This window comes from Periplaneta americana, chromosome 2, assembly GCF_040183065.1.
Source record: "Periplaneta americana isolate PAMFEO1 chromosome 2, P.americana_PAMFEO1_priV1, whole genome shotgun sequence".
NCBI classification, from domain to species: Eukaryota; Metazoa; Arthropoda; class Insecta; order Blattodea; family Blattidae; genus Periplaneta; species Periplaneta americana.
The window spans coordinates 110,085,950-110,201,266 of NC_091118.1; the positions used below are offsets into that span (position 1 = coordinate 110,085,950).

Here is a 115,317-nt window from a genome sequence, read left to right on the forward strand (position 1 = left end):
TCTTTTGTCTAGCTTAATTATTTCATTTTTATTTCCCTCTTTTTCTTCTTTCTTTCCTTCGTTCTATCTTCATCACTTCTACTATCTCAGTCTATTTCTTATCTTCTTACTTCGGTATTTTTTCCATTTCATTATCTCTCTCTACCTTTTCTTCTCTTTTAATTTTTGTCAACCTTTTTCTCTTTCTTTCCTTCGCTCGTTGCTTGTCCACTTATTCTTTCTTTTGCTCCTGTCGTCTTTTCATTCTTCCACTTACTTTTCCCCACTCTTTAATTTTCATTTCGTTCCCTTCGTTCATATTCTTTCTTCTCCTCCCTTCGCCATCTTTATTAGTTTTCTCTTCCTTCCTCCGTTCTCTCCGTCGCTCCCGCCCGCTCCCTTCCCCTTCACTTGTTGCAAGTCTCGTGGTCTGTTCTGTACTTCTCTCACTCGCAGGTTCTGCGCGCCGCGCGCCAGTCTGCTCACCATGGGGGCCGCGTGGTGCAGGGACCGGGTTGCCGCTTCGCACGGCTCCAAGAACCCGCTCGACAGAGTCATCGTGCAGTGCGTCAGCCAGGTAATACTTCAGAATGATCGTTAAATGAACAACTATCTTGTCTGGTGTAATACACCTAGCTGGATGGATATTGCAATACATGTGCGTTGCGTGTGCTCCTCAGTGGGTGGAACCAGTCAGAAGCTCATAACCGCTGTACAACGCTCAGTTTGAATAACCGTAACAACAAACACATGGAAAATATTATCTTGCACTCCTCGAGATTTTAACCTCTGTTTCGATGCAAAGCACAGTCGGCTTATGGTCCGACTGTAACAAGAAAAGTAATGATGATAATGATTACATAATAGTAATGGTGATGGCTGTTATAATAATAATAATAATAATAATAATAATAATAATAATAATAATAATAATAATAATACACTGTGTGATCAAGTGGTAACATTCTTGACTGCAAATCAACCGGTCCCGACTTGCTTACTGATAGCAAAGTGATAATGTATGTATTTCCTTCCATTAGCAGCTAAGTGTGTTTCCATTGTTTCGTATTTGTTGTGTTTTGATTTAAGCACTAGTCTTGCGCCATGGTGATAGCATTATTATGGAGTTCTGTTTCTGGTGTATTCGTAGGACCTAGGCTAATGTTAGTTGAAAGTCCTTGAAACAGTGTAGTCGGAACGTGCCGAAGTTTACCAATTTATTATTGTTGTGCAGGATTTGAAACTTGGATCTCGTTACAGATTACATACGAGAATGACGTCTGATTTGTGTTGCGTTATTTCATGATGAAATGAAAGAGAGATGATATAACTACGAATATACAGGCGGCACACATTAAGTATAGGCTACCTATAATATTACGTTTCATACACTACATTTCGACAATTCCACTCAATAAATATTTCACGTCAAATTGTGCGTTTGATATCTCGGTCAACAAAAAATGTAGTTGTGACTATATCTGGCAGATGATTACACGAATGCGTGTCGCTGTACTGCCAATATCTGGAAAAATAAACGAGTTTTCCTAAAGTCGAGAATCACTGGCACGTTAGATTTGGTTTGTTCAAGCTTTTGCTATGCCTTGCATATATGTTTTTTTGGTAGATATGCCTTACAAAGCGAGTTTTCGTAAGGTCTAGGATCAGTGACAGATTAGGTTGGCTTATTCAGGCTTTTGGTGTGCCTTTTACAGTGGGTGGACAACGAATTCAGAATTAAAAAAAATGTTGTACCAAACCTCATAGCCCTCTGGTGGCAAATAACTAATTTACCATCATAATCATGTCAAAAGGGATGTTTCGTATTCATTTTCTGACTGTGTTCTGGTGATCAGCATGTTGGCTTCAAGATCTCGATGTCTTGGGTTCGATTCCCAGGCTCGGCTCTTGGGGAATTCTCCTTGATGAAAACTTCCCGGGTGTCTAAATAGTCTGGAAATGTGTATGATTGCGAGTGTTACGGGTTATTAACTGACATGTCTTCAAATAAAATCCAATAGGCCTATATCAGACTGTCACTGGGCACAAACCTGGACACATGTTTAACGTCACATTATTGGCAATTAATGCCATCTGTCAGCTCAAGCAGAAAGTCCTAAGAAATATTGAGAGAGTTAACAACTTGTTATATTCATTTGCACTAGATGTGTATAATATTCTTGAAAATAAGATTATAATAACAAATTCCTAATTCGATGTCCACCCACTGTACGTGTTTTGTTTGATAGGTAGATAGATGTACTCTAGACCATATCGAAGAAAAGATGTACCCAGGACCGAAGGAAAGAATGCTTTCCCACATAGTGCAACATCGTGGTGGTAACACTGAGTTACGTGATCATTTGTGTGTGAAAATGTCGGAGAAAATCATCGGTCTAGTACAACGAGCACAGAATGCATAGAGTAGATATAAACAGCTTGGAGGTGAAGCCGCTTTTGTGGACAGTCGCCATTATGATGCTACCAAAACATTGCGCTCCCGGTTAGCACATGGGCAGTTGATTGTGATGTTGCATCGTTGTTTTAATTAATAAATTAACTAATTTCAATATGCCTACATGTTCTGCGTATGGCTGCACAAACAGGTTTCCAAAAAAAATTCCTGGAATAACTTTTCACGGGTAAATATGCATGTGTGAAATGTACTTATTACCGGTAGGCTAGATACGGTAATGAATGATTTAGCCTAAGTTAGTCGGTTAGATTCGTATTGTTCACGTATTTGTTTGATTAAGAGAAAGGATTAGTGTATTGATATTATTGTAATTAATTTTTATAATCACGAAATCAGACATGCTTTGCAGACTTAGCATTTACGAGCGAAGCTAACCTAACAACCCATGTTGGAAGTTTGTGTCGAGTGTTATAGAAAACTGGTGTACCGAGGTTTCTCTTAAACCGAATGCACGTATTCGTTTGATGAAGAAAAAGAAATAGTGTATTAATATTATTGTAATTAATTTTTATAATCACGAAATCAGACTTATGCTTTACAGACTTAGTAGCTTCATTAATTCGGTCGTGAACTGACTTGACCCACTTGGTAATAAAACTTCACTTTTGTTCGCCGTTATAATCTAATTATATACTATAAACGAAGAGCCTATCAAATATTATATGGTTAAGAGCATTCCATTTTTTCTTTAAACAAAATCGGGACATCTATACGAAATACTGGCAAAAGGAAGAGAATGATAATTTGCATTAAGAAGCAAGTTTCATTATTAAATCGAAGCAAATGGATCAACCTATAAAAGTAATTATTATAGGGTAGCATTTTTATTGGACTAGTAGCAAAATAAGGTCAAACTGTTATTTTCCTTTTTTATCATTATTGTTTGTTTAACCTTCCAGATTATCTATTAAATACCATACTGCAATTTGAAGAGCTGCCAATTTAAATAACCTGTATATATGTGATTTATCGATGACAGTTTCGTAATTTTTGCTAAAAATACGTGCATAGCGATTCTGTATTACGAAACAAACAAGAAAGTGTGAGTCCTACAAGAAATTAGGGACATATGGAATTCTTACTATCATAAGATCTTCTATAACGTAATAGCTATTTTGCAATGTTTTGGTAGCAACAAGATGGCGTCAGGTCCATCAAACCGGCTTCACTCCGTCCAATGGTATTAAGATGCTAGTGTCTACTCTATTGTATTCTGTGCTCGTTGGTCTAGTAGGTATATAAGAAATGAATGGGTCGGGCTGAGTGGTTTTGTAGCTTCCGCAGTGATCACATCGTGTCTGCAGGGTGATATGTTACAATTTTGAGGTTATGTTAAATTATTTGAGTACTTTTTTCCTTTCTTGATGTGGTACGTAGCGAGATAGAAATTTCACCGGATATAATAATAAAATAATAATAATAATAATAATAATAATAATAATAATAATAATAAAATAATAATAATAATAATAGTGTAGGCTTAATATTAAAAATATTTTTTGTTTAGTGTTGAGAATGTTACAAAGCAAACGGAACCATTCAGCGTGTAATTTCTCATCAGACTTGCCTCGACTCTTCACAGGAACATACTTGACCAAAATGTCATCAGCTTGGGGAAATATTAAATGTAATCTCTGAATTTCCACCATATTATGAATATCTTTTTCCGGTTCTTGAATAAACAAGTAATGACAAACATGGCAGCAGATCACAACAACTAAGACATTATATTGTGCAAAAGTCGAAGAAAATTATATGAGTACATTGTACTCATAGATGTTGCTATTTCTTGTACTACTAACAAGCAAGTAAAAGAACACAGAAGATATTTAAGGTTACGCAATAGTGAGCACTGAGAAATGAAATTCAGAAGACTAGGAAGCAGAAAAGAGTTGCAGTGATTGCAGTCATTTTTCTACAAGAGAATTTCGTATTATTCTGCTTTATTGTGTGTGAATTCTTCTTCACTTATTCTCAGTCATTTGTTACTAACAACACGATAGCGAGCGTAAATGGTAAAGAGATATTTTATTTCATGAAGTATTTGCAGTATCTGTTCCATTTGTCGAAATAATATCCTTGAGGATATGCTTCAATAATAATTAATTATTGATGATTGTAATAAAAAACACTAGTTGGATTAATAAATAAGAGAAAATGACGTCATTTCAAACAACACACACTAGTAGTTAAAACGTAAATTTGTAACCTTGTAGTGTTGCTCAGGAAGATAATCTTTGACGTCAAAATGTTCAACAACAATAATAACAACAATAAGAAGTTTACTTTCTTCTTTCACAACATTCATTTGTCTATTTAGCAACTTACGTTGAAAATTTGCAATTCATTGTTAATGTGAGGTTACCGATTTCGTCACATGAGGATGAATCCAGCAACTATACTTAGTTCCATAATGTCTGACAGGCGACGTAAATATTGCCGACAGAGAAGGAGAGAAGTATAATTGCTACTGAACCATTGACAGAGGTCTCATTTCACGCTTATTTTGAAGTTGGGCGGTCTGACGTGTTCTACCACTGCCCAACTTCAAGATAAGCTTGAAATTAAACCTCTGTCATTGGCTCAATAGCAATTAGACTTCCCTCCTCCTCTGCCGGCAATGTTTACACTCCTGTCAGACATTATGGAACTAAGTATGGACATTTGTAAGATAGTTTTCATGCTGCAGTGTAATTTTAGGTACAATTGAAGGGTTCAGAGCCATAATGGGCCAAGCGCCATTTATTAAAAACGGAGAAAGCAAGGGTTAAAGTTAAGTGAATACCATAGTTTAATGAAGATTTACATATCATTTAGTTTTAATGTGTATACTTTATATTACTTGCTATAAGTTTCCATTGAATTATGGTAATAACTTCATTTTAACCCTTATTTTCTACGATTTTAGTAAATGACGCTTGGCCCACTATGGTTCTGAACCCTTCAATTGTGACTACTACAGAGAACACTGGTGTGGTGATCATTTTATGGGATTTATACAGAACATTAGAAAAATAAGAGTAAATAGCAAGAGTAACGGCAACTATAAAAGGAACAAAAATTCTTTACCCACTTTTGACGTATCTTGTAGTGTTTTTATATATGAAAAAATATGATGTTTTTAATTTAAATAGTATCGTAACTATTCTGCGAAACAGCTGAACATATCAACGATTCATGACTTGTTGTTAGGGTACGGGACTATCCAAGCAGTTACGTAAAGACACTAAAAAAGACAATGTTTTTTGAGTGAGTGCCTGACCTTCAAGAGGGTGGTAGTAGAGTAATGGATAGGAGACGGTAAACATCTCTCAAAATGACGATTGTGCTGTTTTATCATTAAGATTAAGTAAAGATGTAAATAATTGCATATTATTAAACCAAACTATGTTTACAGTTTTCTTGCATTGAATAAATAACATTCAAAGATAACAACATTATACTGTAGTTACTGTCTAACATCAGGCAGAGTCTTTGGTGCTGCCTGGCTGGCTATTCAAGGGCTGGACCCAGGGAGTGATCTAAGCACGTTTATTTTGACTCATTGTGCACCTATATGCGTTGATGGTTCTAGTTCGACAGGTGGCCAAATTATGATTCGTGAATCCGATACTGACAGGTATGCCATCCTGACAGCCAGGTACCATCTTCGGATGAATACCTGGTAAATTCTAGGCCCCTGAGCCCGAAATCCTTAAATTATGTGTTAGCATCGGGATCAGTACTAGCCCCAAGACTTCACCCCAGCCTGTTGTTAACTATTGTAGATGATAGATGAAATGAGGGGAGATAGAGTGTGTTAGTGCAATGGAAGAGGATAACGGGAGTATACCGAGAAGAGTCCTTCTGCAACGACTATCTTGTCCACCAGAAATTCCTTCATGACCAGGCCGGAAATCGAACTCGGGCCGCCTTAATGGAAGATCAGTGCAGTAGCGCTGAGCCACAGAGCCAGCTTTTAGCAATGGAAAGAATGATTAAAATAGTTACACTTCTTTAAAAAATAACATAATAGGAATTAAAATAACAGATGTAAACAAAGCAAATGTTTTTGTGTACATCAGCGAGCTGAGGTTGACTGATTTTACAAAACTCTTTAGAAGGCATAGGATATACTTCCTTTCACGAGAAGTCTAATCTTGTAGGCGTTTGAATGTTCTGTCCTTTGAGAAAACATATTAGCTCAATATACTGAAGAATGATAGACACATAGTAGAAGTGAGGAAAAAAATCATAGAAATATTCAGTTCTCAATAATTTTATTTATTATCTATCGCAATATTTGCACTTACGTTATGACAATATTTATCAGCAGGCTTATTCCGTCACTTGAAGGGAAGTACGAAATAACATCATAAGAATTCTTAGATGTCAGAGAAAACACTTTTTTAAAGAGAAGGCTATTACAATTTGAAACCAATATATAATTTATTTATTTCTTCCTGTAACCACTACAGGTTGCCATTGACAAAGAGTACCATAATACAATAAATAGAGTAAATGCCTTGAGGCTTAGTGATACATTGTTGTTAGAGTGAAAAATAACAATTTGAATTAGATTGAAACACATGATAATAAACGAAGTAACGTCAAAAAGATGTGAATTAAAGTCATGGTCCATATGTATGATGCCTGAAAATAGCTATTGATCCTTTGAGTGTTGCAATTGAAGAGTCCACTGCAAGCATAAGACATATCGCGAGCTTGGTTTGACAAGGTTCTAACTGACAAAATCAGTGAAATTGAGATTGTGTACTCATAACCTTTCATTCAATCAGATCTTTATAAGAAACTGATTTTTATTGTTATCTGTCGAAAAACAAAGAAATTAGTACTGTGCCATAGTTCTATCTGCAATGAAATTGCTTATTTTTTTAATTTGACAAGGTTGTAACTACAAAATAATAGCTCATGCTTTTGTTCTGCTGTGTTGGCGGTTTAAAAGCGCATTCCTGTTACTGAAACGTTCTTGGTTATCTACTCATTGTTGGATACTCGTATAAATAATTTTTCCTGAAGTGACTCTATTTATGTTCTGTAAGATTGAATCTTATAATACAGTCATGAGTGAAAATAAATCCCAGCAAGATATTTTCTTGAACAGTGATTCAGATGATTTCGTCCTACCTACTTCTACCGAGGCCAACCAGTAGTGATGAAAATACTGCTAAGTAATAAATTGAATTATTTCTGTAACTACAGTGTATCTAAAAAATCGAACCAGTTAACAATATTCGTAAGAATAAAATTTGTATAAGTGTCATAGTTATCCATTAGACATTGTTGTCGCATACCACAATCCGGAATAAAATTAGTTTTCTTTTAGAGTAACCTTAATTATCAGCCCTTTTTAGCATATCACATAATGTTATAATGGTGTTATTTAAAATTTTGTATGCACAGTGTGCTCAATAAATTATTTGTATTACTATTTTCTGTTACTGTTATAAATGTGTTACTTCTTGACTAACAGGAACATATCAAGGATTTTTCAGCAACTGTAAAGATATTAAATTAGGCCCTACAAGACTGTTCTATTCTCCCAAACTAGCTACTGTGAAGTTCACAAAAACATAGGCCTTATCATGAAATCAAATACAAATTAACCCATGAGACAGATGAACAAAAGAAGTTGCTAATATCAATTTCAATGAACACAGAGGAGTGTTGAAGCCTGTTCCACAGCATCAATACGTATTTTGAATATCAAACCAAAAAACCAAAATAAGAAGATTGAACTATCAGATTTGGAAAAAGGACATCAAAGCAGCGATCCCTTTCATGGCACTGCAAGACAAGTTACTACTCAGCAACCCACTTAGTACAGACTAAATACATTTTTGTTTGAAATAGTGTCACAATCCAATATTATTTTATAGTTTATACCATAATGTTCCTTTTTCAACATAGATTTAAGGTGTTTTAATTTTTTTGTCCTTATAATCTGGAGTTGTAACTAACACATTTTTTTGAATAGTGATTAAAAAGTTAGTTTGACAAGGTTCTACGTGCACTTACACCTTTGTAACTTTCCTGAAGCGTCAAGTTTAAAGTGACAACGTTCTAACTGCATTTTCGCTACCTCAGATTCTACGATTTAAAAAGAAATTTTTAAAAGAGAATTCATTAAAACTACTTTCCATTGATATCTAAGAAGGTATAAAAAATTATTTCGAAAAATATTCATGAATAAAAAAGTTATAGTATAATGAAACTTTAAACTCAATTTTCTCAGAATAATGGTTTTTGCAGTTAGAACCTTGTCAAACCAAGCTAGCGATATATAATGTACATAGAGAGTTATATGGCATTAACACTGATAGTCATTGTCAGAGTAATGATCGGAAAATCTCAGTTAAGCTTTGAGCGCTAAGCATTTCAAACTTTAAATTGCTTCTCCTGCAAAATGTGTTCCAAATGACATCCATCATTCTTGCAGTGGACTGTCCAATTGTTAGATCTCTTAAAATATCTCTATGCAGGCCAAAAGATTTACAGAAGTCGACTAGGAACCGGGGTATGGTCCCACGGGCTCCTATCATTAGTCCCGTAATAACGAATGGATTCCAGATGGTATTTTTCCTTATAAAAATTGATGGAAGGTTCATATATATTCCTTTTTTCCTCGTGTACTTCTTCTGGCTGATGTTCATGCGATTCGAATCTCACAGTAGGGTCTATGATGTAACCTTCAAGAGAGGGAGGTTTAAATGCAATTATGTCGATTCTTCGATTACTGCCCTCACTGGATATGCCGTGTACTCCCTCATATACTGAATAACCTTTGTTCCTTAAGCCAGTTGCTATTATAGATCTTACTGTATGATGCCGCGTATTTCGTAGAAGTTTACCGTGTGGACAGACCCCCAGGACATATAATTTTAATCAGTCGTGGCTGCTCGTAGTTAAGGCGGAACCGCCCCTACAAAAATTTGAAACTATATTTTTTCCATAATGAAATATGACATTTAAGTGAATAGGAAACGTTTCCTATGTTTCTTTGTTAATTCGATAACGAGTAATGACAGTAAACATATTTGCAATTAATTGTTGATATTGATAGATGTTTTTCAGATATGTAGTAGATCGCAGGCTTCAACTACGAATCTGTAATATTACATATCTAACAGAGCTGGGAACCCTGTGGTGGCTGAGTGGTCAGATCTTCAGCCTGTCATACAAACGGCCCGGGTTCGAGTCCCTGTCACCTCTGGAATTTTTCATTAAAAAGTCCATATTGACACTTGTAACGAACAACGTAGAAGTTGTTGGGGTTTTTCTCGGGGTTCTCCTGTTACCCCATATTAGGGTTCTACATCACTCCGTCAACGTTTCTCCATTTAGTCATCATTTCATAGATTCCTCGAACGTCGGCTTGCAACGCATGGAGGGGGCTGGCCTAGGGACGAATAGGGTTACCTGGTCGACACCTGGGTACGCAGCGGACCGTAGTATAGTCAACCGGTGTGGGTTTGGGAATGCGCCTAGCTCGAGTGTTTTTTTAGTAGGTTATTTTACGACGCTTTATCAACATCTTTAGTTATTTAGCGTCTGAATGAGATGAAGGTGATAATGCCGGTGAAATGAGTCCGGGGTTCAGCACCGAAAGTTACCCAGCATTTGCTCAAATTGGGTTGAGGGAAAACCCCGGAAAAAACCTCAACCAGGCAACTTGTCCCAACCTGGAATCGAACCCGGGCCACCTGGTTTCGCGGCCAGACGCGCTGACCGTTACTCCACAGGTGTGGACAGCTCGAGTGTTAGCGCAATAGATCGTGAAAGATCGCAGTGCTGGGTCGTAGTGCCCCCTCCCGAAATTCCATTCCATTACACTCCAATAGAGCTTGGAGATATGGTTTGGATTAGAGTCTGTTGCTTCTTGTCACGAAGGCTCAGACCCCTACGTATTACCAACACCTACAATATTTTACGTCTAGTAGCTTACATTAAAATACACAGAGAGAAAACAAAGAGCGGCTTGACTCCCAGTGCTGAAGCTCTGTCTGCCTTTGTGTCTCTGATGCACTCTACGGTGGGCCATTAATTGACCTTTTAGCAGAAATAACGTGGCAAGATTAAGGAGTATTTTTTGTTAACAGAAAAGATAACCCTTAAAGTTAAATTTATAAAATTTCCTTCAGAGAGCTCCAGCATAAAGCATCATAAGATGTGGTTAATATGCTATGTAGCAAGACTCTGGCGCATGATAAACTCTGACTGTTCTTCCTCCCCCCTGTGATGGACAAAAGTAACTTTACTGTTCTGACTGCCTACTTACGAAAATAAATAGGCAAATAGACGGATAAATTAATATACAATTCCTGAGGCCCCAAACAATTTACAGACGATATGTGCAGCTTTTACAGATGTCATGTCATGTTTTATTTAACGACTTTCACAACTGCAGAGGTTATATCAGCGTCGCCGGATGTGCCGGAATTTTGTCCCGCAGGAGTTCTTTTACATACCAGTAAATCTACTGACATGAGCCTGTCGCATTTAAGCATACTTAAATGTCATCGACCTGGCCCGGGATCGAACCCGCAACCATGGGCATAGAAGGCCAGCGCTATACCAACTCGCCAACCAGATCGACGCTTTTACAGACATTGCGTTATATCTCAGCCGATGAGTGACCGTTAAATTTCAAGCGGCTTACCTTGGTTGTGGGCGTCAGAGTATTAAAAAGCATTACAATCTTTTACTATGTCTTTTTCCCCCTCACCGAAAACTGTGACGTTGCACAGAAGCAGAGATAATTATAATACAAGATCTGTACAGACTACCCGATTTTAAAATCACCTGCCGCGACTGAGTTGAACATAAAGGTAGGCCTACATATTTTCGAAGCTGCAAGTTAGTATTGTATTAACAGCGTCTGTTTCAAATGTCTGTATCATGAATTTCATTGCTATTATTCACACTGCATAAATTTAAAACACCAATACAATTACAATAGTACAGTATAGGTATATTTAGGTTTCTGAAGTTCGTAATTCATAAATTCTACTCTATAACTGGTAGGCTTTTTAAGCAAGTAAAATAAAAGAAATGTTGTGTAACTTCATTAAATGACAAACACGATTATTTACCTTCATATCAAACATAATCAAAGTATAAAACTGTGTTCGATATAAATCTAAAGAAAGAATTAGGCTAATAAAATTAACACCGTGGACAACTTCTAAACCGTAAACAAATAATATAGAACGATATCAAACTCCATGTACTCTTTCAAGAGGCTATTGAAGCGATGTTAAAGCCAAGCCAATGGTGGCAAAATTCGGAACTACGTCTCATGTTATATAGCCCGATCGGTATTACGTGTATTCATTACGCAAACAATAACATTACTAGTATTTTTCAATTACTCCCTAAAGAAGCGTAATGGTTCATCAATTTAAATGAAATTTTTAACCACAATATGCATATCACATGTGGCTTTTGGTTTTACATATGAATATTACTATATTGATTGAACGTTAAACTGAAAACCATTGACAACACATTCCCCCCGCTGCTCGATCTGTTCACATCAACGGACTCACTGTGTCTTTAATATTCAAATGTAACCGCTTAGCCAACTAATCACTCATCAAATGAACGAAGTGGCTAATACATCTACTCTGTCTCCATCTGAAATTGTAAATCGGCTCTTCAGAAAGACGATTTTAAGGCTCAATAATAATAATAATAATAATAATAATAATAATAATAATAATAAATAATAATAATAAAAAATAATACTAATAAAATAATAATAAAATAATAATAATAATAATAATAACAAAATAATAATAATAATAATAAAATAATAATAATAAAAATAATAATAATAATAAAAATAATAATAATAAAATAATAATAATAATAAAATAATAATAATAATAAAATAATAATAATAATAATAATAATAATAATAATAATAATAATAATAATAATAATAATAATAATAATATCTGAATCTTTATGAATCCCGGAAAATTGTCCAGCGCCCTCAAAACTTCTCTCCCATATTTCCCCAAGTTTTATTTTTATTTACATTTTTTCTGTTTTCCGCTTTTTTAAACTTGTACGTACTTACAAATAATGGGTATTCATAATATATGACGTTAAAAATATCAGATTGGCACCACTTACAGCCAATTTATTACCATAATTTCCGTCAGAACACAGATACCACATTCCGACCCAATGCGGCAAACTAAGGAATTAAGGACACAACTTCCGACATAAGAGTTAAACCTTCCTAATTTAAACTATCTTGCAGTATTATAATAACATTTTTAGAAAAACAGTTGTCCTATTGTATGTGAACACAACTCTGCTGCTCTTTATGGAATGTGTAGTTCCGAAAATTAAAATAATCATTTTAAAAATATATTTCCACAGTATTAATTTAGTTCGGATAAACTTTCATGTTCCACTTTAAAATAATATGTCTCTTTTCCTTTTTAAATACTGTTTTCTCCCCTTTTTGAGAGTTCTAAGATCTAAAAAGCCGTCTGGTATTAATTTTAATTGAAACATACATGAAATAGAATTGTGAAATGTAGATTTATATGAAAGCGAAATGAATGAATGAATGAATGAATGAATGAATGAATGAATGAATGAATATGTATGTATGTATGTATGTATGTATGTATGTATGTATGTATGTATGTATGTATGTATGTATGTATGTATGCATCTTTAATATTCTGGAATCTGTTTGCATTACAAGATATGTAATTTGACCTTTTCTCTTGCAATTGAAAATAAACTACAATAATCTCGAGGTTTCCTCATAAGAATCCGGATGTCATCCATCTCACCGTCAGTTACCATGTAGTGTACTATTTAACTATACCAGAGTACACACGGTGCAACTCACATGCTTTTGGTGAGCATGATATCGGGCCTACACAATATCACACCGACAATGAATACAATTCATGTATACTAGGGTTATTTCTTGGTGGACTGTTACGGTCTATAGGAGCTGATGTCTTGGTCAAGTCCATGTCCCCTATGTTATCAGCATTAGGAGAGCTCAGTTCAGTCGGTAGCTGTCAACGGAAGAGTGACTACATGTAAGGTAGGCCTATTCGAGAACATTGTTTTTATCTCCTTGTGGACGACGTCACTGCAGTGCACGGAAGGAATTTTCCGTCCCAGGTGCGTGCACTGCAGCACTCACTTCAAGCTCTTAAATATCTGTCTTCATGCAAAAATCTACAAGGTTATTATTAGTGACAGGCTAAGTATGAAATATCATATTCTAAATCTTAATCATTCCTGGTAGCGGTAAGGGAACAAAGATTTTCATGATTTACGTTGTGTGGAATGCAATTAACGCCAAAATCTTTTCATAGTCCATAATATTTTAATAAATTTTCATATCTCATAAAAATCTTCGCATTTTTTTCATATTCCCACAACTTTTCCCTCTGTTAATATTTCTGGGAATCGGCCTTTCCATACATTATAAAGGAGACAATAGAGACGTCTTCTACAAAACATTTGAAAAACCCGAGCCACCCATTTCACCAACATTCCGGTATTCCCAAGAGCAATTAAAATCTCCAAATTCCCCTTTGAGTCATTGAACTTGTTGCGTGAATGAATTCGAGAAACCAAAACAAAACATGCGATTCTTATTCCATCTTCTTTTAAGGGTACTTGTACGTGAGTGGCGATATGTAATATAGCAAATTTACCAAAGTTCTCATTCTTCCCACATCCAAAGATTTAACTATATCAAAATGAATTTTTACAGGTTATTTTGAGGATATCAATGGGAGTATTTTGAGCTCAGAAAAATTCACCTAATGTATTATACTGTCTGTCCTAGAGCTATTTAAACAAATATAATTTGATAGAGAATGTTGATGTTTGTACTCAGTACCTTCACTCTGTGCCTTGTTGTATTTGCACCAAGTGCAGCCTATCTATTTCATCGTCGGTAAGCCGGCCACGTCCACCAATAAATTTGCCATCTGGAAGCTTTTTTCCTTTGAGATCTTTTTTCAATTTTCTCAAACGTGTGCCTAATCTCTTCTGGACGTGGCCTACACATTCAATTTTTTCTATTTTGATCTCACCATAGGGTTTGGCTTCGCACACAGTTTTGTAGGCTTTGGAATCCCCATCCCCGAGATACTGTGTATATTTCACACCATACTTCTCTGACCTCTGAAATATTTTCAATGCCCCCTCTGATTCCATTCCACCACTGAAACCATTGAAGTTTTTCATGCACTTCATGAGTATTATTTCCCAAGTTACAACCAGGACAGTATTTTGATAGACACTCCATGGCAATTACCTTGCCAGTGTCTACAGATGTGACAGTGACCACACCATTGAGTGAGGTGTGTCCTCTTTTTTGCCAAGAAGCATCCAATGCAACACTTATATTATTATAGTCACCACCATTAATTTCCACAGATTCTTGAACAGCGTTTTTCATGCTCTTATTGCAAACTTCTAACAAGCTTTCAAGTAAGGTTTTATTGTACCTGTCAAACCGTGGGGGTGGTGGCAAGTCCATGACAGCACAGAAGGTTTGTGCAGCTTTGTGACCCTTTCCGATACATCTCATAGCATACGCTAACCTCACATTTGTGTTGTAGATTCTCTTCTTGATTAGCCCTGATGAATAACCTGATTCATTCATCCTACAAGAATTGCATTTGACGATTAATTTTGATGCAATTCCCTTCCTTCCATTTATGTCCTCAACCAACTCAAGATTTCCATTTTCTCCACACTCATTGCACTTTGCAATTTTTTATAAGTTTAGTCAAAGCTGGCAACTCAAACACTACACAACCACTTACATAAACACTATCACTATTTACATTGTCATTCAGATAATCTAAGGATTTATCACCTAAATATTTCAGTTTCTTCTTGGATGCACATGGTCTAATCGTCATAAGCGCATTTTTAGTTGAATTATTTGAAGTTGCAGGCTCATTATCTTTCACTCCCCTTGTAAACCGGTTTCCATAGAATTTACGATGACCTACACCGAATCTGGGAGACCTACCCATGCTCAATGCAGAAAATAAACTCTGAAAAATAACTTTAAATTCACACTGCAAATTCACAACAAACTGTTTACAAGTTATTCAGACAATTTTTTCCGCAAAAACTATAAAGGAAATAGCTATCTGCTGTATAATCTATGCAGCCAGCACTCTCACAGGTTAGGCAACACGAAAATACACGTTTACCTCTTTCAAAACATGTACCTAGGACCCGAGAAAATATTATCTTTGAGTTTGACATGAAAAGGGGGCGTGACCAGATGACACCATTTTTTAAAATCCTAAATACGAGGCGAATATGGCTTTAAAGTTATATAAACTATATATATATATTTCTGTACAGAAAGGATTGGAGAATTTTATGACAGAAAAAACAAGAAATTTTTTTTTCGAGATTTTCACGTACAAGTACGTCCAGTGCGAAGTCTTTTCTGTGTTGCCATGTCCAATTTTTATATGAATGTAAATTAATGTTTTAAAAATTTCAAGAAATAATTTTGCTGTCTACTTAATTTCTTTTATTTTTGCAACTTAAAGGATTTCCATCGTACAGATCAATATTAACCGACACGAAGTGTAATCTTTTGCCAGAATATAAAGCAAAGTTATTGTGTTGTATTGTATTGTAACCAGTGTTTAATCAGCCACTGTAAATATATTTATTCTCTTCAGTGCAACAATTGAGTTACCTAATTCTTGCATTCAGGTAAGGCTTTGATGATGCAGAAAAATTGTTTTATCATGCAGATGTATTGTACAAGGTGTCTGACTCAAGCAGTTCATGAATTGTTTTAGGCATCACGCACAACACGACTAGAGTGGACACTTTTCGTCGTTGAAATTCTCTAACTCGCAGCGCTTGTATTTAAGTTATAACAATAATTGGAAACAGCTAAAGTAATAAATAACCATAGACGGGTGGGCTGATTAATATTTGATTCATAATACGATGCGTTTGAGGAAAGAAACATTTATTTTTGATACGCGGGTCTCTCAAGGTAGTTAATGGCTCTCAGTTAGAGTAATGGATATTTTGACTGCCTGTGAGGGTTCGATCCCCAATTCTTATTTTCATACGCTTTAATTTTGAACTCCGATTCCAGGTGATTCTAGAATGTTCTAGTTAAAACTACTTCAAAAAGAAAAGTACCTACAAAAACTGGAATCCTGCCTTTGGTAATCATTCACGTTTCAAATATCTGCAACTCGTGACAGCAAAGTGGAAGATAGCGAGGGAAAAACTGAAAATAACATGTTCCAGCAAGCAGAATACGTCAATATGGTCCAACTCCATGCGGGTTGTCGTCGATCTCGTATGTCGTAGACCATATGGTCTGTCGTAGTCTGAATCCAACGTTTGAAATGAAACAAATTAATCTAAGAGATTGGAGAATATTAAGAAATAATATGGGGACTATAAGAAGAACAAATGACTTAATAAAGCACTATCCAATGGTAAACGCGACAATAGGAAACACTAGAAAGCCGAAAGATAATAAATAATTGATTGTACATGTTTAACATAAAGAAGACAATCGCATGGACGCTAATACATACCTGTGATTCCGCCTGCAAAATCACTGAATACCTCCCACATATTGGGAATGATATTTGGACTGCCTAAACAAAAATAAACAGCTTAAATCAGATACCTGTATTTTATTTGGTAGTATAATTGTATTAAATTTAGACAACACTGTTAATCTCTAAAGCCTTTTTTTAAATAATGGTGTAAACCTGCTCAAAATATTTTAGGAACGAAAATATTTTAGCATTAAAATATTTATTTCATATTTTTATACTTTAAAATTTGACAAATTTTTCTTAATATTGTGCCGGTATCCAGTTATTTTAGGTATGCGAGCTCATTGCTGTTGATCTGACAATATTATACCAGTATTGTCTATTTAAACAAGTTTTCAAATTGTCTACTGTCTTATTATTGTTGTGTGTTCCAGTTATTATTGCTATTGTTGTTACCTACAGTCTGTGAAGCTATAGAATAAAAATGTAATTTTTAAATAAATGTGCATTACTTTTTGAGTGACCCTCGTATTATTATCGCAATGTAAGGCTATCGTATTCAATTAGTCTGGCTGGGCGGAAGAGAAGGTCTGCTGGCCTTAGCTCTGCCAGATTAAATAGACAGACAGACATAAATAAAAAATAATAAATAAATAAATAAATAAATAAATTAGAAAGTAACTAAGTAAGAAAATAAATAAGTAAATAAGCAAATAAATAAATAAATATATATATAAATAAGTAAATAAATAAATACATAAATATATAAATAAATAAATAAATAAATGATGGAATTGTTCCTCACATCCTTAAAAACACCCTAAAATAGAGTAATACGACAGTGAGTAATAAAAATTAAATAATAAAAGTCATAACTAATTTAGTGAAACAAGCTAAACATTGATAGAAGTGGTAGTAATAATATTAATAATAGGATCATGAGATAATTCAATATGTAAACTGTATTATAGGCCTATGCATGAGTATCAACAAAATTGAAAAATTAAAACAACTATTATAGTAAGGAAATTAATTGATAAATTATTCCTTAGTTTATCCTTAAATTCATTTCATATTTGACAGTCTCTGACAATGTTCGATAGGGAATGCATGAAATTTTAAGGTCACCACTTTGAACAAGTTCCTATAAGACAGGTTAATACTCATCATTATGAAATAAAAATATAATTGTGTGCATGCTATTACTCGTATTAATAAAATTTATAGGCCTATGAGTAAAAATACGCGGGAAGTTGCTGATCAGTAACGACACAGTCTACATTGGCCATGCAAGCAGAGTTGAACGCTCGTATATCAATGGATCCACTCAGTTTTACTGGGTGTATATTTTCACATCTTAGATTTGTCGTAGTTTCGATGGAAGACACTTGAAAAGGCGGTCACAACGGCAACAACGGCTAGGGTGCGCAGCATTATATCGCCACATCCTACAGAGTATTCCATAGGTTAAACAGCAGTTCACATATAAGAATCTGCGTGACTACCGTACGCTACACGCAGAGGTTCAGACGGGTAACAAGCCTGCAGTCATTCTATACACATTCCAATGTCAATAGTTCCCCACTTTGCATCCCTGTGTGATTATGGCTTCAAATGAGGAACTAAGTGAACTTCTGCGGGTCTTTATGTAAATGACCCCACATATAAAAATCTAGCAATGTTAGGTCAGGGGTGAAGGGGGGCCATTTCACAGGCCCTTTCTACCAATCAGACATGATATGATATGATATATGATATGATATGAAGAGTTCGCGGGAAAAACTATGAATGTCACAGTTTTCGTAAGATTGATGTTATTATCTAATTCAATGGATCACTGCGAAATTTAATGTTGTTCTTATGAAAAATGGTAAAAAGGAGAATTATCACCACGAATACAGTAATCCTTGCATTTATTTTCTATAGAAACAGCAGTTACAGACTCAATTAGATCATTATCTAATCCTTAACAGAAATGTGACATTCATCGTTTTTCCCGCGAACTCTTCATATGATATATGATATGATATGATATATGATATGATATGATATATGATATGATGTGATATGATATGATGTATGTTTGATGTCAACATTTACATCCATGTAATGTGAACCTCACAATTTTGTATCCGGTGCCACAATTACATTCATTACAGATATAACTACCTTTGTAGACGCTCTTATAATTTAACTTTGGACCCCATTTAAATTGATCAGTATTCCCATCTTTAAAACCTAACAACTTAAATTAGATCATTCAAAATTGACACTTTTACAACTCTGTTCTTGATTTTCAGTTCACTTATATCGAACACACACTGTTTCTAATAATACTTGTTACTAAAACATACTACACCATTGTCCAATATGTTCGTTATTATGTATATTTTTTGTGTATATTCCATTTTCAGATCACACTAATTTTCTACATATTATACTTCACTATCCTAGCTAGCCTCCTCCACCATACTCCTCACCTATTTTCATTATCTCTATCGTTTTACTTAACTTCCTATTACACTCCTCTAATTCATTCAAAATTGACACTTTTATCACTCCGTTCTTGATTTTCAGTTCACTTAGTCTATATCGAACACACACTGTAATTCAGAATATATATAATACAAGCATATCAAACATTTCATGCGTAATTATTTTTGTTATGGTGTGTATCTTTTGGAACATACTACAGATTCGAATTTCGTCCAAGGCGTAGATATTTTTTCATTGTTAATGTGATGTCCTGTGTTATATTAGGTGGATAACCTTCGCTGTGCTGCTGTTCTGTGATGAGAGTTTCGCCGTTTCCGAACGTTTAGTGTAGGTCAAGGAATAATAAAAGAGGAAGAGGACATACAACAGATGCTTGAGATTTCGTAGTGCTGCGATGAGCCCGAGACTAAGAAAGTCAACACAAGCTCAACGAAACCGCTGATTGTCGAGCTGTCGATGAAAAATGTGTATGACTATAAAGCGTTTTATGATGCTAGACCTAATAATAAATAAACCAAATTTCAGATCATATTTCTCTATAGTAGCATTAATAATAATACAGGGACATCATTTAATTTTTACTTCAATTTTTATTGTACCTGAGTTTTTAATGTACTTCACTCCCACCCCTTCTACTAGTAAACTTCCATCCGTCTATCACACAGAACCAAAACCGTATATGCAGTCAGAGTCGCACGATCACAGTAAACAGTAGGCCTACTGAGTGAGTACAGTACGTTCCATAAATATGTTCGCGTTTTCCAGTGACAAAAGAGCTTTCAATATTTTCGCACAGATGACGTCCGTTTGCCTACGTCGCATCCCGGTTTCCCCCACCCGCTTCTGTTCGCCCTTCTGTAAAGGTTAGTGGCTGGACTGTCTTAGCTCTTTTCTTCTTTTTCTTCTTCTTCTTTGACATTCCCGTTTCAGGAGTTAGTCTTTTGTTTCCAGAGTTGCCGGTTATTCCAGTCTCCCACTTGTAGTCCACGTTCTTCCATAGCATTAGCTATGTGAGATTTCCATTTCATAGCTGATCTTCCTCTTCTTCTCTTAACTCTCGGAGAGTACTGTAAAATTTGTTTGGGCCATCGTGTTTCTGACATACGCTCTACATGTCCGTACCAATGGAGTTGTTTGTTTCCCAACTTTTTTGTTACTGAACAATTAATTTCCATTTTGTTCCAGATATGTTGTGTTTTTACTCTGTCTTTTCTTGTAAGTTGTAAACTTCTTCTCATAAAATCCAATTCCACAGTTCTTATTCTATCTCTTGTTTTTATGTGTAATTGGCCACATTTCCACCTATACAACATTATATTTTCTACTATACCTTGAAACATAATTTTTGTACTACCTTTGATATGTTCTTGCTCCATAATAATCCATGTAATATTTTTGTGACCTGTTTACCTAAAGCAATTTTCTGAAAACAATTTCTGTTAAGAATTGGACGTCTACGTAATATTATACAACTATTTAAAATAACTTTAATAAAATGGCCTCGTTAAGTAACTAACTGTCACGTGATTTCCCCCTTTCTACGACTCTGTGACATAACCACATGGACGGACAATAGATAGCATGTCTGAGTAATTTTATCTTTTTGGATCGAGCAGAAGTGGAGATTGAATTTACAGTACGTAAGGTACTCTTTTATAGAGTAGGTACAGAATTATTCCAACATGAGTTGCTAGTACGAAGGATGAAACTGGTAATTGAAATTAGGTACAATAGTCTATAGTGCGATAATATGCACAAAAGAACTGAAGCCTGTATCGAAATGAACGATCACATTTTCAAAAATGTGTTTAAATATCCATATTATTATTATTTTTCAATTTAACTTCATTCTCTATATTGTACGCTAATGTGCTGTAGACAATATACTATGTACACTCCGTAATGAATACGTCGGCATGGATAGCTAAGTTCGTGAGTAAAAACACTTATCGTTAATACTGTAGGCCTACTGTATTTTGATTAAACAAAACCCTAATGAAAATTATCAAACTCAAAATCGCGATATTTCCTAGTTTACGTAAATGGATGAGCTACTTTTCTTCCCTCCTATGCATAGTAAAGTGATTTGTTTGTATTTTAGGCCAATATTGTCGAATTCCAGTTTTAGAAGGGGTAGAAAACGGTGTTTTCGGTTCTCAACAGTTAATCCAAAAGTATAGCCAGGTTAATATTAGAAATGTTAGTAAAAATAAAATGATGTCCCGGTACAAATCATCAACGTCAAGGGTTAAACCATTTCAGTTAGTCCGTTTTTCCAACGTTTTTCTGTCGTCCTACGTTTCTCTTCCCCTTTATATCTGTATAGTTATAAAACTTATAAAGTACGTAGTTTTTATGATTATCTGGTATTTGTATTAAGCGTTGGTGACTTTCTTTATACTTATTTAATTCTTCGCTGTAATTAGAAATGTTCACTTCGTTACGAATTTAGTAATTCCTCTTACGTTTCCTTAAAATATAGCCTGAAAGCAAGTTAATCTAGATGAGAATATCTCCTCTCTCAGCTTTAAAATCTCTTCATCTGCGTAAGCTACAGATTGTATCCGATTTTCAATGCCATAACATTATCTTATATAATTTTGCAAGAATTTCACAATTATAAATTTTTAAATGCCTCTTGATTGTGCCATACATGTATTAAAATTTTTTAACTTTCCTGTTAACCCTTAGTGATTTCTGTGAGACATACATCCAGTCAGCTTATCGTAATTAAAATGTTTTCACTTGCTCAATATCGATAACTAGTTTTTGACCGCAGGATATAATAATAATAATAATATTATTATTATTATTATTATTATTATTATAAATTTATTATTATTTAATCAAGGACTTAGTGAACAAAATCGCAAGAAATATTTTCAGCTCATTTTTTCTTTTGCTTTCTTCGTTTTACTGATGTGACCAATTTATGTAATTACATAACATTAATATATTTAAACTATTCCCAATAGTGCCTAGTTTGAAGAAAAATTGTTGAAAGTTTGTAAATACCGGTACGGAATATTTCCATAGACGAATGTATGTTTTTACGTACTACCCGCCCGTTGTATATTGACCGGTGTTGATTCCACGAACTAGCAGAGCGCGTCATCCTACCTCCTCGATCCCCTCAATGCCCGGTGCTCCGTAATCGTTTACCTTGTTTTATATACGACAATGGCGACATCAGCGCTAGCTGTCGTGTAACACTGACCGTGTAGTAGAAAGATTTTAATTTAAATAATACTTGGCACTACGAGCTTCTACCCAATATCAATTAAGAACTCTGAATGATCTGTGAATCTACATGTCGGTACTTTGTTTTTTCGTGTTTTATGTCTGGTAGTGACACTGAGTTGTTTTAGTTATCATCATCATCATCATCATCATCATCATCATCATCATGAATTAGACATTTCGGCTCGTTCCGTCTCAAAATTTTATTGTTCACGCCATGTTTCCTCTTTCCTGTAGGACTATATTGAAAGGCACGCCTTTGTTATTCTGGCATCCGGCAGACGTTGTAGACTCATATGATTACTTCAGTTTGTTTATTTGTTTCAATTGTAGGTGTAATTGATTCGACATTCAATTCTTGACTGATACCGACATTTCTGTTTTAAACCTAATACATTTCCAACCAAGTCTTAACAATAAAATTATGTCATTAGACTTTTTAATCCGTAGTTACTTCGTTGTTTTCTAGGATGGTTAATACTGTGCCTCATTTTGCTGATTTGTCTCGAGTAATTTTTACATTTCCACTGCCATACATTTTTGCTGTATGATCATTCCTTCATCCATTATGCTATTTATCCAATTATTTACGAGTTTTATTTTATATTTGTACCTGATATATAAATTTATCACATGGTCTCTCCTAATTTTGCCTGTTATCCTTATTTATGGCCTCAGATATTTGTTGTTTTAAGGCGCCAGATATCCTGAGTGTTTTATTAGCATCGTTATATACTTCTTGCTACGTTTCACAATGAACATGCAAACAAATTCAACCGGTATGTACGGAGAGTGTGCAATATTTACTCGTATTGTTCCTTACATAAAAAGTAACTTTACTTTTCAATATCTCCTTGGACTGAAAGACATTTCTTCTATCTGTTTTCCTGTAGTATCTCACCATTTTTTAATTGTGTACTTTAGTATACGAAGAAATCTTCCACAGACATCTTCTGAAACTTTTTCCTCTAAAACGTTCTTTTAATATTAAAAACAAATAAAAGTTTCTAGAATTAAGGTCAGTGAGGTGATAGTGACAGCCATTAAGTTCAAATCCAGCATTTTGTGAATGGCATTCATAGCAATGAATTTTTCATAGGCAGGAGCTTTGTCTTGATGGAAAAGAACTTCACGAGACATATTTCCTCTTCTTTTTCCTTTAATGCATAATGCAATCGCGTAGGCGAGTGTTTGATGCTGTGTAGTGTTGCCCAGTAATCGTGCGATCTCTATTCAGAGAGTCAACATTAAAGTTCCAGAATACTGTAGTCTTAATTTTTCCTGCTGAGTCATATACTCAAAACTATATGCCACCAATCCATGATATGAATTTTAAACTCTGGATCAAAGTGGTGCACCGATATCTCCTGCTGTCACAAATCGAACAAGAAAATTATCTAAATCCCACACTTTTGCACGCTTTTGTTCCGAAGCCAGCATTCCTTGCACCTAACAGGCAGACAGTCAGAATAGTTTCAACTATGCCATTTAAGAAGTCTCTTATTTCGGCAAAAGGTCTAGCTAGTGGTCGATTGACAATCCCTTTTTTTTTTTTTTCCTTTTTTAAAAACATCTCTTATTTTGGTACTTTTTTGACAGAATATCGCAAATATTTAGATAATTTTCCTATATTTTTCAGATAGGCCTATAACTTCCTGAGCAAGTGAAAATAAATATCGTTCTTCTTCTGATTCCGACATTGAAAAGTAATAAAGTGTGCTGATTGAGAGATCAGGATGAAAAGAAAATTTTCACCTATAGTTTCAGTTGATGTTGAGCGGCCATTTTCTGTTTACAAAGACATTCTGCATTCAAAGGGGCATAATCATATTGAAACATATTGAAATGTTGAATGTGATCAAATACAACACTTTCCTTACGTTGTGAAGCGATAAATTTAAGCTTGTGTGCTACGTGTATCTATGAATGTGCTGAAGTGTGTTTTCAATTAAAATACCACCCTTTTGAGGGAGTAATATAGTCCTTTTTGAAGTCCTTTTTTGACTATATCAAATACAACACTTTCCTTATGTTGTGAAGAGATAAATGTAAAATTGTACATCCATGAATATTCTGAAGTGTGTTCTGGGGAGTAATATAGTCCTTTTTCAAGTCCGTTTTTGGCTACAACTTTCCCTTTTTTTGTCCTTTTTTTTGATGACAAAATTTTCCCTTTAAAATCCGGTCTCTACTAATAACAAAGCTATATATCCCTACTCTGAGGCTTCCAATTTGTCAAATATTATGTTATCTAGAAGGGGACAACGAACCCTAACGCTACGTACATCTGAGAGGAATTTTATTCTGACCCCAGCTAGACGCATTCCCAATCCACACCGACTGACTACACTAAGGTTCGCCGAGTAACCAAGTTTCGAGCAGGAAGCTCCACTCATCCCCAGACCATCCCCCTTCACGCGTCGCCTGCCAGGGGTCGAAGAACGCTATGGACTGGACAGAGTGATGTTAATACTTGAAGTGGGGAAACGAGAAAACCCCGAGAAAAACCGCAAATGCGATCTTGTCCTCCACAAATGTCACTATTAAAAAATATCAGACCTGACCGAGACTCGAACCCGGACTACCTGCATGACAGGTCGAAAGTCTAGGCCACTCAGTCACCATAGGGGGACACTTGCAATAACGAAAGGCCAGGGAGTAGTAACTTTGGCTATCTGTACTAGGCGAGATTCCTAGCCACGATTGTGGCTTCCACATAGTTAATGCGTCTTATGTGTTTCGTACACTGCGGGCGTTTTCAACTCTTAATTTTCCTAGAAATATCAAGGTGGGGATTTCCGTGAAACGTGTAAAGATGTGATCAATAAGGAAACAGAAATTTCACAATATTTTTCATACAGGAGAATGTGGATATTCAATGGAGCATATCGTAAGCGGAACGACTGGAATGTCGTTTTGTCACGCCAGAGAACAGACTTCAGATACAAGCTAATAAAATTCAATTTGCGGGCTCAGAAACGGTGTTGAGGCATAGTTTCGCGAAATATTCCTATTTTCTCTACCATCATTCGATCATTTCTCCGTGAGTAGGAAACTGAAAACAAGGAAAACTGCTGCACTCTGCAGTAGCTCTCAGAACCTGTTCTCTTACAACATAATACTTTTCAAGGAGAAAATAACCTTGTGAATCCCTGTGATATTTACATTTTACATTAAGGAAGAGTTCATTAGTTGTTAAAAAATTAGGGTATGTTGACACTACTAAGCTTTATGCATGATACTTAATCTCAGACTAGATTCTAGATTCACTAAAATTTATACTATGTTAATTTTATTCTGAGATAGGCTACGTATTGGACTCTTATAATTAATGTTCAGTTGAAAAGATGCAAAAAGTATTAAGTTCTAATAATAATAATAATAATAATAATAATAATAATAATAATAATAATAATAATAATAATAATAATATAGTAACGTAACCGAAAATTGTGAAATTACACTATGAAAAAAACATCTAGTGCACTTGTTACAAGAATTTGTAAAATTTTCGAAGCTTTGTTAGAGATTTGACAGATAGAAACTCCTCGCTGAAGATGTGAGAATTGCCCTCTGAACAGGTTTTCTATAAGTAATTTGGTTGTTCTACAACTTTCGTTTCCTCTTTGTCCAAATACAACCATACACTATCATGATCAGTTATATTTAATAATAGGCCTATTATCTTATTTTTTATTAATTATTCCGTATTATATTCGCAAAATAATTCTAATAAATACAATTTCAGATTTTGATTTTCTCTAGATAGAGTTATGCTCGTACATTTATCGGCAAAAGTCAAAACCTTTCTTGGCATTACTTACTTACTTACTGGGTTTTAAGGAACCCGGAGGTTCATTGCCGCCCTCACATAAGCCCGCCATTCGTCCCTATCCTGAGCAAGATTAATCCAGTCTCTACCATCATATCCCACCTCCCTCAAATCCATTTTAATATTATCTTCCCACCGACGTCTCGGCCTCCCCAAAGGCCTTTTTCCCTCCGGCCTCCCAACTAACACTCTATATGCATTTCCGGATTCGCCCATACGTGCTACATGCCCTGCCCATCTCAAACGTCTGGATTTTATGTTCCTAATTATGTCAGGTGAAGAATACAATGCGTGCAGCTCCGCGTTGTGTAACTTTCTCCATTCTCCTGTAACTTCATCCCTCTTAGCCCCAAATATTTTCCTAAGAACCTTATTCTCTAACACCCTTAATCTCTGTTCCTCTCTCAAAGTGAGAGTCCAAGTTTCACAACCATACAGAACAACCGGTAATATAACTGTTTTATAAATTCTAACTTTCAGATTTTTTGACAGAAGACTAGATGACAAAAGCTTCTCAACCGAATAATAACAGGCATTTCCCATATTTATTCTGCGTTTAATTTCCTCCCGCGTGTCATTTATATTTGTTACTGTTGCTCCAAGATATTTGAATTTCTCCACCTCTTCGAAAGATAAATCTCCAATTTTTATTTCCATTTCGTACAATATTCTGGTCACGAGACATAATCATATACTTGGTCTTTTCGGGATTTACTTCCAACCCTATCGCTTTACTTGCTTCAACTAGAATTTCTGCGCTTTCCCTAATCGTTTGTGGATTTTCTCCTAGCATATTCACGTCATCCGCATAGACAAGAAGCTGATGTAACCCATTTAACTCCAAACCGTGTCTATTATCCTTTCTTGGCATTACCTTTTATTATTTCACTCATTTCTGCCCCGTGCTATAACTGCGTGGTCTAAGGCGTCATGCCTTGGACTATCGTTACGTAATGAACGCTGGTTTGAGCCCTCATGTGGGAAGAAATTCTCTCATGATATTTTGGCCAGTGTATGGCACCGGTGCCCACTTAGCATTGTTATGAATGTTGGAAGATATAATGAGTAACGAAATCCGGTTTCGGAAGGCAGCTATAAAGGCTGGACAGATCATCGTGCTGACCGCCGTACCGTTTGGATGATCGTTCACCTCCGTTGAGGCATGTGGACGTGAGGTCAGAAGTGGGATAATGAATTTGGCCCTCCATAGGCTGTGGCGAAACTGAAATGTTTGTTGGGTTTTCACTTTCTTAATTTAGACCAATGAAGTTTAAGACTGTGCTTGATATAAGTAGAGACGAGAATTTCATGCACTATAAAATCCCAAAATATGCATGCATTCATGTACTATTAAGCTATAAAACATGCATGATCAAGCGAAAAATATATTAAAATATGCACGTTAATTTTTGTTCCGAATGTCTTATTTCACTCCACTTTTTTTTTTTTTTTTTTTTTTTTTTTTTTTGCACAGTTAACAACCTAACATCATTTCTAAATTGATTTCTGTAAGGTTCCTGCACTTGTCAGTCAATATGTTTTTGTAGGAAGAGAATGACCTCTCTACATCGCAAGAAGTTATGGGTGCAAACTTGAATGAACATATTTGTGAGTGTCGGGTCAAATTCTTCATTCAAGTTTTCGCCACAAATAACCTTCTTCACTGAATAAAAGAATTCATAGTCCAGGTTCGCATTTATGACCCTGCTCAGTTTGTTTTTCGCTGCTACACCCACTCTCCCACGGAAATAACTGAGAGCTCTATGGAATTCTTTGCAGATTCTTTCCTTTTTTGCATTCTTGCAATATGTGAAGCAGTTGCGACATGCTGGTCGATTTGAAATTTTTTTAGAAGACTACATTTTATCTGAAATTATAATAGACCTTATGGTTACCTAGATACGATTTAAAAACATCGTATTGTGAAAATCGTAATATTTTATTTCATTTTTCTGTTATTTATTTTTCTTTTTCTTTTCCTTCTTAAATCCTGATTCCTGAAGATGAAATAAGCGACATAAAAATCGAGGAACTGAGGTGTTCACTCAAAACCATTAAAACATTCATTTAAACTGAATAATATTTTATATATTATATGCATTATTAAGCTAAAATTACTTAAATATGCATTATGCATGTATTCATCCCCAAAAACGTCAAAACATGCAAATATGCACGGAAAAAGTACACGTATTTGGATATAATGAAATGGATAAGTACTAAGTTTGAGCTATGTCCTATGTTCCTATAAAAACATGCACTTGCATGGAATTCTCGTCTCTAGATATGTTATTGATAGCAATGGTTCTTTGAAGTAATTATCGCTATACAATAATTATTCTTGTAATTATAACCTCCTCGTTACTGAAGAGGCGTAAGAATCTGTGTGGAGTGGAAAGATAAGTCCTTGATTAATGTTTGCTGTTAACATAACAATAATAATTGTTTTCAAATTAGCGACTATTGCGGATGTGTGTTCCAAAAGGTTCGGTTCGAACATCGAATCACGAAATAAATAATTCGAAAGGCGAAGTCCTGAAATTCTGAAAGGAATAGGGTAAGGTACGTAATGTAACACAACAATAGCATTGCCTAGTCTCATGCAATGGCAAAGCTCTGAACTATATGGCTGTAAATATTAATTAATAAGTCTTATATATATATTTTAGGGTTTCATTCTTTTTTAATTTATTTCGTGAAATAGTCCTAATAAATACGAGTATAATCGAGGTTTATTTTTTAGTAAATTATTTAACTACATGGTAGATTGTTCAGCATCGATGGATTTGATGATAGCAAGATGATATTTGGCGAAATGACTCCAAGGATTCACCATAGTTTACCTTGAGATTCGTGTTATGCTTGGGGAAAACATCGGGAAAAACCCAACCAGATAATCAGCTCAAGTGGGAACGGAACCCACGCCTAAGCGCAGCTCTGGATCAGCAGGCTAACACACCTGCCGATTAAGCTAAGCCGCTGGATCTTCCTTACATAAATGTACGTATTCGAATTGACCTTATTCGTAAGTTGATCGGTAACCAAAAAAATTGTTGTGACATTAGCCACGATACTTTTGGTAAGTTTTTGTCATTTTGAATTTTGAGATCCAGTTTTTTGTCTCTTTTCTTATTGTTTAGTAAGTAATTATTATTTTCAGACTTTTGTATTTGAGCTTAGGTCACTTTTCCTCTTCTGCGTCATTGTTGTTTATCTGCAGACACTGGCGTACTGTGCACGTGATGTTTTCAGCGTTTAAGAGAAGAACTAATGTCCCGCGCCGTGGCGTCGTGGTCTAAGGCATCCTGCCTAGAATTCGCGTTACGGAATGCGCGCTGGTTCGAGTCCTCATGGGGGAAGAAATTTTCTCATGAAATTTCGGCCGGTGCCCACCCAGCATCGTGATGCACTTGGGGAGCTACGATAGGTAGCGAAATCCGGTTACGAAAACCAGCTATAACGGCTGGGGAGATCATCGCGTTGGGTGATCGTCCACCTCTGCTTCGGCATGTGGACGTGAGGCCAGCAGCCGGTTGGTCGGTCATGGTCCTTCATGGGCTTCATGCCTCGGATTATTACTAATATAAGAACAAACACTCAAAGTGAGACTTTCCATAACACATTTGTCGAACTGAGAAAATAATGTAGGCCTAAACTTCGAATTAAAATTCCAATTTGTAGATGCTTTTTTTTTGAGGGGGGGGGGGATTTTCGATTTTTATTATACTGTTTCGAAAGAAAGTCAGTAATTTGTAACGAAGTAAAACAAATTCACATTATTTAATTCCTAAAGGTTACCGAGTTATTGATAGAGAAATTTGTCATTCGTTATAACTGACCGAGGCGAGTGGAGACGCGGGCGTAATGTGAACTATTGCGATGTCGCTATACGAACGCAGGAGAAGTACAAGTGGCGCTCCGGACTGCAGGACTCCACTGGCCTTGGTCCAGTAATACTATAGCCTACTATTGTACGTTCTTAAGAATTTTGGAAGGTAGCCAACAGCTTAAATGCCGTGCTGGTAATAAGTACTTAAGTCATAAGCTTGTCTTCTTTGTCCTTTTTGGATTTTTACTATGTTGTTCTATGTTTAAAATTATCGCTGAAATTTGTTTAAGGACGTGTCTATCTTATGTTAAAAATAATATACAAGCAGAAGCGATGTTTGTTTTCTTAACGCAGTGCCTCTTTTTTGTGAGCGATACTAATTCAACATTATTTGTTTACCAGGAAATTACTAAACTTTCACTGTCTACTCGTAAATACTCATTACTACAACAAGGAGATTATGACAAAACACTAATTTTCGTTTTGTGATAATATTAACTCCAAAGTGGTCGTTCTGTAATAACAGAACAGAAGAAACGTGTGGCTTGGTTGGTCGAAAAGTTCCATTGCTAAGCTTCTTTTCTTCATAAGGTCAGACATTTATATAGCTTAAGGATAAGGTGGCGATAGTAACGCTCACAGTAATGCCATGCATCAAGAAAAGAAGTAGTCTAATATTTCCGTTCCTCTATTATTTTAAATATAGGCCTACAGGACGAGAAACAAGTTTTTAAATTCAGACGCCACCGTGTGCTGGAACTTAACGTTTCCAATGCTTAAGAATTAAATACAGTTTCCATCTTCAGGGAAAATTAATACGACTTGAAGGATCACCCACTTCGTTGGGCCAGTTATGCTTGGCTAGTCCAAACTTGGACATGGGGCGATACATGCTTTCTCTATGTTTAGTATGGAGTGCATAACTATTGGAGTCAAATGAACCATCTGAGAATATATGAAAATATACTGCAATATGACTGTATACAGGGTGTAAACGATATAAACAGCCAAAAATATACTGGTGGTAGAGCATAAACAACTGAAGAAAAAAGTCAAATGTTTTTCTGTCACTGTCATAGTTTTCCCAGAAAATGTGTGTTTTGTGAGTCTAACTTATTTGGAAAAGAAAATAGATAAGGCGTTATTCTGTACAGTGAATTCACTCCCTCTAGCAAATGGATAACTAAGCCCGATGGAATGACTAGCGGTGAATGGAAGGAGGCTATCAAGATGACTGCCAACGTAAGCGCTGTAAGAGCCATACCCGGTAGGTCTCAGGACAACCTCTGCAGGCGATGCTTCAGTGAGATAGAAACCCTTGGACATGTCCTGGGAGCCTGCCCTTATGGCGAAACATTGCGTATACATAGGCACCATGCAATTAGAACTAAATTGGCCGACGCCCTTAGAAAACTAAAATACACCGTCTATGAAGAAGTCCACGTAACCGCCGACAATGGCAGTAACAGACGAATTGACATAATCGCCATTAGCGAATCCCTGTCTCAGGGTATGACAATCGACCCCACCATCAGGTTTGAAACATACAAAGGACAGCCCGAAGACGTACATGAGGAGAAACGAGCAATCTACGTTCCAACCATCCCGTATTATAAAGATAAATACCACTTCACGATATCAGTGTTACGGGATTGATGTTTGGAGCAAGAGGAACGATACCCAACTTCTCTTCTCAATTCTGTAAGACCCTAGGACTGCACAAATCTTTTCTGAACGAACTGGCCCTCCTCATAATTAAAGAGTCAATCAAACTTTTACGGAACCACGTATATGGACTCTAATTCAGTGTATGGAAAAAAATTGACGCACCATTATCATTTTTTTTCCTTCTTAGCTTTCATTGATTCTTTACTTGAATTTTTTTTTCTTCTGTGAACTGCCATTGTTTGTTTGTGTATTTGTTTGCCTTTTTTCTTACTCTTTTAGCTCTCATCTTCTATTTTGTTCTTGTATTGTTTTGTATGCTTTGTCTAATGGCAGCCTCTAATTTTAGGAAGCTCTGATAAATAAATTTACTCTACTTTGCCCGGTATGTACGCTAAAGCAGTCATTTGTTACTCCGTTGTGTATTGGTATGTGTTGGGTGCAATGCCATTAGCAATGACATTTACGTTCTGTCGAAATGTAAACAAATATGAAACTACTATAAATCTTAAAAACGTGGTATTTTACAAATTAAAAGTAAAATTATAAGATATAATTTTCACTACATATTTTGTTCAGCAGACTGATATGCATTGTCTATATAATTCTGCTAGTTGATATCGTTTACACCCTGTACAATACCGAATGAAGTATGCATAATTTATATAAGATAACTAGCAAGTTGTGAATAAAGGGCGCAATAAAGTTGATACCTCTTCAGGTCGTACCAATAATGATTATTTGTCCTGAAGATGAAAGTTGTATGTAGTTCTGAAATGTCAATAGCCACACCTTTGTAGGCGGTTCGGGGTCAAATCCCGTTAAGACCTGGGATTTTTCATTTGAAAAATCAATGGTAACGTTGTGGCGGACAAGGTCATAGTTTGTGGTTTGTCTTGGGGAGGGGTTTCCGACAGATCTGTATTCCACTATAATTCCATAACATTCCCCACACGCTGGAGACGCACGGAACGGGCTTGTCTATGCAGCCTTGAAATATGTAAATTTCCAGTCACTAAGAAGACTTTTGTACAACTAGCATCATAGCTGGCTGACTCAGTGAATAGTCAGGACGCGAAAGGAATGGCGTGGGATAGGAACGCTATGTGAACTCTCGCCCGCTCGCTAGCTATCTTGGGGAAGGAACGGAGCAGTCTCAGCCCTTTTCCAAATGATGTATGCGCAAGTTTACTCAATAGGATTCACGGACGGTCTGTAGGGACGAGTCGGGTTGCTTACCTGGATGCACAGCGAACCTTAGTATAGTCGGCCAGTGTGGGTTGTGACTGCAAGTGACTCGAGGGTAAGTGTAATGAATTTTCTAGGTCAACGCTGGGTCACGGTGACACACACACACACACACACACACACACACACACTATACATACATACAAAGCCACCGGCGCAGCTCGGTCGGTTAAGGCGCTTGCCTGCCGATCTGAAGTTGCGTTCGGGCGCGGGTTCGATTCCCGCTTGGGCTGATTACCTGGTTGGGTTTTTTCCGAGGTTTTCTCCAACCATAAGGCAAATGTCAGGTAATCTATGGCGAATCCTCCGCCTCATCTCGCCAAATATCATTTCGCTATCATCAATTTCATCGACGCTAAATAACCTCGTAGTTGATACAGCGTCGTTAAATAACCAAGTAAAAAAGTACGTAAATACATTTTCCATTACACTAAGTTACATACATATACAAATTGAAAGAGTATAATTGCATTAATCTGAATTAGTAATAGATATCAATAAAACTAGTAGATAAGTTCGAATAACCGTTTCTCAATCTATAATGATTATGGAAAAAATCGAATTTGTATTGAGAGATTGGAACTGGATACGTTGGAACAGCGAAATGCTTTGTTTACAACTACGAAAGTACGAAGCCTAATGCAGTAGTAATAAGCAAAGGTTTCACTTCTGATTGCATCGAAAGCTTAGAGGCCTTTCATTGAGGAGGCGATCGATAACAGCTGATTTGTAGGTCAGAGTGCTTTCTAAAGACGAAAATTCATACATGCGCTGTTATTTTTACGAATTAAGAAAACAGAACGGAATACTTAAAGATAACCTTGCAATCCATAATGAACAAACATGAATAGGCTAATTCTTAATATCAGTAGGCCTATTTTATTAAGAGTTTGTGAATAAGAAAATAATAATACAATTTTATTGCAAGAAATAAAAACTGCACTTGAACTTGGGTATTCTGTGCAGAACAAATAAGAAAATAAAATAAACTTTATAACACATAAGGGTAGTAACCGCGGCCTTCAATTTCTACAGGCTGGAATCACACATTCAGTCTCTATGAATAGGACCCTAACACTCTTGTGTCCCAGCAAAAAGCGTTCACGGATTTGTCATTCTTCTGTTAGGAAGTTTCATCTGAAACATCTTTCCTGATTCGTGGGAGTACCATAAATTAAAAGCATATCGATTAGTAAATTTTGGCATTGTCCTTAATTGACTTCACCTTTAGTATTCTACGGACAACCTGGCATAAGACTTGCTGCTGCTGAGATACAACGTAAGAACGCAGATATACCTACAGTTGCCGAGCAATCCTTGTGTGCAGCGATGCTAGATTTTCCTGAAGGTTCCGTCACACTGTAAATACGTTATTACACAAATGAAGCGTTTTTATAAGAAATGACGGCGGAAGAACAAGCCGAAAAAATATTCCTTTGGCTATTTAATGACGCTGTATCAACTACTAGATTATTTAGCGTCGATGGAATTAGTGATAGCGAAATGGTATTTGGCGAGATAAGTCGAGGATTCGTCATAGATTACCTGACGATCGCCTTCCGGTTGGATAAACCTCGGAAATCGAACCCACACCCGAATGAAATTCCGGATCAGCAAGCAAACCCGTTATTGATGGGCTACGCCGGTGGCTGCAACAGGTGTAAGGTTTATCTTTTTACAAAATACCGCCGCTGGGGATGGGTATATAGGCCTATGTGTTAACCAAAATATGATTTTTTTAAAACTATTACTTGCACAGAACACAACCATGAATGAAGATTGAGAATTTGGTGTACAGAATGTAAGTCCTTACTATAACAACAAATAAATTAGAGTTAATCTTAATATTTTTTGATATTTAGTTTTTTTTTGTGAATGTGAAGTCAGACTTTAATAAGTTCTAGTGTCATCCTGTACGTAATTTTTTTTTTAGTTTTGGTCATAGAAATTTAGGCCTTGATGATCACTGTCATCATCCGTCATCATTCACAATTTACTCTCCATATCGTCCTCAGTAATCAAAATCTGTAACCATTTATAATCTGCATCATCATTTACCTCTATCTCCATAATTTCGCATAGTCATCAAACATCATTACCATCATCCGCCACAACTAATAATTTATGATAATCTGTTGTTCCATTTCTCATCAGTCATCAGCTCCCATTTACTTATTGCACATATTCATTATCTTCCATTCCATTCGCCATGGCATTTATCACCGCCAATTTTATCATCAGTGCCACCAGTGCTATCATGGTAATTCTTTTCTTGGCCATACGCCCCAACCCTTGTTTTCTGCCTTGAAATATATTTTACTCTCCTCTCTTTATCTCTCCGACTGTCATTTAATGATTTTTTAATATTAAAAAAGAAGTAAAGAAATTGTTTTGCTTAACATTTTAACTGTACAACAAGTACACCATGTAGCACCACCGTAGATGCACACTTGTCTCGATGAATCTTGGAATGTGAATTTGCAGCACTTCTTGTTTTTCAACCATTACTTTATATAATTCTGGATTCCAGTGCTGCAGAGGTGGACAATTTTTGTTTATCAACATCAAGAGATGATCTCTAAGATCTGTACAGATCTCCGCGTACAAAACTTAGGCACTCATTTACCGTATGGCTCCGTACAGACAAAATTTTCTTTTCTCCATGCGATTAATTAAAAAAATTGTAGGTTTCCATACAATGTATAGCCCTGTATGGCCTCCATGACAGCACGGAGTGCCAACAATATAATGTCACAATCATTAACATCGCCATTATTATCATCAACATAGTCATCAACGTTGTATATGGACCTTAGCTTGCTTGTCACTTAATTTCAGATTTTAGTGATTTAAAACTGAGAGAGGTATGAATTTCTAGAAGAAATAAAAGCAATTCGAATGGATTCTGCATAAAAAGTAAACTGAAGGGTCCGTGATCTGTATTTACAATTGTAAGAAAAGCCTGTTTATCGAATGAGATAACTCTGGGCGAAAATTTGAAGGTCTTCATCGTCAACGTCAAAATTAAACTCTGGAAATATGGGTGGTATAAGTGCGCCTGTTTGCATTTGTCTCACACACTCTACAATCAAGATCAATATCAGTATCTTCATGTAATAGCTGACAATTTCTCTTGTCTGACAGATCGTGTAGGATTTGTAGTAGTGGTCAACGCGGTCATAGGGCAGGTTTTTCCGAATAGATAGCCTTCCCTTCACCATTGCTTCATTACCCACATATCGGCACTTTAATGTTTCCAAGCATGCAATTCGTATGACACGGGGTAATGTCATGTATATCGGAACACGTCGCTCCAAGAAGCAAGTGTTACTCGCACGCTCTTCTGCGTAGAGAAATCGTTCCGAACTGCTGCTGTGCCACTTGGTTGTTATATTGTAATCTGGCGCGTGCCCGCGTCTAATCCGTTGATGGAAATGAAAACATCGAAACAGAAGTACTTAATACTAACGTCGTCGTCGTCATCGTCGTCATCATCATTGTTTCTTTTACACTGTCTTCATTGTTTTATCCTGTTTCATTCTTTCCTCCATTTCTTTATATTCTATCTCAATATTTCTTTCCTCCCAGTTAATTTATCTTCTTTTCCCCCCTAATTCATTCTTATTCTTCTTTTTTCCTTCTTCTTACACTTTCTTTCTCCCTCTTTTCACAGTCTCTTGAATCTTCTTCCTTTTCATGGTGATTCTGCTATCGCTTTTCTTTCTCATTGTTCCTTTGTACATTTTCTATTCTTTTTCCCCTGCGTATTTTCGGGCTGAATTAATTATGTGTACGTATACCGTATACGTATACATATAAAAGAGCTATCCTCCACTGGAAGAGGTCACTGCCCTTTATGGGATCATTTTAGGCTATTATTATTATTATTATTATTATTATTATTACATTTACAAAAAATAACACTAATCTTATCGCTTAGAAGCAGTCTGTTAGGCTATTATTATATTATCAAATTTCTTTGACAAAGAATATGATAAAATATTTTATCAAAGATCTTTGATAAAAGATGGGATTTGGTGTATATTACACTACATAAAATCTTTTATAAAATATTTTGTCAAAGATAACCTAAAATTAGGAACAAAAGCTCACCTAACACTTGTTTCACAACAATTAACACGTGTTCTGAGGATTTGTTGATACTAATATTTACGCGTGAAGTTTATAATACCATGAATGAAGAACAGTAGACCTATTATGCTTGTTTAGCTACAATTAGTTCAATTATTACATAAGCATTTTACTGAAAAATAAACGCCTGTGGGTTAAATCGTGGGTTGCAAAACGTGGTAAGAGAGGTAGCCATTAGAGCTTATTGAAAGAGCTACAATGCGAGGACTTGAAAAGTTATACAAATTATTATAAAATATTATAATATAATATTAATATTATATTTTACAAATTATTTATTTACAGCATTTAATTTCCTTCACACTCCGATATCAGAATTTTTGTGGTAGCAACAATCCAGTTATATTTGCGTTCCGCCATATTTGTTTCAAGGTATAGAAATATTTTATCAAAGATAACAAGATACACTTACATTTTATAAAAGATCTTTTATCAAAGAAACTTTTATAAAAGAAAACTCATTACATTGTCATATAATACAGGGACATCATTTTATTTTTACTTCAATTTTTATTGTACCTGAGTTTTTGAATGTACTTCACTCCCACCCCTTCTACTAAGGAAGTCCCAACACCACACAGAACCAAGACCGCAGATAGTAAGCAGTACTGAGTTACTGAGTATAGTACGTTCCAGAAATATGTTCGCCTTTTCCAGTGACGAAAGAGCTTTCAATATTGAATCATATTTTTGCACAGGTACTGTCCGTTTGCCTACGTCGCATCCCGATTTCCCCCACCTGCTTCTGCTCGCCCCTCTGTAATAGCTGGACTGTCTTAGCTCTTTTCTAAAAACATTAATTTCTCTTAGGAATTGGAAGTTTACGTAATATTATACAGCTGTTTAATTTAACTTAAATAAAAGGGCCTCGTTAAGTAATTAACTGTCCCGTGATTTCCTCCCTTTCTACAATCCTGCGGCATAACCACTTGGACGGACAGTAGATAGCATGTCTGAGTAATTTTATATTTTCGGGTCGGGCAGAAGTGAAGATTGAATTTACAGTACGTAGAGTAGGTACAGAATTATTTCAACATCAGTTACTAGTACGAAGGACGAAACTGGCAATTGGAATTAGATGCAATAGTCTATAGTGCGATAATATGCACAAAAGAACTGAAGCCTGTATCGAAATGAACGGCCACCATTTTCAAAATTGTGTTTAAATACTCATATTATGATTATTTTTCAATTTAACTTCATTCTCTATATTGTACGCTAATGTGCCGTAGACAGTATAATATACACTGCATAATGAATACGTTCGCATGGATAACTCACTTCGTGAGTAAAAACACTTATTCTTAATACAGTACTGTACTTTGATTAAAGAAAAACCTAATGAATATTATAAAACTCAAAATCGCGATATTTCCTAGTTTACGTAAATGGATGAACTACTTTTCTTCCTTCCTATACCTAGTAGAGTGATTTGTGTTTTACGCCAGTATCATCGAACTCCAGTCTTGGAGGGGGGAGCAAGCGGTGTTTCCGGTTCTCTAAAGGTATAGACAGGTTAATATTAAAAATGTTAGTAAAAATAAAACTATGTCCCTGTATAATATATATATATTTTATGAAAGATCTTTGTCAAAGAACTTTGACAGTGTAATAGCAGCCTTAAAAATAGTCTCTCGAATATCATTTTTACTGCAGTAGTGACCGTCATAAAGAACGTGTTGTGATCAAGGATCCGATTTCAATGGAGTAATAATTTATAAAAATTTTTCTAACGCGGTACTCAAGACTTAAAAGAACCATCTGTTATTATGACGAAATCTGTGTGATGGAATGTTGTGGTCGCGATAAATCGAGTTAGTAATTAACCAAAAGTGTTCTAACTCATTTTTTAAACATACATTAATTTTAATGGTTACTTCATTGATTGGTCTAAAATTACTGAGTACAATCATTTCACTACAAATGTCCAGCTGGGAGCCACAGACATGTTGCCATGGTTAGTTACTTGCAGTCTTCAACTATCTGCTGCCTCTCGCTGCACTTTCACTACCGCAGTTATTGCTTCATTGTTCTAGTGTTGTTCCTTCAATTCGATTCTTTTATTGATGCCATATACATTGCACTACAGCGGCAGGCAGTGGGGGAGTCTAGCAGGAAATTATACCTCAATTTATCACATTGAAATCACTAGCGTTACTATAAAGTAACTAACATAGTTAAAATTGTAACTGCCAAACAAAATAAGCAGTCAAGAAGAGCCAAGCGGCTATAGCATGCGCTAATATGTCTGGGATTTATTCTGTTTACGTGGATTGTCTGTTTTTCATATTCGATGATGATAAGATTGTGAGTATTGACTCCAACATTGAGACAAAAGTGGGCCTCATCTATCCATTGTATTCGAGATTCCGGTTCAATTTCGACCTGAGCTAATATACGAAATGAAAAGCTGCATCTCTTTTCATAACAAGTTTCCTTCAATTCGTGCATCATTTACAGTTTTTAAGGATACATTTTCAAAAAATTGCGTAAAATTTTCCAAACCGTGTTCTATGCCATTGCAAGCGTTTGCTTAACACATTAGCACTGCATACTGATAACGGGTTTTCTTTAGGTAGGTTTTGGATTTTATAAGAACTTCTGCAACCTGAATATCACTAATTCTTGGTATTCACTATTTAATTTAATTATCAACTGGACCAGCTTATTTAAGCTTATCGTCGTTGTTTCTGAAATAATTCCCATGTGCAAAGTATAAAAATTTTCAGAAGGAAGAAAAAACACATTTATTCATTCTATGACAGTGGTACCTAGGAGATTGTGAATTCTTACATTTTCAGAAGGAAGAAATTTAATTACATATAGGAGATTTTATTATTTGCTGTATCACTATTTAAGTTATTTAATAGAGCAAAAATCTGAAAATCGGTAAATATGTCACATAGGAGTTATTGCAGGAATAACGACGTTATTATTCATAATAATATTGCAGGATAACAGAGAGGGTTTGGAAATGAACGGATTACAATCAGCTGCTTGACTATGTCTATGCGGATGACGTGAATATGTTAGGAAAAAATCCACACACTATTAGGGAAAACACGGAAATTTTACTTGAAGCAAGTAAAGAGATAGGTTTGGAAGTAAATTCCGAAAAGACAAAGTGTATAATTATATCTCGTGACCAGAATATTGTCCGAAATGGAAATATAAAAATTGGAAATTTATATTTGAAGAGGTGGAAAAATTTAAGTATCTTGGAGCAACAGTAACAAATATAAATGATACTCTGGAGGAAATTAAACTGAGAATAAGTATGGGAAATGCGTGTTATTATTCGGTTGAGAAGCTTTTATCATCCAGTCTGCTCTCAAAAAAGCTAAAAGTTAGAATTTATAAAACAGTTATATTACCCGTTGTTTTGTATGGTTGTGAAAATTGAGAGAGAAACAGAGGTTAAGGGTATTTGAGAATAAGGTACTTAGGAAAATATTTCGGGCTAAGAGGGATGAAGTTACAGGAAAATGGAGAAAGTTACATAACGCAAAACTGAACGCATTGAATTCTTCATCTGATATAACTAGGAACACTAAATCCAGACGTTTTTGATGGGCAGGACATGTAGCACGTATGAGCGAATCCAGAAAAACTTACAGAGTGTTAGTTGGGAGGCCGGAGGAAGAAATATCTTTGAGGAGGCCGAGACGTAGATGGGAGGATAATATCAAAATGGATTTGAGGGAGATGGGATATGATGGTAGAGACTGGATTAACCTTGCTCAGTATAGAGACCGATGGTGGGCTTATGCGAGGGCGGCAATGAACCTCTGGGTTCTCTAAAATCAATTTGTAAGTAAGAAATAATATTGCAGGAAACCAATTCTTGTTTAAAGATCTGAAAAAGCAATTTTCTCATCCTTGAAAAATGTGTATAATAAATAAGGAGACAATTGGCTAACAAACTTCTGTTTATTTCTCAAAGCTTAATTGTTGAATTTCATAATAATGAAAATATTTGTTTTAACACGGAATAACTAAATCCTGTTCTTCACACATATCATAGCCGCTTAGCTCATCTTGATTTCTAAACTTGTTCAGGTACTTAAATACTGATAAAGAAATACAGAAATGGTAAGTATAAAATATTATAGATAATAAGTATAGGTTACCTAGGGTGCTATGCATAGACATTTCGCTAGCCCGCGCTACGAGCGTGCCAAACTAGCCCCGGCTATCGACTGGTTACTTGTACAGGATTCATATTATTATATCGCTAACACTGGTTTATGAATACGAAAAACGTTAGTTCGCTTATCATCCACCGGAAGCCCGCGCTAAGAATGTCTATGAATATGACCCATAATGTCTAAGAAACAAGAAAGAAATGAGAAGAAAAATAATAAGTAGACAAATACAGGAATCGAGAAAGAGTCAGGGAAACAACTAGACAAAAAAATATGCATACAAAAAAGAAGGAAAAACGTAGAGAGAGAGAGAGAGAGAAAGAGAGCGAAGTATGGAGGTACAGTATATACCGGGTGACGGAATGAAATACAAACAGGCTGACGAAAGAAAAACGTAAGAAGAAGATGGGTAATATGGTTAATAGACAGACAGGAAGGTATAGAAACGGAAGGACAAAAACAGATATTTACATTAAATTAAACATTTACATAGATACAAAAAGAAAAAGTAAGCGAAACATTGGATGAAAAAAACAAGTAAAGTTACAAATAAAAGGGAATCATATAAAGACGAAAATTAATATTTATAATAAAATAAAGTTAATTAAGTGAGTTATGAGACAGAGAAGAAAATAAAACAAAGAATGCCATTGAAATAAATAAATAAATAAATAAATAAATAAATAAATAAATAAACAACCGAATTTAAATGAAAGAATGCAAGTAAATACACATTTGCAATGAGACTCATTCATGCATATCATTGAATAAACTTGCTGGCAAGAGAAGCGCTGTAGTTATTTTTCACAAATGAGGGTAGAACACTCACTAAATAGTTAGGTTGGAAGTGTTGTTCCAGTGTCAACGTTTCTTCCATCAAGCAGCGATGTTCACTCTGTTAATTTGTCGGTCATACGCCAGAAACCTACAATCTCGGAAGAGCTGACCCAGTTCGCGAATGCAGCGCCACTCGTTTCACAACCGAATCTTCCTGCCTGGCTACTACGAGAGATTTCTTTTGTTTACAGCTCTCAGCTTGTTTCCTTAGTTACCTGAATTCACTCACAGTTGTCAAACTTCGCGAGTCTCTTCGAAACTAAACCCATGTAAGGGGTGGGGGTGGGGTGGGGTGGGGTGCGGGCGGAGGCATGCGAATTAGATAGCAGGCGTTGATGGTGGTGGTGTTAGGTGTGAGCAATCATTTTGTGTAATTTATAAGGTTTACCACATCCGTAGGGAAACAAGCACCTATGACTTTTATAAGTTTTCCGCTGATAAAATGTTTTGACATAGCTTCTCTCTGAAGCTCGTGAAGAGAGGTTCCAGACTTTCGCTGTCTATTCCATTACAGTGTTTAATTACATTACGCTGACAACACCCCAGCATTGTTCAATTTCTATGTGAAGCAATTACGTACATCGCTGAGAATACATGAATCAATTCTATGGTGTTTTATTGTCATTGTTTTTGTATAATTTTGCTTGACGGACATAAAATAACTCAATTTTTTAACGTGTCATTAAAATAATCTTTTCATCAGAAACTGTTGACAGATAATAACGAGCCTTTAGTTGAGTGATAGAATACTTTAGAAAGGAAGATAGTGATAGGTATAGAGGTTCCAAATTGAGCAGTTTTTGTAAGGATCATCTGAATAATTATAATTTTATGTTTTATTTATCGACGCTCGCAACTGCCGAGGTTATATCAGCGTCGCCGATGTGCCGGAATTTTGTCCCGCAGGAATTCTTTTACATCCCACTAAATCTAGTGACATGAGCCTGTTGCACACTTAAATGCCATCGACCTGGGCCGGGATCGAACCTGCAACCTCGGGCACAAAAGGACACCGCAATACTGCCTGTGCCACCCAGGGCGACATCATTTGAATATCAAAGTCATTTATTGGAAATAATTTATTGATTTTCTGTATGATACAATAGTGAAAATGAACATGAAAAAATTCCGAAAAAGATCCGCCTTGGTAGTTCAGTTGGCAGAGTGCTGGCTTACGATAACGCGGGCCCAAGTTCAAGTCACAGCGATGGCAGAGTTATATTTGTGTGGACAAAGCCAAGACTGTGAGGGCTTTTCTCGAGGTTCTCCCGTTTTTCTCTCATCATTTCACCGACATCTACAATTCCCCCTTCCATTATCATCTTCGTCTAAAAAAATATGGTACCACTCATGTTTGCGTACATTGACGAACTGATAGGCCAATATAATCTCCAAATTTCACCATCATTTGACAGAAGTAATTGATACTAATGTTAATCAAATGAAAGTAAGCTGTTAAACATTGATTAAATCTTCGATATTCGGCAACTTATCTTGATCATGATTTGTAAAACCGGCCGTTAGCACTTTTGCTAGAAGGTGGCAACTGAAGTGATATTTGCGCCAGCAGTAAGGATGAACATGCCAAACTCAGTTGAAGGGGAAAGTATGACGTCAACCTCACTCCAAATCTTTTAGACACGATTGACGTTCATTCACCACTCTCAATCTGAAACTTGCTTCAGTGACGAGTAGTACACAGACTCATGATGTAAAAACAATCACGACTCTAAACACAAATTAGGATAAGATTGAGAAGTCCATATTGAACATTTATCTATTTAGCGATTAATCGATTACTGACACCTCTTGTTTTCACTAATGTACCAATATTCGGTTGGATTGTATGTATCAATACATAGACTCAGGGCAGAGACAAGATAATAATCATTTGAAGGGTTCAGAAACATAGTGGGCCAAGCACCATTTACTAAAACCGTAGAAAACAAGGATTAAAATGAAATTTTTATCATAATTTAATGGAAACATATAGCAAGTAATATAAAGTATACACATTAAAACTAAACGATATGTCAATCTTCATTAAACTATGGTATTCACTTAACTTTAACCTTGCTTTTTCCGTTTTTAATAAATGGCGCTTGGCCCACTATGGCTCTGAACCTTCATTTAACCTTGAGCGTGCAGCTAATTTACACTAATTCAGCTTTTTAACTGTTTACTGTGTTTTTTTTTACTGTTTATGTCGATCCAAACATTGCAATTATACGACCTGCAACATTATTCATGATAAGATACATTTCTATTGGCAATAACTGGTAGATAAATCTCGACCTTTTTCCTTCAAGTTCTTATGAAACTGTTGGCAATAAATCGTTTAACCATTTTGCCATTTATGAAATTAAGAAATCCCAAATAAAAACAAAATTCCATAAAATATACTGTACAATAACAATTTCATATAATTACTAGCCGTACCCGTGCGCTCCGCTGCACCCGTTAGAAATAAATATAAAGTAATTACATAATTAAAATAGAACATTTGATCCAGGGAACTTTCGTGTTTGATAGAAGGATAAATCGTTTAATATGTTACTTAATTTAAATTGTATTTAAATAATTAAAATGCGATCATTTTTGTCCAGAGACACTCATTTGGTGCAATGACAATTCCTTTAACATGATTCTTAATTTTTATTACATGCAACCATAGTTTAATGAAGATTGACATCATTTAGACTTAATGTGTATATTTTATTTAACTTGTTATAGGTTTCCATTGAATTATGGTAATAACTTAATTTTAACCCTTGTTTTCTACGTATTCAGTAAATGGCGCTTGGCCCACTATGGTTCTGAACCCTTCAAATAAATTATATTATATGATATTACATTACATATATTATATTATATTATATCAGAAGTTACTGTAATAACATTATAGAATTATGTCCATCTAGAGAAACTACACTTTCCAATAGTGAAATAATAATTAATTATACAAATCGGTTAATTTAGCTTCCGATATTACTTCATACAAACACAGAAACATTCTCTGTAGGCTATCTTTCATAGCTTTCGATTGTTGCTGTCCAAGGCCGCTTATAGACGAAGTCATTTGTTTTTTATTTCATCATACGGCCTTAGATGGCAGTTACTTTAATTTTAAAACTCATTTATCTCATTAAATATCAGTCCTATCAAAATTTTTCAAGGAATAAAACTTATCGCAAATTATTTTTAAAGAAACTTTTGTTATGTAACATTTTTCACAAAAATCAGTAATAAGCGAGATATTTCGAGTTATTTAATTCAGGCCCTCTTATAACCCCCCTTTTAAATAATGTATTTTGAATGCCATATAGCCTAAAATCTAAGTTACAACGAACTTAATTTATATTCCAATTTTGATCGAAATCCGTTCATCCTTTATCGCGTGAAAAGGTAACAAACATGCATACATACAGACAGACAGACAGACAGACAGACAGACATACAGACAAAAATTTCAAAAAAGCGATTTTCGGTTTCAGGGTGGTTAATTATATATGTTAGGACCAATTATTTTTGGAAAATCGAAAATTACCAGAAACATTTCGGCTACAGATTTATTATTAGTATAGATGTACCTATAGGTTTGTTTTCTCCCCTAATCTTTACCGTAGGCAGCGTTGAAATGACGTCTTATATTGTAATGCCGTATATAACGAAATTGCGCGGAATTAATAGGCAATTAGCTTTATTATTTTCTTCAACAACAAAATAATCATATTCCCATTCCTTACTGAAGCCGTATCTTGGTACTTAAGACAGTGTAATTTTCAAATATTGTGTAAACTGCTCGCCACCGAATGTTTATATTCTGCAGCTGACTGACTAAACAGAATGAAAACAGAGTCGTGGACAGGAGGTGTAGGAAGTAGGGATGGTAATGTTTGAGCTCTAGGAAGTGCAAGTTTGGCATCCCTGACCTATGCAAAACGAATTGTGATTGACGTGTATGGGTTATGATGCACCTTCTCTTAGACCTATATAATATCCATGGTTTCATTCAGCCGTTTCGCACCGCTTCGCCGACCAGCTTGTTAAATTTGTCGCAATTCGTAGAATCGGTTGTTAGATTTCTTAACTTAAAATATTAGTTTCTTTACAGAAAGGAAGAACATTAATAAAGTTCTATACGAAATTCTCCAATTTTTTGAATCTAAGAAAATACAATGAGAAAATAAACGACAATACAGCTGAAGTGATCGTATTTATTATTATCAGGGAAAGGATTTATATGTAAATACATATTTACTTATAAAGCTAATATAATTTATATTTTGCATTATCTTTATGTTTCACAATGTGTAGGGTTGAAAAATCCTACTTTTATTTTCCATATTTTTCCATATTTTAGAGTTTAGTACATATTTTCGTTAATTTCCATATATTTTCCATATTTCATATAAAACAGTCCATATTATATTAGGTTTAACAATAAAACAAAACAAAATTCCATTAACTTTTAAAAATACATTTCAACAATAGAGATTTAAACACATGTTCAGTAATCCCTTTAACATCAGAGTTATTTGAAAATTAGCAGTCCTATCAACAATGGGAAAGTAAGTTACAAAACTGTATTAATTTAATTTAAAATTTTTAACAGACTTCAGTTGTGCAGCTCAACAGTTAAATGCCAGTCAGAGTACACATAGGTTCAGTTTTGTAAATCATACTATAAAGACGGTAAATATGCCAAAAGTACGTCATTCAGTCAATTTAAAATCAAAACTAACAAGTTACATTTCAGAATTTAAAGAAGATGGTTTATCAACTGACAATAAAATATTATTTTGTAATTTGTGTCAGTGTGCAGTATCATCTACACAAAAGTTCCTGGTGCAACAACACATTACAACTAGTAAACATCAGGCCAACAAACAACTAAATTCCAAGCAGAGACAATTGTTTTTAACACAACCAACAACATCGAATGTAAGATCTGAGTTTAACATCGACCTGTGCCGTTCTCTCATCTCTGCTGATATTCCTCTCTACAAACTAAAGAATAAGGTCTTCAGGGAATTCCTTGAAAAATATACTCAACATACAATCCCGGATGAGTCAACACTTAGGAAGACGTATGCTCCATCCATCTACGATGAGACAATACAGAAGATAAGAGATGAAATTAAAGATAGTTCAATTTGGGTTTCCATTGATGAGACTCCCGACAAAGAAGGTAGACTTGTTGGTAATGTAGTTATCGGTTTGTTAAGTGAACAATATTCTGAACGAATTCTTTTACATTGTGATGTTCTAGAAAAGTGCAATAACAAAACTATAGTTAAACTGTTCAACGAAGCTATGGGTATCCTGTGGCCAAAGGGTATTATGTACGATAATGTGTTATTCTTTATTAGCGATGCTGCCCCTTATATGGTCAAAGCTGGACAAGCATTATCTGTTGTATATCCTAAATTGACTCATTTTACTTGTGTGGCGCATGCATTTCATCGTGTGGCAGAAGTGGTCAGAGACAATTTCCCTAAAGTAGATTTGTTGATTTCATCAGTGAAAAAAGTATTTCTCAAAGCTCCCAGTAGAGTTAACGTGTTGAAAGAAATGTACCCTGAAATTCCATTGCCACCAAAGCCAATTTTAACTAGATGGGGTACATGGCTAGAAGCAGTTGAATATTATGCCGAACATATAGACTCTATTAACAATGTTCTCCTTGCATTGGACTCTGAAGATGCAGTCTCAATTGATACTGCGAAAACAGTTACCTGTGACATAAGTGTGAAGAATGACTTAGCTCACATTCAGCATACATTTTCATGCATCATAAAAACGCTCAAAAGTCTCCAAAATAGGCACCTTTCACTATCTGAAAGTTTTGAAATTATAAATAGTATTGTGGAACAACTGAATCGTGGTAGAGGTAAAGTTGCAGATGCAGTAAGAGCTAAGGTGGACACTGTACTTTCAAAAAACCCTGGATATGAAGAACTACAAAAGGTTGTTGCTGTGATGAGTGGTGAATCAACAGTGAAGATTAACTTGGACTTATCCCCAGCAGACATTGTGAAATTGAATTATGTACCAGTTACTTCTTGTGACGTCGAACGCTCTTTTAGTCAGTATAAATCTATCCTCAGAGACAATAGAAGAAGATTCACTTTTCAGCACTTGAAAGAAATGTTTGTAACCTATTGTTATGGTAACAGACAATAAAAATTGTGTTTTGTTGAAACTACATTGGAAGATAAGGTACGTCCATTATATTTTTTGTTTAGTTTGATTAAAATGTACCAATATTTAACGTACATAGTCATTTTTTTATAATTTTAAGTCCATATTTAATTCCATATTTTGGTAAAAATCCATATTTAATTCCATATTTTGGTAAAAATAACTACATATATATTTACATATTTCATATATTTTTAGTCCATATAAATCCGTTCCCTGATTATTATATTATTTCCCATCCAAGTGTGCAGGCAATCACGACAGGAAGATGATGTTCATTACAGGTAGCCTATATCTGCAACCTTGAAATCCATATGTGAGTACTTCGATAGTCATCTACCCCTTCCTTTTCGAATGTTAATACCGCATACAAAATAATGAAACGTAGTAATTCAAAAATGCATTTCAAATAAATATACATTTTACTTGAAAATACATTATTAGGGCTATGAAAAGGAGCAGTTAGCTGCGGCGGGTAGAATGGGGTGAATTTCCCCTACAACATTCCCTGTCGGCGTTTGACGACGCATGGATGGGGATGGTCTAGGGACGAACGGAGTTGCCTGCTCGAAACCTGGATACTCGACGAACCTTAGCGTATTCAACTTGTATGATTTGGGAATGCGCTTTGCTGGTTGACAACGTAATAGCGTAATAGTTCTCTCAGATCGACGTAGCGATACGGTTCGTCCTCTCTCTTCAGGACATTAATGTAAATGTGTATCACATTCCTTAATGTACGAAGTTTCATCTTGAACACAGCTTGCGTGTGAAAATCATCTGACAATAGCAACAAGACAGGGAGTTATTTTTATACCCGGAAAATTTAGTTGTTACTTGACCTTGGCAAGAAATTTTTCAATCCCTAAGTCATTGGTGACCTACAGTGCTTCCACATCTCATGGTGTTCTATAAAATGTATGAATATGAGTGGTGAATAAGAGTCCCATATTCCCGAGTTCCAAATTTAAACTTCTAGGGTATTTAGGCTGTATGGCTGGCTCTTTTTGCCAATGTTTGAGGAGGATGGTAATAATGTTATCGAAATGAACCCCGAGGACCAATCGGTCAGAAATTGCTCTTTAATGCATTGAAGAAAGACAACCTAAAACTTAGACAACTTAGCCGAACTGAGAGTTGAAATCAGACCAGCTAGTTTCGTATTCAAACGCTTTCACTATTATTCCACAGGAATGGACTCTAACAGTAAAGTAGCAACAATAGTGGGTTAATAGTAAAGTAGCAACAATAGTGGGTTAATAGTAAAGTAGCAACAATAATGGGTTAATAGTAAAGTAGCAACAATAGTGGGTTAATAGTAAAGTAGCAACAATAGTGGGTTAATAGTAAAGTAGCAACAATAGTGGTTAATAGTAAAGTAGCAACAATAGTGGGTTAATAGTAAAGTAGCAACAATAGTGGTTAATAGTAAAGTAGCAACAATAGTGGGTTAATAGTAAAGTAGCAACAATAGTGATATTTTTATTTGTTCACTTCATACAATTTGCGTATTTGAATTTTATTTAATCTGAAATATCATTAAATTCTGCGTATTGTGTTCAAAGCAAATATAATTTATTTATTCGTTTTCACCTCCTAGAATTAGAAAGTGGCCGTAAAAATTAGGGACGTTTGTGTTTAAAGGTGTCTAACAAAGATTTGTCTTTTAGGGTTAAAGCGATTATAAATAAGCATGTAATAAGAGAAAAGAGGTTGAATAATAATAATAATAATAATAATAATAATAATGCAATATTCATAATAATAATAATGCAATATTCATTAAAGCATAATCTCTTATTTAATTGTATATAATTTCTACGCTGAAATACAATACCATTCATTTGTTTAGCAACGCTGCATTCTCTCCAATATTACGTCGCATTGAGTTGGCGCCGAGTCAATCCACTGATAAGCTTCAGTTACTCATGCAGCATTTACGCGGGGAGTGTGCTGTCGGAATAGGTATGACACACAATCAGAAGTTTATCTAGAGAACAAAGAATGTTCATATTTGTTGTTTATTAAAATAATAGGATCACCTGTTCAGTGCCATAGATAATTTCAGAGACAATGTCCAGGAGTTATTCTCTACTTTCTCCTCTGCTTGGCTTCTTCTTAGCATATCTTTCTGTACTTTGGTATCCCATTCAACACGTGGTCTCTATTTTTCCGCCGTATAATGGGTTGCCATTCATGTACTTCCCTTGGCTATCTATGTTGTTCCATTCTTCGAGGATGCCTATAACATTTCAATCTAGGAGTCTCTACCTACCTCACGATATTTTCTCTACTGCTATTCTACTTGCTATCTCTTCATTAAGGTAAAAAGGTAAAGGTATCCCCGTAACATGCCATGAAGGCACTTGGGGGGCATGGAGGTAGAGCCCCATGCTTTCCATGACCTCGGCACTAGAATGAGGTGGTGTGGTCGGCACCACACGTTTTGAAAATCTGGACACTTGCCTTCATTTCTACATTCCTTCCTTTTATCCTTAGAGAGAATATTGCTATATCAATTTTATATAGGCCTAGAACCCAGTACTTGTCTAGCTCTTTAAACACTTCGAAGTTTGCACAGACACCGCTTACAGAACAACTACGTAGGTAATGTAGCTATAGCCAATACATAGTAACTGTTTTCGTTTGCCTTGTAGTCGTTCTTCATCTCGACTCCGAGACTTCTGTTTAAGACATTTTTTTATTGAGAAGGTCGTCCATCGATTCAACACCCACCCTGAGAGGACCGGGGTTTGGAATTACTCATACTCCACCTGTTGGTGCATGGGAGGTGGTATTTTATTTCCCTCTACCCGCTAGGATAAAGCCGGCTAGGGTCTTCCTTTTTCAGCTACTTGGGGACGCGCCCTCTAGGAGTTAAAATGACGGTTTAGATTCTCAATTCGCTAATTTTAGTAACGAAGAGTGGTTCCTGTAATGTAGGCGAGTCAACGTTCAAAATGACCGGTGATGATCATCGGAAACATAGGCGGAGTTATGGGGGGGGGCAGTGCCCCCCAAACTTGTCAGAACTTTTTTTTTTTTTCAAACGTTACAAGATATTGAATTCCAAAGATATTTTTTGCTTATGTTTATGATTAAGTTTCTGTGCTTAAATTGACGAATTATTATCTTCAGGTAAGCTTTATATAAAAGAATTTCTGTTAGCACTGTTGCATAATTTTTATTGATGTATGCATGTGTTTCTGTACGAGAGAGAAAAAGAGGGAAATTGTTTTAAGTTATCCCCTATTATAATTTGTAGTAGACCTCTATACAATTCGGTCCGAAATATCGCGGGTATGGATGTAACACTAAGAAACATGCCCCCCCCCCCCGAAGTTACCTTTATTAAATGGTCATATTCCGATATACTGTACCACGGGCAAGCTATAACGGGGGGAGGAGGTAAATGATGTCCCCCATAACCCCGTTGTATGAGGATTTTATGGTTTTGCTTTGCCCCTCCCCCCAAGGAAACGATCCTCTTTCCGCCTATGATCAGAAAACCCCTTACTTCTGAAATGTTGGCTAAGGTTATTGATATTTTGAGTAATAGTTTGTTCTGTTAAATGTAATAAAGGTAATTTTTAATTACTTTATTTATCCTATCACGATAATTCTCTATTCAGGCGCTTTATTGTGTTCTTTTAAGATATTATTATTATTATTATTATTATTATTATTATTATTATTATTATTATTATTATTATTATTATTTGATCGAAATATAAATACATCATTCTTTGATCGATGAAATTAATACACCAACAGTTACATTAAAAACAATGTGTAGTAGTTCATCTAATGTTCGAGGATTTTATTTATAAAGTTGTCTTTTAAATTACCACATACGTTAAATTCACATGGCGTTAGGTTGGGGGATCGGACAGGACGCAAGTCTTCACTTGAGTAAAAACGTCAGCAGTCGCTCTTAAATGAATTTGGAGCTGTGTAAGGTTTATCCCCATACTGGAATGTATCATATATTCGCTCTTCCTTAGTTAACTGAGAAAAAAGTTTTCTCAAAATCAAATTAATGTATCACTTAGCATTAAGTGTTCCGCGAAAGAGTTTCGAGGAATAGTTTAGGGGACCTTCTTCATGGCCAGTAATACCGGTTAATGGGACCACTCTTCATCTCATCTCTGAAAATCAGTAATTGTGGGTCTACACATCGTCATGAACAGACCGAATAAACTAGTTGCGATAATTTAGTATCCTCTGAGAGTCTTTAGCATCAGAAGTTCGCATTTTGATAGCCTCATTCTTGACCCCACTGTCCGTTTTGAGAGGGATGATCAACAAGCCAATAAGATTAACGACGAAAGAAGTTTATTTATAATCCATGTATTCCACACTTCAGATAGAGATACAAAATTAATATTAATACATGGGAAGTGAAAGGACTTCTTTTTGGCGCTAGGGGGAACTTCATTTAAATTAACGAAAATTATCCTCCTTTCTCTTAAATTTTCTAATGAGAACATTAACAAAATTTGTCTAATGGTATTGAGAGAATCATTATCCATTTTACACAATCACTTGTATAACACTACATAATATTATTTACTTCATTTTAATTATTCTTCATTGCACTTTCATCTCATGTTTCTCCGAAATCAAATTGTACTTTATTTTTAAGATAACCTCTGCTTTGTATTCTGGATCCTAGTGGTCAGCTGTAGATATCGGCCAGACGTCCCAAATTGTGGAATTAACAGTAAGGACAAAGTTTCACAATTTAGTGGTGCGTTGTGGTAATGTATAGAAGACCCATTTGTTGGAAACGTTTTGAGAGACTTTCATGGTGGTGATAATTGAGTACGTATTTCATAGAGTTCATTCTGTAGTAAAACTTGACGTCTCTTATTTAATCACTTGTTCATAAAGGCCGTAAAATGTTTAATTTGTACACCGTTCTATTCGTTGTCGATGTAAGGTTATAGCGATTCTACAAATAATAATAATAATAATAATAATAATAATAATAATAATAATAATAATAATAATAATAATAATAATAATAATAATAATAATTACTTACTGGTTTTTAAGGAACCCGGAGGTTCATTGCCGCCCTCACATAAGCCCGCCATTGGTCCCTATCCTGAGCAAGATTAATCCAGTCTCTATCATCATATCCCACCTCCCTCAAATCCATTTTAATATTATCTTCCCATCTATGTCTCGGCCTCCCCAAATGTCTTTTTCCCTCCGGCCTCCCAACTAACACTCTATATGCATTTCTGGATTCGCTCATATGTGCTACATGCCCTGCCCATCTCAAACGTCCTAATTATGTCACGTAAAACGTAAAGAATACAATGCGTGCAGTTCTGTGTTGTGTAACTTTCTCCATTTTCCTGTAACTTCATCCCTCTTAGCCCCAAATAATAATAATAATAATAATAATAATAATAATAATAATAATAATAATAATAATAATAATACTTTATTGCCAGAACAAAGATACATATTGATTTTTTTAAATATAAAAACACTAACACCCCCAGAAAGAGTAAGTTACATAGTCGTGTATTATTAAATTATAGAGAATATGTTTTGAAATTTTCTGCAAGTATTCCCAATCGGTGCGTCGCAGTGTATCGCCCGCCAAGTTTCACTGGATGTGTCGGCAAACATTTTGTAGACATAATTGCTTTGCACGTCACTCACACTTTTCTTGGAAAGTTTTTATCTCCTGAAGAGATGAGCCGCAATAATTTATTTGCAAACAGATTGTAGGCCTACCTTATAATACAATTAAAATAATTTCTGTTTCAATATAATACAACAATTGAGATCTTATTCAACTTCATCTTTATAATGGATCCAGTATCTTCGCTGAACTGGCTTCGCCCCTTCTCACAAAGCGGATTCTTTATTACAGGCCTGCTGCATCCATAGAGCGATTATGGACTATAAACCTCTTTTCAGCAATGGATATTAAGTTCTCATTTAGATTGATTACCGGAAAAAGCATCGATTGATTGATTGATGTGACCAGTGCTATAAAATTAACATTTAACACTTGAGTGTCCATTACCATTTAACACAGTGCATAAATTTTATCTTCCCTCACTCGCATGTGTACAGCTGCGTTGTGCACTGCCGAGTCCCCTCTACATCGGCGAGCGGGAAAAGATAAAATGTATGCACTGTATTAAGTATTTAAGTCATTACTTAATTGAAAAAAAAATAATGACATTACGAGAGAAATGAATTAAAGTGAATACTTTAAGATTGTGACCCGCTTGCGATTTTAATCTTTTTACAAGTGAAACTTTCAGAAGAACACAATAATGGAAAACCACCAATCAATTTTAATTATGAAGTTTGGAAATAAATACATAGTTGGCAATTCCTCTTGGATTTGCGCGGAATCCGAGTGTCCCGCAATGTCAAACATAGTATATAGTTCGTACAACTTTCTCGTGTGCAGTTCCATAGCTTCTTTGAACACCCAATTTCACCCGACGAAACTGAAATAACTGTAAGTGCAGAAGTTACCATTAAGAATTCGCTACATTTCTGACGTAATAATTGTGTGAATTAATACTTCTCGTCCATAAAAATGGTGAAATCTGAACAGTGGAAGAGACTGTTACATTTTGAAAATGATTAACTTGTGGGTCTATCATCCATAATAATTTCATTTATTTAGATAGTGTATAAAAATATCGAGTAAAAACATCACATGCAGCCGGGAAGCTCAATTGGTAAACACTCTACGGACTGGGAAGTCCTGGGTGGTAGAAAGATTTTTCTCGTTTACAAACTTTCAGAATTCTCAGCCTTTTTTAAAAACTGAGTACCAGGTCTTTACCCGGGGTAAAATGGCTTAACATTGTACCTTATTCTAGTGTCAGAATAACACGGAGTTTTACATTTCTGTGTTGTTTGGGTAAAGGGATATAAGTAATAAAAATGAGTTTGGAGATAAATGAAAATTAAACTCCGGATCCTTATTGCAAATATTTTCTACACAAATAAAACACATCAACTGCTAGTATTCTTTTGATTTTTGCACACTCACTCGTATAATTTAACTTGTGTGTTCATCTGGAGAACAAAATTCCATCGGCAAAAAAAAAAAAAAAAGAAAAAAAAAAGAATAAAGAAAAAGACATCCCCCTTTACCCGGACACCACATGTTTATTCCTCTCATACGCCTCCATGGTATCTAAAGGCCTGAGGAAATGAAATCCTGATAATTAATCGGAACATTTAGATAGTTTCGAAATGTCTCAAAACACAGTTTGGAACCTAAAATTCTTCTTTTGTATCGGCAAGGTTATATAATTTCTCAATGATGAAGAAAGCGTGCTATTTTTCAGGATCCATTCTTCATCTTCATTGTCATCGTCATCATCACGATAAAGTTTCCGACGCTCTTTGACAGGATTAGATTAAGTCACACTCACCTCTCGCATCTCAGCTGTCCAGTCGCTTGGCCCGGGGCCCCGTAAACTGGCGCAGGGGGCGGTATCTCGTCCGTTTGGCAACTTCCTTGTTCAGATATTATGCAAGTGAAGTGCATGATGTTGCATTAGTCGTGCGCTGTGGAACAGTGGTAGCGTTCATGTCTACAAACCCACTGCCCTAGCTTCGAATACCACCCATTGTATTTGTGCTTTCTTTTTATTTGGGAACATTAATAAACTGCAGAGACAATTAGACAATGTTATGTTCATAACGGATCAATGATGAAACGACAGTGAGTGTAATTTTCGGTGTACCTATTTTAAGAAAATCTGCTCCAAACCCTTGTTATTACATACCGTGTACATAAAATGATGTAACAAAATAATGTAAAAATAACTAATAAGCTAATCAGAATAATTTAATTATGTTTGTTGTAGGATGTTAACAAAAGTTGGGAGGTTTTATGGATTGGTAGTAATTAGGCATTGTTAAGTATGCGCGTCGTTTTCAGTTATTTAATGTAGAATATGCAACAAAAGGCTCGTTGTAGGCTTGCAGAGTGGCAAATTGAGACAAATAATACAACACAGGTGCACTATCTATGTACAGTATCAGAAAAAAGTAATAGGCCGAGTCTTGATATTAGTTTTCCTGTATGTAGGTAACACGTTTCGCAAGACTGTCTACAAATAGCATATATACAGGCGCTCTTGTTTACTGCACATGCGCAATGCGTTGTATCTGGAACTTAGTAAAATTAGGCGACCCATTTTTTTTTTCTGGAGCTCTACCTATGGAACTTAGTAAAATTAGACGGCCTTTTTATATTTTCTAAAACTTTTTCTGGAACTGTACCTATAGAACTTGGTAAAATTAGGCGGCCTTTTTTTTTCTGAAACTGTATATATGAAACTTGGTAAAAATTAGGTGGCCCTTTTCTTTTTTCTGGAACTGTACCTATGGAACTTGGTAAAATTAGGCGGCTTTTTTTTTTCTGAAACTGTACATATGAAACTTGGTAAAAATTATGTGGCCCTTTTCTTTTTTCTGAAACTGTACCTATAGAACTTAGTACAATTAGATGACCCTTTTCTCTTTTCTGGAACGATACCTATGGAACTTTGTAAAATTAGACGGCCCACGTCTTTTTTCTGGAACTGTACCTATGAAACTTAGTAAAATTAGGTGGCCCTTTTCTTTTTTCTGGAACTGTACATATGGAACTTAGTCAAATTAGGTGGTTCTTTTCTCTTTTCTGGAACTGTACCTACGGAACTTAGTAAAATTAGGCAGCCTATTTCTTTTTTCTAGAAATGTACCTATGGAACTTAGTAAAACTAGACGGCCTATTTCTTTTTTTCTGGAACTGTAACTATGGAACTTAGTACAATTAGATGGTCCATTTCTTTTTTATGGAACTTAGTAAAATTAGGCGGCCTTTTTTTTTCTGGAACTGTACATATGGGACTTGGTAAAATTAGATGGTCCTTTCATCTTTTTCTCTGTACGCCATTCTCCTTATAATAATATGATGAGGATTGTAGTGAATTAAGATTTGCTGCTGATATGGCGTTGTTAGCAGAAAAGGAGATGATACTAAGGGATATGCTACTGGAGCTACATAACAGCTGGGAGCAGTATGGGATGAAGATAAATGCAAACAAGACGAAGACCATGGTTGTCGGAAGATAAATAAAGAAGGTAAACTTGCGACTAGTAAATGAAGAAGTAGAGCAAGTGGGCAGCTTCAAATACTTGGGATGTACTATAAGCAGTAACATGAGCTGCTGCCAAGAAGTCAAAAGGAGGATAGCAATGCAAAGAAAGCTTTTAATAGAAAACGGAGCATCTTCTGGGGATCTCTGAAGAAGGAAAAAAACTGCTTATTGAAGGATGCACTGGAAGGAATGGTGAAAGGGAGAAGAATTCGACGTAGAAGAAGATATTAGATGATAGACGACATTAAGATATATGGATCATATGCGGAGACTAAGAAGAAGGCATAAGATTGGAGAATGCTGGGTTTGTAGTGAAAGACTTACCCTGGGGGTAGAACACGTATGTATGTATGTATGTATGTAGGCGTATATAGTGAATTAATTTATTTTCACGAAGCTGTTGAAAGTATGCTTATGTGAAATCATACAATTATTTAATAGAGAAAACAGTCGGTCCAGTGGCTAGAGCGCTGGACTAATTGTCCTGTGATCCGGGTTATATCCCCGGCGTACCTCCGATTTGTGACTTGTGTGAGACAAGATAGTGGTCCAGGTAACACAGGGGCTTTGTCTGGAAGCCCAGTTCTCCTGTGATATCCCAACAAATCTTCATAATCATCTCACCTTATTGCTGATATAGTGTAATAATAATAATAATAATAATAATAATAATAATAATAATAATAATAATAATAATAATAATAATAATATAAGAAAATTATGTAGGTTAAGACAAAGTCGAAGCAGTGTAGACCAGCATCTTATGGCGCACCTTGAACAACGACTCTGTCGGTAAGTTGGTCTACACAACTAGCTTCATATGAGTGAAAGACGGACAGTCAAGTATCTACATTTAGAAAAAAATAATGACAAAGCATTGATGAAAAGAATATAAGATAAGAAAAAATGAAATCAAAACCGCATCAAATTTTCGTAAGATCTAGTGGGATTCGAACTGTGGCCACTATTTTAAGAAGCCATCAGCTGAGACGAAATTTAGTATTATATTAGTCTACAGAAGAAGAAAGTGTGCTTGTGCGAGGTAGACAGACAGACATACTGTACAGAGACACCGGTTAGCCGTTAGGGCTTACTCGCAAAGATTCTTGAGGTCAGAGACTCGTTACCAAGCAACCAGCGTTACGAACGATGTCTGTGAAATTAAGTGACAGTTGACTGCTGCACATTGCGTTTTGAATAAGAAATAAAAGGAAAGCTTTAAACAATACGTATAAAACAATCCACGTATACTTTCTATTTCACTTGCATATTCACGGCTTCCGGTAGAAAAACGTTCCAAGTTTGAAGTGTCGCACTTGGTGGGTTTCCGTGAAGCAGAGAAAAGTCTATGAAAATACATTCTTCAAAGTGCAGCCGGTTGATTTAATTATCCAATGTCCAATAAAGTAGCCTACATAAAATATTTAACACTATGGACAGTGCAATAATTGTATTGTCAAACTGAATATATGAAGCAAATCAAGATATGATCAATGACGAACATAAAACTGATCGTTAATATGAGCAAACCAAAAAATACTGAACATACAGGCATGCCTATTCTTGACTGGCTTTTCTACAGCCTGGATAGATCCGTGTATTTAAGTTCACATTGGTCTCCTATTGGCCTTTGAGCAGTGATTGTTCCAGATCCATGTCAGACTCATGAATCCGATGGTGACAGGCGGACTATCCTGCCGCAGCCCTGACAGAAACAGGTACCAAACCCAGACGAGTATCTGAAAATCCACAGGGCCCGAAGCCTACATTTGCGTAGAAGACCTTTAGTATCCCCAAGTCTTCACAACAACCTACCTTTTAACTATTGCAGATGATAAAGTGAGAGGAAGCTGGAGATGTTGATGGGAGAAAGAGGGAAACAGCGTTAGGCCATCCCGAGAAAACCCTGTGTAAAATCTGTTTTTTCCATCATAAATTCCACGACCACCAGATCGGGGATCGAACACTTGCCGTCTGGATTGAAGACCTGCGCGCTAGTACTGAACCACAGACGCGGTACCTGCTCTCATTAAGATTGTTAAGATTTTGCTGTAACTACAGTTTATTCAGTGAATTTTCAGAGTGAGTTGAAACAGATTCCAGGCAGCTGGACATAACTGGTGTGCTGGGAACCACTTAACGCATACTGTATTATACTTAGATGCATTCCTTTGCACAGCAAATCATTTTCTACTGGATGTTTGTTTTGTATGCCAATCACGATAGGAGAGCAGGTATCAAAAACTTAGTTATTGGCACACAATTATTAAAGTCATTAAATTTTGATATTTTCCTATAGTATCTGACATGGTCAGGGAGAGAATTCCAGTGGCGTGGAATCGATATGCTGAAATATGATGAGTAGAAAGATGTTTTGTGCAGAGGAATAGAGAGAAGTACATCTATCGAAATGATTTATTTATAACAAAATTATCGGACATATTTATTTACATTAGAGTTTTTTAATACGTGTTCTTATATCAAACAAGAATTGGTATTTAAGTTTGTGGTACCTCAATTCATATTTTGAATTTTGTTTCAGGAAAGGATTCATCTCTCTTTGTTTCTTATCCTGTTTTACGTCCACTTTTATCGGGTTTAGCACGGAATTAGATTTATTTATTCATTTATTTAAATTTAAAGGTACAGAAGAATATAATTACAAACAAACAAGAGAAATAGAAATAAAATAATACAAACAATATAAAAAAGGAGATGCAGTAGTATTAACAAAATTTGAGACCGAATGAGCAGCGCTCGTGTTCTGTCGCAGTTCAGATATAATATTAATAGGCCTATAAGAGAATATAAAATAAAATGGGAAATAGAATTAAAATTACAGTTACAGAAATTATATAATACAATATTAATATAAGAGAAATATAGAAAATAAAAAAATAATGAAAATAAATAATTAAAATAAAATAGGAACTAAAATTTAAATTACAGCGGCAATGGAATTATAATATAATATAATATTAACACTAGAGAAGAATAATATCGCACGTGAAAAGTAGAACTCTATATATATATATATATATATATATATATATATATATATATATATCAAAATTATAGAATACAAATATAATATAGGTTGATTAATTCATACACATAGGCTATAAATTTATTTAATCAAATTGAAGATATTAACACGTTTCTAATTTTCTTGTTATATGTTAGTGGGTTACATGTTAGAAGTTCTGGGTGTAATTTAGTTAAAGCATTGTACAACCGAGGCCTGTTAAACATTCCATGGTTATGCAAGCAATGTGTTGTACGAAGTTGGAATAGTGCATTATTCGGAGAATATCTTTCGAATGAGCTATTCCATGCTTTCAGTAACTTAGTTGTTAAATTTGTATCTAGGGAATAAAATATGAAACGGTAGCAGCATTAAACACGTTTCTCTAATAGTGTTGGTGACGTACCATATCCTGTATTTTTGAGAGCGCGGAAACAAAAGGAAATAAGGCACAGACTTTATCTATTAAATGAGTATGGCGATGAAGAATTTCTGACAAGATTCAGTCTAAAAATGGACACTGCTTAAAGCGTGCTGGAATTAATCAATGGTGATTTAGAACATATGACAGACAGGTAAAAATAGTACGCGATTTCATAATTGTAAAGAAATTGTATGTTTTGAATAATTATAATTAAATTTTAAGCAAATTCATAGAGCAATATTATAATATAAGTATTACGTTCTACATTATATAATCTAGCTATAGACTCCCATGCTCTTGCTTTTTGTTTAAAACTTATGGCATCACTTTTTGTTTTCTAGCACGTTCTTATAGTTATTCACTATCACAACTAGCTTAAGTGTATCTTCTATCTTATAGTTTTGATTATTTTATAATTTGTTTTGATTTACTCATTTCTTTATAATAAAATCCGTAGACAAAATAGTGATATGGAAATAAATTTGAACAATTAGCCTATTATTGGTATTCTGAATGTACTTTATAAAAAAGTACCATCTAAAATATTGCCATCCTCTGTTCCAATTCGGCTAACTATGGAATGGATAACCTTGGAATAAACGAACGTCATACAACACGATATTCAATTTATTCTGTAGTTAGGCTATTCCACGAATAACTATTCTAGATTTATTCTGCCTTAAATATCATTGTCCACGCCGGGAATGAATGAATTCATTTGAAGAAGAAACATTTATTTACCTGTAACTTACTCTTTCTGGGGGTGCTAGAGTGTTCTTACATAAAAAAAATCTATATGTATCTTTGTTCTGGCAATAAAGTATTATTATTATTATTATTATTATTATTATTATTATTATTATTATTACCTAAGAAGCCGCTTCCTTACGATCATCATTATTGTCATTTCCTTTTCATTCATAGTCTTTATTTAGATCTTAATGCTTTCTTCCTTTTTGTGATCATCGTCATATTCATCATAATATATTCTATCGTCATCATTTTCCTTTATAATCATCTCCTCTCTACCATCATAACAAGCTGTAACATCATTTTTTATTTAGCACCTTATTTTTATCCGATTTTTTTTTTTTTTTGCTTTTCTTTGGCAATGTTCGCTTCTTTTTCTATCATTCTTATACAGCACTTTTACTTTATTACCACTATCCTGATTTTCACCATCATCGTCGTCGTCGTTATCATCATCGTGATCGTGATCATGATACGAGGATGATCTTATTCATTTCGGAAAGGCGATATCCTTCACTTTCATCCACCGTAACGTAATTACAGTGACTGGGTGGAATCCATCTTTTACTTAAAGTGAATAAGAATGAGTGCGAATCGCGTATCCATGAATCACGCGTCCGGCATCCAGGGCGCAGTCACGCGTGCTTACATCATGTGCAGCGGGTGGAATGTCACAATGGTTCCGTGAAATGCATTGTAAAGGCTCCAGATAATACTTATTCTTTTTAAAGCCTCGTTTACACGGTGACAGTTCTTTCATTACAGTAGCTATCACGACAGTTGCGATAGTACCTAGGTGTTTACACGAGACTAGAATGAGACCATACTATCACAAGGAAATGTCCGAAGCGGGAATGGTTGAAGCCATGGCAAGAGTTGTTAAAGAAATAATAAAAGCGAAAAAAAGGAAACGGAAAAGAAAAGTGTGGGTTAGTAAGCGGATAGGGAGAAGTGAGAAATGCGCTTGGTGCTTCCAGCACTCTGATGTTAGAGCTAGCAAGTGAAAATCCGAAATCGTTTGCGATCTGGTTCAAAATATTCAGGTTATAGTAATTTACAGTGGAAAATGTGTATTATATATTTATATAGTTTCATAATATTTGTGTGCCCTGAAAAAGAAATTGTAAGAAAATTGTGGATCGACAAGAAAATTCTGAATCTAAATACTTATATGTTTGACTTATAGTAAACTAGTTGGATCCCTCAATGTTAGTAGAGCCTAATTTAATAAAAAAAGTTGAGAAAATTCTTATTTATAGTTAAGGTAGTGGAAAGAAAGAGTTAGGCTAACCGTAATTCTAATGTGATTTGCAAATAAATTAATATTAAATTCAAATTCGCCTCTGATTGAGGTTCTGGCTGATATTTACATCTATTGTCATCAGGCAGTACATCTCACTTGATATGATTGTGTCAGAGGAAGAACAATTGAAGGGTTCAGAGCCATAGTGGGCCAAGCGCCATTTATTAAAAACGGAGAACGCAAGGGTTAAAGTTAAGTGAATACCATAGTTTAATGAAGATTGACATATCATTTAGTTTTAATGTATATACTTGATATTACTTGCTATATGTTTCCATTGAATTATGGTAATAATTTCATTTTAACCATTGTTTTCTACGGTTTTAGTAAATGGCGCTTGGCCTAATATGGTTCTGAACCCTTCAATTGTTTGTATGTGTCTGAAGTCTGATTAGTATAATATTTAGCTAATCGGCGATGTATGCAATGGAGGGGGAAAGGAGCTGGCTACCCTACCACATTATCTCCTGACCTATTTGTCTCATAAGTTGGTATCACTTGTGAAATTCAGACCTGTCTTCGGACAGTTGACTAAACAACAAATTCAAATTGTCAAGTTGGGGTTATTATCAGCTTTATTTTTTATATAGAAATATGATATTTATACTCAGAATTTACAGAGAATGTTAATATGATGTTCTAAGTTACATAATACACAAGTAAATAATAGCTTAGATTAGGCGGAGCACCATAATTAGGGTTGCCATATGCCGCGGATTTCCCCAGCAGTTCGTAATAATTATATAATGTAAGAAGAAAGTCCGAAACGAAAAGATGAAAGTAAGCAATTTTGAATGCAGTCGGACAGAAATCTGGAATATTGTGATAATTTGTGGAATAGTTTCAAAATGACACTCATGTGGATGCAAGATAATAATATGCCTTACGAACTGAATGAAAGCCTTCTCTTTAACCAGATGATCGAATTGAATTATTCTTTTCTATCGAATAACAAAGAGGAAAATTCTAAAGATAAGCTTCGACACAAAATCTGAGAAAATGTTTATCACAACTGTGTTGCTGTGGAGCAGAACTCAGAATTTCTGAAAATTACAGAATTTTATTTCTCTATCCCGGTCTACGCAACTGGTTTCGTTTATTATGGGTGAATGACGAACAGTCAAGCACTCGCCATTAGTAAAAAAAATTCCAACATTAAAATAATGTCTTCTTTGATGAATGCTCAGCGGAAAGAAAGGAACATACCATTATTTAAGTCAGTAAAATCAACTCTGAAGATAGTACAGTATAATATGAAAAATATAAATTGCAGTGAATGTCACAAGGTCATTCAGAAACAAAGTTCCTTTCTTTTGTTCACAGTTCTGAGAGGTATGAGTGGTGATAGGCTACACAGACTTGGATTGTCTGCCTAAGGTTGCAATATTGTAGTTTTTCCCGTATTATTACGTTTTTAAACTTAATATACTTTTCCATAATTTGGGTGTTATCTGCGTCCCCCCCCCCCCCGCAATATAATGTCTATTAGGTCTATGCGCAGAGATTTATTTTCATAATGCTGTAAGTGTTTGCACTATTTAAAGAAATTGATTAAAAATATTAGACATATGCTAGTGAATTGACTATTTAACGACGCTGTATCAACTACTAGGTTATTTAGCGTCGATGAAATTTGCGATAGCGAGATGGTATTTGGCGAGTTGAGGCAGAGGATTCGTCATAGATTACCTGAAATTCGCCTTACGGTTGAGAAACGCTCGGAAAAACCCAATCTTGGCAGTCAGTCCAAGCGGGAATCGAACCCACGCCCGTAGTGGCTTGTTAAGAATTGTGGTGATTGAACTAAACCCTTAAACAATAAACAACCAAATATATGCTACTAAATCCCTGAGAAGTTCCCATACAACTTCCTTATTTTTTGTGAAAATATTTTTTTCCTAAAAGAAATCTGGCAATCTTAGATCTGCTGCTAAATTAAATGGTAGTAATATAATGCCAATGCCCAATAAGGAATGGATGCATAAGATAAATGGTAAAGTTTATTACTGAAGTGTCCAACCCTGTCCATATTAAGTAAACAAGTAGCGTCTATACTCTACAGCAAATAAACGACATATATGTCTATATTAAATACTGTTTAAGTTTCTTAGAAATCCTTATACGTCCTGTTGTCGATCGAATCGACGTGTCGCTCATATTCTAGTTTTGTGTTTCTTGTTATGACAACCCTACTGATTAAAGCTGATTCACAATAAACCGGAAACGGAAACGACAACGAGAACGAGAACGGAAATAATGTTAAAATAAATGTATTTCCGTTCTCGTTCGCGTTGTCGTTTCCGTTTGTTGTGAACCAGCCTTTAGTTGTTGATTATGAGCTTACATTAGAAAAAATTAATGTAAATCAAGACATTGAAGTGTTAAGACGGGCCTGAAGAACTGGAATGTGCCAGGTTCGCCGTCAACAGAAAAATAATGATGAGAATAAAATTAATAAAATATGATATAATTTATAAAGCAGCTGCTTTTAACTGAAGTTGATAGCTAATCCATAAGATCGATACCCCGAGAAGGACCTTTTTTTTTTTTTTACTATTACATCAAAACAAAATTCAACTTGTGTAATATAGTAAAACATGAAAATATACATAAAATACTCGTATATATTTTTGTTTTACTTCGACAACTTCCAGATTATACGTACAACTTTTTCTTCGTATTTTAGTCCGCAGTTTCTTTCTACTCGTAGGCTATATTAAAGGCCAATAGCAGTCCTAGAGCAGCATCCCTTCTTTGTCTAAGATTGTAATCCAGGTCTGTCCTATTCTATAAACACAGGTACTGGTGGTATTAGCCCAAAACTTTAAGAATGTCAAATTGCGACATTGGTAAGCAGAATACGTTTAGAAACTACACCGCAAACAAGTCTCAGCTATCACGAAAGTGTTTAGTGAGTGTTTACATGGTGTATGGGCCGCAGTAGTGCAAAGAACTCTCACGATAGTTCTGTCGCAATATCAGAATCTATAGATATCGTGATAGTGCTCTCACGATAATAAATTATCGTATTCTCATCGTATAAACTGTAAATTGTTTTGATCGTTGTATTCTATTCGTTAAACTGTAAATTGTTTTGACCACTGTATTCTCATCGTGTAAACTGTAAATTGTTTTGATCGTTGTATTCTCATAGTGTAAACTGTAAATTTTTTTGATAGTTGCTCTCATGACAAGTCTCTCGGTTTACTATCGCCGCGTAAACGAGGCTTTACGAGCTCCGAGACGACAATCTCAGTATAAGTAGTGAGAATTATGATAATAATGATGACGATGATGATGGTGGTAGTGGAATGACAATTTTTTTGAAAGTGAAATATACACAATCACAAAGTTAGCAATTTTTTGGAGGGGCCGAATCCTTGTTTGTTTCATGAGAAGCTGCCATTAATCAAATTATATAGCGAGTTAACCTTTTGAAAAGAGAGGGGAAAATTCTATCCAAGAGAGTAAATTTGCAACGAGATCTCTCTTTCTTCACTCAGGGAATGTCCTTGTTTCTTTCTTTCTTTCTTTCTTTTTTCCATTTTACGTCTTTGCTAATTCGTACTTAAAGCGGTGAATGCTTCATGCCGAGCATTTTAACTAGTTTAGTAGTACACAATTTGCATTCACTGAAAATGAGAAGCGAAAGACACCTATTGTTATACTTTCTTACAAATGGCTTTTAAGGAATCCGGAGGTTCATTGCTGCCCTCACAGAAGCCCGCCATCGGTCCCTATCCTAATAATAATAATAATAATAATAATAATAATAATAATAATAATAATAATAATAATAATAATAATCATCATCATCATTATAATAATTATAATAATAATTATTATTATCACAGTATTACTATTACTGGAGATTGACTGTCATTCATAGATTATTTAATTCCGTTCATTAGATACACTTAAATCTTATATAAAATTGTATTTATTTGTCCTAATTCCATTACACTAATTCCTGTCTAGACGTTACACGCAATTATAGGAATTTCCTCAAATCCCTTGTCACTTTTTATTTCAAGTTTTCCCCAATTACAAAATAAATGCTAGGTAATCGTGTGCCGAATTCTTGAACTCATCTCGGCCAAGTACCACCTCACTATTAAGACTATCACAGACGCTAGATATTCGCCGTGTCCTTAATATCCATGTTATGTAGGCTTGGTCACTTTCATCATAGCGTGAGAAAGGCTATGTTTGTAGGAATATTCTTTCCTTGTGTTTTAGCGTTCTTGAAATTACACCAGTTGATACTGTAGTGTAGAGTTTGTGATGCCTGTCGTCTGTGGAAAGCTTGAGGAAATAAGTGATCCAACCCGATAGCTTGTTGCATAGATTTAGCATCCCCAACGTTTTCTCTTATTGTCTTGCCACAGTAAACTTTGCCACTGTGGGTTTATTTTTCTGTCAATCTGCTTTATCCACAAGTGGTTTGCCATCTTCAAGTTTCTTGCCTTTCAGGTTTTTTTTTTTTTTGCGTAGAGTACGTCTATCCCAGCACCGAGAAGGGACACCCGTTCCGGGATCCGTGGTGAAACAATATACGGTAGAATTTCGAATGCTTACTGTATAAAAACAATTAGTCATAGACGAATGCTAATGCTATTAGTAGTTGGACCATAAACTAATGAAACCTGTGTGACTATAACCAAAGGCGCCACCTCCACTCGCTACGGACATGAGGACGACAAAATTGAATATAAAATTAGTAATAACTTGCTCTCTCAGTAATATCTCGGCATCGCGAGCAGCTACAGACATATTCGACCACACTTTTGTTTTGTAATCGCGAGTTATACAATATTAAAGCGACAATATACACGTATTATGCACTTTGGGTGAATCATATTGAAAAATTGGGTGTGAACAGCGACTAGTTTCGGAATGAGGCTTCATATGAACAAAAAATACTATAGATATTGCATGCCCTTCATTAGGCTAATTACCGAAAAAAGATTGGACCTAACACAACTATATGCAAATCTGGCTTTCAAGGTAGTAGTTCCCTGTAAAGCATGTTTGAATAATTTCAAGGGAAAATTGTTCCGAGGCCGGGTATTTTCAGGAAGCCACAATTTAAGTCACACAGAATTTGTGCGCACCCAAAGCTGGGTTCTGGCGCCTCGTCAGCCCATTTGAGTTCTGTGGATATAAAGGAAAACTTGTGACGGTGTCGTGTATAGTTCCTGGGGTAGCTCAGTCGGCGGAGCATTCGTGCGCTAAGCGAAGGGTCCCGGGATCGATACCCGGCCCCGGAACAATTTTTGCTTGAAATTATTCTAACACAACTTAGTTTCATTCCCGAAACTGGATGATACATTCTACTTGTCAGTGTGTCTCTGATTACAGAGTACAATTTTTTATTTTTAATAGTCTACAGTAGTGGTATTCAATCGGGGGTAAACCTACGCGAAGACATTTTATGGAATGCGTGAATTTAAAATAAGGATATATGCACGTTTCATGAATGATCGGAGCTAAGATTGGATTACAGATCCGTTTTCCACCGCAGCCTTCAATTCCTCTGAACTTCCCTTAAAACTGAAGGAAAGTTTGCTAGAAATGTCCGTTGAAAGTGCACTGGAAATAAAATTAAAAAACTTGTCAATTTATGACTTTTGGTGTTAACTCTTTGAGGTACAAATGTTATTTTTATGTTTTTCATATCATGGATCATAAGAAAGCTTCGATCAATTTTTTCAAAATTTTAACTCTGCACAAATTTTTAAACACAGATGGCACCTCTATGTATCCTCAAGGGATGGTTGCATGGTGGAACATCTGTGCTATAATTGTAGAGCAAGAAATAAAAACGGTGGTTCTTCTGAACAACCACTATGCTGCAAAGGGTTAAACTCGCAAAGACACTGCCATTTCACAACTTCTGTCATTCCCTTCTACTTATTTGTGTAAACAGGGTTTCTCTGCATTGACATCAATCAAAATGAAACACAGAAATCGCTTGAATCCAAAATCATTTCTGATTTTCACACTCAAGAAGACTCGACCAAGAATCGAGGAGCTGGCGTGCAGAAAACATAGGCATCTCATTAACAGTACAGAACCACTTAAGTTAATAATATAATAAGTTAACTTTTCTTTTCTATGATATCTGTAATGTTGTTTCTGTAATTATTTATTTAATATCATGATTATCACCTTTTTAGTTTAAAAATAGGCGATTTAATAATTTTATTGATAGATTGTTGATTAATTCAGTTTAGATATAGTTACCTATGCATAATTTGAATTAACAACTTTGGGAGTACAAGCTTTAGTGGAAAAGTGTCTCTAGGGGTACGAGGAGAAAAAACACGAAACACAAACAAGAAGTACGCAGGTAGCCATGTTGTCACAGCCTTCTTGTTCAGCACCGTTTAAATTCCTGAACTGTTTGATTGTCCAAATTGGAAGAAAAATTAAATTTTCTATGGCCAAGATCCAAGAAAATAGTATAGTCTACAAGGTTGGGAAGTGCTTTTTACAAAATCGTAGAAAGTTTTCAATTTCCGAGATTTTGTAATGCACTTCACAGACGTGTATTGTACGTCATTATTTGCATTATCATATTTTTAAAATTGCAAATACAATATATTTTGCATTCAAAATTTAGAACACTGTAATGGGTCTATTTGAGTATAGTTTTATGTTATGAAGAATAGTTTCCTTAGCAACAAGTTTCAGTGTGGGAGTTCTAACTTTCAAGGCCTAACAACAATAGCTGTAAAAACAGCAAAAAACAAGATCGTGCAAAAAATATATTCACACATACTTTTGGAATGAATATGAATCTGAAACGTTGGGCTTCAATTGGTATACTGTATATAAACACTTGAAAATATCCCGTAAATATTGTTATTAATCCATCTGTATGAGAGTGATGCCAACCTTGTATTAACTTTTTGTAATTACGTATGTGTTGTGCACGCGCCTGTTTCGCGTTCATGCCAAAACACAACTGAATAACATTGTTTTTTAAAACACATTGTAGACCACCATGGATTATAATACATTTTGCCAGCTAGGTTATGTAACTTACACAGTATATGCGGATTTCCCTTATGTATAGAAATGGACTTGTTTACATAGTTGAGTTTATTGTATATGACGTAAGTTTTTCCATGGGGACCGTTGTGGAATGACTTCAGTGTAATTTCTTTTTCTCGCTGTTATTTATACTTGCTTTGACATCTTTGGTTGAAATCCGAAGGCCTGTGTACTATTGTTGAGACTGATTCTTTTGTTGTAAACTAGATGGCGACTCTATGTAGTTATGAATATGATTTCGGTGATGAATGAGACCGGTAATATTCAGGGATGTTATGGCCCGAATTTCCTGGAATTTGCCTTACGGTCGAGGAAAAACCCTGAAAAACCTCAACCAGGAAATTGAACCCGACCGGGAATCGAACCCGAGCCCTTTGCGTAAGAGACCAGCATGCGGACCCCTACACCACAGAGGTGGCCTGTAATTTTTGTTCCATTATTATTATTTTTTTTTTTCATTTTTTCTACTAACATAGGTCGAATATAGAGTTACACGTCAAAAATAATTAGCCCATGCGGGATTCGAACCCACGCCCAAGCACGATCACAGAATAGAGTCGCACTTGCTACCCATATAAATCATGCTCGTGGCAATAGTGATGTTGAAGGTGTGCAAGAAGACACATTTTGGATATCATCTTGTTTATATGTTGGCTGCTTTAGAATAGATTGCCTGTTTCACTACAAACTGGTTTTCTTGACACGGATTCACTGCTACACTGCATTTCCACAGGTAATTATACAACTCCGGTCCCTGCGTGATGCAAGAGTCACGAGAACCAAGTCCTACGTACACCAAGTTACCGGGTGCTCCACAAAGCTGATGCACCTGAATCCAATTATGCGCGGCATGAAGATTGATGCTGTGAAGTAGTTCGAACGAATCATTCTATTAGTACAGTGTTTTCACACATTTTATTCTCTAAATAGGATATAATCGTGTTATTTGTAGATTAAAAACGAAATTCAGAAGGACGGCAACAATATTGTCAGTAAGAAATACTCAAGTACGAGAGGTGTAAAGAAATTGTAAAGTCTATTAAGAAACGATCCATCTATGGCACAGCAATACTGGAACTTCAATGAATTGAAAATGGCCGGATTGTATTTGTAGCTAATATAATTTTCTTTTATATATTTTATATATTTTATATCTTTTATTTACACTATCTTATTTATCCATTTCTTTATTTTTATTTTGTAGTTTTCATTTGTATTTATACCCGTATCTTGTATTTATCTATTTTTACGATGTTACAAACAACTAAATAAATAAATAAAACAAAGTAGTAGTAGTAGTAGTAGTAGTAGTAGTAGTAGTAGTAGTAGTAGTAGTAGTAGTAGTAATAGTAGTAGCAGTAGTAGTAACACAATCAGTAGGAGCAGTAGTGGCAGGCAGTTTCTGGCCCGATTTCAGGTTTCTATCACCATTTTAATTACATTCATTTAAATGAATCGAGGTTGAAGTGTTACTTCTCTCAATAGGATGTCAGTTATATATTTTATGAGCAGCGATTCCTAAAAGCGACACAGCATTCATTCCCATTCGGTCCAGCGAGGTGTGGCAAATGCACGACGCCCAGCTCATCGCTCGTTAAGCTGTTTACAGAGAATGGTGCTGGTAGTCGGCGTGCAACTAACAACAGCTGATTTTGTACATAGTTTATTGTTTATTGGTAATTTTAATGTAAAAATGGAACTCCCTTCCTCATATTTCATTACTTATTCCTTTCTGCCAACGTTAAATCTATGTTGAATGGTTTGAAGACCATTTTAACGATATAAAGTTTTTAGATATATTGTAAGCAAACAACCACCTATACCACGAACAACCTCCGAGTTTCAGTAACAAGTGTACCAGTAGTAATAACAGCAATAGTAGTAGTAACAGCAGTACCAGTGGTAGTCATAGCAGTAACAGCAATAGTGGTAGTAATAGCAGTACCAGTGGTAGTCATAGCAATAACAGCAATAGTAGTAGTAATAGCAGTACCAGTGGTAGTCATAGGAATAACAACAATAGTAGCAGCAATAGCAGTACCAGTGATAATCATAGCAATAACAGCAATAGTAGCAGCAATAGCAGTACCAGTGGTAGTAATAGCAATAACAACAATAGTAGCAGCAATAGCAGTACCAGTGATAGTCATAGCAATAACAGTAATAGTAGTAGTAATAGCAGTACCAGTGGTAGTCATAGCAATAACAGCAATAGTAGCAGCAATAGCAGTACCAGTGGTAGTCATAGGAATAACAGCAATAGTAGCAGCAATAGCAGTACCAGTGATAGTCATAGCAATAACAGCAATAGTAGCAGCAATAGCAGTACCAGTGGTAGTCATAGGAATAACAGCAATAGTAGCAGCAATAGCAGTACCAGTGGTAGTCATAGGAATAACAGCAATAGTAGCAGCAATAGCAGTACCAGTGGTAGTCATAGCAGTAGCAGCAATAGCAGTAGCAATATTAGTAATAGAAGTATCAGAAGTAGAAGTAATAATAGAAGTAACAGCAGCAGCAGTAATAGCAGTAACGACAATAGTTGCAATAATAGCATTAGTAGTAATAGCAGTAACGGCAATAGTAACAGTAACTGCTGTAACGTTAATTGTAGTAGTAGCAGTAGTAGTAGTAGTAGTAGTAGTAGTAGTAGTAGTAGTAGTAGTAGTAGTAGTAGGTGTAACGGCAATAGTAGTAATAATAATAATAATAGTAGCAGTAGTGGTAGCACCAGTAGCAGTAGTTGCTTTAGTAGTAATAGTAGTAGCAGTAGTAGTAGTAGTAGTAGTAGTAGTAGTAGGTGTAACGGCAATAGTAGTAATAATAATAGTAGCAGCAGTAATAGTAGCAGTAGTGGTAGCACCAGTAGCAGTAGTTGCTTTAGAAGTAATAGTAGTAGCAGTAACAGTATTAGTAGTTCCGGGTTCTGTTCCTGCATTAGGCAGAGATTTATTTCCACTTCAGTGGACTGGGTGTTTGTTTCTGGTCTTACTATTGTCCTATGATGTCTCTGCAGTGATCCTTTACCGTGCTGACAACATGGTCAGAGAGGTCCATAAGTGTTTGAGTCTAGTGTTTGTTCGAAGAGAGGTCAAAATATCTAATGATGATGTAGCGCCTCACGAAAAAAAGAAAAGCATTAAGTTAGAGTATTTTATATTTTAGAGGACGGAAACTGCAGTGTACTTTTTCTGCTCTCCTGCTCTATGCATCAGACGCTTCTACGGTATCACGACAGTGTCAATCGAGATCTTGGCCAGCTATATGTCCACTGTAACACTGCAAAGCAGGACTTGGTGGTATGAAGAACAACGGCGGTAATTTTTCCTGGGTTACGGTCCTTGTACGTGTCTCAAATTTATGACACGAGACCACTGATTTTACTTCTATCTAAAAAAAAATCATACTGATGACTCTCATCATCGTCCTCGGCCAGATTAGAATTGATCAAAGACGATAAGCAGCACATCAACAAACTCAACTGATTTTCTCGTAATAACGATCAAGTAGCCTACTATAGCACCATGATCTTCAAAGTCTCCTCTCTGGTATCCCACTCACTCACAGAGAGATACGTCACTAGCCACGCAAATATTTGCGCAATGTCTGTGCTCGACCTTCGAGGTGTTCTAGAGCGCAAAACATTTTCTCAAAGTTCACTGTTGCGTCACCTAGTACATTTTGTATGCAGAGCACATTCCGTACCAACCTGCGCTTTTCAACTGTCATTAACATCTCTGTGCCAACGTCGGTTGTCAGTTTATTCAGAATAAGTAATATCCATGTGTTTAAGAAGGAAACTGAAAGTCACTTCATACCATATAGAAATGCATGAAGACATTAGGTTCCAAAACACTATTGTGTAAGTCAGGTTTTTCTTCTTAGTTAGGCTATATCACGATGATAACAAGATCATTGAAATCAACTTTAAAAACAACTTCATCTCATTATTTCGGATGGAAGGAGACTAAGTAGGCTATATTTCTGACATGGATCAGGGATAAAAGATAAAGTATACCGTCGGTGTTCCTGCAATAACTCCTACGTGACATATTTATCGATTTTCAGATTTTTGCTCTATTAAATAACTTAAATAGTGATACAGCAAATAATAAAATCTCCTATATATAATTATATTTCTTTCTTTCGAAAATGTAAGAATTCACTATCCCCTGTGTACGGCTGCCATAGGATGAATAAATATGTTTTTTCCTCTTACTGAAAAATTGTGTATTTTGCACATAGGAGTTATTGCAGGAACAACGACGATATGATTATTTCTCGTGACCAAAATATTGTACGAAATGGAAATATTAAAATTGGAAATTTATTCTTTGAAGAGGTGAAAAAATTAAAATATCTTGGAATATTAAATAACACTCGGGAGGAAATTAAACGCATAATAAATAATATGGCAAATTCCTGCTATTATTCGATTGAGAAGCTTTTGTCATCTAGTCTGTTTAAAAAAAAAACAATTGAAAATTAGAATTTATAAAGCAGTTATATCACCGGTTGTTGTGCATGGTTGTAAAACTTGGACTCTCACTTTGAGAGAGGAACAGAAGCTGGGTGTTTGAGAATAAGGTACTTAGAAAAATATTTGGAGCTAAAAGGGATGAAGTTACAGGAGAATGGAGAAAGTTACACAACGCAGAACCGCACGCATTGTATTCTTCACCTGACATAATTAGGAACATTAAATCCAGACGTTTGAGATGGACAGGGCATGTAGCACGTATGGTTAAATCCAGAAATGCATATAGAGTGTTAGTTGGAAAGTTGAAGGAAAAAAAAGATCTTTGAGAAGATCGAGACGTAGGTGGGAGGATAATATTAAAATAGATTTGATGGAGGTGGGATATGATGGTAGAGACTGGATTAATATTGCTCAGAATAGGGACCCATGGCGAGTTTATGTGAGGGCGGCAATGAAATTCCGGGTTCTCTAAAAGCCATTTATAAGTAAAGTTTTTCTTTTTAGGGGCGTGTCCTGATTCGGACCAGGCATCGTACGTAATCAGAAATTGTCCTGATTTTCTCTCTCATCGTTCTCGTTGGACTAAAGAGAGAAACCGTGTATGTCTGGAATCCATCAGAGGAATTATGTTTGTAAAATTTAATGTAAGACATCCATATTGTGTGCATTTCCGTAAGTGTTTACTGGATGACTAACATTCGTTGCTCAAACAAATTGGGTCGTAAGAGAAGTGCCGATAATCAGGAAATTAAACAAGGTACAAGCTTATTTACAATGTTATGAGTTAAATAATTAATTGAATTAAGCTATGAACAGTTTTTTTGTGAATTTTATTGTACGAATATATTAAGACTAAATAATATATAAAATATTAAATGTAAAGATTACGTCACGTGTGACGTTATGATTTTTTGTGGAAAATTCTGTTTTTTCAAATAAAATGGCCTGTTTTTGTTCCATCTGGTAACCCTAATCGGAGGGGGGGGGGTGTTGAACATAAAAGTCTAATATCATTTTTACCTTTTGTGAACGGTTTTGAGACATTCATACAAATGGAAGTTTATAGATGGCAACATTAGAACTTGTATTCACGTAACAGTAGTGGTTGAATCGCAAGACAAATCATAATATGATGCATGAAGCCATTCGTTATCTCGAGTAACCAAATGCTTTCGTGCACTGTATCTCATAGCAAGAACTTTATGGTGGGGATAGGTGAGCTAGCTAGCTACAAGTGGAAGCGTAGCGAGAGAGGGAAGCTTCCCAGTGCACTTTCTTCTTCTTCTCATACGCAAGTAGGTTTCACGAGATAACGAATGATCTATATCAGAGATGCAGAACTGGGAAAGAGAGTGGTGGAAGCATGAGGAAAGCGTTGGTTCTCCGTCCACAGTCCACCTGCGTTGAATGACGTCGCCGTGACCTTCCGCAACCAAGTAGCACAGACTCTGAATACAAATCCCCTCTACCCTACCATGTCAATGACACGTGGGGTGAAAGGAAGGGATGAGTGACGTATTCCGGCTTGTGACTATGCCATAAATGGTGCCCAGTTCTGCATCCCTGGTGTATATGTAACTGCACGAAACATTCAGTAACCCAATGCGTCACAGAGGGATAATGGTAACCGTGTATTTTCTTCTCCTCCCTCTATCCTTGCTTCCTCCAATTTGATTCTACCATCACTGATTGCACGGTTACCATCTCTTCCTGCGACACATTTTGTCACCGAGCTTAATCGAAAATACTTCCAACAATCAATATTACGCAAAAATAAACAATAGAGACATATTTTTTGGTATTTTCTCTACAAAATCCCCCAATACCACCACTCCATCATCTCTCATTTTCCTCCAGTATGCATTACAAAATTTAACTAAAAGTGTTTATTTTCTTGAACACAAAAGGCCACAATGATATTACACGTTTCTTTTTCATACACTGGCCTAATTTTATTCATCTCTCAAAAGGATTCTATTTACTTAGTCCTCTTCCAATCTGTATAATCTCATCGTCACCACCACCACCACCACCACCACCACCACCACCACCACCACCACCACCACCACCACCACCACTTTGATACCTATTCGTCTGGTCACACTCTTAATTTAATTATATCATCGCATCGTCATGTTGACTTCATCTTATAATCATTGTCACTATCATCACCTGGCATTTACAACACTGCTTGTCGCTTCTCTGTTTTAATTATTTTATGGAGAAACTCTATATACAAAAGTTATAGAGGATGAAAAAAGGAATATTTTGGACACTTTTGAAAAACTGTTTTTTACGTTTATACTGTAGCAAAGTGTATGTCTTTCGTCGTGTACATTTTTTAATTCTTCAGGTATCATAACGTAAACAATTACATATTTATTACTATTTGTATATACCTTAAATTAATATTTTGTAAAAATTGTCTCATCTATGATCCCACTATATGTGTACATAACAAAAGAGAAATGCTTCAGTATATCAACTTATTGCTGTGGAAAATAAGGGGCTATGAATTAAGTACCTAATAATTGTAGAAAACAGACCAATCAAAACCAATTGAATAACAATGGTTCTTTCATGTTATTAATAATGAAGAATCTTAAAGTTAAAACAAAGAATTAGAAATCGGATACACAGATCAACTGGACAAAACTGCTGAAAACATTTAACAATTTCCGAGGCCCTCGTGCATCAGTGAATGGGGACCATTTTTAACACCTTCTGTGAACTGATATCATTACGTGACACATTAGCGCCTTCTGTGAACTGATATTACGTGACACATTAGAACATTGTTCAATTGTCATGGATTTTTCCATTGATCTAATCCTTCCAGCCGTATTATGACCCTGGGGTCTATTCAGCCAGTAACAGAAATGAGTACCAGGGGCATTTCCTTGGGGGAAAAAGCGGTGGGCACGTAGGACTGACATTAAATGCCGACTGTCTGTAAAGGTCGGAGCTTCAACCTCTCGCCGATTGGCCTGTCATAGGATTGACTTTACCTTACCTTAACTTTCAATAGTGCATTTTCATTTTCTAAGTTTTTTTAATTTATAAAAAAATGTATTTTATATTTTATTTGTTTTGAGACATGAAGAACCCAAAAATGAAAAACAAAGTCAGACTCCTTGGAAAAAATAAAGCTGCGATAGAAATAATGAAGGAAGGATAATGCTGAAACAGACCAGGAAGAGAAAAATACATTGAGTCATTAGTTAAGAAGAAACTGCCTACTGAAGGGTGCAGTGGAAGGAATGGTGAACGGGAGAAAAGTTCGAGGCAGAAGATTTCAGACATTAAGAATCGTGTGAGGAACGATAAGGAACGCGGAAAATAGCAAATATTGGAGAATGCTGGGTTTACAGTGAAAGGTCTACCCTTGGATAGAATACTATGAATGAATGAATTGGCACAACCATTATAACTAAGAAACATAGTTTTTGAAAACATGTTCAAAATATTTTTTTCACCCCTTATAAGTTTTGTATATATTATAGAGATTCTGCATAAAATTAACAATAGGAGCTGCAAGCTGTGTTCTACACTTTTTGCTCACACTGTATAGTAGGACAAGTAACCCGTCACGTTTCCGGTCCGTCGTTTCAAAGGTTTTGTTAGGCTTCTTACATTGGTTCTATATTTAAGAATTCGATTCGGGATTAACCTACCATCAGCATTTAAATGTGATCTTTCCAGGTGGCACGGTAATTCGGTGTGAAATTTGTCATTCTTCAGTTTTCAACTCGTTTCAAATATCATATCTTCATTTTTTTCTGTCAGCCGAATGGGTAGAGCGGCGACTTTCCAGGGCGGTAAACCTGGTTTGAATCCTAGCGGGTTCAAATGGAATTTGTGAAGGACAAACACGATGCTTGGTAATACGTTTCTTGCAGGGTAATCTATTTCCCTTACAGGCATTCCACCAGTGTTCTGTTACAGGTAATCATTTGCTGTGATACTTAGATAGCCTCGCACGGTGCATCGTGGGGCAGAAGTCCACCGCTGTGAAATATTGGTTAACACGTCTGGCTATGACACGAACGGTCCCGGGTTCAAATCCTGGTTGGGACAAATTACCTGGTCGAGGTTTTTTCCGGGGTTTTCCCTCAACCAACTGAAGCAGAAATGCTGGATAATTTTCGGCGTTGGACCTCGGACTCATTTCGCCATCATTAATTCACATAGGTCTATCATCATCATCATCATCATCATCATCATCATCATCATCCATACAATAGCCCGAGTTAAGTTCATGGTGCGGCGTGCTGTACTTGTACAAGAGCGGGGCCGTTCGGCTATCCAGTCATTCACAAGAATAGGAGTGGTAAACACAATAAGCCTCAGGCTGCAGTGTAAGCCTTCGGGTCCCTCCTCCGTACAAGAGAAAAAAATGTTGGCAGAAAGATCTGTAGTTATGACGCGTTACTCTTAGAGGAGGACGTTTGGGTAAATGACGCAAGTATCTGGCATTGGATAAAAAAACAGTCTAAAATTATAGGACCATCAATTCTCCTTTTAAATTTACTATAGTCTTTCATCTGTCCTATATAATGCTTACTGAAAGAACAAATTATTAACTGTCTTTTGCGAGCCGTAATGACATGGTAACTAGAAAAAGAGAACAGATATTCGAATTTTCCAAAATAAGCAAACACAAATTTGGCTTAGTTTGAATATTACGAGGTCTGCTCTCGTATATAGTTATGGCAAAATTATATTCGTAATCAAACAGCAATAGAAGAAATTTACATAGCCTAGACAACAAGCAAAACTTAGTTCATACAGTAAGCAAGCATAAACCGAAGATATGTATATACAGTATACTCGTATATAGGCCTACGCACTAAAATTGCCAAAATATGCATGCAACTATACAGTAAAAGCCATAAAAATATATACTTAAATATGCTCTAAAATTAGAAATAAACTGATTGTGGAACGCTTTAGTGCAGTTTTAATTAGAGATACTGATAGTTTCTAGCTAAGCTTTTACTGTAAAAAAAAATATGATGGCAAATATCATATAGGCTATAATGTCACTTGTGTTACTCGAATAACTGTTTTTAATCGTAGTTTAAATGACAAACTATAGAGGTCTTTCCAGGTTTTCTTTTGTGAAAGAACATTTTTTTTAGTTAATACGAGCCTGTATGCTGATCGTTCAGCTTCATAGGATGTAACTTTGGCAAACTTAAAAAGAGGGGCCCTTGGAAGATCCTCACTACTTATCCCAGAGTTCATCTGACCCTTCCACATAGGTGCTACTTTCTGCAAATGACTTAAACCAATAAATTTCTGTCACAATGTGATGAATTTTTAAAAGAATTTATCTATGCTCCTTTTAGAATCTTCTCTGCATAAAGGTCGACCTGGGTAGCGTAGTCTGTATAGCGCTGGCCTTCTGTGCTCGAGGTTGCGGCCCAAGTTGATGACATTTTAGTGTGCTTAAATACGACAGGCTTATGCCAGTAGATTTACTGGCATGTAAAAGAACTCTTGCGGGGCAAAATTCGGCGACACTGATATAACCTCCAGTTGCGAGCGTCGTTAAATAAATCATAATTTAAATCTTCTCTGCATAACTACCGCCAAGGAGTCAAGGAGGAGAGGTAGACCCCTGGTTTCTAGTTTCTCAGTTGTGTTAGGCAGTAACGACTAAGAATTCCAGGCTCTCATGCAGACCAGGTGAACCAGTGCCCTGCCCCCTATAGGTATTCGCTGGAAATTAGGCCGTTTCTGAATTGTGAATAAGCTGTTTCCTTTCTTCTTGAGGGCTGGCTCAAACCAAGCGCATAAACAACTAACACATTGTAAAGTTGACCCCACCAGTCATGAATTCCTTGAATACGGTTGTGACAAACATCCCTCTCATTTCGAGAAACTTTTAAAAATTTCATTGTAAAAATGTGTGGAAAATGTGAAAAAAAGAAAGACAGACATTTATATGCATTATTACATTTCACGAAAACTGTTGAAATATAGGCCTACACTTCGTTCGAAGAGTACTATATATAGCTCGCGTAAGGAACGATTACCGAAAAGCAATGGTGGCGTTGCTGTCTGTTTTGACGTGTGTTTGTGAGCACGCCGAGGGGAGAGAGCTGCGGAACGATGGAAGTACTCTCTTTTCCAAGAAGATGAACAAATTAGGATATCGCTGTGGAAATAAAGAAGGTAGCAAGAGAAAAATTCGCAGGTAATTAAACGGGCAACATATGTTTTACGAATGAAATTACCGTGCGATACAAGACACGTATTCACATGCAGTGGAACAAACTAAAGTCGTAATGTAACTATCACAATGCAAGACTGATTCTATCGATGTCACTTCTCTTCCGATTGTACTCTTGAATATCATTCAAGCTATTTCGTGACCTTTCCTGCCGCCCGCTCTTCCTAATCGAATTGTTTCATTCGCATTCCTTCCGTCGGTATTCCCTGCTTGCGATATAGGCTATATGAGTACTTCTTAATATGACGTATTAATAAAAACACGCATTTTCATGCAAATGCTCGACCTATTTGTAAGTAATATAATACCTTACAGCTCTAAACACTGACGCAAATAAATCACACAAGCCAGCTCACTAACGTCACGTTCGTCCTCATGTCGATGTCAAGTTCTTCAGTTTCAATGTTAATATACATGTTTACTCCTTGTAGTATTCAATAAACAAACAAGACTGATTTTTTTCCTTAATTTAAAACCAATATATTTTCTAGTAAGCCTACTTTTCTCAGCGTCTAACACTCTTCCGGATTACTCATTTTGCAGGAATTCTTGAGTTTGTTTGCAATTTGATTTAGTTGAAGGCCTTTTTATGGCTCTAGATAAACTACTGACGCCAACTATTCCTTCACATACTTCTTATAACAATATTAATTTTATTACATTTCTCTTCAAGAGCATTCATATTCGTTACATGAATGTGGTGCACAAGTTATTATTAATTAATATTATATTTAATTATTTTCCGGAGGGAAAAAGACCTTTGGGGAGGCCGAGACGTAGATGGGAGGATAATATTAAAATGGATTTGAGGGAGGGGGGATATGATGATAGAGACTGGATTAATCTTGCACAGGATAGGGATCGATGGCGGGCTTATGTGAGGGCGGCATTATAAGTAAGTAAGTATGATTATTTAATATAGGCCTACTCTGTTGTCACATTTGAAAGGGTTTAAAGTCGACTTGGTTTATGAGTTTTTTTGCTATATGTAAACCGTGGTACATTTCACTAATTTTCTATACCTACTGTATTTCGCTGCAGTTTTCTTTTTGGAAGCTTACGAATGCAATTTATGTTGGGAGGTTATCAATTACAGTACATTTGCATTGTCATGTTGTCCATTAATTTAAAAGTATCAAAGTATACAGTATTATTTTGTATATTGCTATAATGTTAACTTGACGATATACTTATAAAAACTAATCCACAATGAACTATTGAGTAGAGAAGCTTCGAAGATCAGTTGTAGGATCACCTCTCAGGGTAAATAAATTTTGAATAAAACCTGCTGCTCTTGTCGATAATATATTTTAGGAGGAAAGTTTCTAGAACACCATTTTTGGAGCAGTAGAGAAAGGAAACTTTTCGATGTCTTCGACCGAAAATTGGATCGATCTCAGCTAGACGTGTAACGCCTATCATATTTATTTATTATTAGAGAACGGGAATAACGCCAAATTTATAAAATGTGTCCAGAGAGAAGTGAGGTAGGATATTCTACACTTCTGGTCAGGGAAGTCAAATTTTAATAGGGCTATGCTTACTCTTATACATAGCATTTCTATAAAAGTCAACAAGGAAGCACTGGACATCCCTGGAGGTATATGCTTGCTCTTGTTACGTAATAAATCACACTCCGCGCCTCGTGCTTCTTTGTTTTTCCCGTAACGGCAGTCAAATGTCTTTGCGTCGTGACCTTGCCAACAGGTGAAGTAATGACTGCCATCTAGGAAGGCTTGTAGGAAGCTGAGAGGAAAGTACTCAAGGCTGACGTTTGGCGGTGTTTTAATCCTTGACGTAGAGTCGGTGAGACGAAAAGACAAGTAGTGACTAATGAGATCTGGCAAGCTTGACTAAAGGCGACGAAAGAAAACGTTCGCTCATGGCACAAGAAAAAATTATGTGAACGTAAACAATGTACGTATCTTTAATAACATTTGATATTCTCAACATTAAAATGAAGCCTTTTTACAGCTTTCGTTAATAATAATAATAATAATAATAATAATAATAATAATAATAATAATAATAATAATAATAATATATCGGTTATCCAATGTCGACAACATCCTTCAATTCCTAGTAGCCATAGCCTTTTATCCATCCAATCTTCAAACTGCACCTGTTTTTCCTTCATGACAACATAAATGCCTTAATAATAATAATAATAATAATAATAATAATAATAATAATAATAATAATAAGAATAATAATAATAATATTATTATTATTATTATTAATAAAATCTTGGCCATTTTTTAAATTTTAATGTCATATTTTCAGAAATTTAAGGTTATTTTATAGGTCATTTTTCTGTGATTTTAGGTCATCAACTTCCGAGCCCTAGTAATTATAAATTAAACTATTTAAAGTAAATGCTTGTCAATTATATTGTGATGGCTTTTTATTGATTTACTTCCGTGGAAAAATTTACTATGCCGCGTAGAAAATCGTGTATGGGCATTTACGCAGAATGGATTATAGGCATACATGTATTCCTATGGGGTATGAATGGAAGTTGGAGGAGAAGAAGAAGAAGAAGAAGAAGAAGAAGAAGAAGAAGAAGAAGACTTCCTGGAAACAGAACATACAGCTGTCTATGAGGAATATTGGAGTCACAGAAGATGATGTTGAAGATAGAGCTCGGTGGAAGGGATTAATAATGGAAGAAAAGAGTAAAACATGGCTGTAATGTCATCTTGTTCTGGCGGAAGAAGAATCTCTGTAGCGAGGAATATCTTCAATTAAAAAATAATAATACGTGTAATTTACGTAAATTATAACATCAAAGCTATGCGCGATCGTTCTTCTAAGACAGTAGTGTCAGAGTTGTAAGCTCCGAAACCGGCTGTGGTGCTAGAGACGTCCAGTCGGAGCGTGAACTTGCTTATATCAGTGGAAGCACCGGAGCACGCAACGAGTTATAGTGGAGCGCTCCGCTCCGTTTAGGCTGTGTCTGACGGCGCTGTTCTAAGAGGTAACTAACCACTTCAGCCAATATAGGCTTTTTGTGCACCGGAATAGAATGAGTTGCGGTCCGATTGTGCTACCAGGCTCACCATTCAGCGCATCACGCATCCTTCTCCAGCCATCAGATCCGTATACCGTATCTTTGATGCTGATCTGCAGTGTTTCACACATTTAGGCCTACACGAGCCGTCAAGTCCCCGTCAGGGGTCACAGAGATGAGATCTTAGAGAGCTGCCGCGCCTATTATTTATGCAGCTGTACCAGTCGTCTAGAAACCACCATCACTGCCATCTGCCAATATTTCAACACACCGCGTGAAACTCCCATCATGGCCGACGGCCGATTCGGCATCACGCAAGCACAGGAGATGCCATATTTTTCTAAACTTAGACGATAATGAAAGGTGAATTTACAGAGAGTGTTTGTGGAATGACGAGGGAAAATGGAACAACACTGAGATAAATTTCTTACAATTTTGGCTTTGTCCACCATAAATTCAACTCTGTCATATCCGATATTTGAACGCGGGTCCGTGGTCATAAAGCCGATGATATGTCAGTAGAACTTCCAAGGCAAAGTCCATAATACACTGATTATAGTTTTGTTTGAATGTAAAAATTGTTGCTAATGTGATTTTACTGCAGGATATTGTTTGAAATTTACGAAGTAGCTACACGTAATATCTGAATATCACTATAAACTACCAACATCCTTCAGTATTTGTATTAATACAGTAAAATCCCGATATAACGCGGCTGTTAGGGAATATACTTTAACCCTGTGTTATAGCTTGCCTGCGGTATATTGCAAAATGACCTATAGTGACTTCAATAAAAATACGGGAAGATGCACAGTTACACGTATAAACATACAATTAATCAAACTTACCAATCATATAGGCCTACTTTCATTTCTATAAATACGTTAGTTGAGCATTTTATTCAATCGTTCATCTACTCGTGCTATAGAAGTAGGATTAATTTACTTTAAATTTATAAATGAAAATTTTGGATGGGATTGTATACCCACATTAAACACTGCACACTACAATAATATATTCTCACCGCGAAAACTAAAGAACTTTACAAAATTGATATTCACTGATAAATAGCGATGATTTTTTTCGGGGAACATATTTTCCACTGCGTTATATCCGAATCCGTCGCCTCCAATTGTGTAAGGATAAAGCGTTCTTCTCCAAACCCATGGATTGCGGGTTAAAAACTGGCTGGGGTCAATGAATTTTTCAGGAAGAAGAAATCCGGAGCGCAAGTCCTTCGAGAGGGACTTTAAGCCGTATGTCCAGCGTCTGAGTTTTCCGGCACATTAAACAGCTCCAAGCCTAAATTAGAGCATCTGGACCAAAATTTTCCTCTTTCGCGTCCTAGTAATACCTTAGTTGCATACTAGGTAATGTTGAGGCGATAAGCTTACCACTTTTCCCTCTGCTCCTGGCGGTGAGTAAGTGAAAATAAATATCTTGTAGGTACAGACCCAGAAACAAAATTTGGGCCACCTGAATTTTCCCAAGTTCCAGTTATATCACACTGCGCATGCAGAACTTGGAAAATTCAGGTGGCCCAAATTTTGTTTCTAGATCTGTACTGAAAATTTCATCGGGGGGGGGGGGAATTTCATCGGGGCATTTTAACGATGAGTGAAATACATACAGAGAATTTACCGTCCCTTACGGAGCTTATTTCTGAGCAAAAAATGTATGAACATTTGTCCTAATGTCAATATTTTCAAAGTTACATTAATTTGAAGTTGTTAGTAAAATACCTTTTTTCTTGAGTTTTAAGAGTAAAAAAAATATATATTACAAATATTACTATTCGGAAGTGTCATTTCTTTAATTGGCTAGTGTTTTGAAGCTAAAAATGTGTTGTTGACTGTTTTGTACAAATTTTATTTTTAAATTTGTAATTAAAAATGACAATTCTTACGCACTTATCACAAAAATTGTTAAAAATCATACGACTTTAGGAACAGGATTCTTTACAGTTTAATTATGCATCTTAATGTACAGTCTTAAAGAATTTACAAGAGCGGCGTGATTTGTAACAATTTATTGTTGTGATAAATGTGTAAGAAAATGTAATTTTGTAGTTAATAATCGAAATAAAATTCTGTACGAAGCAACCATGGAATTTACAACACATTTTTAGCTTCAGAATACTATCTAATTAAAGAAATGATACTCCTGATAGTTCATTCTTTATCTGTAATATTCTTTTACCCTTAAAACTCAAGAATAATGGTATTTTACAAAGAACTTCAAATTAGTGTAATTTTGAAAATATTGAGATTAGGACAAATGTTTATATGACATTTCTTGCTCAGAATGTCTTCGGAAATAAGCTCGTGAATCACTCTGTATATCAGAATCCGTGATATATCAACCCGCGCTATATTGGGTTTTACTACATATTAAAAACGATATTTGTAAACGACGAAATAATACGTGAAATAATTACAATATACCAACAGTTATTTCACGTAATTTATGTACTTGCAAATTACAGACTAAATTGAACCAGAAAACTTAATTGTTTTTAACAAAAAAATCCCCCTTAGGCATAGCTATTGAGGAAAATGAAAGATTAGGTTGTCATTTTTACCTTATATTCAGGAGATCCGGGATTCAATCCCATGGGGCGACTATCCTGACTTGGGTTTTCCTTGGTTCCCCAAGTTTCTCCTGACGAATATTTAATAGTATCAATTTAAAGGGCCACGACCTGACTTCTTCCCAGTCCTAATTAACCTTTCGCTATTACTTCCTATCCCCCTTTGTGGGCATGGCAGTGAACCACTTCTACGTGGAGAAAGGCGTAGAGTCGGAAGCACAGTAAATTACGGTCTTTCTGTACGTCGCTTAAATAATATAATACCAAGAAAATGAGCTACAGATAAGCATTAGTAATACGATAACTGATTTTGTTTTGTGAAACATGTAATGAGAAAGTATATATCAATATGATGGGACCAATTTTTATTCGCGTGTTTCACAAAAGAGTGTTGTTTGCTTTCCTGAGATAATATTTTCATCCTGTTTGCTGGTAACACAATCACTCTGCAAGGTTATAAAGCAAAAAACTAAAATGTTACACTTTTAACAAACTTGTATGTCTACTCTCTGGTCATGATTTAACATTACATTCATTTTTCAGACATTTGCTCTCTTTCCATTATCATAAATCAACTTCATAGTAGTGATTTTTCCACAATATTATAACACTTACTCACTAGATGGCAGATAAATCGTTTCAGGTCAACCAAATAGTTTCCACAAATATCCGAGAGATGGCATGCACTCTAATATTTTCAAGGCAACAAAATGGATTGTATGTTCTCCGTGTAATGCATTCCTATCTGTTTATCTCGCACATTATCGCTATAAATTGCTATGAGAGAGTTTCAACAAGCATTGCAGTGGCGGCTTGTAAAAATTAACTGCAGTAATGCATAGGAGTCATACAGTACGAATAAAACATAAAATAAACAATGATTTTATGTTTCACTTTTTTAGACTTCATGAACACATTTAGAATATTTTCACCATCAGGTTAGCGTTTGTCAGGTTAGCGTATCTGTGACAAAACAAAGGCCGTCTTCATAACGCAATTCTATGCTTACATTCTTTTGTTTTTCTTTTCATTCATTCATTCATTCATTCATTCATTCATTCATAGTTCTCTACCCAAGGGTAGGTCTTTCACTGCAAGCTCAGCAGTCTCCAATCTTCTCTATTTTCTGCCTTCCTCTTATTCTTCTCATACGTTCTATATATATTAATATTGTAATGTTGTCTATTATCTGATATCTTTTTCTGGCCCAAACTTTACTCCAGTTCACCATTCCTTCCAGTGTATCCTTCAGTAGAAAGTTTAATCTTAGCCAGTGACTCAGCCAATTTCTTTTTCTCTTCCTGATCAGTTTCAACATTATTCTTCCTTTACCCACTCTTTCTAATACAACTTTGTGTCTTATTTTTTCTGTCCATATCACACGCTCCATCCTTCTCCATATCCACAATCCAAATGTTTCTATTTGCTTCTCTTCACTTCGTCGTAATGTCCATGTTTCTGCATCATACAATGCCACACTCCACACAAAGAAATTCACTAGTCTCTTTCTTAGTTATTTTTCCAGAGGTCCGCAGATGATGCTCCTTTTTCTATTAAAAGCTTTCTTGGTCTTTGCTATCCTCCTTTTTACTTCCTGGCAGCAGCTCATATTACTGCTTGTAGTACACCCCAAGTGTTTTAAACTGTCCACTTGTCCTACTGGCTCATTTCGAATTTACAAGTTTACCTTCTTTAGTTTTTTCCCGATAACCATGGCCTTTAACTTGTTACATTTATCTTCACTTATACTGTTCACCTCTGTTATTGAGCTTCAGTAGCATATCAACGTAACGATTATTATTTTTTGGACCTATAGAATATATCTGTTATGGTAACAATTAATTTTAGAGGAGAAAAATTCGCTCTGGTGCCGGGGATCGAACCCGGGTCCTTGGTTCTACGTACCAAGCGCTCTCACCATTGAGCTATGCCGAAGTCCAATCTACAGCACCGGATCGAACACTGGGGGAGGGGGCTTTCCTAATGACATATTTCAGAGCAAAGTTAAAAAGTAAAGGTGATAGCGTATCTCTTTGCTTTAGCCCGCAGTGAACTGGAAAAGTGTCGGACAGTAACTGGCCTATACGACTCTGTTGTATGTTTCACTTTTTTTTCCGTTTCTTTTTTCTGTTTTTCCGCTTTCTTAAACTAGTACGTACACAACACCCATGCCCAAGGCGGGACTCGAACCCAAAACCTTTCAGACTAAGCGATAGAGACATGCCGTGCCCCTACCGCTTGAACCATCCAGGTCGGCGTCTGAGACACCTTTTAATTAATGCAATTAGTTTTTTTTTTGGAATACCAAATTCAACAAGAATATTATATAAAACACCTCTCTTAACCGAGTCATATGCCTTTTTCAAATCTATGGATAACTGATGTACCATAAGGAAGAATATGAGAAATAATAATGTGTATAATTTTTATAAAGGAAGTTAAAATTTAACTTGTCTGCATGAAGGCTACTGCCATTCAATTCATTACAAATTGCTCTACATTTTTGGCGAGGAAATTGTTTTCTTTCTGCATGTATTGTTTTCGTTATTTTCTCAAAGCTAAGAGAAATGTTAGGATGCGCTCAGAAGAAAATGGCTGCAGATTTTCCTGCCATCCGAAGTACTAATGTTTTTCCCAAATTAAAATCAATTTGAAAATTCTATAGAATCTTTATCGGGATGGCAAGAACTAAGTATTCAAAAGGATGAGTGTTTGAATCCCGGCTTAATCAGAAACGTAATCATCGTGTTTCGGACAGACACTATGACTATGAAACAATGTAGTGCTGAATGACAACCTTCAGCAGTGACAGTGGTAGTGGTAGTTGCAGCTGTAGTGGTTGTGGTGGTAGAAAAATTAAAATTATGGTCTATTTAACGACGCTCGCTACTGCCGAGGTTATATCAGCACACTTAAATGTCAATGACTTGGGCCGGGATCGAACCCGCAAACTCGAGCACATAAGGCCAACGCTATACCGACTCCGCTACCCAGGCCGACTTGTCGTAGTAGTAGTAGTAGTAGTAGTAGTAGTAGTAGTAGTAGTGGTGGTGGTGGTGGTGGTGGTGGTGATGGTAGATACTCCACTGCTGCTTTGTTCATAATACATAAGAATATCTGCAAATCCTTGAACCCCAGTCTCTTTCCCGAGAAACATTGCTACAACTATTTCGAAGACTGAGACCATTTAGTCGTTTAATAGAAACGTGTTATTTTTCTCTCACTATCAGTTCTGGAAGCTAACACTTCAATTTGAAGGCATAAACAACCTCATGGATAGTGATTAATTACGTATATTGTCGAAGTTTCGGTTAAGTAGTGTAATAAAATGGTAGCGCAATAGATAACATTAAATATAAAAATGTAGACACAAAGAAGGAAACTGCAGTGTCCCATGTTCCTTGTACAAGTATCGTATCGTATCGTATCGTCACAGATCCATAGCAGTCTCCAGCTTCCCGAGTAGGATCGCTACTTTGTCGAGGCTGCATGCAATAAAAGCAAGTATGAGCACCAGCACGCTATCTCTCGCTGAAATAATTTAATTTCTCTCTGCAGATTTGCCCGGGCGCAGAGCATCGAACCAGGGCGGCCGAGAACAATAACATCCATGAAGCAGAGAGGTAAGAGCAGCCCCTTCATCAACTTAAAGATTAATTTTTTAGTCCTACAGAATTAATCTGTTATGGTAACAATAATTATTAGAGGGGAAAACTTCCTTCGACGTAGCTCAGTGGTTGGACGCTTGGTACGTAGGACAAAAAACCCGGGTGCGATCCCCGGCGCGGGAGCGAATTTTTGTCATTGTTACCATAACAGATTAATTATGTAGGACTAAAAAATTAATCCTTAAGTAGATTTTTCGCCCAACAGTGCATATATATATACTGTAGAATCCTGGGCACCAAGTCACTCAATTGAGTGCGCTCCTTGTATAATGACAGTTGACTTAATATATGCCAACATATATGTCTAACATGGAGTAAGGCCACATAGGGGAAAACATTAGAGGAGGGAGATACAATGCGGTGCTGTGGATTGAACTTTGGTGTAGCTCAGTGGTTAGAGCGCTTGGTACAAAGAACAAAGGACCCGGAGCGCCGGGGCGAATTTTTCTCCTCTAATAATCACCCCTTCATCAAGTTCACGCTTTTTGGTACTTTGAGAACTAACATTCAACTCAACAGAGAGTGAATGTGACCCAGGTCATAGAATGACATTCAAAATAGAGAAGTCCTTCACAGGAGCAAAACTTTGTACTTCGAAACACACGTGTGCATATACCGGTATACATAATATGCTTCCTCGGAAATACAGTTGCATGCTGACTCCATGAATGACCGTACAGTATATACGTACGTACTCATATGTATATACGAACGTATGAATATGTGTATCTGTGTATATGTATATATACACACTATATATATATATATATATATATATATATATATATATATATATATATACACACTCATATGTATGTACGTATGTGTATGGCATGCTCCATACGTTAGGCGTAGTATTGCATCCCCTTTCCCAAATTCGTCTTTTTCTCCAAACTACACTTTTAGTCGCTTGAAATGCTCCATGCATATGCAATTTTTACGAAATTCAATGTAAGTTTTCGTATGTGTCCATACATATATGACCTGAGATCTAACGTCGAAAAATCATAAGTACCGTAACTTCAAAGTTGAGAGGTAAAAATATTATATAAATAAAAAGTACGAATAAATGAATATGTGATTTAGAAATATTATTATGCCCAAAGAAACCTTGATATCGTGAATTTCTCAACATTAGAATATTGTCCGTGACTCAGGGTTCATAAGAAAAAAAAAATGAATTTGTTCAATTTAAATGTAATTCGCATGAAACATTTGTTTTATATCACTAATTTGCATAATTAAAATATATTTAACTTCGAAACTAGCAGTGTGATTGAGTTGGAAATTTACACACTTTATTTTTAATGCACCGAACAGTTAAAAAATGAAAGAAATCGGATTAAAATTGTAAAAATTTCAAAACTCAGTCCTAGTGTCCTGTAACTGAGGCAATGGTGTGATTATCATCACCTCTGAGAAAGTAAATTGACGGTATAAAAAACAAATTTTAATTAACTAGGAAGGAAGCATTGCTTTACAGACAACACCACTTGATTGTCTTGGCAAATTTCCGGCTTTTGTTGTATAGCTTGAATGATAACCTTGGCAACAGTATGACTCCCATTCACATAATGTGTCTCTTCACGGTCAATTCTGAAGTAATTTTATACATAGTATAAGTATACGTCTCCTCTAAACACTTATGTGATGATGTTGCAGGAGCAAGAACAGACCTGTGGTGAGCGTGCCAGTTCCAGTGCACACGCGACATCGTCCAATCAGCGCCACGCACGCACTAAACGCGTCTTCCAAGTGGGAAGATGTGTCCCTCAGTGTGCCCGACACTCCGGATGTCAGTATAGTGCCTGTACCGCCACCCAGGAAAAAGAAGATATGGCGCGAGCAGCAGAGACTGGGACAGTGCGAATGGATGTCCGTACCAAGGCCACCACCTCCACAGCCACCGACCACGGAAACCGCTTCCAAGAAGAAACGTCGTCAAAAGACATTGTCGACAGTTTCGCTGCCCAATTACAACGATCTTTCCCTATCTGTGTTCACTGAGAAACCTTCATCTGGTCAAAAGACTCCTCCCAGGAATGAATCCTGTATTTCTTTACCAGGAAAGAGCACCGGATTAACTTCACTTTCAGAGGCCACAGTGGAGAAGATCGAAAACTGCGTTAGAAGGTGTCGAAGTTTCGGAGCTTTCAAGCCCGAACAGCAGAAGCTCAAGGCAGCTCCAACTAGTGAGAGACATTCTTCCGAAAGCGAAGATTCCTTCGATGGATTGGACGACTGGGATCTACGGGTAATTGAACACTGTGAAGCCCACGAAGTTAGTCCTCCAAGTACCATGCTACCACCACAGCGTTTGCGCAGAACTCCACAGCCGGTCACAGCTCCCATGCATTTGAAGAATTCAGTTTCACCAGTCGAGAAACCTATGTCGTTCGTTTCTACTGACACAGGAATCGGTTCAGAATGTGGATCAGATGGTCAGAAAGTGGTCAACGAAATATCCACTAAGTCTTCAGATTCAGACATTTATTTGCAGATTTCACTCTCAAGAGAAGGAAAATCAACTTCCGATGCAGTGGACGGAGAAAGTGAGGTGCAGAATGATCCTGATAAGCCAGTCGTCGTTTACGATTTTATAAAGCCGAAGAGGTCGCCAGACTCCAGGCAACCCATTGTTAACGGATTCCACGACATTCCTACAGGGCTGAAAACACCACCCCCATCACCGGAGGAAGAGAAGATGAAATCCAACGAAAAGTGGAGCCCCCCTGAAGAACACTCCTCCCTCCTTCGACTATTGAAGGAGTATCAAACGGCGGACGGAAAAATGGAAGACAGCGGGGCGCAGCAAGTCCTTAGAGATCTGGGATTACCCCCAACCCTTAGAGACGAGCTACCAGGAGTGCATAAAGGGGATTGTCACAGTCGTGGCAGCAGTGGCCGCTCATCGATGACTCCATCTTTGAGTGAGCTCGAAGCGGCGCTAAGTGACCTGCTCGAAGCCTCTGCAGATAAAGAAGACGAAGAAGTTACTCCCGTCTCCAAGACTGCGCCGCTTCAAAACCGTAGGGTAATCTCGCCCAAACCCTTCGTTGCCTTTAATACCTCGTTCCACCCTATGCAGAGCGGACAGGGAAGTCACCAGCAGGAGACGTCAGCGTGACTTGTAAGATATTGTAGATATGTACAGTACTGTGTTTTGATTATCATCATGTTACACCTTCCATACACTTTACAAACCACTTCAAATAAACGTACTTTTCACACAAATTGTGTTTGAATAATTCTGTCATTTTCCATAAACAACAGTACGATTATTTAGTCCTGACAGTGGCCGACAATATGCGCTCGAGTAAGGTGAGTCCATTCATTTACGCCAAGAAGTGTTCGGGTTACTTAGTCGTTTGCATTCAGAGCGATCGGATGTCACGCGTGCTGTAGAGCGGCGTGTTTCCAATACAGTTAATCTGAACTGAGTTTCTTTACTGACCGCTCGCTCCTATCTCACTCCTATTATTCTCCTCCTATTACTTCTCCTCTTCCGCGTCGCCGACCTGTCAGGACTAAATAATCGGTCTGTACTTTCATTCATATTGATGAATAGTTGCAATAAACCTCGTCTCGGTACACTGCTATTCGCAAATCATCAGACTATTATAGCCACAACAGCTACAACGTGTAAATCATTTACAAAAACGCTCTCCTGAGTTTTATAAAACCTGAAATTATACTTTTTGTCAAAGGTCTAGCAGGAAAAAAATAACAATAATGTAACAGTACATAGTAAACATATACTACATAAATCATAGGGCCTATATTCTAATTTTATCTCTCTTCAAAACTATAGATTCTGAAAACTCGTTTTCTCCAATAATTTTCTGTTTTGTTCTTTAAAATGTCTATTAGAGATACACGCACTCTCAGTTGGCCTAACCGTGACATACGAACACAAGGTTTGTGTCATATACCAAACTTCACATTCATAAGGAATAGAGAATACTCATTACCGGTATATTTTTATGTAATATGCATCATCGTTGTTCCCATTGTCCTCGTCCCCAATCCCATCCATATCTTCAATTTCCTATCAAGAAATGTAACTAGTGGTCAGTTACTGTCACCAACCATAGTTGGCCAGGGCTTCCAAAGGATCTTTTCTATCGTGGTATGCAATAAAGCATTTGTTAATTATTCTGAACAGTTTCATTCTTTTTACATGTTGAAGCCTATGTTCCATATACTTTTATAAATTCGTCTATTATTTAATTATTCCTCTTATAATTTTTCACTAAAAATCTAATTTCTACAACTGTTGAACGCTATCTTGACTGTCACAGCTAAAGGTTGATGATGCCACAATTTTATATAACTTGAGTCATGCTATTTTTTTGGAATTTTGTAACTGGAAACACTGGTTAATGATTCTCATTGCTTTATTATAGTTTTGAATTTTCTTTGATAGTCTATATCAGTGATGTCAAAGCAAGCGCATTTTTCTGACTTTGACGTCGTGCGCGGGCAGCAAGCGCTAAGTATGGAAATAGGAAGGATTGTGTATATGAATAAGCAACCTGTTGGATTAGAAAACAGTGGTGCACAAACTTCAAACGGAACGTGAAATTTTATGTCGTTATTTTTATATGGCTTCTTTCTGTTTAATATTATCTATATTGTCTGTAAAACGAAAGTACTAACACTGATTTCTTAATATTGCACTTGTGTTTTAAATCTTAATAACATAATAGAGAGTTAAGAAGGAATATTCACTTAAATTCCATAGGAGTATAATATTATACTGTATTAAGTGGATGAAACACATCATTCATAAAGAATGTGATAATCCAAAGAAAGAGATTTAGTATGACATGATAAGTTAGAAATTATATTGATGGTATCTTTAGCCTTACAAAAGTAATCAATAAACTAATCAAAACAATATTACAGTACAAAGCAAAGTTACCTAGGTACTGTATCTGTTTTAAGTGTAACTAATATACCATAACAAAACTCTTATCTCATTATGCTTTTAAGGTGATATTTGTGAGCAACTTCCTATCATCAGAATATTAAATTATTTTCTCGAAATGTGCTGAAGCTATAGAGCTGACATTTTTACAACACATGGGCACGTATCTTTTGCTTATGATGTAACAGTAGTTGCTATGTTAATTCATTTCCTTACAAACAATTTCCATGCGAATATTTTAAAAGTTTTCAATACACTATCTTCAGTAATACGTATATACGGTATATTAGATTTATGAAAACATTCTGTAAGGCTTCTAAATAAATAGGCCTATACCTGAAAATATCACTTTTCTATACGAAAAGTTGAGAAAATATTTCTTTTGGATAAAAAAATCAAACTTGTGAAAAATGAGCATTAAAATTAAAACTTACATTCTTATAATGCATTTATACTTCTCAGGCAAATCTAAAAATTAACATGGATACAGTTTTAATAAGTTCTCTTACCTTTATCTATTGTATCAGTGCTGGCCATCCCTGAATATAGCTCGACCAAGCGGCATATACCACCTCTTTCGTCTGTCTCTTTCCTTTCCGCTGTAAAGCGCTCAGGCTCTCCTGGGCTCTAAAGCGTGCGCTTGCTCCTGTGGGCATCAATTGACATGCCTGATCTATATCATACTCTTATAGCTATGTCACGGTATAGCATAAATATTTGAAGGAATGGTTAACCTGTTACAGTATGAAATTTGCAATGCAAATATAACTTGTCACTAGTAGTTTACCCTCCAGGGCCATTATTTTGGTTCTACTTTACGAAATTAGCATTTTTTTTATACAAGATGGAAGTGCTGCTCTTCATTATTATCTAAAAGTACTTGATCAAACACCACTCTTTACTGGTGTCCATACACAAGTTTTTGACATTTGCCATTATTATATTAACGACAGATATGATTTGATTTGGAGTTTTAGCGTCTGCTAAAATTGTTAGTGGCATCTTTCCGTCACTTTGGCCAGAAGATATTTTGTAAACTATGAAGGCCATTGAAATTAATTATCAAATGCCTTTTGTTTTCCAATCATAAGTTCCACAGCAAAGAATCCACCAGCACAAGATCTGCTCTTTCCAAAAGCATTTTGCTCTTCATCGAGTAAATTTCTATAATGAATTTACTTTGCTGGTATGATTCTAGCATATATTTTGTAATCATGTTTCTTTGAAAAAAAAAAATGTGTAAAACCTGTAAAGAAATTGCCAGTTAAGACTGAATTTCTAAAGCATGCAGGAGTTATAGATATTTCACATACAGATGTTCTATATTATCTCTTGATTATTTCATTCAAAGATTTCCAAATTGGTTAATAAATGTGAACATGAAAGACTTGAAGAGAAATTTGCTGCTTACCAATGGGATACTTTTCCTAAATACATAATAAATAATCTGGAATATATACAAATTGGGCTATAATTGTAGATTTCAGAAATTAAGTAGTATAAAAATTAATAAATTTTGTATTTGTAGTAATTCTTTAGTGTAACTCTCCTATGCAAAGAGTCTTCAGTGTTGTGAGAAAAATTCAGACAACATTGAGACCAAATATTAAATACTTTCAAGACTAGAGTCAATTCTGATCCAGAATATCGACATGACATCACAAGGAGAAATATGCTTCAATAATAATTGCAGAAAAACACTTCTCAGATTTAAAACATGCAAGAAAGCATTTTATTTTTTATTTTTTATTTTTTTTTGCAGAAATGACAGGTAAGGTACCTACTAACATATGTAATATGCTTTATATCTGACTTTGCCAGGAAAAGGGCGTACTATGGAATTACTGCTGATAAACTTGTGAAATGTATGTAGAATGTATATGTAGACCTATGTTTCCTCCTCGTACATAAATTGTCGTCTTTAGATCTTAAACCTTAGCAGTAAGTACATGTAAATGTATCGTATAAGTAGGATAAGTTAAAAGTAGGCCTACGTGTGGAAACTGAACATGTATTGAAAATTACGGTAAACTTACCACAAAAAACCATAAGATCCCTGGTGTGGCTTAAAATAATAAATGCTGATAATTAAGGATATAAAAAAGTGAACTTCGAAATATAATCAGTGCATCTCATATGGGTTAAATCTCCTTTCTTATTATCAAGTTTACATCAGCTGTCGAGTTTACCCCTATTTATGACATGGAAAATAGTTAATTTCTGAGGAAATAGTGTGGAGTACGCCAGTCGATAAGATCTGCCATAAAAATATTTCCCCCCCTCCAGGTTAAGACTGAAATGACGTTCTTGTTTTTGAGGCTACTAATATTGATTTTTGTCACAGGAAATATGTACAAAGTTCAAATAATGCATAAATATATTTGGAAATAAACTGAATTTGCCATCTGAAACTATGATTCACTTGAAAGTAAGAGGCAGAAGAATTTAACTTTATTCTTAATTTCTCGAACTTCTAACTTTTCTCAGATTAACTCTGTGCAAAAGTCTTGTATGTTTCTAAAATAAAATTAATAAAACCATATACAGTTATTGTATGGCATAAAAATATCAAATAAGCTACACAGTATCATTTCTCTGCTGGTCGACCTGGTTGGCGAGTTAGTATAGCGCTGGCCTTCTATGCCCAAGGTTGCGGGTTCGATCCCGGGCTAGGTCGATGGCATTTAAGAGTGCTTAAATGCGACAGGCTCATGTCAGTAGATTTACTGGCATGTAAAAGAACTCCTGCGGGACAAAATTCCGGCACATCCGGCGACGCTGATATAACCTCTGCAATTGCGAGCGTCGTTAAATACAACATAACATTAACATTTCTGTGCTGTGTTATGTGTTCTACTCACATTTAACTTTCCTGCCCCTGGAGCGCTACTGTCGCATCAGCTGTCGAGTGTTTGCAACAAAAGTATCGGAGTTGCGCGACTGTATGTATTACACTGTGGTTATGGCTGTGATATTATATTCCTTGTAACGTGTTTCAAATGTTCTTCCATTCTGTACATGCAAAAATCGTTGCAACGATTGCATGATAGTTTGTATACTCCTGTTAAATTGTATTTGTTTGTGTGTCTTGTCCGTGTGTTAAGATGTTTTTATAGTGTGTTCTATGTTCTGTATGCAATGTTGTATTTTAGTTTCTTGGATGATGATGTACTCTTGTATGTGTTCTTGTTTTCGTATGTTAGTGTGATGTATTTGTTTTGTTCTTGTGTTCGTGTTGCGTTTTATTGTTTGGGTTTAGTTTTTCTTATGATATTGTCTGTTATGTTGGCGTTGTATCCATTTTACTGTGCTATATATTTGATAGAGTGTATTTCTTCCTCATAGTCTTGTTGGCTCATAGGAATGTTGATGAGTCTGTGTATCATGGATCGCAATGCTGCGTGTTTGTATTGTGTGGGGTGACTAGAGGTGTTGTATATGTGTGTTACCGCGGTAGTGGGTTTCCTGTAAATTTTGAACATATGTTTGTAGTCTGTTTTTGTTATGGTGATGTCTAAGAAATTTATGGATTTGTTGTTTATATTTCTAGTGTGTAGTGTAGTTTTTGATGTATTTTGTTTAGGTGTTTGTGTAGGTTTTCAATTTGTCTTTTGTTTCCTTTGTACCCATTGTCCATTCTTTTCATTTAAAAATTTGTTATGAAAATATGAATATAGTACTAGATCATATTCAATACAGTCTCCACTAGTGAAAATCTGTGGGGATATAAAAGTGTTTGATCTGTTGATGGGTATGCAAGGGGGCTTTACAAAATTCTGCTGCTTCCTGTGCTTGTAGGACAGTAGAAATACAGAAGAACATTACATCAGACGTGCTTGAACACCAAGAATCACTTATTACACAGGAGAAGAGAATGCCCAACACATTCCACTGTTTTACTCACAAAAGGTGCTGCTTTCACCCCCTACATACAAAGCTTGGCTTGGCTAAAAGCTTTGTTAAAGCACTTGAGGAGAGAAATTCAAGGGGATTATTGTATCAGAGTGAAAAATTTAGTTATATCTTAGCTGCGAAATTGAAAGAAAGCGTTTTAATAGGGCTGCACATAAGGGAGCTACAGCAGGAAGAAATGGTTGACAATACTTTTAATACTATCGAAATAAGAGGTTGGAAAAGCTTCAAGTGGCTTTGTATGAACTTTCTAGGCAATACAATGTCTCCTGACTACAAACAAGGTGTGCAAGAATTATTGTTGCACGTGTATAAAGAGATAGGTATAACATTGAAATTCAGTTTCTGCATTCGCTTTTAGATATTTTCCCAAAACACCTTTGTGATGTTAGTGACGTTGTGGGCGAAAGATTTCACCAAGACATTAAGTTGATGAAAAAAAAAAAAAAAAAAAAACGTTACAGGGCTTCTAGAATGAGTCCAAGATGGCCGATTATTGCTGGATGTTACGTCGTGATGACTCCGAAAAAGTTCACAGAAGACAATCATCTGCTAAGCATTTCTAGCTTTATGTACTTCCTTGTTATTTATAATAATATTAATATAAATTCAGTAACATAATAATTAATACTTATAATATGTATCAAGTCCTCTTTTATAAAAATTATTATGTATTTGCTTTATTATACTTATAGTTTGTGTATAATAATGAATTGTGTGTGTTAGTTATAAATTCAAAATCTGTATGTCATAGAACAAAATTGAAGATTTTTCTGCAATCACCGTGAAAAAAATCATCTAGAAAAGTTTAGTTTCATCTATGGCGATTAAAATCTGTTTCATATTGTAGACCTGTGTTTTAAATAGTGCTTGTAAGTTTAAAAAACATAATATGCTATCATTTTATAATAATTTCATATGCTATGAAGAAGAACACATATTTAGAAACATTTTAAATTTTATTGGTGTGTATCACACACAGGTTATAAGGTGCTTCAACGTTGATTGAGGAAATGAACTGGTAGGCCTACATTTAAAAGATGAAGTACAACACCACACCTTGCTTGCACTCTGTCTGAAATTCACGATTTTCTCATCTTTATATTTAATTCTTTCCACACACGATTCTCCCTCTCATATCATAAGTCACTGAAATTACACGGATTTCACAGCCTTCAATTTCATTAATAATGTTTTGTAACAACACTGCATAGTTACGTCAAAATCATTATATGGGCTGTTTCCACGGTGCAAAAAGCCTACGAATCATTGCGACTTGAGCATTGCTGTGGGATGCTAATGTGAGATCATACGAAGAATCATCGCAAATGCGGCCGTCTGCAGGCCTATTCATTTCATCAAACATAAAAGTTCCACATTACTCATGATCCAGAAATATAATTCCTTAACTTTCAGAAAAGAAAGTATCACACGCATAATCCCGGGTGTGCAACTGTACTGCCGACTCTATTTTTGAAGTGTTGAACGACCAGGTGAGAGTATGTTGCGACCTCTTAAATAAGCGTAAGTTTTTCTGGAAAGCGATCGCAGCGCTACTGCATTTGCTGTAACTTATGCTCTAAGGACCACTTAACGCGTTTGTTACCGTGTAAGAAACACCTGGTGTAAAATATTTGAAGAAAATCTTTTTTAAATCCGTCGTAACTAATCCTTGATTTACTTTTGTCGTGGATGATCGCTTTTTAGGACAGCTCTGAGGTTCGCGTATCTGTGTTTCATAACTGAATTGTCTTTTGTTTTTCTTCTTAAGTTTCTGTTTTCGGAGATTACGGATTTCTTCAAAATTAGAGGAATTATAATGTACGAGTAGTTCCGTGTTAATCGACAGGTCAAGTTTCCCCTTTTATTTTGTGACGGTTCCAAGGTTGATACTCCCTTTCCTTACGTCCCTAGACTTTTGTCGCTGTTCTCTCTCATTGGAAACATGTACAGCATGTAAAAAAATCCCAATCTTAATCAATTTACCACATTTAATTATTGCAAAATGAAAATTAATGTCTAACAATGAACTGATGTATGATACACAATATTATGTAACCTGATTGTGTTATGTATTGGCACCTAAGTTATATTTCTGACACTTTTTAATAATACTAAACTGTCAGATAAAGAGGCACTGGAGGCGATGGCTGCGTCTCTATCCCGAAAATGAATCGCCGTGACACTTTAGAGTTGGTAGGCACGGAACTGCAACTGTACGCAAAATTTTCCTTGCCAGCAAACCTAGCAATTGGATTTTCAAGTCCCGTTCATAATCCTCTGTGGGAAAATGTACTGGGCACACTCGAGCTTTAACGGGATTAAATTTGTCGCTCCATTTACACCATGATGCCACACACGCCAAAATTCTTCACTTTTAGGAAATCTATTGTACATAATTGTAGAAGTTTTTGTTGCTACATTGAAACATTATGCCACAGCATAGTTAACTTTGAATTTTGAATTTTTTGCTCATGTTGAACACATTACATTTTCGGGTTTAAAAACGTTACCAATGTAACAGAAGTAATAATAACAAAGCTAATAATATGTTTCAGATGTAGAAGGATATACAGCCTTCACATTAGTCAATTTTGTTATTAATCTAATCGTAAAACGAAATAAATAAGCTTTTGAGTGCATTCCTGCCAAACCTAACTCTCCTTCCCGTGACATCGGCAGCAAACTACGCTGACAGAAGGAAAGCTCGGGAGTCGGGAAGAGGGACCCCTTGCCGGGCTCGAACGACTGTGTGAAAAATGCTTGAATGAGGAAATGTAAGGTGAAACAAGTAAAACGTACGTGAAAACGCGTCTTTGCAAGGGAAATTGGGCAGAGGAAAAATATCTATGTGAGCTCCAAGCCTGTTGATCACTTATCTCATTCCATTTGGAGGAACACTGGAGAATTTTGAAAGGGGAAAGCGGAAAATGGACGTAATCTACCAGTTATTATCGCCGCGGCCTCATGCTTAACATGTCGGCATCATACAATAACGTGCGGTGTGCTTTTAAAACATAATTTTGCCGACCGATTGTTGCTCTGTAGGTTTCACTCAAAGCGTCACGTTGTCACGTCTACTTCCTCGATAAGAATAAGCACTAATTTGTTACATTGTTAAATGGCTATTATTATTATTATTATTATTATTATTATTATTATTATTATTATTATTATTATTATTATTATTTCATATACGAGTACGGTGAGATTCTTAACTCTTAATAATAACTCTTTAATAATAATTTTTCATCACATACCTTAATGTTCATCCTCAGCACAAGACATTGCAACGTCGGTTTTAGTCCACGTGGATTAGACAAGTAGGTGTCATTTAATAATGAAAGCAGCTTATTGGTTGCAATATTGAAATTGAGGCGAGTGATTGGAGCGGCGACATAAGAAATTGAAAACAATAATAGTACAATTAAATTTCGAAGACCTGCCGAATGTTATACACGAGGCCGATCAAAGACCTGCCGAATGTTTACCATGAGAACGCGGCGATAATACCACATGAAGTGGGCAGAACGTATCAGATATAATAGCAACAGAGCAGGATTATCGAAGTTGTCAGAAGACTGGACAGCGATTGGGGAGAGGGAGGACAAGGAGTCCGACCCCTTTGAGAAATGCAGAAATTTATTTGGAGGTGAGAGATGTAGGTCCGTGGCCCATTTCTTTTTAGGACTCATCTCAGTCTTTGTCTTAGCGCCTTAAGAAAACCACAGGCAGTATAAGTTATCGAGACTTGCCAGTTGGCTGTGCGATGCTTCTGATAATATATCACTTGATCGACAATATTTTACTAGAAGCACCTCACAGCCAATTTCCTATGAGAGGCTTCTAATAAAATATGGCCGATCGGAGCAAATCAAATCGAATGGAATAGAACAGTGTCGAATAGAACAGAGTCGAGTCTAATAGAATCTAGTCGTATAGAGTCGAATCGTAAGAAGTCGAGTCGAGTCAAGTGAAATCAATCTGTCAAATATAGATGCAGCCAGAGTAAATTATAATGGCAGGCAGAACATTTATTATCATATCTGCATGTAATTACAAAATCAATATAGTCATTAGAAGCAGGTACCCAGCTGCTGAAGCCGTTATCCCTGCGAACTGTGAGTGTGCTTATTTCTCCTGTTAAAAGTTGATGTCTTACTGTAAAAGAGTATGTTTATGGGTATTATTATGTTGAGATTATGCAGAGCAGTCTGTATAGAAATGTATGACAATAGCTTATACAATTTTCAATGGGTTTGATATTACATTGTGGACACACGCAAGAGCCTGGAGAAGAAGGGCCTCTCGGCAGACATCAAGATCGAACGTGAAGGCAATCCCCGAAGAACAGATTCCTACGAAGAGTTTGGACTTCAACAATTTGGAAGAGTAAAGTAGAGTTGAGATGTTTTATGTCATTTTTTTTAGATATCGTGAATGCCAATACCTGAACGCCGGAAAATTTAAATATTCAATGCATATTGACGGTTATTATAATTAATTGTACAATCCGGTCAAACGTTTTCGATCACCTTTCACAACTATGAATTTGTGGTTAAAACAGGGATTTCGTTTTGAATATTCTATCATATCATAATGCTAGAGAGAGAAAATATTTATTTTGCTGGTCTGTTTAGTTTTTCCGATGTGTTTGTACATTGAAATAAAGTAATTATATAGTTGTTTTCATAGCCGATCGAAAACTTTTGATCGGTAGTGTAGGTCTATGCAAGAAAATATTCTGAACACTCAGAAACGATGTAGTAATTGCATCCCACATTTATTAATATTCCACCTTTTAAAAAGAAAAGTGAAAGGCTAGTATATTAAATAAAATTTCTCAAGAAATGTGCGAGACCACTGACGTCCGAGTACTGTGAATAGTCCTATTGAGTTTTGGTGTAACTCAGATGTACACATAAGCCTCGTCTGTCGTACTCAGGGTCCAGCGAGTATCATGCTAGTCTTTAGATCCGACGTTCGTGGGCACAAACCGATAGAGGGCGATGAAAGCCTCAGCACAGTTTCCTTCTGGAGGGAAGATGAAGGTGGGAGGCCGGCGTTGTAAAGAAATCCTGTCCCTTGATTAATCACAATAAGTACTGCAAATATGACACATTTTAATAACCGACCGCACACACAAAATTCGATTTGAACGCAGTAATTTGCCCCATTTCCAAATGTTTTAATTAAAACATCTGTCTTCTTCATTCTTCCATTAAAGTTACAAATCCTGATCTTCGGTTCTCTGTCAGTCAGTTCAGGTTGTCACTTCATCTTATCCTAGATTAGACCTGTTTCCTTCTACGTGTTGGTAGGTTGCCTCTTGCGATTTAAGCTATAGCATTTCTATACACTCTGTTTACATTGTTTATTCCTTTCCTCTTTCTTACTACGTTGATACTGTTCACATTCCACATTTTTCTTACGGTTCACTCCTATCTCTATTCATCAGAGTTTTTCCTCCACTTGTGTGAAGTAAATTCAATTTCGCTTCAATAATTCTTTTATTGTTACGGCATCGATGCTTCACCTGATACGTCATGATAGATCTTACTATACTTTTATAGATTATAGCGTTGCTTTCAATTTTCAAATCTTTATTTTTTTCAGATAGTATTACTGACATAACCTGCCACTTCATTTGTTTTAATATAATCTGTATCTCACTTCCTACAATTTTACAGCTTGATCCCTACATATTTCAATGCCATTTCTTGTTGTATAATTTTACTCCCTAATTTTGATTTAAACCTTCTATTTTTACAGATATTTCTAATAATTCTGCATATACTTTCCCTACGTAAAATTGTCACGTTACAATTTTTAGCATATGTAGGTTGATAAAGAAACTGAAGAACATGTGTTAATTGGCTTGAATCCAAAGCTTTCTGAACGTCTATGAAACATAGATAAGCTGGTGTATTGTATTCTATTCACTTCTCCACTACTCTTCAGTCTTAAATCCCTGACAGATGTATAATACACAATTTTAATCAACTTCTTTTCAAATCAGATTAAAAAGACTGAATTGTTCGTGGTATTCTGAAAATCGTGGAAAATATGTCAAGGGTCAGGATTGGTATGGGTTTTACCGATATGGAGCAGGATTATTCACCTAAAGACGTATATAAGGGATCCAAATATGTCACCTCTAAGTTTGGCGTGAGTGAGAAATGGCAGGAAAATTTTGCTTTGAGCTTTCTATCAGGGATAGGATTCTTTTATGAGTTATGAAATACAAATTTGAACCCCTTGGTTTACTTTGATTTCCAAGGAAGCTATGAACTTTGAAAAAACCACGAAAATCTCGGAATTCGAAATATGGGGTTCAACATTTGAGAGAAATTCCGTAAATGCAGGAAAATCTCAGTAATTTCGTTATACGGATCCCAACTACAGAGCCATCACATTAGCAGCTGCTAGTCTTTTCGATGTCCTTGTTGAAGACCACACATGAGCTACGCTTGGTTGAAATCGTTTCAAACGAGGCCAACATCTCCCCTCAGTTAGCTTTTCTCGCGGTGGATTAATCACAAGTCTACGTGCGAGTGCGTTCCTAACACAACACGCAGGTACGCAGCACTGACACGTGTTTATGCATTTATTTACACTAAAATTTGCGTTTAATTGACGTATAATGGCACCAAGTCGCTCTGAGAGGAACTGCTACATGGAGCAGGAATGTGTTCGATCACTCGGCGGCGTTGTGAAGGATTCGTTGCCATGGCAAGGCGTGGATGGAAACGAGATATGAATAAAATTGTACATGTTGAAGGCGAATTTGAAACCTTTAAGAAGTGATGTATGTGACAATATGGCTTAGTTCAATAGCATTTATTCGATTCATAAAGAGTCATGTTATTCTTTCGCTTCGTATTTACATTTCTGTTTGATGTCTGCATGCCATCCATTGTATGTAATATTTAATATGGAGTCTATAAGTAGACGAAGAGATCGTATGTGTCAACTAAGCTCATTAATCATTATATATTTTGCACTTCACAATACATGTTAGCATTTTCGCCATTGACGGACTCAACTCATACTATCCGCCAGTTTTCTTGACCTATCCATGTGTTGATCGGATAAAAAGGTCACATTATGAGTTGATATAGTACGTAAGAAGCGAATAAATTAACACCTGGTGCTTGGGGTGTAACTGAGCCATCTTGAAAGTGGGGGATATACAGTGAATTCTCTCCTTATGGACACTCCCAAGATACGGACATTCTTCAAATAAGGACAGATTTTTATGAGTCAACTGTAATAGGCTTGATATAGAAATAATGTCCACACTTGTAGAGTAACGGTTAGCGCGTCTGGCCGAGAAACCAGGTGGCCCGGATTCGAATCCTGGTTGGAGCAAGTTCCCTGGTTGAGGTTTTTCCGGGGTTTTTCCCTCAACCCAATATGAGTAAATGCTGAGTAACTATCGGTGCTGGACCCCGGACTCATTTCACTGGCATTATTACCTTCACCTCATTCAGATGCTAAATAACCTAGGATGTTGATACAGCGTTGTAAAATTAACTACAAAAAAATATATAGAAATAACGATAAAATCGTCCCTCGTCTACGGTCACTCATTTACAGATACGGACAGCTGTTTTCACATTCCTAAAACTTACGGTACAGTACAATTATTTAGTCCTGACAGTCTCCGGCGATGTGCGCCTGGGTCAGGCGAGTCCATTTAGTTTCGCCAAGGGGTGTTCGGGTTAGTCTCTCGCTTGCCGTCGGAGCGATCGTATGTCATGCGTGCGGTAGAGCGGTATGTTTCTAGTACAATTAAGCTATACTGCATTCCTTTACCGACCGCTCGCCCTTATCTCTACTCCGGAGCTCTCCCCACTACTGCTATTACTTCCCCTCTTTCGCGTCGCTGAGCTCTCAGGATTAAAATTTATTTAATAATCGGTCTGTACCTCTTTGCTGCGGACAGAACTTTGATTTCAGGATCTAATACATTAGGAAAACGGGGAATTTAGTTTTGAGAACCGTAATGTGCCAAGGATACAATTTGGAATTGTTTCTTGAAAGCAGGACTTCTTACTAATGAAGTTGAGCTAGCTACAAGCTGATGGCGCTGAAGAACTGCAGTAATCCATCCATAGCAGGCTTAGGCACTAACACCTCAAGCCAGTCACTGCAGACTGTCCCTTAACTCCCCATCCATCTTACCCGGCTGAGACAGTAATGCTTCGGTCGGATACGAGTAATCAGGAAAGTAAGCATTACTCAGTGACGGATTGTATAAGGTAGGCATCATAGCTTTTACGAGCTTTCACCTGTCGCTGGTCGTCTAAAATCCACCACTAATTCACAGTGCTTTACTGTGCGTTTGTTTCTAAGCCGGTGCAAGTGAAAAGGACATGAGCGGAGATTTCTCAGTTCCCTTTCACTTCCCGTTATGCCCAGGGTTTTTTATAGGCTTGTGAACCAGGAAAGATGTGGAAACAATGACACGAGTGAATATATCTTGATTGACAGCAGTTTAGATGTTTGAGAAAAATTTATTGGACGTAAGTGAGCTTGTAAAGCATGTAAGAACAACCGAACTAACATTTAACAATAAGTGTTCAGTGTAGTTAAAGTGAGAGTAGATAGATGGGTTTATTGAGCAATATTATACGTATAGCTGTACTATATTATCATAATTTTCTCTTAAATCCAATGCACGGCCTTCTGACCTTACGTGCTGTGTAAAACAATTCCTATTTTGTAGGTTTCACCCCCCCCCCCTCACCTATGATTAGATCCAACACTCTCCAAATGAACACACAGATTAAATGAAAATGACACAAAACACATTATATAAGACAATATATCCTAATCTAAAACATACAAGTGTATAATTGAGTAGTTCCCATTATCCCTTCGTCAGTTCAACAGATGAATTTCTAATCTGTCTCGCCTTCAAGAGGAACAATCCAGTCTTTTGTTCGTATTCTCTATTCTCCATGAGGTCAAGACATGCAAGAGAACTCCTATTCTGACTTAGCATCGAGGGTGGTAGATATTTTTCTCTGGATATATTGCGACTCGACACACTGCAATAAAATATGTCTCCAGGAGTCCTTTTCTCCGCACAGTGGACAAAGGTGCTCTCCTTCTTCTTTGACAGTTTTATTACCCTCCCATGATTCCAATCTTAGCCACGCTAAACCTGCTCTATTAAGTAAGAGTAAAGGAAAAAAATGATGATTTGACCTCTCAAAATTCAATAAGAACCTATAAATAAGCTTACCAGACAGTGGAGAAATTAATGAAATATGCTATTAATGGCAGTTACGCAGAAGCTCTTCAATCAATACAACAGTTGCAAGCTACTTTTGAGCAGTAAATAGTTAATGCGAAGTGTACCGACCGATTTTTTGTACGGGAACTTCGTCATAAAATGTTGTACAGTACACTACTCATGAGTTGAATACTGTAAACTGTATTTTATAAGCTAGCATAAAATTGCATGGCATATTCCTTTCTCTTGCTCCTATCTATTCCAAACGTGCAGACTATTTACTGTATTTAGAATAAAATACATTAATTTAATTTAAAGAATGATGGTGCACATATGATAGATTGTGCAACCTCCTTCCCAATAAACAATACCTCCCAGATAGGGACAGATTGTTACGTCCCTTTGATATCCGTAAATGAGAGGCTTCACTGTATTTATTTTAGTCGGTTATTTAACAACGCTGTATCAACTACTAGGTTATTTAGTGTCAACTGAATTGATTATAGCGAGATGATATTTAGCGAGATGACGCCGAGGATTCATCACGTGATGACCTGACATTCTTCCTAACTTACTTACGGCTTTCAAGGAACTCGGAGGTTCATTGCCGCCCTCACATAAGCCCGCCATCGGTCCCTATCCTGAGCAAGATTAATCCAGTCTCTATCATCATAACCCACCTCCCTCAAATCCATTTTAATATTATCCTCCCATCTACGTCTCGGCCTCCCCAAAGGTCTTTTTCCCTCCGGCCTCCCAACTAACACTCTATATGCATTTCTGCATTCGCCCATATGTGCTACATGTCCTGTCCATCTCAAACGTCTGGATTTAATGTTCCTAATTATGTCAAGTGAAGAATACAATGTGTGCAGTTCTGCGTTGTGTAACTTTCTCCATTCTCCTGTAACTTCATCCCTCTTAGCCCCAAATATTTTCCTAAGAACCTTATTCTCAAGCACCCTTAATCTCCGTTCCTCTCTCAAAGTGAGAGTCCAAGTTTCACAACCATATAGAACAACCGGTAATATAACTATTTTATAAAGTCTAACTTTAAGATTTTTTGACAACAGACTGGATGATAAAAGTTTCTCAACCAAATAATAATAGGCATTTCCAATATTTATTCTGCGTTTAATTTCCTCTCGAGTGTCATTTATATTTGTTACTGTTGCTCCAAGATATTTGAATTTCTCCACCTCTTCGAAAGATAAATCTCCAATTTTTATATTTCCATTTCGTACAATATTCTGGTCACGAGACATAATCATATACTTTGTCTTTTCGGGATTTACTTCCAAACCTATCGCTTTACTTGCTTCAAGTAGACTTTCCGTGTTTTCCCTAATCGTTTGTGGATTTTCTCCTAACATATTCACGTCATCTGCATAGACAAAAAGCTGATGTAACCCGTTCAATTCCAAACCCTCTCTGTTATCCTGAACTTTCCTAATGACATATTCTGGAGCGAAGTTAAAAAGCAAAGGTGATAGTGCATCTCCTTGCTTTAGCCCGCAGTGAATTGGAAGAACATCAGGTAGAAACTTGCCTATTCAATTCCAAACCCTCTCTGTTATCCTGAACTTTCCTAATGACATATTCTGGAGCGAAGTTAAAAAGCAAAGGTGATAGTGCATCTCCTTGCTTTAGCCCGCAGTGAATTGGAAGAACATCAGGTAGAAACTTGCCTATACGGATTCTGCTGTAAGTTTCACTAAGACACATTTTAATTAATCGAACTGGTTTCTTGGGAATATCAAATTCAATAAGAATATCATATAAAACTTCTCTCTTAACCGAGTCATGTGCCTTTTTGAAAGCTATGAACAACTGATGTACTGTACCCTTATACTCCCATTTTTTCTCCAATATCTGTCGAATACAAAAAAATCTTATCAGTAATCGATCTATTGCGCCTAAATCCACACTGATGATCCACAATAATTTCATCTACATATGGAGTTAATCTTCTCAAAAGGATATTCGACAAAATTTTGTAGGACGTCAACAAAAGTGATATTCCTCGAAAGTTACTACAGTTAGTTTTGTCCCCCTTCTTAAAAATAGACATTCTTCCTACAGTTGTAAAATACTTTGTAAAAAAACCCAACCGAGAAATCAGCCCAATCGGTAATGGAGTCCGCGCCCGACCATTACTCCGGATCAGCAGGCAGACGCGTCTACCGCTTGAGCTACGTCGGTGGCCTGGGTGATATAAATTAATTATTCCGATCCTGCAGGTTGGAGGTTGGATGCAGGGCCAACACACTGCGCCGCAAAAGATCAACTGTTGAGAAATCTGGAAGTACTACTACCAGACAGTTTTGTTTAAGACGTTTTAGAAACTCAAAGGAATTGCGACTTGAAATGTACTGTCATTGTGCAGACCTAGACTACTCAAAAGTCTTAGTCACAACTGAACTTTTGTGTTACGTTACAAGAAAAAGAAATAGACCTCCAGTGAGATGGCAGGCCAGCGTGCAACGTCGAAGTGATGGAATTAGATATTGTAAGACATACGGCGATAGGATAGTTTGAAAGGAATAGTCTTGGCCTGAATCAGGCTGTTGCACACAAAAGAAGAATTTTCTCGGCCAAAACTGTTTAGAATTAAAAAGAAAGAAAGAAAGTTTTATGAAGCCTCGCATAAAAACGATGGGCCGAATGAGTATATCAGCTCTTATAGTAGCGAATTTCTACTCTCAGAAAGTATTGGTTGGTTTCTTTTTGACGAAGGATGATGCCATGGGTCTTTTCATCTACTATGTTCCAGAAATCGCAGACGGGGAGGGACAGGTTACGCTACGTTCCATACTGCAAACATCGCTTGACTTACCTTCGTTAACGCAATGGGTACAGAAAGCACGTAGATCCATTGTGTGCTATGTACGAGCAAGTACAACACTATTTCACATTAGGGTGGTCTGTAGCTTATACGTATAACATTTATTTATATATGTATATGTATGCAATGGAGGGGGAAAGGAACTGGCCACCCTACCCCATTGTCTCCTGGCTTAGTTGCCTCATGGGTATTGCTTTGTTGGTATCACTTGTGAGGTTCAGACCTGTCCTCGGATAGTTGACTGAACAACAACCCACTAAAAATTACATTTTCTCAAAATAACGTCCGCAGTGACTTCCACTTGCTCCGATTGATACGAAACTTTGCAAGAATATTCAGCATATTGCAGTACACAAAGTTGTGTATGGAATCAGCTTTTGATTGAAGACTTAATGAAATTAATTTAAAAAAAGTGAAGAAAATTACCAAGCAAGAATTTATGAACTTTTTATCTGATTAAACAAAGCTCAAATTTTAAAATCTATGCGCAGTTTTCTTAATCATGAAACGTAAATCCTCCATAGGAAATGTTAACACACAATAACAAATCTCTAGCCGTCAGGGATGTTTTGAATTTACATATAATTTAGACCTAATATCATTAAACTAATTGAAAATTAATAGCTAAGGAACTAAATGCATGAAACTTGATTAAATTTGGTATTGGTATTTAGATGTACAGACATAACAAACACAACGAATTTCACAGCAGTTGGTCAAATCTTTAGAAGTTTCAAAACTCAGTTCCAGTATCACTTAACATAAGGTATACTATCGGTGTTTTTGTTTAGTTGGTTATTTAGCAACGTTGTATTAACTACTAGGTTACCTATCGTCGGTGAAATTTGTGATAACGAAATGGTATTTTGTGAAATGAGTCCAAAGATTTGTCATGGGATTACCTGACATTACAGATGGGGAAAACCTTGGAAATACCTAATCAGATAATACTGAACTTATCTCAAATTCAAATTCAAATTCAAATTTATTTACAATTTACATTTGAATTGAATACATATGAATAGATACCCGAAATGAGCATAATGCTCGTGATCATGAACTTCAACAAAGCCATAAACTGTGTTCTTGTATTAATATGTATTCACCAAAATAACCTATAATCAGTCGCCGAAAATTTTAACAAGTGTGGAGTACTCAAGAAATTGTAACCGATTACGGATACAGTTGTCATGATAACAAGAATGCATCAAACGAACAAAATGAAATAATGATCACGATATGTTTATAAAAAGTGTATATACGTACTCATTCGTTAAAGTAATATTCTTTAATTTGAGCGAATCCTATCCTATACTATCCTTCACTTGACGTTTCGTTTCCCTAGAAGAGGACGACTACTTGTTTCCCAGCTCTTCGACGGTCGCCCGTTTAGTCTTGCTTCGTCTGGTAGATTGTCCCTGGCTCTTTTAATTAGCCTTTCTGTATTTGCTCTTCTCATGTGATCGTTCCATTTTCTCTAGTGAAATTTCACCAGTTTGCTGATGTCCTGGATCAAACATACCCTCCCACTGATGTCCTTATTGCGCTCCTGGTAACGCTGAGTATTGTTAAGTTCTTAAATCTGTTGCTGGTTAATAATTATGCTCAGTTAATTTAAGAGAGCAGCCTATTATAGTAACAAATTACCGGTACTGAAAGAGTTTTAGTTTCATCCTCTTATTCTGCAGAAATTTGATCTGAACAAAATGTAACTTTTCGTTCTTCAATGGAATTTTAAATGTTACATATGTTCGTATTAAATTTCTGCACCTAGGAAAGAAGCAAAGTTCTTTCAATAATTTATTATCATAATACACTGCTCTCTTAAATTGACTGAGATTATTGGGAATTAAATTAATGGCTTTCCCAAAACACGCTATGAGATATTTTATATAAAATAATTGTTATCTCGAAAAGGAAGCAAAAACGAGCAAAGTCATATTAAACTTTTTGGATTCAAATATCTCAAAGAATAACCACCTCAAATTAATTACATTAGTTACAGTTCATCTTGTATAGTTTTTTTTTATTGGGTTATTTTACGACGCTGTATCAACATCTAGGTTATTTAGCGTCTGAATGAAATGAAGGTGATAATGCCGGTGAAATGAGTCCTGAGTCCAGCACCGAAAGTTACCCAGCATTTGCTTGTATTGGGTTGAGGGAAAACTCCGGAAAAACCCTCAACAAGATAAATTGCCCCGACCGGGATTCAACCCGGGCCACCTGGTTTCGCAGCCAGACGCGCTGACCGTTACTCCAAAGGTGTGGACTCTTGTATACTTAAGGAAAAAAGCCGGTTTCTATGTATAGGTCTATATGTAACTGTTAAGGTGTACAGCGTAATGTTCGAATCCACCTAAATTTAGGAATCCACCCGTAGTGAGTGTGACATCATAGATGGAGAATCGATGTTGTTCTGATCACGACACAACATTATTCTATGTCTTGCGTAAAGAACTTTAGATGTTAGTTTCAATCTGCCCAAGTCTAAATATCAAATTACAACAAAGATAAAATGCTATAGGAAGAAAGAGAAATGTTTTTGTTGTTGTTTTCCAATGAATGAAAGTTTGCCCAAATCATTTAATCGTTCTACTTAACAAAGTAAACCTCTCATATTTAATAATATTTTTCCTTTATAAACAAAGTTCTTTATATTAAAAGTAGCAATCATTGCCTATAGCTGCATTATGATAAAGAGAACTCACATATTTTAAATACTATAATTACGCATATCTCATTTTTAAGATATTAGTTTATGCAGTATATCCATGGCAAACAAGGAGTTTGGTGAATAATACTGCTGATGTTTTCTATACAATTTTTATTTTTCGTACATTATTCCGGGAATGAACATTTAATCGAAGAATAAAATTTTCTGATATTTGTTTTTGTTCCCCCAAGATATTTTAATCCCGTCTACCTTTACATCTATCCCGCGCTGTGTTTTAATGTTCTAAACAAAGTCTAAAGCGTTACGCGTTGGATTAGGATTGCGGAATGAGCGATAATTCAAGTCCTCAAGAATTTAAAAAATTTCTCGTGAAATTCCGACCAGTGTATATAATCAATTAATTTAATTTTATGCTGTACGTTAGTCAGATCCAAGCTTAAATATATGCATCTGTTGTATGGAACTCCATTACTTTCAGTGGCTCGGCTAAATTGGAAAATATTCAAAGAAAATTTATTTCCTTATTATTATTATTATTATTATTATTATTATTATTATTATTATTATTATTATTATTATTATTATTATTATTAAACTTCTCTCTTATTTCCGGTTTCATTCTTTTCTTCCTAGGCTAGAAAGCAAGATTGTTCATTTCTCCAAGAACAAAATATGTACCATGGGATTTACTTAAATATTAAAATGGAGGAAAATAAACGAACAAACGAAATTAAAAGAACCAACAAACAAAATTAAAGGAACCAACAAACAAAATTAAAGGAACCAACAAACAAAATTAAAGGAACCAACAAACAAAATTAAAGGAACCAACAAACAAAATTAAAGGAACCAACATACAAAATTAAAGGAACCAACAAAGAAAATTAAAGGAACCAACAAACAAGGTTAAAGGAACCAACCAACAAGATTAAAGGAACCAACAAATAAAATTAAACGAACCAACGAACAAAATTAAATGACCATACAAAATTAAACGAACGACCAATCAAAATTAAACGAACGCACAAACAAAATTAAACGGAGAAACAAAACTAAACGGACAAAGAAAATTAAACCAACGAAATGAAACGAACAAGCGAAATGAAACGAAATTAAAGGAACAAACGTAAATAACTAAATTAAACGAATAAACGAAAGTAAACGAAATGAAATGAACGAACGAAAATAAACGAACAAACGAAAATAAACAAATTAAACGAACAAACAAAAATAAACAAAATTAAACAAACAAACGAAAATAAACGAAAGCAAAGGAACAAATGGAAACAAACTAAATTTAAATTTAAATTATGTTTTATTTAACGACGCTCGCAATTGCAGAGGTTATATCA

At 35.9% G+C, this 115,317-nt stretch overlaps 1 protein-coding gene across 1 annotated transcript; it reads left to right on the forward strand.

Moving 5' to 3' along the window:
• The first annotated feature begins 395 nt into the window (after nucleotides 1-395).
• Nucleotides 396-93,591, forward strand: LOC138694501 (uncharacterized). The gene is made up of 3 exons (XM_069818276.1): nucleotides 396-556; nucleotides 90,248-90,312; nucleotides 92,020-93,591. The coding sequence occupies exons 1-3, from the start codon at nucleotides 467-469 to the stop codon at nucleotides 93,482-93,484; spliced, it is 1,620 nt and encodes a 539-aa protein (XP_069674377.1). The 5' UTR covers nucleotides 396-466; the 3' UTR covers nucleotides 93,485-93,591.
• The last annotated feature ends 21,726 nt before the right edge of the window (nucleotides 93,592-115,317 follow it).

What these genes read in the sequence shown, in the direction of transcription:
- LOC138694501 (XM_069818276.1), top strand. Translation starts at nt 467, where the DNA reads ATGGGGGCCGCGTGGTGCAGGGACCGGGTTGCCGCTTCGCACGGCTCC. An exon ending in TCGTGCAGTGCGTCAGCCAG is followed by an intron (nt 557 to 90,247) that starts GTAATACTTCAG and finishes TTCTCTCTGCAG; the next exon opens with ATTTGCCCGGGCGCAGAGCA. An exon ending in AACATCCATGAAGCAGAGAG is followed by an intron (nt 90,313 to 92,019) that starts GTAAGAGCAGCC and finishes ATGATGTTGCAG; the next exon opens with GAGCAAGAACAGACCTGTGG.